The 144,179-nt window shown below is 39.7% G+C and overlaps 2 protein-coding genes and 2 long non-coding RNA genes across 13 annotated transcripts; 2 read left to right on the top strand and 2 right to left on the bottom strand.

The window, feature by feature from the left end:
- The first annotated feature begins 31,584 nt into the window (after positions 1 to 31,584).
- LOC109457120 (uncharacterized) lies at positions 31,585 to 51,960 on the top strand. The gene is made up of 4 exons (XR_012495437.2): positions 31,585 to 31,720; positions 43,283 to 43,373; positions 43,994 to 44,131; positions 50,615 to 51,960. It is a non-coding gene; the product is annotated as an uncharacterized LOC109457120 (long non-coding RNA).
- Positions 50,905 to 75,991, bottom strand: LOC109457121 (uncharacterized). Its single transcript, XR_002138966.3, has 3 exons — positions 75,540 to 75,991; positions 63,591 to 63,639; positions 50,905 to 51,030 (listed from the first exon to the last, which is right to left on the bottom strand). It is a non-coding gene; the product is annotated as an uncharacterized LOC109457121 (long non-coding RNA).
- A 16,741-nt stretch (positions 75,992 to 92,732) lies between these two features.
- Positions 92,733 to 106,884, bottom strand: LACC1 (laccase domain multifunctional purine nucleosidase 1). 5 transcript variants are annotated; one of them, XM_074329316.2, is made up of 7 exons: positions 106,749 to 106,884; positions 105,054 to 105,671; positions 103,782 to 103,960; positions 102,859 to 103,024; positions 98,467 to 98,692; positions 97,196 to 97,356; positions 92,733 to 95,694 (listed from the first exon to the last, which is right to left on the bottom strand). In XM_074329316.2, the coding sequence occupies exons 2-6, from the start codon at positions 105,613 to 105,615 to the stop codon at positions 97,197 to 97,199; spliced, it is 1,293 nt and encodes a 430-aa protein (XP_074185417.1). In that variant the 5' UTR covers positions 105,616 to 105,671; positions 106,749 to 106,884; the 3' UTR covers positions 92,733 to 95,694; position 97,196. The 5 variants fall into 5 exon arrangements, with proteins under 5 accessions (XP_074185417.1, XP_074185418.1, XP_019605369.1 ...); XM_074329317.2 differs by lacking the exon at positions 106,749 to 106,884 and adding an exon at positions 106,270 to 106,530 and having other exon boundaries at positions 105,054 to 105,242; XM_019749810.3 differs by lacking the exon at positions 106,749 to 106,884 and adding an exon at positions 106,384 to 106,506.
- Positions 106,444 to 142,674, top strand: CCDC122 (coiled-coil domain containing 122). 6 transcript variants are annotated; one of them, XM_074329322.2, is made up of 8 exons: positions 107,044 to 107,512; positions 110,859 to 110,944; positions 120,012 to 120,093; positions 120,613 to 120,728; positions 125,006 to 125,404; positions 126,186 to 126,302; positions 132,654 to 132,811; positions 141,642 to 141,766. In XM_074329322.2, exons 3-7 carry the CDS (start codon positions 120,048 to 120,050, stop codon positions 132,792 to 132,794), a joined length of 819 nt encoding a protein of 272 aa, XP_074185423.2. In that variant the 5' UTR covers positions 107,044 to 107,512; positions 110,859 to 110,944; positions 120,012 to 120,047; the 3' UTR covers positions 132,795 to 132,811; positions 141,642 to 141,766. The 6 variants fall into 6 exon arrangements, with proteins under 6 accessions (XP_088649149.1, XP_074185423.2, XP_074185422.2 ...); XM_074329321.2 differs by lacking the exon at positions 132,654 to 132,811 and having other exon boundaries at positions 107,044 to 107,408; positions 141,642 to 142,674; XM_074329318.2 differs by lacking the exon at positions 132,654 to 132,811 and having other exon boundaries at positions 141,642 to 142,674.
- The last annotated feature ends 1,505 nt before the right edge of the window (positions 142,675 to 144,179 follow it).

The raw sequence follows: 144,179 nt of genomic DNA, 5'->3' as shown, positions 1-144,179 counted from the left end.
AGAGGAGCAATGGCAACTACAGGAGTAAGGCATGTCATCAGAAAGAAATTCTCCTTTCTGGAAGAAACGGGGGTATGTATAGGTGAGTGCTTCCCGGATAAATACATATTAAAGTTGTGGATTAAATTTGTAACACTCAATGACTTCAGTACAGTAATCCCCCTTATCTGAGGGGGATACATTCCAAGACTGCCAGTGGAAGCCTGAAACGGGATAATTGCCTCACCCGACATATAGTAGTATGTTTTTTCCTGTGCATGCAGACTATGGTAAAGTTTAATAAATTAGGCCCAGTAAGAGGCAGGTTAATGACAATAACTAATAATAAAATAGAACAATTATAACAATATACTGTAATACAAGTTAGATGAATGGCTTTGGGGGCCATTATTAAGTAAAATAAGGGAGACAGAACACAAGCTCTGTGATACTGTGACAATCTGATAACCGAGACCCCTAGGCTAACGGGCGGGAGCGTACACAGTGTGGACATGCTGGACAAAGGGTTGATTCACGTCCCAGGTGGGACAGAGCGGGAACGGTCGCGATTTCATCATGCTGCTTAGAACAGCACACAACTGAAAACTTATGAACTGTTTATTTCTGGAATTTTCCATTTAATATTTTTAGACTGTAATTGTCCACAGGTAACCGACACTGTAGAAAGAGAAACCTCAGATACCGGGGGATGACTGTACTTTTGTCGATTGCACATCCAAGAATTTGAAGGCTGGAGCAGGCTTTTGAATGCACAAGAGGCAAGAAATGAAGAAACACTGAAAATAGCAGAATAACGGGAAATTGTGAGAATGAGAAAGACTGTCAGGGAGAGGGACAGAACACGGATTTTCTGTGATGACAGCGTCCCGACCCTCGAGGACAGATGGACCCTCAAAGAGTAACCAAGCTGGGAAGCGATGGGTGGCGCCCTGGTCTAATGGGCATCTACTCTTTCCTTCACCATCTCTGTCAATCCCAAAGCTTTCACCTGTCGCTACAGCAACAGGCAGGAGAGAGATTTGAGATAGTTAATAAATAAAATGGTGAGTTCAGACCAATGAGAACGGATGTGGGCCAGAGTGTTGGAACAGGACTGGAGACCTCCTACCATTAAATCCTGGGGAGATCTCAGAAATGGGGTGCAGGCAGCTGGAGCAATCAGGACAGAACCATTTCAAGTTTACAGAGTGGTACATTTGTACTATATGAACCAGCTAAATACCTGCCCTGTTAACAGGTCCTGCTTTCATTCTACTTGTTTCCTTTCCACTCCATCACAGATCCCTTTACACAGCACCCCAAGCCTCTAATGCCATCCACCCCCGTTTACTTAACTGCCTCCCTCACTATTATAAAAAAAAAACAAGAAAAGGGTCTTTTTGTCTGTTTTTGGCATCTGATCCTTTACCTTGGATAGGAGAGCTGGAATCCTGGGAGAGGTAGCATCTGAGAGATGCTTGTGTAGGATAAAATTCAGAGATGCAGAGAAGGGGAGAACTGAATTTGTAAGCTATGGAAATAGAATAAAAGAAGGCAGGGAAGTGAGTAGTAAAGGGCTGTTGTAGAAAGAGGAAATACTGAAATCTGGCTGCACAAAGGAAGAAGAAAGGGGAGTAGCAGAGACTAGGTCTGAAAAGGTGTTCTGAGGTCACACCATAAAGTCACATCCATGAGCAGCTAAGGAAATCGAACTACATGACACAGACCATGGAGAAGAGCTGAATAATTGGAGCATGGGCAAATCATCTGCAGGCGTGTAATGTATTCAGTGGGACAGAGTCTAAGCATTGGGGCCAGTTAAACTGATGTTTCAATAGTCTAGGGAGGAGGCAGCGTCATAACTTGACCTTGGCAGATAGTGACAGTGGGGATGGAGAGGACAGTTTGGATGTGAAACATATTGTAGAGTGTAACTTACAGCCCTTGGTAACTGATCAGAAGCACACAGAAAGAAGGGTCAGAATCAAAGGTGGTGGCAAAGCAGTGAGCCTTGTTTCTGGGGAGGAAGCTGTTCCCTTACGAGCATAAGTAATTCAGACAAGGACCAGCTGGAACTCAGGTTGGGAGAGGGAGAGAAGGGTTACACTAATGACATTTGAATCTGATGGACTAGGCAGAACCTCAAGGAGAGGGTTGCAGCAAACAGCTGTCAATGTGGGATCGGAGCTACAGAGAGACATCAGAAATGGAGATAGGGAATAAACCCAAACAGACTTCTATTCCACTGAGCATAAAAAGACAAGGCTTCCAGCGTGGACTGAGACCCCGCCTACGGCACTCACTTCCTCATTTCCTGAGGCGCCTCCCTGTTTCTGGGAGAAAGGTGGGCAGGCAGGTGGAACAGGGTGGTTCCTGCACCACCTACCTGGGCTGCCATGGTGCAAAGCTGATGTCCCAGAGGCCAGGCGGGAGAAGAGGCAGCCTTTCCCCAGAGCCTGTCTCAGCCTCCAGAGAATTCTATTTTTTAAAGCTTTTTAATCATGTTATTTATAAGTCAGTAGAAATGGAGAGAATATTTTATAGAACAAAAATTTATACATGAGTAAAATAAGCTAACCATGGCAAGGAAATGCTGGCTTACTCCAAGAAGCTTTAGTGTGGCGGAACAACAAACACAAACAAGAAAGAAAAACACTATCTCTAAGAAAAAATTTTTTCTCTTAAGTACTTCGAGATGATATCAATCTAAAATGGACATTGTCATCATTGTTAATAATAATGACACAAGTGCCAGGTCATCAGGCAGGATGTTCCTGTGTCCTGCTCCTACGGGGTTTACGTATTAGTGACTTTATTTATCTTTGCTGAGTGTTGCCACACTATTTCTTCTTTCGAAAAATTAGATTTGTTTGTTTGTTTGTTTTTAATTTTATTGGGTAACAATGTATTTTTTCCCCAGAACCCATCAGCTCCAAGTCAAGTCATTGTCCTTCCATCTAGTTGTAGAGGGCGCAGCTCAGCTCCAAGTCCAGTCGCCATTTTCAATCTTTAGTTACAGGGGTGCAGCCCACCATCCCATGTGGGAATTGAACCCGCAACCTTCTTGTTGAGAGCTCGCCCTCTAACCAACTGAGCCGTCTGATCGCTCCTCTAGAAGCTCAGTGGCAGCTCGTTGTCTTCAGTCTAGTTGTGGATGGCACAGCTCACAGTGGCCCATATGGGAATCGAAACGGCAACCTTGTTGTTAAGAGCACCGCGCTCTAACCAACTGAGCTAATGGACCACCCGAAAAATTAGATTTTTAATTTTGAAAACGTATTCTAGCCTACTTCTGGACTGGACATTTTGAAAAACTAGGCGTCCCAACAGCCACATCCCACATAACAGCAATTCTGACCACTTGTATAAGAGCACACTTTCACAATTAACCACTTAATTTCACCAAAACAATTACACCACATTCACTTGGATAATTTCCTTCTCTCCTGAAGTTACTTATATTTCCATTTAAAAAGTAAAATGAACCAAAATGATCCAGTGTTCGTGGTCTGGAGTCCCTCAGCTTGGATCTTGGAGCTCTGTAACAGCTCCTGCTGCTGCCGTAACCAATTGCCACCACCCGCATGGCTTAAAATGACAGAAATGTACTTTCTCACAGTTCTGACACCACAGGTCCTAAGTCAAAGTGTCAGCAGGGCACGCTCCCTCTGAAGGCTCTGGGGAAGAATCCTCCTTGCCACTTGCAGCCTCTACTGGCCCCTGACATTTCTAGGCTTGAGGCGCAGCACTCTCATCTCTACCTCTGTCTTCACACGGTCGTCTTCCCTTTGTCTGTCTGTGTGCCCATTCTGCCCCTTATAAAGACATTCACATTGCCCACTCTAATCCAGGATGACCGTATCTCAAGACCCTCAACTTAATTATATCTGCAAAGACCCTTTTCCATATACAATCACTTACACAAGTTCCAAGAGCTAGGACTTGGACATATCTTTTCTTGGAGAGGGGCAAAATTCAACCCCACTACAAGCTGTGTGGCTTTAGGCAACTTACTTTACCTCTCTGTGCTTTTATTTCCTCATCTGTAAAACGATGAGAGGATGCTACTAATACTCAGTCATCATATAAGTAAGTAATACATGAAAACCACTTAGCACAATGCTTAAAACATAAATATGGGCTATTATTATTTGCTTGGATAATGAAAGAAACAAACAAAGAGAAAACAAGATCAAGTTGTGATTCTGTTCTGCACCGTGTACATTTCTGTAAAGTAGTTCCGATTTTAAGTTTTATACAATGTTTCCTTCATTTTGACTTCACTAAATCTTCGTGAACTAGAAAGACATTTTGAGTATCATATTATACCTATTTTGCAACGGAATACGCTGAGGCATGGTGTGGTTACGTCATTTCCACTAATTACTAGCAAAGCTGGAACTTGATCTCTGGTGGTCTGACTATAAATGAAGCACTCTTTCTATTCTGCCAACATACTCAGGCAAGTTATCGTGCATTTTTTATGACAAACCATCCTTCTATATTCAACATTTTATCTAGGTATAAGGGAGGATCGTGATAGAGATCTTCATTTGAAATATACCTATGACAATTAATACGGAAGAGAGATGAAAAAGCAAGATGAACTAGAAAAGTGGGAGACGAAAACATATTTATGAAGAGATAGCAGGTAGCCTTTATTTAAAATGTCCTTTTCTTCAAGTTTCGTACGTAAACTTCAGTATGTTCGATCCAGAATAGGTTACCAGGCAACCTCATCAGGCCAATCACTTTGCATCTGCTCCTCTGTGTCCCTGCCTGGCGATGGGTTAGAGCCACAGGATGTCCACAGGGGAGCTGTTACTCCCTTTGTCCCCTTTCTAACCTTGCTCAGTGGCAGTTAACAGAGGTTCCAGCCCAGCGTCTAACACTTCAGGGAATATGGGGGCAGAACCAGATCAGAAACAGGCAATAAAATAGCAGCAGGAAGAAACCTGGAATTTAATCCCTTGTCAACTGTGGTGAGGACAAACCCACTCTATTTTGTTCTAAAGATATTCGTCGATGTGGAGAAAATTAGAGCTATTGAAAGGAAAGCACACGAAGGAGGGATTCTGGTGTTTTCATCTAGAGCATTCAGCCTCTAAATTCTCCTGTGAGCTCTTGCTAGAAGCCAGAGAGCGTCACAGAGAAGAACAGAAGAAAAAGGGTAGGAGTGGGTGAGATGGTTAGGTGGAGACACACTCTTCTCAATTTTATCCCCAAAATATGGAGTGTGAATAATTTCATAAGGTGATGAAATATGAATCAACATGGGTATTATAACCTCCTTTGGAAATTGGACTCACACTGTTTAAAGTCATTTTAATAACCCTGTGGTTTATTCTATAATATATTTTCCAAAGTGCTGTAGAAAGCCTCAAGGTACATTTACAATGAAATTATTCAGCAAAGTCCTTTACACAATTGATCATAGTAATAAAATGAAAAGGGTCACATCTAACTCTAAGCCACATTAAGATAAGTCTTTGCCCTTGTGTGGTATTTCCCTTGAAGTGACTGACTTCTGGGTAAGAATTAATTAAACCTCACAACTGGAATGAGAGGCAAAATTCCAGACAAGTGCAATTATGTCCTGTTATGAAGCACTGTTTCTATTCACAGGTTGGTTTACACGTGGGTCAGCCGCAGCCCAGGGTGCCCATGAAAATGGCGCATGCGTCCTTCACTCTGTAACCCTGAGCGCTTAGAGCACCACGTTACCCTTTGTCCAGGAGACCTGATTGAATGACTGACTCAGGAACACGCGGCTTTTGTTTCCCTCATTTACCCCATGCTGCCTCTCAGCTCTTCGTCCCACATCACGTCCATCTAATCCCACGTTTAAAGCATTACAGCGTGTGACATAATGACACCATAATTAATTTCTCAAACTCAACCGCTTCTCATTTCTCCAATCTGTCTTCAATGAAAGTACGGAACAAAATGTGTCCTGTGTCTTGTAGGAGCAATTTCTACGAAGCGCGGGGAGACTGGTCTTTCCTCCTGCCTCCAGTGCTGAATTTTATTTGGTTATGTTATATTTGTGGAAACTGTATTTTCTTTAAAAGATGTAATTCCCCTCTAATTGGATCTTGAAGTCTGTGGGACATATGTCTTCCAGGAGCTGGACAGAGGCCAAGAGCAGGAAATGGCCAAATATCCATCAGATGGTAATGCCAGCACATTGAGTTACCACTGTGCTCTATTACATTTGAACAGGAACCTTTAAATGGCACGTGGTCCATTTGGGTAACTCTGTGCCCTTTTCCTCAGCCCCCTTCCAGGACTTCATGTCTTATTTCCTGCCAGCGAGTTAAATCTGACCTCCCATCCTGTCAGTTAGATGCCCTTCATGTCATGTGCCACACGCAGAATGTGCTTCTCAGGATCAAGGCCAAATCGAGGACCTTCCCTGCCCACCTGGGACAGATACAAAGTCTAGCCTAACTGGGAAGACACGACAGTGTGCAAATAAGAAAGAGATCATGTGTAGAGCTTATTGTAGCTTCAGACAAGCTCTGGCTGAGCCAACCAGTGATGAGGTTTAGAGAGAGGTTTTCTGAAAAGGCTTCAAGGAGGCTGGGAGTTTAGGACATGTTTTAAATGTTAAAATGTAAAGGAATGAGAATGAAAAGGCAGGTTCAGTGAAAAAAGGGTGTCCTAGGAGCAGAGAAAATCTCAGAATGACACAAGCAGGAAGAGATGAGCTGCTGTGAGCATGAAACAAACTGGAGATGACGGAAGTCCAAAACAGGTAAGTTTTTCCCACAACCTCTCCAGGGAGTCAGTCAACAAGCAAATATGTCCTCAAAAGACTAACTGCTCTTCTGTTGTGTCACATTTGGTGAAACGTATTATATCCTCTTAGGTGCCTCTTCTGATTCAAATGACAAAAACAAGTTTTCTGTTGCTAACCTCTGAAGAACAATGAGTCACTAATTGTCACATCACTCATCTATTTCTTACAGAACCACGGAAGTGACTCTGGTTAGACATTAGAGAAACAGTGCGGCTATTACAAAACTTGGATTCGTGGTTTTGGGTAATGAAACCTGTGCTCCGCCCTGGCATTGCTAGCTCTGCAGCCAGGGCACAGATCCCTTTCTCAGGGTGACCCCACAGAATTCTCTGTCAAATACAGTGACAACCCTTCTTTATCATTTGCTATTTAGAGAAGACTCTTCCGTGAACCGTGTGTCCAACTCCTGAGGGCGGCTGAGAATTTCTTCTCCCTTCACTGCGGCCTGCTCCCCTCTCGTCCTGCTGTTAAGGTTTTCCAAGCTAGCAGAGCGGAGCATCCCGGGACCGCCTGCAGCCTCCTTCTCAGGGCTCTGGTCCAATGACCCCACCTCTAGACCTCGTCATTATCAGCGGCCCAAGGAGCTCAAGGCTTTCGCTGGAGGGCTTTGCCTCCCATCCCTTGCTTGTTCTCTAGGGCTTTGAAATAAAAAATGCCTGCTGGTTTTCCCCATCATCAGAGTGTGTTCTCCGGACCCCTCTTCACCCAGATTAAACACAGGAGAGTAGGCACACCATAATATAAACATGTTAATTCACTTTTTCATCTACTTTCTCAACAACTCAACAAACACCATTTAGTACTTACTCTGCACGGGACACTGTGCTAGGTTTTACGGCAGGCGGGGCGTGGAGGCAGGGGTCTCTGGGAGTGTGGGCTGGGAGGGCACTCCGAGGCTTGCCGCCTGCATGGACGGATACCACCCAACACCTGTGCCGTCCGCCCTGGTCTGGGAATTCACCGGGTCGAGCAGGTGCAGAAAATGGGAGGACCCAGTGTCCTTGGGGTCCAAAACTAAAGGAGGAGGGGACTGAGAGAGGAGTTTAAGAATGCAGTTAGAAGCCACATATTACATCGCTTCCCAAACAGCGCCCTCCTCCCCAGATGCCCGTCTCCAGCAAGACCCTGTAGGCCAAGTCCTCACTGCGCTTGCCCACTGCCCCTCACCACACCACTCAGACATGAGCTGAAACTGTTGAATAAACAGATAAAGGAGGTGAGACTACTTGTCCTTTGTTAGAGAGTGTGAAATAAGCAAAAAGGAGAAATCGGAAAGTAAAAAAGCAGAAAAGGACTATGTTCATTTGTTCTTGCTTTTAAAAAAGGGTGGGGCGGGGGCTTGCTACTATCTCCGTTTCCAAGACAGAAAATCAAAACTGAATGGATAAATGATGTGCTTTCTAAGGATATTGCGAAACAAGAAGAGAGCCCAGATCTCCTCCTTCAAGGTTCTGATTTGCACGGATTTCTTACTATCACCTTGAGAAAGATTGCCCCCCCCCATCTAAGTCGCCAGAGTAAGATAAGTTTTAACTCTGACTTCTGCACACCATCTATCTGGTTCTAAGTGAATATGGCCACTGGACTTTGGATACCAGTGAGCAAGAGAAACTCTAAGGGTTCCTCTAAGAGAAGAGACATGATACCTACCTGTGTGAGGAAGGAAAACCACCCAGTACCTCCCCTCGCTCCCCAGTCTCCCTCACACACACACATGCCCAATACTGACAATGTTAGTACATCTTCTGAGGAGACAGAAATGCATAAATCTCACAGAAGTCATCTTTAGGGGAAAGCAGATGGTTATATAATATGCTTTGTGAGTTAGAAGAATTCCTAGAAAGAAAAAAATAATAATTGATTGACAATGCAAATAAATTGTTGCTTCGTACGGCCATTTTTTTTCTTTGCACAGAAGGTAATTAAGACGACACCAAGAAAAAATGCCTTGACTGTTCACAGAAGTCAGACTTAACAAGTCAAAGAGCTTTTCCTCAGGTAAACCCAGCCCTACTCCCCCTTCTATCTTCCCTCACTTCCAGCAGCCTTTCCCGCTGGGTGATGCTACGCTTTTTGTTGAGTCAGCCCAGCATGTCTTGCAGCTGAAGCTGCATTGACAGGCTTCTGACAGGCAGGGCTGACGGACTTTGAGGTTCATTCCCATCCATCAGCCTGACAGGCTTCACAGAGCTAGACTTCAGCACCTGTAACAGCACCTCCCCAGGGCCTCGGCACACCGGGCTAATATCAGAGAAAAGAACATATGGCAATTTGCCAGCCATCTCCCTGCATCCTCAGGCACTCACTTGCCAGAGTAAAGAAGGGCTGCTCCCGGCCTCCCGCTGTAATCTGGAGGAGGCCGCCTCAGCTCCGTTCCGGTTTGAGGATGTGCTCATGAGTTTGGCTTCGGAAAAAATTCATTTTACACAGTTCTCTTGTTTTGTTCTTATTCCTTCATTAGAAAATAAAAAGGATGAGATCAGTCTCCCTAAATGAAAGTACCTCTGACACTCGGCACACTTTTCCTCTTTCAATCAACAGCACAGAAATGAAGTCTATTCTTTGGGTTCAGACATTCAGCACAAGATGAATACATGACAGGACATAGAAGTGAACAGGAGAAATGTTTAGAGAAATAATGCTTTGATCTCGGTGAATAGGAAGACACACTGCAAATATGGGTTAGCACGCCAATTCCTGTCTGCTCAAGTCTGTGAAATCACTCTCCCCATACCGCCTGCCCCCACGTTTCAGATTTTCATTCCCACAAAAAAACGAAAAACAAACAAAAAACGCCACACTGTTTGGAAGATGGAAGAGCAATGTTAAGGTGTGATTTAAAGCTCAGTGCTCTGCTGAAAGCATTGATATATGGTCAATTGTTTCTGTGGAGGAGGACCTCAAACTTACTTTTACCCCAGTTCCATGCAAGACAGAAAACAAACTAATCCCCAGTGTTGCCAGAGGAAAACATTTGCCATTTATTAGAGACCATTGCAAGAAAATGCCATTTGCCCTACCCAGTGGAAGCAAAGTCCTCCACTGGCCCTGGGTGTCCTGTTATTTTAGTGCAAAGATTCCTTGTGCTTTCTTTAGGCAGGTGAACTGCCATTTCTCTGATGAAAACTGGTATTGAGCACGCCTCAGCCCTTCTTGCTTCTGGCTTTTTGGCATTGTCAGCATTTGAAGTAGGAGAAAGTTTGACTAAGTTGTAGATATTGTTGGTTCACCTGTAGTTTCAACTCAGGGAGGCCCTGGAAACCCATTAGCCAGGAGCACTGGGTTTTCTGTTATTTTTTCTCTGCTTTCCACCCTCTTCTTTGGGTTTGGAGGGAGGATTATAGAGCCGATTTTGTTCATCAAGGCTTCCTTGTGTTCACTGCTGTTGCTGGCCCCACCAAAAGTTACAATTTAAATATTGTATGGGTTTTTCTTTGTGTTACCATGGGAGCAAAGGGCTTTCATATCCTTGTATATCCTAACCAGAAGCACAAGTCTTTTCCTTTTATCTTTTTCTATTAATAGTTTTTTAATTAATTGATAACAATTAAAAAGTATGAAAAAACCAAAGAAATGTGCATATTTCCAGCTTCCCTTCAAAGTAGGTTCCCCTGAACCTGCTAGGCCTGCATTCCTATATGCAGTGATCGGCCACACCCCTTTACTCAGGTGGGCACCCTCCCCTCAACCCAGCTCCCTCCATTCCCATCATCCAGCTGACGTCCCATTACCTGTGACTCCTGGTCTTTTGGACGTTCATTACCAAACCTTTTCATCAGGACTGAAGGAGAGTCCCAGAGAAGGGTTTTTTGTTTGTTTGTTTTTAACCAATTTCTGATTCTTTTAAACCCATGGGAGATAAAAACTAGGTCAAAAATATCATCGTTTCTGGTTTAAGTCTCTGATCACATTTGGCAGATAATTCATCTCCCTGACAACAAGTCAGAAATAACTACAGGTGGGTATCTCCTGACCTGGGATAGAATTTTCTTGCTTTGGAAATATATAGGTAGAAACCAAGTCCAGGGAAGTTACCCCTTAAGTTTTTATGCGTTGAGCTGTTAGCCCTGAAGTATTGTCTGATGATGGACAGGTGACGATTAAACATACTTGACTTTATCTTTGACTCTCTTTGAACACAACGTCAGTATTTACTCTTAGGACCTTTTCAAACTTAATTTGAAAGAGCTCCTTGCCACCCAATTCCCTGCTCCTGGGACTTCTAATTAGTATCAGTTTCAAGCACAAAGTCCCAGACTGTTTTTCAATATGTATATTCTTATCATCTGAACTCAGGATACTTCCAAACTATGCCCAAGTTTAGTACATTTAAATGAAGTCAAGCAAGATGAATTCTTTATAAAGCCTGTTATCCGAAAAGCAGTGGTCCTCATATTGGAAGGTCACAAGCCAAGAGCTATCGAGAAAACAGAATTTAAAACTCATAGTTAAGACTTAAATGATATGCTTTAACCAGCACCAAAATTTATTCCTGTAACTAAACTGTTATTTTGTGTGACTGCTCTGCAACTAACCATGAGCTTCTTGGGAACAGAGACTTCATCTTGTTCCTGATGTGACCTCAGCACCGCACCCACTGCCAGGCAGTGGAAGTTCAATGAATGTATGTTGAATGACTAGATCAGAAGTAGTTTTTCTGAATTATGCTGGATGGAAGCTCAGAAAAAGCCAGGGATCTCAAGAGCACATGCTGTTGCTGATTTCTGAAAGTAATGGGTTCAAAGATTTCAAAACCATATGTGTGTTGTTAACGGACCTAGAATGTCCTAGAATATATTAACTTAGGCCCTTGTGAGGGTTGGGGGTGGGGAGTGGGGAAACTGCAGAAAGAGCCTTCCCGTCCTTTGTTAACTATAAAATCTACAGCTGTCCCACAAGTAGCCTCCTCTAGTAAGAGGCCTGCTCAACAGGGCTCCCGTGGTGGGCGTTTACAGGTCGGCCCGTATCAGCAGGAGAAGAATAGCAGGGAAGGTGATGCTGAGCGGAGGGTCCCATCAGGCCTTAGGAATTCCAAGCCCTATGAGATGACAATCTAGGTGGCCTGATGGTAGCAGAAGGTGTGGGAAATGGACAAAATTAGTGTGGGTTTTCAAGCAATAAAGATAAAATGATTTTTCATCTTTTTGTTGTTGTTGTTTTGTTTTCCAGTATTTTTTTATGGAACAACAATTGACATAGAGTATTATATCAATTTCAAATGTGTAACATAGTGATTCAACCTTTAGGTCCATTACGAAATGATAACCACAGTAAGTCTAGTGATTCCATTTTACCTTTTTTGGTGACATTTTACAGTGTGTGTTTTTTGCTTGATTTAGAGTCACATCCAGTTGACAATGGCCCATTGTTGAAGTGGCTTCTCTCCTTCACATTCCTAAATTCTAAATAACTTGGCAAGATGGGCACATGCTCTACTGGTATTATCCATAGATGTTTTCGCTAAAGAGTCGGCTTCTTAACTAATGCCTGAGATGACAGATTAGCTTGGTGTAATTCCTCTGATCTATTTTTATGTCAAGTTGATTTTTATTTAACTGTAAATAGGAAAAACAGGAAAAAAGATAACTAGGAAAACCTGATTTTTTAAAATTCTCACATTAAATCAGATTATGAAAGGACAGAAAACTGGGTTTGCAGGCAGAATTTGAGCAAGTTACTGGGTCTCTTGCTGTATCATAAGAGGTCTGACAATTAAGTTTGTGAACTTGTGGCAACGATGTTGCTAACCCTTTTTGATATTGGAGGGATTACTCCTTATAAATTACCACCTGTACGAATATTTAACCAAGTTTACTATTTGGAAGTGCTGAAAAGGCTGCATGAAAAAGTTAGATGAAAAAAACCTAAACCTTTTGCCAACAATTCATGGCTCTTGCATCATGACAATACACGGCACTGCCTTTGAGGGAGTTTTTAGCCAGTAAACAAATAACTGTATTGGAACACCCTCCCCACTCACCTCATCTGGCCCCCAATGACTTCTTCCTTTACCCGAAGATAAAGGAAATATTGGAAGGAAGACATTTTGATGACATTCAGATGTCAAGGGTAATACAATGACAGCTCTGACAGAGTTCCAAATTGCTTTGAAGGGTGGACTAGGCACTGGCATCAGTGCATAGCTTCCCAAGGGGAGCACTTCGAAGGTGACCATAGTGATATTCAGCAATGAGGCATGTAGCACTTTTTCTAGGATGAGTGTGCGAACTTAATTGTTAGACCTAGTATGTCAAAGAGTAAGATTGGACCCACGGATTAAATGCTTATTTTAGGATTAACACTAAAAAATGAAATTTCCTACCAGCCTTAAATACTTTTAAATAAAGTTTTAATTGAAGTTTAACATCTATTAAGAAGGGTGCATACATTATAATTATCTTACTTAAAGAATTATCACAAAAAGAAGTCAAGCACCTTGATGAAGAAAGCCAACACTGCCAGCCCTCCTCATGGCACACCCATCACTCCCTCGGTCCTCTCCAAACACAACCACCATCCTCACATCTAACATCACAAATGAATTTGCTTTTGAACATTATTCAAATGAAATTATACCATAGGTATTTTTTATGTCTGTAAACCCTATATTTGTCTACAATTTGGTGCTAATCGAAATTCAGACTTACTAACAGGAATGACCTTTGTGTCTGTACCTGTGTGTCAGGATTATTCAGGGGAAAAAGTGACCATGTGACTCAAGTGGGAAGACCTTGAATAGAAAATTAGAAAGAATTAGGAGAGCTGAGGGAACAAGGGTCCACTTTAGGAGACCTAGAAATACAGTGATCACAGAGAAGCCTGTGGCCTCAGCTGCCTGTGGAAAGGAACCCCGACTGTCAAGGGAAGCCATCAGGGATGATTTCAGCTTCCTACCCAGGGCTGTCACAAGAGAAATATATACCTTCTCCTCTTCTGCCTTCCAAATCTCACCTAAGCTTCTTTCAGGGGCAGATTGAACCCCAAATTCTACTGGAAAGGGATTCAGGAAAATGTCGTTCTGGATTTCTTTCCTGTGATGCAGGAGAGAGTACAGAAAGGGGTAAATATGATACTGAGCTCAAAACAGATCATTTGCCTGGAGCTTAGACACTTTTAAGTTAGCTGATGGGAGAGACTCGGCCTGTCTGAATTTCTGATGTGCTGATCTCGCCTACGTCTTCAGATTCATGCCCAACACAAATCCTATGGTGCCCTCCTTAGGGAAGCTGGAAAGGCTGCTTCTATTGTACTTCTTTCACGACCAGCAGATTAGAAGGCCCTCTTCTCTTATTTTGCAGATTGCACAAGGCAGCGTTTGAAGAAAAGCAAGCTTGTGTCTAATCATCGGAGGGTCCCCAGAATTAGATCAATATGAAATTCGTCGTATTGCATGTGGCCACTTCCCATGGACCATGTCTTTCAGATGGTGAGACCACCTCGTGGGGAAGATGTAGTTGAAAATAATTATTAGTCATCATCCTCTACTAACAGAAACGATTTTCTCCTCTCACCGAGTTTTCCACCCTTAGAGGCTGCCCTGTCCTCTCAGAGGCATTACCAGAGAGCAAGGACTTCTGTTGGTTTGCTTTTCTGTGCATCTAAATGTCCTGACTGTCTAATCTCCAGCGGGTCCCAGTAACCAGGCAACAGAAGACATGCTCCACTTGCGAGGTCCTCGATCCACTTTTTCTGTGTTATTCTCGTTCAAAGTTAAGAACACCAAAGGCAGAGCTGCAGAAATTAGATTTAGGTCTTTATTACTACAAGCAGATAACTGGATCCACCCCTTCTTGTTACCGATCAGAAATTCTGAGCTAAGTACTCCTAAATGGATTAAAACCATAAATCTCACCTAAGAATAAGATCAAAGTCAGCTTCCTGTTTTCCTTACAGAAAAAGAAAATGGAAGGAGATAGCTTTTTTTCTGGTGACAGTTTATTTTAACCCAGATGCTTTCCCCATTTGTAATTTAGTCTCACTTGTGTATTCAGAAGCATTGCCAATCCGGATGGGTTTCTTGGGCAGAGACTAAGAGACAAGGTTAAACACAGATGTTCTGGTGCCTGAAATCCTTTAGAGTCCACCAGGACCTGAGCTGTTAAAATAAACTCAGGGAGGGCTGTCTGGACCCATTTTTCTAGAGACAAAGTGTGCATAAATAAGCATAGAATCAACAGACCTCTTGGGCCAAGGTCAGAGGCAACCTGGGGACGTGGATTTACGGAGAAAAATACTATCTATACTACATTCGCTACAAGACAGTACAGAATCGGATATTCTGGCTTTTACTCATCAGGGTATCACGAGGAAAAGAGGTCTAGATTGGCACTGAGCCTGCCAACACTTTATATAATAAATGCTTCATTTACTGGAAATTTGGCTATTAGGTTGCCAAAGCTAAAAATGACACTCAAATGCAAGGTCAAACTGCAGTGTTTATAATTCCCTTTATTAGCTAAACACATACAGTCCTAACTATCCAGATGAAAGGGGTCACTGTTTTCTCAAATGGTACCTCAATCTCTAGTGATTTACAAAGTACTTTTACATCCATCGTCTCACCATCGTGGTGAGTGTGCCCCTGTTACACAGATGAGTTGAACTGGAAATGGGTTCAGATGCCAGTTTTAAGGGTCTTCCTCTCCCTTCTGGGCAACATTAGTTTTTGAGTGGCCTAGCAGATGCGGTTGTCATTTGTCTGTTCCAGGCGCAGACACCCCTAGAGAAGCCAACAGACTGGAACTTGCTCAGGCTAAGACCTTAGGTGAGAGTCCCTCCCATTGTCTGGGTTTCAGCTTCTGCGTAGGCACCTAGGTAGGTGGTCAGAGTGCTGTGGGCACCCTCACCAGCTAACAGAAATGATAAGAATGAGATGGTGTGGCCGTGGGACTTCCACACTCGGTGGTGGGAATATAAATTAGTATGACTGTGTTGGCACTCTGTAATCAAATGTACAAGGTAAATACTAATTTACCCATACATTTTACATCTGATAAATAATCTGATCCAATGTGGTAGTCACATAAATACGAAAAGGTGTTCATCACCACGCGGGACTAGATCAAAAAATTACGATATACTCATCATGCAAGAGAATCTATGCACCTAATAAAAAGAGTCACGGAGATTTATGTCTGTTGACTTGAGTAGAAGCTCCATGACAGTTTTTAAAGAAAAGGAAGTACAAAGCAGCATAGTTGGTACAACCCCATTTATGTGTAAATCAAATAAAATCCCGTAGCATGCCATGATCCAGTCTCAGCAGTGTCGCAGTCACAGAAACAGCCCAGCTTACCAAAAGGCATTACAAACTAATTTCAGCCTTTGCTTTCAACGTCCAGAAAACATAAGGAATGTATGATTCCTAACCCAAAGAACTACATTTTAAAATACCCTGTGTACCCCACCTTCTTCAGCTTGTTCTCTAACTCTCACACTGTAATAACCCCTGCAGGCTCTCTCTCCCCACAGCCCTTTCCAGTTTCAACCACAAACTTCACCCAAAAATTGATCAACCACTTCTCTTTTTGTCCCTCTTCACTCTTTCTTTGGTTTTCTCTTCAGTGATTTCCATAATCTGAATAATAAGGTGGGGAGAGAGGAAAATGCTAAGGGAACAAAATTTCCTCCCCAGAGAGTAGAATAAAAAGAGACTGACTATGCACATACTATGATGTCTAAACCTTAACCCTGTAGTAAATGCAAAATTATTATACTATTGTCTACTGTATAGAATACATAGAAGTGTCTTCAAGGATGTTGCAAAATTCTTAACAATAATGTCTCATCTGGGATTTCCCTGTGAATTTTGTTTTTAACTTTGCATCTCTCCATCTCTTTGAATTATTCAAGATAAACATGTTTTGTTTGTCACCAGAAGTGAGCAATAAGCTCATATCCACATGTGAAAAAGGGATTGTTGCTCAGAAGGAGTGATGGATGTGAAAAAAATAAAAGCACAATTTAAGTATAAAACATATGCATTTTAAATAAATACTATTAGACCTTCCCTTCCTGTTTTCAACATTCATTAATAAGCTCCATTAGTTTGGAATTGTTTTAATGACACCTACGTGTTCCGCGGGTCAGTTTCTTAGCAATAGTTGAGCACCCCCTCTATTGCTAAATTTACTTCACTACCAACCAATCCCGCTTGGTTTGTGGGTCCTCTGTGTTATGACTGTACGGGATCTACTGACTTACACAATATGTTAAACAGTTCAAACAAATTGTAATTCTTGTCATCTATTTGTGCCGGAAGCCATCATTTTTATGAGTCTCTTTGGTGAACAAGGAGTTACCTTACACGTGTTTTTATCCCTCTCAACCTCTCCACACCCCCACATCCCTGCACCTCCTTCTAAATACATAGCACTTATTTATTTTTATGATTTGTGAGCCAGACACACTTCCCTGAAAATCAAGGTGCCTGCCCCTGCGGTTCCCAATGTTCTGAGTCATGAGTCTCCTCTGGCCGGGGGAATTCTGAACAGGAGTTTGCGACACATTGCTGTGGGGCAGAGTCCCACGACTGCTATAACTAATGTCAGACAACAGGCACTCTTGATTTCTGAGCAGGGAGCTTGTTAGACTCTCCATCCAGAAAGGTCAAGCAGCGCCTTCGCTTGTGGCTGGAAATTCCATGCTGGGAATTCCAGAATGTAGAAATTGTCACCTGACGATTATATTTACCCCTCAAAGTGCCTTCAGAATTATAACTGAATCAGTTCTAGTCAAGGCTAACTTAAAGGATATCTATTTGTGAAGAGAAAAGCAGTAACTGCTAATTGAAATCCTGAAGGATCTTGAAAAACTGGAAAAGTGATTCGAAACAGGCTTTAACAGGCTGACTCCAGAACAGAATATTGAGAGGGAAAGAAGTGCCAAAGGAAGTAGAAAATGGCTGACTTTTTGGCCGCACAGATTCAGGAGTCAGGAAGGGACTATACCTTCCAGTGATATCATGTGTATTTGTGTGTGTGTGTGTGTGTGTGTGTGTGTGTGTGTGTGTGTGTGTACGCGTGCGCAGAGAGAGAGAGACAGAGAGAGACAGAGAGAGAGAGAGAGAGAGTACAGCATGGTACATCTGTTTGCTTCCTTTTTGTTTCTTTTGTCCTTCAGATTCACTTGAGTAGCCCTCAATTATATGGATGCGGCTGAGTAAACCCCAGGGAACTGGGACTATGGTGTAATATGACTCCTTTATTTCTAAGGTTTTTTTCTTTCCTTTTGTTGTTGTTTTTCAGAGCAACTTCTGCTAGGAAATAAATCAACTTGTCCAGAAGCCTGACTTTTCTACCCCTGAAGGAAGAGCTCAGCAGGGTCACTTCCCCAGAGAAGCCTTCTCTGACCTTCCTGACCGGATGATTCTCTGTTTATCTAATCTCACCTACACCACCTTATCACAGTTGTGGCTTTGTGTTTAGATTGTTACTCTTTGTTTACTATCTCAATATCCTCCTCCAGGCTTTAAGCAACATTGAGGCAAAGACCTCGACTCTCTTTGCTCATAATTATATTCCTAAGGCCTTGCACAGTGTCTGACCCACATTAGCACTCAATAAATACAGTACTTGTCAAAAGATGAAAATGAATGAATGAATGAATGAAGAAGATTTTTTAGCGTGGTTCCAAACGAGGTCAGTGAGCAGAGAGGATAACAAAATGTCCAACATGAAGTTACCACAAAGTTTAAAAGGTGGGGCCAGTAAAGTGTCCCTGGATTTGAGTTAGAAACAGAGAAGACGATAGTTGTTCATTGTCTATAGTGTGACAGACACTAGAACTACTCATGACCCATCCTTCCTGGGAAGGCCTGTCCTATGAACTGGCTGGGTACATAACCAAAGAAACAATCTTTATAAATGATATCATCATGGACCTCAAACTCATAGATGGACACCATTTCATCTGAGGAATGGACAAATTTGAGGGAAGTGATCCTCCCTCAAAGGCTTGTTGAGGTTAGGATAGGGCTCTGCCAAGCCAGGGCTTGTCACCAGCCCCACTACCATCTTTCTGGACAGCAGGTGATGTTTACCAAGAGTAAGAAACATTCTGGACCCAGATAAATCCACTGTGGGGACAGAGCCAGGAGTGCAGTTTCCAGGGTCTTGGCCTCACGTGGAAAGGTGCTGGCTCAGGTAGTAAATGGCCATCAACTGTGATTGCATGGCCATCAGCTGTGGCTAGTTGGCCGTCAGCTGTAACCAGTGAGCCACTGGCCACTAATATAACTGCTGTGGCTACGCTAACAGAAAATTGGGGGTTAGCAAGAAGATGGTGCTGGCAAGCGTGGATTGCAGTTAGCAAGTGAGGTTGGCTGGCAAAGAGAAGCAAATGGCAGGATGCAGATCGTGTGGCTCCTGCTTCCTGTGTCTCCAACCCAGCCATCAGCGAGACTATAGTGGTATGACTCCCCTACCTATGGCTCTGTGGGTGTTCCTTTTTGGCCTCACCATGTCCTGCGTTCTTGTGTGGGGAGCGGGACAGGAGAGCCCGCCTGACACCCTGCATGACATCCACAAATGGTGCTTCCCCTCCTTGCCTGCCTCTACTTCTACTGGAGGGTTTCTGGGTCACCCCACCCCACATGAACCTCATAATCAGTGGGTGGGTTTATACCCCACTGGGCTCTCACCCACCTTGTATTCACACAGTGATTTTCATCTGAACCTGCCCTAGAGGAGATTAGCACCCTGTGAACCTCACCAGGGGAAGAAATTGAAGTCGTTATGTCGTGCGGGAGACCCTGCTCGCTGCGCCATTTGTCGTGCGCGGAGGCCTTCTCGCCGTGCCACCTTTCAGGCAGGGCAGCCTGCGGGGTCTCTGCTCCCGCTCCCCACACAAGAACGCAGGATATGGTGAGGCCGAAAAGGAACACCCATGGAGCCATAGGTAGGGGAGCCATACCACCACGGTCTCACTGGAGGCTGGGCCCACCGGACGCGTGACCTGCCGTCCGCCTTTCCGCCAACCGACCGACCGACGACTCTCCTCCACTCTCTCGACTCTGTTCCTCTCTCTCGGCTCTCCTCTTCCGCTCTCTTCGGCTCTGCTCGGCTCTGCTCGGCTCCTTGGCAATCCTCGGCAATCCTCCGTAGTCGCAGCAGTTATACCAGCGGCCAATTGGCTAACCAGCCACAGCGGACGGCCAATCAGCCACAGCCAACGGCCATTCACCACCCGAGCCAGTACCCCTTCACGTGAGGCCGAGAGCCTGTAAACTACTCTCTGGGGCTCTGTCCCCACACGTTATAACTCAAAGGGACCTGGTCAGTTGGTTGGAAGTCAGAGCCACAGAGTACAACCCAGACCACCTGCAAATGAGAACTTCCAGACTGCACCCAGACACCCTTCACCACCCTAGGAACAGGGAACTTCCATCTCTGTATTTCCAGCAAGGCCAACCTCTACTCAGAGCTTTCTGCCCTTACCACTGTTGGTCCCTCCATATGACCTCGGAAGCAGACTGAATTCCCCCCTACCGAAGACACATGTAAACACGCGACGGATGCCAGGATATCAGGTGAGGATGACATCAGAGATGAAAGAAGGAGGGACTGATTGCCTGGACTGTCTGTCTGGTTCTATAGTCACGTGAGAACTTGAGAACCACACCCACGGAACTTCCAGTGCAAGTTATTTCCACCCAAAACTAGATAGACAAATACTTTTGTTATGTCAATAAAGACCAAAAGAGAATGAATCCATTAAGCTCAGCCAGCCTCTCACCAGTGCCACCTCAATCCTAGATGTTAACCTCCCAAAAATATAGATTGAATCACTTCACCGTTCAGATTAAAAATCTCCATGTGCTTCTTATTATCTCCAGGATCAAGTGCAAACTCTCTTCACCTGCTTGTGTCATTCCCCTCCACACACTCTTGACTTTGTACCAGCCACATCAACTTGTAAAATTTCTTTATAGACATTTGAAATACAAATTAATGTATACTCACAAATCAAACAATTTAAGTAGCACATAAAAAACTATTATATTCTCTTTTTTTAAATCTCCATTTCTTTCCCTTCAGAAATAAATTGTTAATGCTTTGGTGGGTAGCCCTTCAGATCTTTTTCTGTACATAAAGTTTTATGTATTGGAGTTGCACTACAACTTACTGAACCAACTAATGCACACATTAAAAAAAAAATACATAGAAACAGACAGAAACATACAACGAGAAAGCAGTATAAACAGAGAGGTTCAGGCCACTATGCTTCATGCCTGAGAGAGCCTGTGAGGCAAGCTGTGACTCTGCTGTGCCTTCGGAGAGCTCAGTGTCCAGGTCTGTGGCATGTGAACACCCCATGAAGCTGAGTGTGGTTCTAGCACTCACGGGTGTAGGTTTGACTGCAGCTGATATTCACCTTAGCAATTTGCTTCAAGGCCGAATCCCCTCATTGGATGGGACTCCACACTATGTATGAACATATCTTCATTATTACAATGCTTTGCAACTGCAAGCATTTTTCAAGTATTTATCTCATTATTTTTAGCCACTGCCTGATATACCATTGCTTAGATGGACCGTGGTTCATTTAACCTCTCTCCTGTTGATGGGCATTTCACCCCAGGTCTCATTAGTATAGACGATGCATCAGACATCCTTTGACAGAAGCCTCTGTTTGGGAATGTTGGTAGGATACATACCCAGTAGTGAAAATAATGAAAAAAGGTGGGAACTTTAAAATTTTTGCTGAATATTACTAAATGGTTACATAAATTTAAACACATATGAATAGTGACCTCACTGTTTTCTCAGGAATGTTTTAGAGTTATTTATTGTAGAAAAGTATGAAAAAGAAAGCAAAAATGTCCTATAACCTCCACTAAAACTTACAATATAGAATTACAATATGTAAATTTAAAAACTAAAAAGTAAAAAAAATCTCCTTCTGCACAATTTCTTCCAAAAGTAAACTACCCCATATTTCCTTTAATTTTTTTGCATGCATGTGACAGCATTCTTATATACATACAAAAAACATACATAGGTCTTCTTAAAAAGAGGTTATTATATAATACAACTTTTTAATTGTGCTTTTCTCCCCATTCAAAAAATATATCTTTGCTATTCTTTCCATATCAGTATATATAACCCTACCTAGTTGCCGTGGCTGCGTACTATTCCATTTTATTGGTTTTTCATAATTTATTTAACTAGTCCCTCCTGACTGATATTTATAACATTTCAAGTTTTATGCTATTACAAATGATTCTAAAGACACTCATTGCAAAACACTCATAGTCTAACACACTCATTCCTCAAATTGAGCACTGTTATCGTTATTCATATTTTATTATTAATATACAGATGTGAGTAGTATGATTATGTGTATGTGTCTTCCCCAGAAAGCTGTGAATTTCTTGAAGAAAAGGAGCATGCCTTACTATTTGGTAAATCCCCAGGGCCTAGCACACCGTTACATAATAGTTGCTCACTAAATACTGTATGAATGCATAGAGGGATGAAAAAATGCTGCTAGTAAAGATCTATCTTTTCTTAGTTTTAATATGAGCCTGAAAAATATGCATTTTATGGGCCACTGATACAAGGGACATTTGTTAAGCATCTACTATATGCAAGACATTATGGACCACATGGCCAGGAACTGAGGCAGGTGCGTACATAATGATGATACATGGAGAGAAGGGCCAAAGGAAGTGCCACAGGCAATCAGAGGGAGAAAGACAGCATTTGTAGAAAGCAGTATAAGCTTAACAGCCGATAGTGTAGCACTCGTAAACCAGCTTTTGTTTTGGGGGGGAAGGTGGGCAGAGGGCTTGATTTGTAGTACGCACAATTTGTATGGCAATTTCCAAGCTCCCAATATGTTTAACAATCACTGAAGCCGGGACAAGCCTGCCCCAGCAGTACACTGACTCAGGACATCCCAGCCAACCTTTTGGAAACCTTTCTCCCCGTCACCATGACCCCCCAATACCACATCTTCAGTGATTTCCAGCCATCTCATACATTCTACCGGTGAAACAGAGTGTTTCAGGGAGGGTTCTTAGCAAACAGAAACTGGAAGCACCACCAAACAACTAGGGGAGGCTGGTTTGCTCAATGGTTAGAGCGCCGTGCTCCTAACGCTGAGGTTGCCAGTTTGATTCCCACATGGGCCAGTGAGCTGCCCCCTCTACAGCTAGACTGAAAACAACGTCTTGACTTGGAGCTGATGGGTCCTGGAAAAACATACTTTTCCCCCAATATTCCCCAATAAAAAGTAACACAAACAAAAAAAACACAACTTCGAGACCTGGTTAAAAATGCAGAAAACTGCGGTCCAATTGTCTATGCTTCACGTCCTGTCTTGCTGGCCCTCAAGGGGTCCATTCTCTCCCCAGAGGCTTCTGTTCCCCATTACGTTGCCTACATTGCTGAGTTCTTCACGAATACCTCCAACCCGGTTGTGTTGAATGAACCAGAAATGTCTTAGAAAGAGATGGAAAACAAATGGAGATTGCATGTTATAAGCAAGGCTCAACTCTACCTGAGCTCACACCCCCTGAAGCTTTCACATGTATTTACACATCAAATGTACAGCAGAAATATGGGGACTGAAGTTTTCAGGATGAGTCAGAGTGTATTTTAAGAGGCACTGAACTCACGTGAAGATTATATTTTTCTTTGGATCCAGGAAACAAAATGTATCAGCTGTGCCATGAGAAGGTACAATTTCAAGATCCTGTTTTGGTTCCCCAAGTAAGAATATCATACAAGTTTCTGAAGAGGCAATTTACAAGAATTAGTCACTCTTAGCTCAAAGTGTGTTCAGTAGGATTATTTGGCTTTGAGCTCTACTATTTATCAGAAACCTTGAAAACAAAATAAAAACAGCCAACCAAAAAAAATCATATTCACCTCTTTGGGAGTTTAAAATGTATTTTTCCAAATAGAACTTCAACCTACAATATTCTCATTCATCAGATCCAGACTTGCAAACCAGAGTAAGATTCTAATTTTCCACTCAAAATAAACCATGAAAACGAGTCTATCGGAAGAGGTCCCTCAGAGAATTAAATAGTGCCTTTGAGGATCAAAATGAAGAAAAGCCGGGAAATCATAGAGACAAAATTTAACCCAACCTGGTGAAAATCAATAAAAATGGGTTTTTGTTTATTTGTTGAAATGCAGAATATTGATACACTATCCCTGAACACAAATAGCGCATGCATTCCACTGTTTCTATGGAAGATTTCAGATAAGGGAAATTGTTAAAGCTAATTTCTAGGAAGAAAAAGAATGCTGTGTTTAAGAGGAAACGTAATGTATTGAGACAACAAAGGCTGAGCAGCGAGGAGTAGGTACAAGAAGAAAACCCAACCTAGAGCTGACGACTGGGCCTGACAACCTTTGACACCTCTCTGACCAGGGCCACTGTCATCAGCATGCCACCGGTACAGTCTCACCGAGCCCCCGGCCTGCCAGGGCCCTGGCTGGGGGCGAATGTTCTCTGGTTGCTTCTTGAGATTCTGAATTTTATCTTTGAATTTGTGTGTTTGAAATGAAGTCTACGGAGACAATGGAGTGTGTGCTGGCGGCTTGGAACCCCAGCCCGCAGGAGGGCCCATCTCAACCTCCCTCCCTGGGATGGGCTCTTAGCTGCCCGCTCTTCCACTTCTGGATGCCTGAGGCCGTGCCCAGCCTCCCCTTCCTGCCCCATTGCAGGAAGGGACAGCTGCTGCCCTTTGGTCCCCGCTGAGCTTAGGTGCCAGAAAGGCTGGAGTAGAGCTGATGTGCCTCGCATGCTCTTGGGACACGGCATGCACTCCAGGTGGCATCCCCACCCTGGGCTCATAAACCCAGCACATTAGGCAGGTGACTGGGCCTCTTACCCACCCTTGATCCAGCTATTGAGTGCCTCCCGAGGCAGAAGTTGCAATTCCTTGGGGGTCACCCGTCAGCAGTGGGTTGGGGCAGTGACGTGATCCTGTGAGAAGGGGAGACTGACTTCCCAGCTCCTAGCCAGGTACACAGGTCACTCCAGTGGCTGAACATTGATATACAATTAGTGCCTGTTACATGCCTCTGTGTCACGTTTTCTTCACTTAACTACCTCTCTCTATCTCCCCCCAAGACTTAACATTTTTAGCCATTTGAGCACATGCTTTTAGCTGCAGCTCTCTGCCCAGATTCTCATCTCTTACTCCAGACCAAGAATCAGCAAATGCCCAAGAGGAAAGGCAGACACAGAGCCAGCTCACCTCTGCTGTTCCTTTTTCTCTGGGACCTGAGCCCCTCACGTCCTGGTTGCTTTGGCGGCACATCAAAATAAAAATGGTTTGTTTTAAATGGCTTTTACTTTCCAATGGGAGCATAGATAGGCATGCCACCAGCTAGTTCTTCATAGCTGGAAACTGATAATATCGTTTGGCATCGTAAGTTAGACAACTGTCCCTACAAACAGAAACAACAGAGGGGCATCAACCATTTCAGAATCCTAACTATCATTCTGAGTTCAGAGACTCTGAATTTTAATTAGTTTGTATGAAATAGTATTTTACATTAGTTCTTTAAAGTAGACTATGTCTTTGAGGGTTTTTTTTTAATGGACATTTTAGGTGATTTATATCACCTAATTGTAACATTTTGCGGGCTGAAAATTTTGTGAGCACATTTTATACCATAATACTTCCAGGCCTGGGTAGGCTATCTGTGTGGTCAGGTTGAACAATTAACTACTTTCTGGGGAACTCTTGGCCCTGCCTAAGGGTACATCCTCTACCCAACCCCTGTGTGCAGGGAGGACTAGCCGCCTGCTACCTGGGCAGACACATGCCCTGGTAAGACCCCTCATTAGTCATAAAATTTCACAGGGAAATGTCAAACCTGCCCTTCTCTCAATTTCTTCTCAAAATAGTATATGCAGGGAACTTCTCTTTATCAGCAATGAGATGGAGTTCTAAGCAGACCATATACTAGGAATTTCTTTGTGTAGTATTTTTTTTTAAATAAAAAACTTAGTTTTAAGAAATATCATTCAAGGAAGATTACCATAAAACCATATAGTCCACTGTTTCCCCTTGAAGCTAAAAGTGTTCAAGGGGAAAAAATAGATTGCTTTAGGTCTCATTGTTTGGGTTCCTCAGATATGGACTATGCTTTGCATCGAGTCTTTGCCTGGCGTACAGAGAGGTTACAGAGGAAGTCATTCTAAACTTGCCATTTTATTTACTGCAGAAATAATTGTTGGGGATGTTGACCTCCATGGGAAATCACAGGATATGTTTCTCTCAGCTCTCGGTATCAGGAAGAGCTATGCGTCTCTAAAAAAAAAAATAGTTTGTCCTCATTTTTAGACACTGTAAACATTGTAATCAATTGCGTTTCATTTTGTTTGGCAGCTAGGAAGCTCAGAGCCAAATCTGGAACCCACCTCAGGCAATGTATTTCAAATAGCTTGATAATTAATGTTGACTCTGGTTTTACTTTATTTTCCTTATTTTTTTCTTCCCTCTAATTTCTCCAATTATGCTGTGGCATTGGCTATGTATTTTCAGATATAAACTCACATACTTTTTGGAATGAAACGAAGGATAAGTGACATGTGAATAAACGACCTCAGGAATGGGGACAGGCTGTCATTACTCCTCCGTAGTTTTGTGTTTTGGATCGACCCTCCTGGTGTGGGCAGGGCGGGCTGTTACATCATCCTGCAGCACCAGCCTTGAAAGCAGGGACCCTCTGGAAGTTCCTGTGTTGGCAGGGCCCCGGAAGTGAGGGGAGAGGAGCACATGGCCCATCCCCAATGGCAATCGTGATTCACAACAGCTGACAGCTTAGCGATCTGCTTTCACTACTGGTCACACAGTCCCTCCCAGCTCTGAATGTTATTGTATTCTACAATTTTATGAGCAGTCCTTAAACTCACAGGTTAATTCTGCTTTTGTAAATTCTTGACATTGTTGTGACAACTCTCTTCTCTCTGTTTCTTAAAGGCCTTATCTATAAGAGTTCTTGCTGCTCAGCTTCTTCCAGAAGGTTCTAGCCAACATAAAAATCTGAGTGAGGACTCATTGTCCCTGCCCCCTCGCTTCCACTGCACAACAAAAATGAGGTTAGCAGCACACATGGTATCAGCCATCCTGGTCCCCGTAGAAGGGATTCTTACAGTGGGTGGGGGAAGAGGAAAAGATTCAATGTATTTCTCCTTTTGAGAATCCTACAGAATTGGGATTACATTGACCAAATGTGCTCACCTTCAGACTCATTTGCCTTCCTCCCAGCACTTTAAAAATTAAAAGTTTTCTTTGAATTTTTGCTTAGACCTGTTGTTCAGGGCAGGGTGTGCATACATGACGATGTTTCCTCTTTTACAAAACACGTCTTACATTTCATATGATGGGCCATATGTGGAGGCTGGTATGAGGCTTGGCCAACCCCAGCAGGTTTCTAAGGGTCCTTGGCAGCCTCTGTCATTCACGCAGTCAGTATCATGGGCAGGAATAACGCTAAGCCACTGGGGACAACTTCCAAAGAGGAGCTTAGGATGTGACAGCAGGAAAAGAAGAGAGAAAAATAAGGTCAACATGGTGCGATAGTTGAGGGATGGGGGTGGGGAGTATAGTAGTGCCTCAAAGACGAGAGCAACCCATGCTGGGGACTTAGAGAAAGTTCAGAGAATTAACCTTGTGGTGAAAAATAAGTGGTGGTTTGCCAGCGTTGGGTGGGGGAGGGGAGCAGGAGGCAGGTAACTCAGAGTAAGTGCAAAGATGTGGCAGGAAAATCAGCGTGGAGAACTTGGAAGGAATGTGCCTTGCTTTTAACCAAGACTGAGAAGAAAGAAAGAAGGAAGGAAAGCTGGGAGGGAAGGAGGGAGGGAGGGAGGGAGGGAAGGAGGGAGGGAAGAAGATTTTTGTACTTATGAAGCATCCACAATCACATGAACGAGTTTCTGAAAATCTCCCTCTCTCTATCCTTGTCTCTGTTTCTCTCTGACTCTCTGTCTCTCTATATACATCCAGAGGGTGCCAAAAACATGTGTACACATTTTAAGAAAGGAAAAACTCTATTAAAATTGTAATACTCAATATATACCGATAACAAAAGACTAATACAAGTCATGTCTGACTCCTGCAATTACATATTGCTACTGTAATTCAATTCAACTTCGATAGCAGCTTTTAAAATATGTATACATTTCCCCCCCCCCCCCCCGTATAGACACATATAAACACACACATCTTGTTGTTATGTTTCTCTGGAAAACCTTGACTAATGCACCCTTCTCCCAGGGTAAACCAAGGGTGTCCTCAATAACCATGTGGCACTACGTACCTCATAGCCCCCAGGTCCTCCAAAGAGCTTACCTCGAAGTTCATACATGGCAGACTGGGAATTGGGCAAACTGGGGGAAGGTCATAAACAGGGCTTTTGCTGTATAAATATACACAAGTATTTTACCTCAGGGTAGGGAAATCCAGCTTGTGGAGGGTAACACACCATTTAATTAGAGAAGGCAAAGGGACCAATCCTTCCCTGAAACGAGTAACAGCTAACAGAAAAACATAACACCAATCTTTGCTCTGTACTCACTGGATTTTCTTGATTTTCAGATATCACTTTAGATTGAGTGTTTTCTTGCCTTTTTGATAGTTTAGGTCTGGTGTTAATTTAATTAAGTGACCTACTTACATCGACATTCACATATACAAAATCTCTCATGGGCACCTAAGGGACTTTTTACCTAGTAGCCTCCTAAGTATTATTGGAGATCCCTGAAGAAAACTGTTTCTTCAACTCTCTTGGGAGAGCTGCCCCCTCCCATCCATCTCCACGGACACTCTGTTAGCCCAGTGCTACTCGCTGATACAAGTAATGCCCAAGGGTAAGATCCTAACTCAAGCAGGGCCAACAAGCTCCTTCTCTAGGAGTTGTGGACGTGGGACTGAGAAAATCACATTCTCTCTCTCTCAGCTTTCAGCAGTTATCTTTTCTGTCATTAAAATAAAGCTGTTGAAAAATGAATGTGGGGAGTTAGGGTTTTCAAGAACATATTTCCAGTTGTTTCAGAGGCCCAGTATTTTTCTGACCTTGGTTTCCATGTGAGATGCATCTGTCCTGATAACAAACACTCTTTTCCACTATGGTAACCCAACTTGGGTTTCTGTCACTTGCAATCAAAGGAATCTGATGTAATATGTGTGGAAAAGCACAGCATCTATGAAGCGAGGACTCTGTTCTGGTCTCAAGGCAGCTGAAGTCATGTTACCTCAGACAAGTAAACACTTGCCTTCTGACACAGGGTGTGCCACCTGCGAGCCACTCCATGGGTACTTCTTGTCATGGAGTTGGCTCTACAGCTGGGTTCTTATCCACCCTCAAAAAATTTTTCTCTTCAACTCTACTAGGAATACATAGTTACATGTGCAATTTCCTGCACAGATTATGACCATCTTAGCCACCTGCCTGATATGCAGACTTTGAGTCAACACCGCTAAAGTTGAGAAAAATACTTTGGGGAATTATAAATTATAGAAGCATAAAAAAGAATAAAAAATGAAATCTGAAAATGCTCAAGTTCTGATTATGTCTCCCTCCACTTCTTACATTCTCTCCAAACTTATTTGGGGAGGAGGTGAAGGAACCTCTAGAATTGTTTCTCCCCCCCCTTCTTTCACCTCCCCTGCCCCACTCTGGTTCAAGCCGTTGTTTCTCAGTCTAGTTGTGTAGGACACAGCTCCCTGGCCCAAGCTGGTGTTATGAGCCTTGTGCTCCCCCCTGGCTGAGGCAGTCAGTCGCCAGTCATTTGTTGGCCACTCACAGCAGCTCACGGCAGCTCTCGCCGGCTGCCAGCCACTCATACTGGTTGCCGGCCGCTCATGGCAGCACACAGCAGCCCAGCTCCAGGGAGAGCTGTTGTTCACAATCTTAGCTGTAGAGGACTCAATCCACTGGCCCATGTGGGAATTGAACTGGTGGCCTTGGGCATTAGGAGCACAGCGCTCCAACCACCTGAGCCACCGGGCCGGTCCTAGAATCATTTCTGAGTTCCACTTTACTCCTGCTCATCAAGCCTAAAAATATCAGTTTTCCCCCTTTGTTGGCTTTTCCTTCATGAGGAATTTTTACTTAAGATAGTCAGAGGATAAAACAACTTCCACTTCTTGCTTCCTCTCATCCAACCAAAAGGTTATTTTTTAAAACATAAAATTAGATGACTAACTCCCTTGTCTAAAACACTCCATTTGTTTCTCACAATACCTAGGGGGAAAAAAGTGTCTGACCATGACTCACAAAGCCCTGTAGAAGCAGGGCCCTGTATACCCCCCTGTCTATCCCCAAACATGTCACCCTTCCCCTCACTCACCCTCTTCAGACACTCTTGTTCCTCTGAACCTCTTGAAAATGCCTGGTCCCGAGAATGGTATTCCAAACCGGAAATACTGTGCTTACTGAACCTACCAGGCTCAGGTCTTCCGGAGGCCCCTGGAAGGGCTGTGACACCAGCCATGAGGACGCTTTTACCTTGGAGACAGAGATCCTTATGATATCAGACCAACATTCTCCTTTTACTGTCAATACGTGAGAACTAAGTAGGCAACTGCCTGATTTTTTCCCCTGCTCTGAGCTCATGGGACCCACATCATCACTCAAGTGAGACCACAGAGCCAGCACCAGGCTCCTGGCAGTACAGAGTGTCATGGTTAGTGATCCAAGTTCAATTTAGACAAAAGTAGGTTTCAAACCTGGCTTTACTACTTAGTGGCTGTATTACTTAGGCAAGTCACTTAATCTTACAGAGCCTCAATTTTCTACACTGCAAGGTGGGAATTATTTGACTTTGTGAAAGATACATTAGAAAAAGCATATTAAGCCCTTTCTCATAGTAAGCACTCAGGCACTGCTGACTCCTGAACAGTAACTAGACAGGATTGGAGTCTTGGCTTTTATTTCTGTTTGGTAAACTTCATAGGTGCAGACATTAAAAGACTGGTTAAGCAGGTGAAGAGCTAGCAAAGCAGTCAACTTTTTGTTGATTGTGATTGTGTTAGGCCCTGCCTGAAGCCACTGTAACACCTGTGCTGGGTGCACAGTGGGACCATGGTTCTTAGGTGAGGCAGGGCAACCCCGAATCAGACACCTTGGTCATGAGGCACACTTCTAACACCCACAAGAACTCTCACCCAGAAGCCTTGGGGTGGAGGGTAGGAATGGAAACAAGTTTACTAGATCATTCTCACTGCACACATAAGCTCACAGCATGTTACTGGTGCTCAAACCCAAACTGACTTCCTTATTGAAAACCAGAATCTATAATTCTGATCCCAGATGCAATTGCCATTTAGCTTTGCATCTTTTGAAAAATCTTTCTCCAAAACATAAATGATATATTAGAAGTATTTTTTTTTTCTTTTTTAGAAATGCATGAACAAAAGGTCAAGGATTGCTCGGATATTTATTTCAAAGCCCTGTAGACTTCCTCTTTGACATTCCAAAGACCCTCAATGGTCCTGTAAATTGAATGTTATGTAATCACATACTAGTGAAGACCCATTTTTAAGGAGACCTGCCTCCCACAATGCAGGCTGTATGAGGTGGAAACTTATAGTTCATTTATAATATTAATGTAGCACCCTCATTTAGCACTTTATCAATCTTATCATCTTGTATCTGTCTAATAAAGAATCTGACTCCCATATTGACACCTTTCATGCCACATCAAGCCAACAACACTTTCAAGCCAATATGTTCCTTTCTCCTCTGCCCCACATCTGGACAAGCAGATAAGAAAGGCTGGTGCTTCCTCCTTTGGCAGCAGCAAGAAGTTCAAGTCACGCAAGCCCAGCACATGTGAGGGAACACTCACTCCAGCCCGACACTCAAACCACCATAAAATCCAAGCCAGTCACCCTCCGCTTCTCTCAAGCCATTTTCTTGGACCCGTGTAGCAATTTGCTCTGCTCTCCCTTGAAAGCCTCATTATGTGAGTAGCAAACCTTCTCATACCCTCTTTGTGTGTGTGTGTGTGTGTGTGTGTGTGTGTGTGTATGTGTCTGTGTGTGTGTGATTATCGGTCCAGACACTTGAACCATTTTTGGGGTGGTGGCGGGCCCATCCTATGCAGTGACCCAAACAACCTGGAAAATGGCGGTAGCCTTTCTACGTGTGTCAGTACCTGAAGCTTGTCTACACAGTCAGCGCACGGCTGCAAGATCCATCGCCCCACCATGCTGCTCTGATTCTGTCCCTTCTCCACTAAGGTTAGAATTAAATTTTCTCAGTGGTTTCCCTACAAAATCAAGGTCCAAAACCTTAGCCTGCCATCTAAGGCCCATAATTTTATCTTTATCTCTCTAGGCTTGTCTCCTCTACAGTTTTTCAAAAACCCTGTTATTTAGCCAATAGCTGAAGTACTTATTCCCAAAGGAATTGAAATGTCTGTCTTGTATTCATAATTGGCCTTGCATTGTGTTTCCATTGTTGTCTTAAAATATTACTTGTATCTTATGATGTTATTGAAACTTTTAGTTCTTAACAATTTTCCTGTACTGTTATTTTAAGAAGACAGTCTTTGTTCCTCCTACAGGACGTAAGGCAAAGCCTGGCACCTCATATGTGCTTCACAAATGTTTATTCTTCTGATGTGATTTTATAATGAGTCATAAATCTATTCCAGGATTTCTCAAGGGTGAAAAATTAAAACAAAGGATAATTTTTAATGTGGACTTTACAGCCAAATTTTATGTTTAAACATGTATGACTTTATAGGATTGGGTTTGGAAAAATATTTTTTAATAGAAAAATGAAATGGATCTGTCCTTTAGCCTGTTGTGATAAACAAACACACTTTTCTCACAACTGCCACTTATCAACGATAAACCACGCCTTGGCTGAATTATTACATCAATTGGTTTATTTTGAATGTATTGATTTTTTAACAGGAATTTTAAAAATAATATTTTTTTAGTACAGATTTTAATCATTCAACCAGCACTACTAGCTACCTTGTTTCCAAAAAGTAAGACATGGTCATTTTTTTCCACTGTGCTGGTGTTTACATGGGTCTACAGAAGCGGGACTGTGGCGCCTTCAAAAAAGCATTTCTCTTCTTTAAGCCCTCTATGTAGTCTCCTTCCTGGGAAGATAATAGCTCAAGGAGAATAAGTTGGGGCATCACAGCTCTCTCAGTAACAACCGCAGTCATGCCAATAACGCTTCCAGCACGATGACACTGGATATGCCAGGATAACCATTAGGATTCTGAACTATTTGCATGAAGGTAAAAAATGTAGGTGGCTCACCTTTCCCGTTAACTTACTTAGATGCAAAGACAAGGATGTCCAACAGAAAGCCTTCTATGGTCTAGAAGCTACTTGGACAGTATTCATACCAAATCCCGTCTCAGAAAGCCTACTAATAATATCCCCAAATAGGCTCTATTCTCATTTACTAGCTATTAACAGCTTGTTCAGTAAAGACAGATGAGTCTACAGACCCGCACATGTAACCATCTGGGAGGAGGGGGCTGGAGATTAGAAAAGAAAAGGACGTTCGTAAGAAATGCTTTGGGTCACACACTGAGACTTCCTTGAATATTTCCGGGAAACACACTAGAGCTTGAGTTGCCTATTTTCACTGTGCTTTTGTGAAGGTGACACTGCTTGCAGACTAAACCACACGATTCATAGTTCTCAAGTACTGCCTCAGCTCCACACTCTGAATTCTACAGCACTTAGTTTCCCTGGTACAACTTCAGCTACCATTCACTACAAAACTCACTGTACGTACACAGCACTCAAGACATTCTTTGGTGTCTAGGCTCTTTCCCACCTCACTCAACACCCTCCGTATGTTTCATCCCTCCGAGTTAACTACCATTCCCTTCATTCCATGTTCTCACTCATAACTCCTGCCAACAGCCTTCCATGTCTGAAACAATTTCCATTCAGCAACCTCCACATTCCTCACTTTTAAATGCTCCATATATTTGGATAGTCTGAAGAAATTTTAAAATTCCCGAGGTCTCCTTAGAGGACTTTTATATCTGCCCCAATCATTTGCTGCTCTCAAACATACTTTCCCACACTATGTTCCTCTCTTGTACTTCTCTGGCTTGCAATATTGATCGTAGCAGCATCTAAATCTGGCAGTGGGCATACTAGGATGCTAAATAAACCTTCATTCATAATGACGGAGGCTAATGAAGCAGTTCTCTAAGATAAGGTCGTGATGGCATGTGAGGAACGTGTCAGTAAGCTCCCTCAATCACTAAGATTTATTTTATTCCTTTTAAAAAAATGCAGTCTCATTTTCTAGCTGCACAAAGCAAAATGCATTATCACAAATTAGCATCAGGTTTCTTAACTAATGTGTATTTTTTTTTAAATATCTAGAATCACCACGCATGGCTGGTTGTAACACAAGTGACATTTATCAGTAAAATATGGAATTAATTCCATGAAGACTAAAAGCCTAAGTAGAGAATGTTTTAAATATGCTCACATACTTGAAGGGTTTCTGGTAAATATAATCTGAATATTCCAATGATATCCCAATTAGGTTTCTAGTCTTTGCATCAGATGAGTAAAATAATCATTCCTAAATTAATACCATGTGTCCAATAATGATTACATTTTATTATTGCTTTTGCACTTGTCTTGTAATAACCAGCCAACAAATCCAGAATAGCAGTTTATATTATAATGTTGTCACCTTTTGTGGGGATTTGATCCTAAATATGACCAGAAAATCCAGTTCAAAAATATCTCCTTGGACCCATTTCTTGGTTTCCATTCCTTTCTATCACATTCCCAAAAAGGATAGGTAAAATAGAGGTGCTTTTATTTATCAATCAGTTAGTAGAACAACAATGGGAAAAGCAGCAATTCTTTTTTATGTCAAGAGCTTGTCACTTTATTTTCAGGCAAGAGCTGACTTTAAATTCTTAAATATTGACTAACTAGCTTCCAGTTAAAATGTAGATTGAACACAAGTATTTACTATTTTCCCTCCAGAAACCTCACTTAGATGGTAATAAAGATATTAAAACACAAAAACCCACAAATATAAAGAAAACAAGAAAAGAAATGAAAATGAAAACAATATTTTGAAAGTTGGGTATCAGATGGGTGAATGGTTATTAACTTAGGAAACTTGAAACAGCTTGGAAATGCTTTGAGGTAAGCGAGCCTCAGTGTAACTCCAGAAATAAGTAGTTGTATATTACATACCACAGAAAGCCTCGGTAATTGGGGCATCAATTACCTCTGAAAGTGGGGGGTTCAAGTGAAGCTAAAAGCCAGAAGCTTAGTTGCAAATCTATACAAGAAACAACCTCATAGATCTCCCCCAGTCTGCTCAGCCAAATGAGTACCCCTGCCCCCACCAGGAAAGAAAACCAAAGGTTTGCACACTGGAGAGGTTGAAACAGGAGACTCTGGCCTCGCCTCATGACACATACTACAGGAGTACTGTACTAAAAACAGGGAGAACAGAACAAATGTGAAACTTCTGAAGGGCGAATCCCCCCACCCTTGCCCTGACCCCTTCTCCCATTCCATCCCAAAATGCTGGCAGGAACTCAAAACCCTCAAGCATGAAATTAGAGGAGTCATGTCTAGGGAAACTGACTCTGCAAAAACAAACAAACAAACAAACAAACAAACAAAAACCCTACAAATATTGACAGCTGGGGTTCCTCTAAGAAAATAGCCAGATTATTTTAGCGGGAAGCCTACTACTCGACAAGGTCATCCACTCAGTCAGAACTTATAAGCAACCTTTATTGGTACCTTGAATATGAGCATACAGCCAATAATAACACTGAAAGAAAGAAAGATCTATGATACAAAAGATATAGACCAAAACTAAACAAACAGGAGAAAAAAGAGAGAACAAACAATAAAACATAAGAAAACTTCAAATAAACAAAAATAACTAATCCTCATAATCCTCAGAAAAATAAAATAGATATAACATCCACAGAACAAGAAAAGGAGGCTACAAGAAAGCAACATTTATTGAATAAAACCAAATTCATGGGAATTATGAAAAAACAGCAGAAATAAACATTTTAAAGGAAGACATGGAAGATAAAGTTTATTTAGAAAGTATGACATATCTGTTCAAAAGTTAGAAAATAGAAAAAGGATAAGAAAATTAGAGGATCAATCTAGATGTCCAATATCATTTTTAAAAGAATATTCAGAAAAAATAAATGAAACAGAGGGATAGAAAATTATTAAAGAAGTACTTTGAAATAGTATCAGAACTAAACAAAGTAGCTTCCAAATGGAAGAACTCACAAAATGCCCCGTACAACGCATGTGCAAAGAAGACTATAGGAGCTAAAACCTCCCACAGGATGAGAAACATAAAGATCAGGAATCACACTAACATCGACTACATCATGTTATTATTAATACAACAACTGCACAATAACATAAGGTGCAACATCAGAATCTAGAAGATAACGGAGCAAGGCCTTCAAAATCTTAAGGAACATGATTTGTGTTCTAACAACCTAGTCAAATGATCCACTCATTGTCAGAATAGAATAAAGACAGCAAGTTCTCAAGAAACACATTTCCTACGAGCTCTTTCCTAGGAAGCACAATAAGATGTGCTCCATCACAACAATAGAGGAAGAAAGAGGCAGACATGAAATCTAGGAAATAGCGGGTACCACATGGGAGAGAGGGAAGGGGAATCCCAAATAAGGTGATGAAGGAAGATTTCTTGGCAGCATTGTATGACCAGCCTAAATATCAGCCAGTCCAGACTTGGGGTGGGGGGACCAGGGGGGTGCTAGTTGGTTATAAGAAAGATGTCTTCAAGGAAACAAAAAATGATGTGATAGGTTACCTGTTGTAATTAAATATATCCAGAGGATATTTGCATTTCTGGTAGAGAGTTCAAGAATGATTCATGGTAGTAAACAGTATACAAAACTAAACAAATGAAGAAAAGGAGATGATTATTAACTCTAGGGAAAACAAACAGGTATAAAAGAATGCTATGAATAATATTTACAAGGGAATAATAATGTACCTAATGAATACTAATCTAACAAAAATTATGTTGAGAAAATGTGAGGGCTAAAGTATCTTTCATAGTAGGAAGTTAGTAGATAATATCTAAAGATGAAAATTATGAAATAAAACTAGAAGCATATTGAGAAATACAAAATTAAATACTAAAAGAAAGCTAAAAGATTCAAAGACATTGCTTCTTGAAAATGGGATTTGGGAATAGAAAGAGGTGGAGCAAGGGAATCCTGTTTTTCATGTATAGCTTTACGGAACTATTTGACAATTTAAACTATGTACATATGTAACTTTGATTAAAAGTAAAACTAAATATAAAAATTAGAAAATGTGCTAGCTACAACTTACTGGTCCAAAATTGTAAGAAAGACAAGTGTAATTAGAGCTGATTCTAAAATGTATGTGAAAATGCAAAGTATATAGAAGTGCCAAGACATGCATACTTTTTATAAACTTCATAATTAAGACAGTGTGGTACTGGCATAGAAATAGACAAAGCAGTGAAACAAAGAAGAATGAAGAAAATATTCATACATATACAGTCATCTGATTTGTGACAAAAGCATCACTGTAATTTAGGGGGGAAGATTGGAATTTTTAATAAATGTTGCAGAACTAATTGTGTATTCATTTTGGGGAAAAATGACCCTTACTTCACACCATATACAAAAAGTTAGTTTGAAGTAGATTATAAATTTTAAAGTAAAAAATAAAGCTTTAGGAGAGAACAGCGTAAAATATTTATAAACCTGGGATAAGATTTAAATAGTACAACATAAAATTTCCAGTCAAGATGGTGGAGAAGGTTAACTCTGTGATTGCTTCCTCTCACAGCCACATCAAAATTATAATTAAACTACAGAACAACCATCATTAAGAATCATCTGAAGTCTAGCTAAACTGAAGCCCTACAACTAAGGACATACAGAAAAAGCCACATTGAGATACTGGTAGGAGGGGCAAAGACATGGAACGGGCTGGTCCCACACCCGTGTGTGACCATTGAAAGTCAGGAGGGATAGCTCGGCTGCAGAGGACCCCCTTGAGGAGCCAGAGGTCCCAGCCCCACACCGGGCTCCTCAGCCTAGGGCTCCAGTGCCAGGAAGGGAAGTCCCCATACCTTCTGGCTGTGAAAACCAGTGGAGATTGTGGCTGAGTGAGACGGAGGGCACCTGGAGTCCCAGGCACTCCTCTTAAAGGGCACAGGCTTACCTGCTAATGGATTCACTTGCTCTGAGCTCCAGCACTGAGGCAGCAGCTCAAAAGGTTCCAAGGACATACAGGGAGGAACTGATTTGTCTCGCCTCAAGACGAGGGCAGGAGGGGAGGCTTTCCCCTGGAAAGAGGAGCTGGAGGAAGCCATTGCTTCTTTGTTGAGCCCTCCCGCCTCCAGGCGTGCATATGCAGGTGGCCACCATATTTGAGTTTCCATCAATCGCCCACCCTGGTGATTCCCTGAGGCCCTGTCCAACCCAACTTTTGGGCACACCCAAGCCGCTTCCAGTGGCTTTTCCATACAAACTGCTTGTCTTGTCTCATGCTGTGGCTCTTCCTAAAATCACTCAAATGTTCACAAAACCCAACCAAGCAGCATCTGGCTTTGGCATGTTCCATACCTTTGACTGAGTAGCCCTAAGTCTGGCACTAGAGAGAGCTGGCCTCAGTTCATGGCGAGGCCTCAGGTGGCACCTCCAAGCCCAGTACCACTTGCGGCCATCTGCAGATTGTATAATGGTTATGCCCCGTGGCTCAGGCAGGGCACAGCTGCAGCTGAACTTGGTCTGCCCCTCCCAGTCAGACCAGGGCCTGGCACATCTAGCGGACAGTTTTGGACCAAGCTGGAGCATCACCCAACTACTACCGGAATGACACCCAAAGGGCACACTGGGCAGGCACCAGAGCCCCGCTAAAGCAAATCCTGCCCTGTAAGGTAAACCTCTGTACACAATACCTCCTCCACTATAGTCACTGCCAGTCCTCACAACCAATCAGCCTGAGGGTCAATCCCTCCCATTGACCTGTGGACAGCAACCAAGGCTCAACTACAACAGGAGGGCACACACAACCCAAGGGACACACCTAGAGCACCCAGCTCAGGTGACTGGGCCCCACAGGGTACCTACTACATAAGGCCACTCTACTAAGACTGGGCAACATAGCAGCCCTACCTAATATATAGAAACAAACACAAGGAGGCAGCCAAAATGAGGAGACAGAAAAAGAGCTTCCCAGACAAGAAAAAGCTGAAGGAATACATCACCACCAAATCAGTATTACGAGGAACCATAGAGGGACTTCTTTAAAATGAAAAAAAAAAAAAAAAAAGCTCAATTTTATTATTCATTAGGCAAATATAAATTAAAATCAGAATGGATACCAACCACTCTGCACTCACCAGAATAGCTCAAATTTAAGACAGGTGATAGTAAAAGTTGATGAAAATGTGTGGCAACTGGAATCTTCATATGTTGCTAGTAGAAATTTAAATTATATAACCATTTTGGAAAATTGTTTGGCAGTATCTATGTGCCTATACTAAGTGCCAGCAATTCCCCTTCTAGGTATACACACAAGAGGAATGAATGCACACACCCAGCAAAAGATATACAAGAATACCCACAGCAAACGTATTCATTAAAGTGAAACACTGGAAATAACTCAAATCTTCATCAGCAATAGAATGATAAACAAACTATGGTATTTTCATACGTTGACATACTGAGTAGCAATTACAAAAAGCCAACCACTATTCTATGCAACGATATGGATGAATTCCACAGACATCGTGTTGGGAGAAAGAATCTAGACGCAAATGAGTACATATACCAGGGGTGCCAAAAACATGTATACACCTGACTTGTATTCATCTTTTGTTATTGGTATATATTGAGTATTACAATTTTAAAAGAGTTTTTTTCCTTTCTTAAATTGTGTGTACATTTTTTTGCACATTCTGTAGTATGGTTCTGTTTATCTGAGGTTTGCAGGCAAAACTCATTTTTACGGATAGAAGTCAGAGCGATTACTGCTGAGGACAGAGATATTGACTGGAAAGGAGCACAAAAATGCCTTTTGAGATACTGGAAATACTTTGTATCTTGAATTGACTTGTGGATCTGTGGATATGTTCATAAACAAAAATTCAACAAAATATATACGTCCAATTCATGCACTTTACTGTATGTTATACCTCAACAGAAATGTTTGTTTGGGGGACATCCTCTTGCATGTTCTTTAAGCTCCTTCACCTTACTCTGAGTCTCCATATCACCACTCCCTCTTATTTCCAGTAATCCTGAGGGAAGCCTATCTACTCTTGGAGCCAAGCTGAAAGCAGGTTCCCAACTGTTCAGTTCCATGATTCTTCCGGTATCACACCATTAAAACACCCTCTTCCCTAACCACTCAGAGTTACAGTTTAACCATCTCAAGCTTAATCGTCTCAAAATATATGCTGTTCCAGACAGTCCAGCCTTCCATCAGCCTTAAGTAAAATGCTTGCTTTTGGGGAAATTGCATAGAATATTTTTAAGATTCCATGCTGCCATCTTATCCCACATTCTAAGCTTGCTCAAGTCCTGCTCCCCTCCCATGCCCCCCAAAAGGACAAAAGCAGAAAAGAAAAAAAAGATAGATAAAGAAAAATGGCTCTGTAAATTTCTAAAAAACATTTTTTTTCTGGTAGCACAAATTTCATTTTATCATTTTGTAATTCTCATATTTTTCTTCTTCTCCCTTTCTTTTACACTATTCTATTCCTTCTTTTCTCTCTAGCTATATCTTATAATATTTAACATGATATATGAAGAATGAAATAGCTCCAGAATGATTTTTTTTCATTAATATACATTTTAGAGCAGTGTTATGTTTACAAAAATATTGAGCGGGAAGTAAAGAAAGTTCCATATACTTCCTTTCCAAGACACCCCACTTTCTGCCTACATTTTTCCTATTATTAACGTCTGCTATTGGAGTGGTACAGTTTTACATTGATTAACCAATATTGATACATTATTATGAACTAAAGTCCATAGTTTGAGTTCACTCTTTGTGTTGTACAGTCTATGAGTTTTGACATATGCATAGTTATATACCTACCATTACAGTATCACACAGAATAGTTTCTGTGCCCTAAAAATGCCCTGTGTGGCAACTGTTCAATTCCCCACCCCCATCTTCACCACCCCCACTGAACCCCTGGCAATCTCTGCTATTTTCATTTTCTCCATAGTTTTGCCTTTTCTAGAATGTCACATAGTTGGCTTCTCACTTGCAATATGCACTTAGTTTCCTCCATGTCTTTTCATGGCTTGATAGCTCATTTCTTTTTATTGATGAATAGTATTCCATTATTTGGATGTACCACAACTTGTTTATCCATTCATCTAGTGAAAGAGATCTTGGTTGCTTCTAATTTTGACATTTCTGAATAAAACTGCTACAAACATTTGTGTCCAAGTTTACACATGGACATAAGTTTTCAACTCACTTGGGTAAACAAGCTGGGAACATGGATCATATGGTAAGATTATGTTTAGTTTCATCTTTTTTTTTTTTTAACATTAAAAAAAAAAAAAAAAAATGAGGCACTTCTCCAGAATAGGATATTGAGAATAGCCTTTTTCCCACTGCTACTCTAGTCCTGCTCAATAATAGGTCTCATAATAGTTAACGTTTGGGATATCCAAGATGGCGGAGTAGACAAATACCATGCCTGCTTTTTTCCATGCACACATTAAAATTACAACTACATTATAGAACAATCAACCAGGAGAACCACCTGAAGTCTAGCTGAACAGATATAACACAATATAACAAAGAAGCCACATTGAGACTGGTAGGAGGGTGGATACACAGAATGGGCTGACCCCACACCTCCGCGTGGTAGCTGAGAATTGAAAGGGATATCTCGGCTGCAGAGGTTCCCCCAGGAGGAGTGAGGGAACCCCAGCCCCACACCAGGCTTCCCAGCCCAGAGTACCAGTGCTAGGAAGAGGAGCCCCCATCTCTGGCTGTGAAAAACAGTGGGGGTTCCGACGAAGGCTGCGAAAAACCCAGACACCCTCTTAAAGGGCCTGGGCACAGACTTACTTGCTTGCAGGCACTCACCCTGGGCCTTGGTGGTTGGACAGTGACTCGGGGCGTTGGAGGCTTATGGTGGGCAGCGGTATGCGGATTCTGGGCGAGTGCTGGAGGATAGTCACCATTTTCCCTATGGAGGCCCTCGTCCTATACAGCTTGCAGGCAGACGCCATCCTCTCTGGCCATCTGAATCTGATTGGTCTGTTGAGCTCCACTGCTTCACCCTGCTGACTCCCTGGGACCCTGTTCTACTCAACTTCCCCATCGCCAGAGGCACTTTCTCAGTGAGCAGCCAGTGCCATCTGCATTGCATACTTTCTTGGAAACTATCAGAGTCCACAGACTCCAGACAGGTGGTGACTGGCCGCAATGTGCTCCTGAGACTTTTGCTGAGTAGCTCCGGGCTCAGCACTGGCACCAAACCAGAATCTACATTAACTTGGTGAGCACAGCTCATCCCACTCTGGCGACTTCATGAGACCCTGCCTCACCTAACTTTTGTACTGCAGGAGGCTTTATCAGTGGCTGAACTTTAAGGGAGCCAGCGGGTGACAACAGGTCTTGGGGGCATCTTGGCTTTTTGTGGAGCTACCCCAGGCCCTGTACTGTTGGCAGACATCCTCGGTTCACAACGTGGCCTCTCCTACATGCCTCCAGGTTCAGCACAGGCAATGAACAATCACGGATCCCTTTGCAGTTCCTACCTGATAGGCCCTAGCCGGTAACAGGCAGTGGGTGACCTGAGCCTGCACCAGGGATGTAGGGTATAGCATATGGAATATAGTCAGTAATATTGTAATAACTATACATGGTGTCAGATAGATACTGGATTTATTGATGTGATAGATGGGATAGGGTCGGGGTGCCAGGGTGTAAAAGGTGAAGGGATTAAGAAGTACAAATTGGTAGTTACAAAATAGTCACAGGATGTAAAGCAAAGCATAGGGAATATAGTCCATGATGTGGCAATGACTATGTATAGTGCTGTGTGGATATTAGACTACTCAGGGGGATCACGTGTTATATAAATGTCTAACCACTATGCTGCACATGCTGTATACCTGAAATTAATATAAAATAATATTGAATGTTAACTGTAATTAAAAAATTAAGAAGGAAGGGGGAAGGTGAAGGGCAATAAGAGGTCCAAATTTTCAGGTATAAAACAAATAAGTCATGGGGACGTAATGTACAGCATAGGGAATATAGTCAATAATATTGTGACAGCACGGTACGGTGTCAGATGGTTGCTGGACTTATCATGGTGATCACTTCTTTAGGTATATAAATGTTGAATAACTATGGTGTAGGCCTGAAACTAATATATGTTAGCTATATTTTTTATAAAAATCTTTAAAATTTTTTTAAAAAATAGTTAATATTTTAACATCTTATCCTCGACCTTTCTTCTCTTAAAGGAGCCTCTGAACTCCTCTGTACAACACATCAGAATCAAGTAAACTGGGTGATGAGGAAGACAACCAAAATGCCTTGAATCAAATTCCGTTGGTAAGATCTCTATCTTTTTCTTAGGCTAATGAGCTTTGAAACGTTAGGCCATGTTTGACTTCAAGATCCAAGTTTGACTTACTTGCTCCTCGTGGCAGTTCCTTAATCTTCCATAGCCTCAGTTTCCCATCCATAAACGGTCATAAAATCACTGCACAATGGAATTGAAGAAAGAAATTTGATGAGCTGGCAAAGTGGGAGACATTAAACAAAAGTTTACTTCCCCTCTGATTAAGACTAGATGAATACCACACTGTATTTCCCCCCTACTTCCCTGGGTAATACTAGTAAATAGTCTACCTCTTTTCAGGAGACCAGGAAATCTCTGATAAGACTTCCAAATGAATTTTTGAAAAGTCTTCGAAAGACTTCTAAGAATGAATGGCATCTGTGGAAGTCATTAGGATTAGGGTGTAAACAGGCATTGACAGCTCTCTTGATAGTTTTACTCCTTAGTGTTCTTTAATGTATTATCCTCCCTGAATTTTAAATGAAGATTCCAGAAGATAATACAAAGAAGTTAGTGCCCAGTTAAATTTTAATCAATCTTGTGGTTCACTCCCCTTAACCTGTCCCAGGAAATACCAGTCTTTCTGAGACACAGTCTAATTTGTCCACAGAATTCAACTCTGACTCTTCAAACAACAATGTAATGTGGGATCATCGTTCCTACAAGGACGACAAAGGTCAAATGAAAGGAACACCGTGTTGAGACGGCTTGGAGCCTTGTGAAAGTGAGACTGCTGGTTTTTATGGATGTGAGTGTAAAACTCATTTTTCATGGAAACATATCTATCTTTAGATGTTAGATCTACCTACCACAGGGAGTATCCAGTCAAAATTAAGTGACTTCACAGAGATGGAAAGTGCTGAGATTTACTGATCACATCTAGGATACATCATATTTCTTAGAGCTAGCTAGCTGTGCTTTTAGTATCATAATAAATGGCATCTCCCTTTTGTCTCCCTAAATGACTACCAGAGGCGTAACAGCTGTCTAAATGCACCAATATTATGACCTTCTGCCAGGCATAGATCCCAATATTCTTTTCCCAAGATAATTAACCCTCCCAACCTTCAGGGTTATATTTGCATCATGAAGCCAGCATTTTTTCTGCCTCAAAAGAGGGCATGACCCATGTTTGATGTGTTCATGTGCTTTGTAGCCCAGAGCCTAGTGAATGTGGTGTTGAATACTGTTGATAAATGCCATGTCCTTGTTGTAAAATAGGCAATTAAAGATGCAAATTCTCTCTTTACAATGTGATTACCAACCCAATGGTTAATGATTTGCATTTTACAATTTGCTATATGACAGGAACTATGCAGAGTATTAAAAATAATTACAGGCCCTGACATTCTCAAGAGATGTGTGCTGAGACTTTTACAAATTCCTTAAACCACAGATACCATTCTAGCATAGAATTTCTCTTATAAAGTTCAGTCAAGTATCACTAAAATCTTTTAATTGACCCCTTAAGACCTTTATAATTCTATAAATAGAAGACTAGACTCATTTATAAAGGTAATAATAAGAATTCTGTCTGGAAAATTTATTGAAATAGTTTGTGAATTGCCTTTCCTTATTTCCTTATGGATCACATGGTAAAAGCATTCCTGCCATGAGTCCAAGACACTGCCAACGTGGCATTCCCACTCCATAATTTATCCCCAAATCTATTTTGCTGTATAAGCATCTTCTACCGGGGGTGCCAAAAAAATCTACACAAGTGGACACTTTGGTCAACGTTGCTCAAGCAGTAGTGTGCCGTAATCAGAAGTGTCTGGACGCTGATGGTAACCACTTTGAGCACCTCTTGTAATTGCAGAAGTCAAACGTGACTTGTATTCATCTTTTGTTATTGGTAGATATTATCACAATTTTAATACAGTTTTTTTCCTTTCTTAAAATGTGTATACACTTTTTTGGCACCCTCTGTAGTTCTTAGATTTCTTAACTTTCTCTTCCTTCCATGCCAACACTCTTCACTGGTTCGTTTTAGTTTTGTTTTTTTTTCTCCATGTTTGTTCTTTTGTTTAGCAGGGGCATTTTCTATAACATTTCCATAAACACTTACTTCACAAAAGTACCTGTGTGGGAAGATAGACCAAGAACCATAAAATCAGGCTAAGACGAGGATGCTTGGCAGTGGGTAGGCTCCGCGCAAGGAAAATGACACTCCTGCCAACCAGCCTCTTCGCGGGGTGTAGGAGTCAACTGTGCCCTCAGCAAAACTCAAATGATCACGTTATGTGGGCCACTGGGGTTACTTAGCAATAGTCAAAATGCACATGTTAATCCTCTGAATGCCAAGGGTCCTGTAATGACTGTTTTTAAAGTTCTAATATAATTTGTGAACACACATCCTTTTTCAGAGAGAGAGGGGGAGGGAGACTAAATTAGTGAGCCCTGCTGTGTGTAGGAACTGGGCTCCGTGCATTATGCTCTGGAGACATGACATCATTTAATTCTCCCTGTAACTTTATGAGGTAGGTGTATTATTCCTATTCTTACAAGAAACTAAAGCTCTGAGAAGATATAAACGTGTCCAACATTACACACCTAATAATTGGGTGGGAAATAATTCAAAACTGGGTTTTTCTGACCCAACAGTGTTATTTTCACTGGAACTTTGCTGTTCACAATGTCATCAGCTGACAGCATTGGTGTCACCTGGGACGTTGCTGAAAATGCAGAATCTCTGAGAAACTTAAACCAATGAATAGATAATTATAGAATGAAGTCTGTCAAGTCTTATAACTGCCTAGGAAAGAATGGAAAACTAAGAAACTGAGGCAGAGGGACTGAAAGGGTTGATAGAGTTGAATTCACTACTTAATCAGGTAATCTAAATGTTAACTCTGTTCGTTTTCTCTGGGATCTTTATAGCCCATCCTTACGTTGCTTTAGATTCCCTCTTCCAGATCTTCTCCCTTACTAGTCTCTCTTATCCCAATCAGTGACGTGACCCCAATGGCCCAGACCGGTCCTGGGGGTCATCTTTAATTATTCTCTTTTCATTGTCCTACATGTAATCCATCACCTCCAAAATAAATACCAAAAGTTCATCACACTTCACCATCACCACCCTCATCCCAAACACCCATCCCTTCCCCAGATGATCATATGGTCTCATAACTCACTATTCTTTCTTTCTCTACTCTTTGACTCCTGCCAATCATTCATTACACAGAAGTCAAAGTGACCATTTTAATCGTATTTTGAAGGAAATCCTTGTGTATTAAGAAGAAAGTTCAAGCCCCATGACCCAGCCACTCTTTGTACGAGCCTCTCTTTTGTTTACCAGGCTTGAGTTAACTTGGCCTTCCTTCTTTTTCTGGAGCTTGTCAAGCTCCTTCTTACCTCAGGATCTTCATACCCCCTCTGTCTGGAACGCTGCTCCCCCAGATCCTTCTGTGCCTCCTCATCATTCACATATGAACTCGAATATCGGCTCCTCGAAGGAGTCTTATGTGGGGGCAGAGCCCCAGAAAGCAGTTTCCAGGCTCTCAGCCTCACATGGAAAGGTGCTGGCTCAGGTAGTAAATGGCCATCAACTGTGATTGCATGGCCATCAGCTGTGGCTAGTTGGCCGTCAGCTGTAACCAGTGAGCCATTGGCCACTAATATAACTGCTGTGGCTACGCTAGCAGAAAGAGGAGAGAGAATGGGGGCTAGCAAGAAGATGGTGGCTGGGCTGGCAAGTGTGGATGGAGGTTTGCGGACAGTGTGGATCCAGCCTCCAGTGAGAGTATAGTGCCGCCAGAGAGAATATAGTGGTATGACTCCCCTACCTATGGCTCTGTGGGTGTTCCTTTTTGGCCTCACCATATCCTGCGTTCTTATGTGGGGAGCGGGAGCAGAGACCCCGCAGGCCTCCCTGCATGACACCTTACCTGACAATTTTAACTAGAGCAGCTTCTCCTTATATCTGCCATTGATTCCATCACCCTGTTTTATTGTTTTATTTTTCCATAGCTCTGCAGCACATTGGGTTTGCCAGGAAGCAGAGGTTCAGGAGTAATTTTGCAAGTGGGAAGTTCATTAGCTTCTCTTGATCATCACCTGAGGAAGGGAAGGAAAATAAGAGGATTGGGCAAATGGGGGGAAGCGGGCTACAACTGTGTTCTCAACAAAGGCCTCAGCCAAGCCCACAGTTAAATTCTGAAGCTTCACTGGCCCTTTAGAGATGTACCAAGTTTCAGCAAGAGGGGACAAGTTTTTATACCCCCACGTCAACCAGTTCCTGGATGCCAGCTGCCCCAGGGAGGCAGGGCAGCTCTGTTCAGTTAAGACAATTCCCAAAGAAAGCTGACAGTGAACACTATCTGTTTGCAGCACTCCCAGCTGCTTGGGGAGTATGTTGTTTTGTACTGAATGAGGACATAGGTAGCCCACACAGAGACCCCTCGTCTCCCCTCTCTTTTTTCCCCCTCCCTTCCCCTCCTCTCCCTTCCCCCCTCCTGCCTTGATAGCCTTAAGACTAAGAGGATTCACCTTGTGAAGCCAAAGCTGGTGTCAGAGAACACACTTCGGAGTAATTTCTTCCTTTAGCCTGGGATAAAGCGTAAGAGTGAACTGGCAACCCTTTCAGGGCTGCCACAAGCTTCAGAATATGATGGAGGAGTAAAAGAAATCAGATTTAATGACTAGAATTTCTGGAGCAGTGTAGAAATCAAGGGCTATGGTTCTGGGCACCAAAGGAATATTAAAATTTATGGAAGGTTCTGGGCCTCCACTGATATTTACTCTGTTTTACTCCAATCTCAGATTACATTTTAAGGAAAACAAAATGAAAAATTATATTCTTTAAACTCATTTATTAACTATGTGCATTTGCCAGTCAGATGAAAAACCTCGTGCCAACTTACTACCAAAAGCCAAGTGAAACTGAGGTTAGACTTTATATGTAATTACTTCAAGAAAACCACATATAAATATAGTGAATATTTTATATCTGGAACTATCTACTATCTGTATCAATGTACATTTACATATATAGATATATCAGCTGTCAGCTGATTTCCAGATAGTGAAGTTTGTAATATTCCATTGAAAATAATACTCTTCAAGACCATAATGTTTGTACTCAATTACTCGGACCAGTCTATCCAAAAAAACACTTCTAATAATGGCATGAGATATGTGGAAAATTTGTGAGAACAGCTAATGCCAAAATTAAACTGAAAACTCAAGGCATCCAAAGTCCAAAAGGGCATTATGGGTACACTGGCAGCTGGAGTGTACCCGGCTCAGTTGCAAGGGCCAGCGCAGGATTTTCTCATCTACTCTTTTCCTTCTTCGGTTTCTGCAGGAACTTAAATACATTCTTTATCTAGATGACAGAGTCCACCTTCTGGTGTCTGTCTAGCGATTGGCTGCAGAGAAGAACCGAGTATTGAACTTGGCTGAGGAAATCGTGCTTTAGGTGACCTGTGACCAGTCGTCTGGTTTGTTCAGGGACACGAGCTGCCTGCAGGGAGGAGGCATTTTCTTCCTCCACAGCTGAATTTCAATGAGCAGAATCAGTCACCATAGTCAGGACACCCTATGCCCCGACAGGCTCCCGGGCTCCTCGGGATGAGGCCAGACTGGGGATTAGAGTGTGTTACATTTTATCTTAAACAAACACGGAGCAGCTGGCATGCCCCCAGGATGCTTTCTCCTGAACATGGAGGAACGTAAGGTAGGGCTGCACGGCCTTCTCCTTCCTGCCCTGATGCCTGATGCTCCTCTGAAATAAAAGGCATCTTCTTTTCAAGAGAGTCGTAGAAACAATGCATAACAATGCTAGTTATACATCGCACTAACATAATTAGCAAACAAATTCCACAGGTCATAAATTGCGAGTGCTTAAATTTCATCTTGTCCTTCCTTAAAAGTCAAAAGCCAGCATATTCAGTATAAATCAACGCCACAGTTTGGAGGACGGACAGGAGGTCAGGCTTAATTTCAGTACAGTCACCAGGAGAGCAAAATTCGAGGGTTCACGACAGATCCTGGTATGTTTCCGTTGTTACCTGATTGTGTAGTGTTGGGAAAATGTTTAGTTGCAGTAACCCCTTCAGTATCTATTACTCCTCCTAGGGTGTCTGATTCCTCTCAATTTATTTCACTGACAAAAAGCATGTTTTTTAATTTGCCTGCATCACTGAGACAACTGAGGAAAGGGGGAACACAAAATGAGCCCCATTACTTATAAATTATTGAAGCACGTTGTCAACAACGATAAATCCTGGTGACAGATGACAGCCTCCAAAGTACAGAGCATGCAGCCCAATTTTGGAGCCTGGTGGGGAAAAAAGAAGGAAAGAACATGACTTCTTGAATGGAAAATTGAAGAAGCCCCTACCTAGTTAGGTTTAGAATATGGAGTTGGGGAATCTCTTCACAATCAACCCCGATCAAAATTAACCAGTAAGTCCTTTTACAAATGGTCAGATAAGGTTTTATACCATTTCCATTGTTCTTGTTCTTTCTTTAACATATTATCTGGTTGGAAACTAGTCAACTAAAGTGATTTAAACAATATGTTTCAGAGGAAAAGCTTATAGGCACCAAATACAAAAATCTCTTACACCTTCTGTAAAAGGGTGTTAAAAAAAGGTATAAAACAAGCTCTTACTTTAACTACTTGATGAAATAAATATAAAGGATGCTGAATATTTTCATGGCATTTGTGTGAATCCCATTCTCCCTGTCTTCAGTTCTAACTCAACAAGCATCTGCTGGGGTCTCTCAATAACTTCCTGTCTGCTCTTTTTGAAACAAATATAGTCTTGCAAGGTATTTAGAACTTCTTGGCCAGCAAAAGGATAAGAAAAGAATGTCATTACTACGGTGTTAGCCACAATTTTTCTGTGGCATTAATGTAGCAGTTTATTTCTGTCCATCCACATCATTAAATGCCAAGGGGCAGCTAGTGGTAATCAGGTATTTTGTTTCAAGAAACACCATGAGCTCCCCAGACTAACTCAGAATGGACTCAGGCCTCATGTCAAAGGGACACCGAGACCATCAGGTGTCAGGTCCAGCGCCGCTGGGTCTTGGGTGGGGAGGCACCCTTCTGCTCTCCCAGCCTCAGCGACCTGCTCCTGTATGACCCTGGGAGTGGGTGCCTCCTCCGGTTGGCACCCCGGGCACCTCACTCGCCCACCCCAGGCCAGGCCCTGCCTCAAGGACGCTACCTTGGTGAACTTTATGACTCCAGAGACATCTTATCTCTCTTCTGTGTCCGCAGAGTGTGAGACAGGTGGCTCTAGATGAATCCCACCCCCCAAGCCGAGCCATGGAGGACGCTTCCCAAAGCAGCTGCCCCAGGCCGGGCTAAGGAGGCCCCGCCAGGGGCACTCGCGAGGGCAGTTTCTCAACACTGACTCGGGACCTTCTAGCCCCGTGTCAACTGCTCCCCTGGTTCCTGTCTTTGGCCCTGAGCTTTGCTAACTGTGATTTCGGCTCTGGTTCCTTTCCGGTTTCTGCCTCCTGGCTTCCACCGTGTCTCAGTAGCGGAACTTCCAGCCCTGACCATCAAGCGTGTGGTTGATGGGGTTTGTTGCATGCGTTCCCATTAGCTCTCCTGCTCGCTTTTCCCCATGGTTCTGGGCAGAGGTCCGAAGGCCATTTCAAACTCCATGGTCTGGTCACGGACGGCGAGTCCTGGAAAGGAGAAAGGAGACCAGAAAAGCTTGTCTTCCAATGTTCTTTCCCTACCACGGAAACAGACTGAAAATGCATTTTGCCCTTTGGGCTGCATATGTGTGTTATAAAGATGAATGTCTGTGAAGCCGGTGTGGATGGTGTGCAATGCAGCCCTGCAGAAGCCTGCCAAGCTATCGCTGTGACAACGCCCCCGTGGCAGGGAGAAACCTGTAACACAAGCTGTAATGTCAAGTATGGAGGCTGCGTGGTTTTTCTCAGATGCACCAAACTTCTGCCCTTCTAAGTGCCTCTCGTCTCCTTCAAATGAGCCGTTGTGGGAAACCATCCGTTATGTGACTGTTTCAGAAATTAATCCGGGCTCAAAAAAAGTGTTTGTAATGATCTTTTGGTATTTCCTTAAGAACTGGTGGCACATTTTTTTTCAAATAATCTTAATGGTAAAAAAATCTTTCTCCTAGGAGGGTGGCCTTGAATTTAAAACTACCAAGTCTGGGGGACAAGTTAGCCATTTATCTAGGAAATATTGGAGAAAGAAAGAGACAGGGAGAGGGGGAAGGAGGAAGAGAGGGAGAGAGAGAGAGAGAGAGAGAGAGAGAGAGAGAGAGACTACTTATAATTATCAAAAGAAAATAACATTGCTTAGTAAAATTATATAGGTTTCAGGTGTACAATTCTGTAATACATCTTCTATATATCGCATTGTGTGTTTACCGCCCAGTCAGTTCTCCTTCCATCACCATATAGTTGATCCCGGTTACCCTCTTCTACCACCCCCTCCCCCCTTACCCTCTGGTAACCACTAAACTGTTGTCTGTGTCTATGGGTTTTTGTCTGTCTTGTTCATTTGTTGTTTTCAGTAACCAATGTACCCCAGTAAACTGAATTAAAAACATTAAAAAAAGAAAATGAGGCCTGATTCTAAGGTAACGAGGTGGATGTACGTGTGCTTGCTTACACGTAGGGGTGGGGTGAGTGTATGTATGAAGGACAGAAAGAGAGAGACAGACTGGCCTCTGTATGGCAGTTTGTTTTGGTAGAGTCGTGACTCGATGTCTCACCAAACAAAAAATGCAGATTTAACAGGCCATGCAAGCTACACCTTCCACTGAGTCAGGAAAATTTCTCAGCCTCAGTCTTGATTGGATGTGCACGTTGTTTTTTTTTTGGAAACAGGACAGAACAGTTGTCAGACGGAAGGCAGAACGTCCCATGGGGCACACACACCACGGGAAGTCTTTCTTCCTCCTGGGATTCACAGAACCGGGTCATCATCTCTGACTTCTGTGGCGGCAGAAGACCAGCCAACCGGGGCTGGACGTGCAGACTTGCAAATGCTCTCAATTGTATTTTTGAGGAAAACGTTGCTTTGCAAACTGGTCAGTTTGCCCCTGAGCTGCAAACTCTCTCTGTCCCCACCCCAACCACTCGTCCCTTTCCCCACGGCCACTAGTCTCTATTTCCATTTTCCCTTCCTCAGGCATCTCTCTGCCTCTAGAAAGATAGACAATTATTTTCAGCTTCTAGCAGAATGCTGCCCCTTAGGGGCCCTCCAAATGCAGTAAGTCTGGGAGAAGGTGGCTGATTTACAGATCCAGGGCTGCCTGGCAGGTACTATGGGATTCCACGGGACTGGTGAGCTTGGTGTAACTGGCTAGGGAAAAACCTGTATGAAAAAAAGAGGAATCAAAGCTTCTCCCCCTCCTCTGGAGGAATCCGATTGCTTCTTTCTTTCCCATTGGCAGATAATTCCACTTTTAGATGCCTACACAAAAGGCAGAAACCTTTTGCTTTGTGAATTCTAGTGTTTCCTAACTCATAGTGTGTGTGATTCCTGGCCAGTATTAAATGGGCTGAACTCCCTGGGTTTGCAATTATTGTCTGGATCCCCAGCGGGCTCTGCCTGTCACATTCTGCCCAGGACCACTTGAGGCTAAGTCAGGACTTAGGAGCTTAGTTGTGGCTTCTAATTCTCAGCGGTGCTATTCACGTGTCACCCTGTACTTGGCACAGGACCGCCAACTTGCCACATTTCAGCGACTGTTTTTGTGTATGCCAGAGTATTATTCTAAGGCTCCGTGTTCACGGTTTTCTCTCTCATTTAAATCCCTCTGGTAGATTTACTGCAATAGTTGAGAGTCGATTCGTTGGGTCAGTTTTGTTCTGTTTCTTAAAGTCTATTCAGTTTAACAATCATTTGTGAAATTCTTGCTCAGGACAGATATAAAAGCTGCAGAGGTCACATAAAAAGTTGAGACCTAGTTTACAATCTAATTGGGTCGATCGTTTAAGCACAAAAAGGAGTGTGACACACTGTAGTGCAAAATACGTGCTTTGGGATACATGAAACCTTGCTCCTTTACTATTATGCTGTCAGCGGTTGGCGGTCAGGAATGGGAGACTGATGAGAAAAGGCACGGAAAACAAAAAGCAGGAAAGGGGCTCCATCAAACACTGCTATGCAATAAGCAAGTCCAGACCTTAATTCTGAGAGGACCCTCTGCTCCTCTGGCCACACTGGAACCCTCTGAACAGTGCTATGGGTTACTCTCTTTTCAGGGTGTCAGTGTGGAGAAGCTGTTATTCACTTTTCTAAGACTTTATTTTTTTAGTACAGTTTCAGGTTTACAACAAAATTGAGAGGAAGGCACAGAGATTTCCCATAGATCCCTGTCCACACATGCTCAGCCTCCCCCATTATAAGCATCACTCATCAGAGTGGGGCATTTCTTTACCAAGTATGAACCTACACGGACACGTCATCACCACCCAGAGTCCACACTTACTTTAGGGTTCACTCTTGGCGTCGTACATTGTATGTATATGGACAAATGCATAATGACGTGTATCCATCATTATAATACCAGAGTATTTCCACTGCCCTAAAAACCCCTGTTCTCTGCCTATTCATTCCCAGACCCTGGCAACACCGATCTTTTTACTGTCTCCATAGCTTTTTGCCTTTTCCAGAATGGCATAGAGTTGGACTCAGACAGTATGTAGCCTTTTCTGATTGTCTTCCTTCACTTAGTAACATGCATTTAAGATTTCTCCATATCTTTTCATGGCTAGATACTCATTTCTTTGTAGTGCTGAATACTATTCCATTGTTTGGATGGACTATAGCTTATTTATCCAGGAACCTGCTGTGAGGGAAACAGTTTTGTTCCTTCCTGTAATGGGGAAAACCCAGGTCTTCCCTACTAGGTCTTTCCTTCCTGTGTGTCTCCTGTACTACTCAGACAAATCACTTCACTTCCGACACTTCTGGTCACCAAATGTGTGGGAGTTTTCCCACAACAACAAGCAAGTCTCTGACACCTGCTGAGTGTCCAGGAGCCATGGGTAATTCTCAGAAGTCTTCCTGGGTCAACGCAGGAAGTAAAGGCGGACTGAGAAGGAAGATGAGGAATTCTCGAGGCAAGAATTCTATTGAACAGTTGAATATACATGTTTGAAGCTTAGAAGAGGGACTGGGCTAGAGTTTGATTTGCAAATCATTAGCATACAGGTGGCATTTGAGTCAATGCGAGTGGAGGAGGTTCCGGGGAGAATGTGTAGGGTGACAAGGGACCAAAGTCGAGAGCGAAACACTAAAACACTAAAGAGCAGAAGTCAGTGACATTTCCTATTGACCCAGAATTGGCACTAAGCCCTTAGTTTAGGTTTTTGAGATGTTTGGGATGGTGAGTTGGAAATTCATTTAGTTTGGGTTTGGTGTTATGTATTTATGTGGCTCATAGCCACTTACTTCCATGTATACTTAAGTGACTGCTGGCTGTCCTAGTACAGAAATGGCTTCCTGAATGTCCCTACCACGTACCATGCCACCTGTGACAAGAATTGTGAGAGAATGTGTGGCCAGAGGACACGTAGTGATATGAACATTGCACTTGGCACCAGAAATGCATAGGTAGCAAAGAATTAAGATACAAAATATTTGGAGCCAAAGGAAAAATCCTCCTATGGCAAATTCCTCCATTTATAAATCATATATGAAAAAAACTTGAAGTTTTCCCAAATTTGACAACAATCCTTAAGATGTGTACGATCATTCCTACGAGTTGTAAAACTGAAACTGTTTTAAACATTATCAATAAAATAAGTTTTATTAGCCGTACTAGAAGGCAGATAGGATTACTTTTCTGTTATTCCTATAGAAAATATTATAAAGACACTGTCATTATGAAGAATTAAAGATTTAAAGGATATGCTATCAAAATATGTTTAGGCAGTTACGTAGTTAAAACATGTCATTTATTTCTGTATTTCGGGATGTTTGTGGTTTTTGGAAGCTTTCTAAAATTTGTTATTATGATCTCAAATAAAAAGTAAATAGAAAAATCATAGTTTTAAACTCAACAAAATTACTAATTATATCAAATGCAATTTTTCTAACCACACCAAATAAAAAGCAGAGATTGTCAGATCAGATGAGATATCAAAAAATAACTACACACCATCTATAAGAATCCTACATTAAACATGACAAAGGGAAAGGGGAAAAGATTAGATAGACCGTGATAACACTAATTAAAATATATCTGGAGTTATATTAATATCGGACAAAGTGGGTTCAAAGGAGAGAATATTAGCAGGGATAAGGAGGATATTTTATAATGATAAAGGAAGAAATTCATCAGGGGACATAACAGTTCTAAATGTGTTTGTACCTATTAACAGAACTCCAAAATACATGAAGCAAACTGGTAATACTGGAAAAGGCAACAAAAAAAGAAACAGAAACAGAAAAGTCCACAGGGGGTGTCAGAGATTCCACTGCGCTCAGTAACTAACAGAAGAAATAGACAGAAAAATCACTAAATATACAGACGACTGGAACAGCATTATCAACATACCTGACCTCATCAACACGTAGAGACAATTCCGTCTAACTTCAGCAAAGTACACAGTTTTTACAAATGTACATGCAGCATTTACCAGATGTATTAGTTTCCTAGGGCTGCCATAACAAAAAACCACAAACTAGGTTTGCCTAAAAACAACAGAAATTTATTGTCTCACAGTCATTAGGTTAGGGTCCACCCTAATCCAGTGTGACCTCATTTTGACGTGGTTAGACCTGCAAAGATTCTATTTCCATATAAAGTCACATTCACAGATACTGGGGGTTAGAACGTGAACATATCTTTTTTGGGGGGAGACAAGTCAACCCACAACACCAGATGAGACCATATTCTGGACCAAAAAACAAGTCTTAATAAACATAAAAAGATTAAAATAATATAATGTACTTTCTCTGACCACAAGGAATTAAATTTTAAAAAATCAGTAACAAAAATACATTCGGAAGATCTCCAAATGTTTAGAAACTAAACAACACATTTCTAAATAACCCATAGATCAAAGAACAAATGATGAGTGGAATTAGAAATTGAGGTGAATGAAAATGAAAACGTATCCAAATCTGTTGGATCTACCTAAAGCGTTCCCAGGGGCACCACACACTTGTACTGAGTGCTTGCAGCATGATATGCTTACATTAGCAAACTAAAGGGCTTAAAATGAATGATTTAAGTTTGCACCCCAAAAAAACAAAACAAAACAAAAAAATAACTAGAAAGAGAATTGCAAATAAATCCCGAAATAAGCATTAAGGGAATTAAAATAGATAAGTATAGAAATCAATGAAATAGAAAACGGAAAAGCAATAGAGAAAGTCAATGAAATAAAAAGCCAGTCCTTTAAAAAATAAAATAAAATTAATAAACTCTAGCTAGACCGATCAGGTAAAGAAGAGAAAAACACATAAACTACCTACTTCCTTAGAAGACACAAATAACCAAAGCTCAGCTAAGAAGGATTAGCGGCCTAGGTTACCCCCATACCTTTTAAAGAAATTGAATTGGAGTTAAATTTCCAAACACATACAGCTTTATAAGAGTTCTCTTTTGACATTGATTTATATATTTTAATTTTTTTCTATATTTGTTTTTACAAATCTTCTCTTTTGTGTTCCGAAGTCTCAGTATAATGTTGTCTAATGTGTCTTTTGGCGTGGTTCCCATTGTGTTTCCTGAATGTGAGGATTCATGGTCTTCATGAATTCTGGAAAACTCTCAGCCATACCACCAGAAGTGGAATCTCCACCAGTCACTCCTTACTTAATCAGAGTTAGGCTCATTTTTGGTCTACAACAGCCGACCATATTTAGGCATCCAGCTCTTCCCTAGCTCAAATTCCAGTTCTCAGAGGCACTCAGTCCTGAGACTCTTTTAAATTTAGATAGACTCTTTTAATAAACCAACAATGCCCTGTCTCTGACTAGTGGAATATTGAAAACTACAATCGTAGACACATTTTTGAGTATCTGCTGAGTCCATGCCTTTCTTTGTAATTGCTCTCTCACTACGAACCCCTTCTGTTGTATTTGCACCCTATGACCCCTCTTCCCTTGATTAAGCAAGTTGACACAGAGATGGGTACCTTGCCCAAACGGCATTCCCTTTCTTAGAATTTAGAATGAGCACACACGAGACTAAGTCACTTTACAGAAGGAAAGAAGAGAAAGAAACCAAAACAAATGAAGCCAAGGCCTTTTGAAGGAAGAGTGCTAGTGTGAGGAGCAGAAAGTCCAACTCGTGCCATCCCCAGAACTGACACTCTTCTTCCTGAAAGGATTACATTCCACTAAATTTGAATCCCCACAACAAACCACCCAGTTTACTTTAATTGCTGGTATGGTGATATCCTGGGTAAACCCGCAAATCAGCATCCCTATTGCAATCCCGTTTTCTAGTCATGCACCCTGACAGTGGAAGAGAACTGAAATAAATGTTTGCTTTCAGAATAGTGTGCTTCTCATAGAACTGAATGTGTTGATTACCAATTAGAATTCTAGATTCCGTGTCACAGATCTTGTTTTCAGAGCTATAGCCTAGTACTTGCAGTTGTAAATGTATAATTAGTATGGGCATTAGATATTTTTAAACATTTACTCAGAGAATTCACTGGAAGGATAATAAGTATACGTGCTCCTTTTGCCTCCTTTAGATGGTAAGGGGTCAAGTGTCCTCTAGAGTTACTGAGGACCACAGCGGCTCCCAGTTTGATTTGCTCAGGTGACCACAGGAATGGTTTCGCTTCCTGTTCTTCAGGCACAATAAAAGGAAGTAATAACTCCACTTTCTGAATGGGCCAGAGTGGTAATAGGAATGTGCTGGTAAGGCAATTGAGGTCTCAAATGATCGAAAGGAGTGGGAAGGGTCAAACTGTGAGTCCTAAACGGAAAAGGAAGGTTATTATTGTTTTGAGAGATTGCGGAACGGCTGCTTGTGCTTCTCGGCGGTGTTGCCGATGTTCTAGAAAGAAGTGCTCACACGTTGCTGTCAATCCCCCAATTATTTTACCAACGATAGGAGCAGTTAGAGCAAGTCATTCACACAGATGCTGCTTGTAGAATTGGAGTTAGAGGCAATGAGCTGTTTACATATGCCAGCAAAAGTCATACTAAATTCATACAATCTCAACGGCAGGTGAGCACTACATGCCAGGACCACAACGGGAGTCAGGAGAGGGCAAAGGAAAGAAAAGACCCGCGGTAGGTCCTGATGAGCTCAAAGAATTCTCTCCCAGAAGGTACAGTGAGGGCAAGCACCCCCCGAACCCCATCACCCCTCATGCTCAATTCCATCGTTCTCATAAATGGCCACACATAAAAGTATTATAACTTAATTGCTTTGCTTTGTTCAAAAGAAAAAAAGCATCAAAAGTTTAATTCCTTACATTTTAGGTGAATAATAAATAATACGAAATCATACTCAATACACAACATTGCTTCTATAAATTGTCCTTTAGTCCCAAGTATGGTCCATTAAAGGGGAGAGGGGAGGATGGAGGCAATAAAAGTGAAACTAGTAAATAGAGAAGAATGAAGAGGAGAAAGGGAGATAGGCAATAAGAGAGGTAAAGAGTAACAATAAAGGGGTGGCCAGAGGGCTCAGTTGGTTAGAGAGCGAGCTCTGAACAACAGGGTTGCAGGTTCAGTTCCCACATGGGCCAGTGAGCTGTGTCTTCTGCAACTAAACTGAAGGACAACTACTTGGAGCTGATGGGCCCTGGAGAATATTCCCCAATAAAACTTTTTAAAAAATGAAAAAAAAAAAAAAAAAGAGTAATAATAAAGAAGTGAGATATACCAACAAAAATAAGAGAAACAAGTGTAGTGACTACTGATAACAAACACTTTTTTTCTGGTGAAAACTAATTATAAAATATCTCTCCTTCCCATTCTTTTTACCTCCCTCTTCAGTGAATTTGTAATGACTTTTTAATTTAAATGTTGACAATGGGAACATACAAACGTTTAATTTTTAAAAATGTTTTAAGTTTTAAAGAGTTGTAAAAATATAGTTATCTGGAAATTTTCAAATTCTAACAAGGTTTCATTTAACAAATTATACAAACTACCTCTTATATCATTTTAAAGGCAGCATGATACAATAATTTATAAAGTTGATATACTGAAGAAGAGGGGGGAAAGCTTTATTTCTTTTATCGCTTTCGAAGTTCCTATATCTTTTTCACCAGAAAATGGACTTTGAGCTTGTATTCAAGGGCATGTCAATTGTTGTCTGGGTCTCTCTGAAACAAAGGAAAGAAAAACAATTACTGCTTTCCAATGCCTGTTAGTTAAAACACACTGGAGCTCTTTTTCTCTTCTTTTCTTTTTTCCTTTCTCTTCCTTCCTTCCTTCCTTCCTTCCTTCCTTCCTTCCTTCCTTCCTTCCTTCCTTCCTTCCTTCCTTTCTTTCTTTCCTCTCTCTCTCTCTCTCTCTCTCTCTCTCTCTCTCTCTCTCTCTCTCTCTCTTTCTGGCAGAAGGGTTAAAAGGTGAGCCAATTTGTTTCTGTCAAATGAATCTGTCAAAATGTTAGATCAGGTGAGTGAACAAAAGGAAAACGTTACTGGATAGCTGGCCATTACTCCCCATAGCAGTAATTAGAGCAATATTACTTAATGTTTGAAATCATCACGTAGAATTCATAGCAAATGTTCCATGCTACATTGAGATCATGCCTAGCGACTACTCCAAATGTCTCAACTATCTAAATTTTCGTTTCTTAATAGGTTAGATTTTCCTGCAAACTATAAAATTCTTATTTTTTACTGTCTTAAAAACTCTACTAAAATGTACACATAGTGCTGAGATTTTAGGTAGAGATTCTCAGCTCTGCAGAATAGGACACCCAGAGTGTCCCTTAGTGCAGACTGGTGCTCTCCAGGCCAAGTTTGGAAGGGAAATCAATTAATATTCTATCTCTTAGACCAGGGGTATCCAAACTGCAGCCCGCAATTCAGTTTTTATTGGCCCGCAGCAAATTCCAAAAATATATTTAGTTTACTTAAATAAACCAGGTGAGGCAATACGTACTTCACCTTGAGTAAGTGGCCCGGCTGTTTGTGTATTTTACCGCATATGGCGCTTGGTGAAAAACGTTGACAAAAGTTTGGACACCCCTGTCTTAGACTAATATTTCTCACATAAGTAAATTATAAGCTCCCTTTAAAGGGAAAAATTTAGAAACAATCTGTTTTATTTTAATAAAAGCATAACATTACATATCCATTCCTTACATTTTAAATAATTATACAACAATGAATCCAAAAGGAATTTACGATGATATACTATACATATTAAAACAAAATGAGGAAAACTCAAATTTTCAACATTTAATTTCATGCTTGGTATTGGTTTTCTGAAAGTAGATCTCTGATGTAGAAAAATATAAATTCAGATCCAGTTTTAAAATACACCCTTTCTAGAATGATGGTTACCAGGGGTTGGGAGGTAGGAGAGATGGGGAGATGCTGGTCAAAGGGTACAAGCTTTCAGTTATTAGGTGTATAAGCTCTGGGGAGCTCAGGTACAGCTTATGGACGCTAGTTAATAACACTGTGCTGTGTACTTGAAATTTACTAAGACAGTAGATCTTAAGTGTTCTCACCACACACAAATAAAAAACGGTAACTATGTGAAGTGATGGATGTGTTAACCTAATTGTAGAAAATCATTTCTCACAGTATATATATATATATATATATATATATATATATATATATATATATATGTCAAATCATCACACTGTGCACTTTAAAATATATACAATTCTATTTGTTAATTCAGCTTCAGTAAAGATGAAAAAACTTAAAAAATAAAATATACTTTCTCCTACCATGAACAAGCTTCTGTGTAGTATACAGAATAAAGCCTAACTCCTTAGCACAACATTTTATAGTCAGATCCCTTTCCAACCTCATGCTCCTCTATATCTCCACATGGCCTTTACCAACTTCCAACTGGATGGCGTTCCGTGTTTTGCCATCCTCCCAGAAAATGCCAGTCCTTGCGTGTGCGTATGGCTCCCCCACACTATTTTCTCAGCCTCCACTCTCCTCTGCCCACCAGCATTCTAAGTTTGCTCTAAGACTCAGCTCCGATGCCACCTGTTTCATAAAGGCATCTTCCTGTCCCCTGGACTGGAGAACTGCACCTTATGAGTTTCTAGAGCACATTGCTCATACCTGTTTTCAGGTTGCTTGGTATTTATTATTAATATGTTAGCTATTTATAGACCTGTCTTCCTTACTGCACTATTAACCATATAAAAAAAAATTACAGCTATATTGAGATTAATTCACACTGTATATAATTCACCCATTTAAAGTGTGCAATTGAATGGTTTTTAGTATAGTTACACAGTTGTGCAGTCATGACCACAATTTTAGAACATTTTCATTACCCCAGAAAGAAATCCTTTACCCATTAGAAGTCATTCCCCATCCCCTTACCCCCAGCCCTATGCAAACATCAATTTACTTTCTGTCTCTATAGATTTGCCTATTCTGGACATTTCATATGAATGGCATCATCCAATATGTGATCTTTTGTGTACATATAAACCTTTCACAGGCAGAGACCAACTCCTATTCATGGAAGGAGTTGATAAGAAGGGTAGATGTGTGCCATAACAGAAAAATAATGGGTTTGCAGTCACACAGACCTGCGTTAAAATCTCAATCCTGCTATTTACTGGTTGTGTAACTTTGGGCAAGTCACTTCTTCTCTCTGAGTCTCAGTTTACACATCTGTAAAATAGGGATAACAATTTTTCTCTTGAAAGATGGTTGCGAGGATTAGAAATAGAATATAAAAAGTTCCTAGAAAAGAGGTTTCTCAATAAATGGAGGCTTTTATTTGTACTTATCTCTGTATACCCACCATAGCTGGCTAGTAGATGGTAATAGATATTGCTTAACTAATTTATGGACAAGTGATGAAGAATTCTAATGCCTTTCCTTCAGAGTGCCAATGTACTTTCAATAATTAGGGGAAAGAGAGTGCTCCCAGGGCCACATCTGTCCTGGAAGATCTAAACTGGTCCCTTTGTTTGTCAGCCAATGTTCCCCTCAGAGGCTGGTCAATGGAGAGAAACAACAGAGCTAATAAACAAATCTAGGGTCTGTAATCAGAGGGCAAGTGACCGGGTCCTGGCCCTGATCCCGGCATTCTAAAGGCACTCTGAAAAATCAGCTCATCCATCTCAATGTCTAGTTTTCATTTATATATACTTCTTCATCAAATAATTACTGCTGCTGTCCCTATTACAGTACAAACGAAGCCTAAATCACACCAGAAAAAACTATTTGAATTCTCCTTAAGATAGAAAAGCAATGCCATCTGAGTCACGAGTAGAAAGAAGCACAGAAAGGGAAAGGCATAGAATAGGTGTTGATCCAAAGGAACGAAAAGTCCAACCACCACAAAACAATTAAATGAGACCTAGAGAGTCTAAATAAATTAGGAAGCTTCACAATGAGACCCAGAAGGCTCTTTACAGGAAAGAAAGGAGCTAGCATACCAATCCAATTCCCCAAAAGAAAGAGAAGAAAGAGACAAAAGAAACAAGTCATAGTAAGTTTAGCTGAGTCATGCTTATAACAGAGGATGCAATGATTGAATCAACAGCCTGGAAGAAATTGAATAGTCTGCCTTAAAACAAAAGGGTACACAAGTAATTCAATCTCTATAGAAATGAAAAATGGCAGGAATTTTAAAGAAGGAGGGATCTAATTTCCAAAAGATGGTAGTGCAAGTTACATGAGTTTTCTGTAGGACTTCTTTTTTTTTTTTTCACAGCCAATACCTTGCAAACCATGAGAATAATTAAAAATATGATCATTTAATTTGGCAATTGATTATTGAAGCAGTTTAGTTTAACCAAAAGAAAGAATAAAAAACAGAAATGATTTTGGAAACTTGCTATTGCAACATTTTTTTTTTATAAAGAGCCAGACAAATTAATTACCTTCTAGTTGGAAACAATGTGTGAAATTCAGATGGAGAAATATCAAATTGGTGTGTGGAAATCGCTTGAATTGACAAATTCTAGCCCTTACAAGTAGGCAGAGGAAAATTTCAAACATGGCCATGAGGTAATACCCTTTATTGGCACAGAAACAGGCTGACCGTTCCCATCTCAAATTGCTCTAGTTCTTTACCCTTTCCCAAATAACTTATCCCATGATGAGAGAATGCTTACCTTCTGATCCAAAAGAAGAGGGCCAGTCAGTTTTTCCATCCACTTATCTCTATAAAAATAAGACAAAGAAGAAAAATATATCGATTTTTAATAGATCTAGTTCCTATACCAGTGGCCTGCTCACATATTTCATAAACAAGTCATTTTAAAACCTCATGCTATGACCTCACCTCCCTTTTGTGTAAACAAATATCCTCTCGGGACATGGAGACACCTGAGACTTTGTTTCTATATCAAATGCACACAAGTGAGAACAGCTCCCAAACTCTCCAAGGATATTTGCCCACTGTAAATGAGATACTCTCTGAGTATCGAGACCTGAAGTTAAGAGTGATGCATGTATTTTTCTCTTGTCATTCCAGATTCCATCAGAGGTCTGTTGAAAGTGTTTTCTAACAGATTCAATAGTGAGGGTGACCTGAAGAACAGGCCCAACGGGGCTCCAATGCTCAGTGGTCAAGGAGGGGAACCAAGGCCTACAGATTTGACTTGGTCTTTGTTTATGTAAGAAACTCTCAAGACTGAAACCCATTTTCAATACTGAGCATCCACAAAAGGAATCCCTCTAGTGCTGACAAGCTTGGGAATTGGGAAAGAAGAGGGAACACTGAGGTGACAAAATATTGGCTTTCAGTATTACACTAAGCATAACTGAGGAACCCAAATCCAGGCCCCAAATAACCAACATGATACTCATTGCAAGAAATGAACAAAGCACAAACATCCTCCAGTGTAAAATGGCGGAAAATTTGTTCTGGTTCACCAAGCTTCCTAATTCTTTTAATATTCACAATTATCCTGGTTCTTGCATTGAATGCGCTTATTAAATTTCTCTCTGACAGGCCGCACAAACTTTAAGCCTTAGTGGTTGGATTTGTTTTTGCGCCCTTAACATTCCCCAAAAGTTTTGTTTCAAGAACCAAAAGTCTACTGTCCTGGCTATTAGTCACTAGTCTCTTGTCGTATGTTGGACCCTTCCAAGGACTTACTCATTTACCCAAGTGAAGCACAACTTTTTTACTTCTCTCTCTAGCTTAGATTTCTAACCACGGGAACAATAACATGGTACCTATAATCTGCCGTAACAGGGTTAAAGTTCTGCAAACATTAGCTCATGGAGATTCTTCTGAACAAGTATGAAGAACCGTTGTATATTGGAAATGCTATGTATGACACATATGCTATGTACAATAAAACATGGATGTAGAACATTACAGTATGTCTGCCTAGTGGCCAACACAGCTGAAGGGCATAATTACATGTACGCTCCAGCCTCTGGATTCCCTGTTACTGCCCAAGTTCCTTTCCACTTCTCAAGACCGAAGAACCCAATGGTACATTCAGTTTTCCCCTTATCATCAAAATAGTTTATATTAACAAAAACTCAGTCCACCAAAAGGCTATGGCCTGTGACTCAGATATTTTTAAAACTGACCAAGGTATCCTCTGGCATCTCAGATCCCTATTAGCCCAGGATAGGTATGGAAATCGGACTTACTACTTAATATTATAAAGGTTAGCTTAATGGACAATCTAAGTCAATTAGTAAAAAGGGCAGAATTGTAAACAGGGGAAGTAATATGTAATCCATTCTATGTCCATTATCACAGGGCTCAACTCACTAAGATATTGGCTTTTTGCTGCCGTAAGGATACAAGGATTCCACCACCAAGTGAAGTATTGGACTGGATCACCTCTGCTCATTTTCTGAGGAAAGCTGTGTGGAATGACAGAGGAGTTTACGATTTTAATCCCCTACCCTCCAAAAACGCTGGATTCCAGTTCTGTCTGCTGTATAATATTGAACAAATGATTTAACCCTTCAGAGTCTTGGTTTCTTATGATAAGATGGGAATAATTACACCAACCTTAGAGAGCTGCAAATGCTTTTGTTGTATTCATCACATTTTGATTTGTTTAGAGTTCTGTCTCTGAGCTTCTTGAGAGCAGAGACTGCGTCCTATCCATCTCCCGTTCTTGAAGCCCTAACACAAGCCCAACAAGTAAGTCGTTTGATAAATTTGTTGGTTAAATTGTAAACTATTTGCACAGCTAATACCTTTTTCATAACAACATACTGAATAACATTTTTGTAAAGAAAAAAACTCGTTTTAAATTCAGAGGGTGTAGACTTCCGGAAAAATGGCGGCGTGAGGTGAGCCTCTGTAAAGCTCCCCCGGAATTTACAAAGAATCGAACAACAAAAACTCCACAAAGGACTGCCTGCGCAGCAGACAGGCAACACGAAGAGGCCCACTACCGACTGAAATCACCTACAGGTGGGAGATTCGCGCGAGTGGAGGGAGGAGGAGGAAAGGGAGAAGTGCACGGAGACGGAGCCGCGCGGGCGCAGGACGCAGACCTAGCTCAGTGCGCCGAGCTCGCTGCTTCCCGGAGCTGCGGGAGATCGGACTGCTAGGGCTCCGCCAGGGCTCCACAGGGCTGAGGGGACAGCATATAACACGGCTGAACCCAACGCTCACGGCAGAGACCTCGGAGAAAAGACTGAGGGAAAAAGGCTGAAAACGGTGGTTTAAGCCCGCACTGCCGAACAGAGAACGGAGCCTTAGGCACTGAGACTAGCCGCCCCCTCCCTACCCTCCCAGAGCTCGCCCCACCCCCACCTGCCCGGTGCTAGAAGCGGAACAGTAGCAGTGTCAGAGCAAAAGAACAGAAAATTTGCTGTTTTGAGATCTGTGGACCGCAAACACAAATTCACAGCCCAACTAGTTCCAGCAAAGTGGAGAGACCAGTGGAAGCAGGACCGGCTGTGGTGGGGGTCGCCGCCATTGCTCTGGGCCACCTCTCACAGCTCACCCCACCCCTGGCCCCACCTATCTGGGCGGATCCCTACAGGAGTAAACAGAACTGCTGAAATATACGGGCTCTGAATCAGCAGCTGGAAGAGCTTTCCAACATCAAAAGCTCTCCGCATACCCACCGGGACACTGCGCCCTGTGACCTAGACGAACTATTAACAGAGGAGAAGCCCGTCTCCCAGGGAATCCCCCCTTTGCGTGAGAAGTTGGAATAGTGCAGAGAAAACATAGCATTACTGTGTGGGAGAAGAAAAATAAGTTGCAGTTGGAGAAATAATAAAACATTCTACCAACAAGTACTGGCAAACAAAAGAAAGACCGCTTTCTATCAACCTGTTGCAGAAGTCACTCCTGTAGATGTCTAGGAAGAGAAATAGTAAACCAGTAATCACCATGAATAACCAAGGCAACAAGATAGCTCAGAAAGAAAGTGAAAAATCTCCAGAGAAGGCACTTAAAGATACAGAAATATGTGACTTAAATGACAGAGAATTCAAGATTGCAGTTCTGAAAAAACTCAACGAGATACAAGAAAACACAGATAGGCAGTTAAAGGAACTCAGAAACTCAATCAAAGAACAGCATGAGCATTTTACGAAAGAGATTGAAATTTTAAAAAAGAAACAAATAGAATTTCTGGAGATTAAGAACTCAATAGAAGAAATTAAGAATGAAATAACCAGCTTAGGTAGTAGAGTTGACCAGATGGAGCAAAGAATCAGTGACATCGAAGATAGAAACCTGGAAATGACACAAATTGAAGAAGAAAGAGACTTGAGACTTAAAAGAAATGAAAGAACTCTACAAGAACTTTCTGACTCCATCAGAAAGAGCAATATAAGAATAATGGGCATACCAGAAGGAGAAGAAAGAGAGAAGGGAACAGAGAATATATTCAAACAAATTGTCGATGAGAACTTCCCAAACTTGTGGACAGAACTGGACCCTCGAATCCAAGAAGCAAACAGAACACCTAGTTACCTCAATCCCAACAGACCTTCTCCAAGGCACATTGTATTGAAGCTGTCTAAAATCAACGACAAAGAAAGAATCCTAAAGGCAGCCAGGGAAAAGAAGACGGTAACTTACAAAGGAAAGCCCATTAGATTATCATCAGATTTTTCAGCAGAAACTCTACAAGCCAGGAGGGAGTGGAACCAAATATTCAAACTATTGAAAGAGAGAAACCATGAGCCAAGAATAATATATCCAGCAAAGATATCCTTTAGATATGAAGGAGGAATAAAGACCTTTCCAGACATACAGAAGCTGAGGGAATTTTCTAATACACGACCTGCACTACAAGAAATACTAAAGGAGGCTATTCGACCACCATCAACAGGGACAATTTGTGGCAACCACAACTCAAAAAGGGGGAGAGTAAAGGCCTGAACCGGAATATGGGAATGGAGAAAGTAAGCGTGCTGAAGAAAATGGAATACTCTAAATATCAAACTTTCTTTTACATAAACTTAAGGGTAACCACTCAAAATAAATCCAGAATTGAAATATATACTGAAATAAAAAAAGAAACAGAGGGAAACATCATAGAATACCACCACACAGAAATAATAGACAACAACAAAAAGGCAAAGAAACAATGGAGACACAACCTTACCAGAAAACTAAGGATAGAATGACAGGAAATCCTCACATATCAATAATCACCCTAAATGTAAATGGACTGAACTCACCAATAAAAAGGCACAGAGTAGCAGATTGGATCAAAAAACTAAACCCAACCATATGCTGTCTCCAAGAGACACATCTCAACTACAAGGACAAGCATAGACTCAAAGTGAAAGGGTGGAAATTGACACTCCAAGCAAATGGTACCCAGAGAAAATCAGGTGTAGCCATAATGATATCAGATGAAACAGACTTCAAGGTGAAAAAGATAACAAGAGACAAAGATGGACATTTCATAATGGTGAAGGGGACTGTACAACAAGAAGACATAACAGTCATCAATATTTATGCCCCCAATCAGGGAGCACCGAAATACACCAAGCAACTACTAACAGAACTAAAGGGAGAAATTGACCAAAACACAATTATACTAGGGGACTTAAATACATCATTGACAGCTATGGATAGATCATCCAAACAGAAAATAAATAACGAAATAGTAGCCCTAAATGACACATTAGATGAAATGGACATAATTGACATTTATAGAGCACTTCATCCTAAAACATCAGACTATACATTCTTTTCTAGTGTACATGGAACATTCTCAAGGATAGACCATATATTGGGACATAAAATCAGTCTCAACAAATTTAAGAAGATTGAAATCATACCATGCATATTCTCTGATCACAAGGCTTTGAAATTGGATATCAACTATAAAAAGAAAGTGGGAAAAAACACAAATACATGGAGACTAAACAACATACTTTTAAAGAAGGACTGGGTCAAAGAAGAAATTAGAGAGATCAAAAGATACATAGAAACAAATGACAATGAAAATACATCCTACCAAAATTTTTGGGATGCAGCGAAAGCAGTTTTAAGAGGGAAATTTATCTCATTACAGGCCTATCTCAAGAAACAAGAAAACTCCCAAATAAATAACCTCATGTTACACCTTAAAGAACTAGAAAAAGAAGAACAAGTAAAACCCAAGGTCAGCAGAAGAAAGGAAATAACAAAAATTAGAGCAGAACTAAATGAAATAGAGAACAAAAAGACAATAGAAAAAATTAATATGACAAAGGGCTGGTTCTTTGAAAAGATTAACAAAATTGACAAACCCTTGGCTAGACTTACTAAGATAAAAAGAGAGAAGACACTGATTAACAAAATCAGAAACGTAAAAGGGGAAGTTATCACGGACACCACAGAAATACAAAGGATCATCCAAGAATACTATGAAGGACTATATGCCACCAAATTCAACAACCTAGAAGAAATGGACAAGTTCTTAGAAACATATAGCCTTCCAAGGCTGAACCATGAAGAACTGGAAAATCTAAACAGACCGATCACCAGTAACGAAATTGAATCAGTCATCCAAAACCTTCCCAAAAGCAAAAGTCCGGGACCAGATGGCTTCACTAGTGAATTCTACCAAACCTTCAAAGAGGATCTAATACCAATTCTGCACAAACTCTTCCAAAAAATTGAAGAAGAGACAGTACTCCCTAACTCATTCTATGAGGCCAACATTACCCTGATACCAAAACCTGGTAAGGATCACACAAAAAAAGAAAACTACAGACCAATATCTCTAATGAATACCGATGCAAAAATCCTAAATAAAATTCTAGCAAATCGAATACAACAATGCATTAAAAAGATTATTCATCACGACCAAGTGGGGTTCATCCCCGGGGCACAAGGATGGTTCAACATATGCAAATCCATCAATGTGATACATCACATAAACAAAATAAAGGACAAAAATCATATGATTATATCAATTGATGCAGAAAAAACATTTGACAAGATACAACATCCATTTATGATTAAAACACTTAATAAAATGGGTATAGAAGGAAAATACCTTAACATAATAAAGGCCATATATGACAAACCCTCTGCTAATCTCATAATTAATGGAGAAAAACTGAAGCCCTTTGCTCTACGTTCAGGAACACGACAGGGATGTCCCCTATCACCTCTGCTTTTCAACATAGTGTTGGAAGTCCTTGCCAGAGCAATCAGGCAAGAGAAAGAAATAAAAGGCATCCAAATTGGGAATGAAGAAGTTAAATTATCACTCTTTGCAGATGACATGATGCTATATATAGAAAACCCTAAAGACTCCACCAAAAAGCTATTAGAAACAATCAACGAATACAGTAAAGTTGCTGGCTACAAAATCAACGCACAAAAGTCCATTGCTTTCCTATATACTAACAATGAAATCTCAGAAAAAGAAATACAAAAAACAATTCCTTTTGCAATTGCAGCAAAAAGAATAAAATACCTAGGAATAAACTTAACCAAGGATGTGAAAGACCTATATGCTGAAAACTATAAGACATTTTTGAAAGAAATTGAAGAAGACACAAAGAAATGGAAAGACATTCCGTGCTCATGGATTGGAAGAATCAACATAGTTAAAATGGCCATATTACCCAAAGCAATATACAGATTCAATGCAATCCCCATCAAAATCCCAATGGCATATTTTAAAGAAATAGAACAAAAAATCATCAGATTTGTTTGGAACCACAAAAGACCCCGAATAGCCAAAGCAATCTTAAGGAAAAAGAACAATAATGGAGGTATCACACTTCCTGACTTTGGCTTGTACTACAGGGCTACAATAATCAAAACAGCATGGTATTGGCAGAAAAACAGACACATAGACCAATGGAATAGAATTGAGAACCCAGAAATAAAACCACATAAATATGGACAGATAATTTTTGACAAAGAAGCTAAAAACATACAATGGAGCAAAGACAGCCTCTTCAATAAATGGTGCTGGGAAAATTGGATAGCCACGTGCAAAAGAATGAAACTGGACTGCTATTTGTCACCATGTACCAAAGTTAATTTAAAATGGATCAAAGACTTAAGCATAAGACCTGACACAATAAACTGCATAAAAGAAAACATAGGTACTAAACTTATGGACCTTGGGTTCAAAGAGCATTTTATGAACTTGACTCCAAAGGCAATGGAAGTAAAAGCTAAAATAAACAAATGGGACTATATGAAACTTAAAAGCTTCTGCACAGCAAAAGAAACCATTGACAAAATAAAGAGGCCACCAACTGAATGGGAGAAGATTTTTGCAAACAGTGCCTCCGATAAGGGGCTAGTATCCAGAATATACAAGGAACTCGTGCAACTCAACAACAAAAAAACAAACAACCCAATTGAAAAATGGGCAGAGGACTTGAAGAGACATTTCTCCAAAGAGGACATACAAATGGCAAATAGACATATGAAAAAATGCTCAACATCACTAATCATCAGAGAAATGCAAATCAAAACCACAATGAGATATCACCTCACCCCAGTCAGAATGGCTATCATCAACAAGACAAATAATAACAAATGTTGGAGAGGCTGTGGAGAAAAAGGAACCCTCATACACTGTTGGTGGGAATGCAGACTGGTGCAGCCGTTATGGAAGGCAGTGTGGAGGTTTCTCAAAGAATTACGAATAGAATTACCATATGACCCAGCAATCCCTCTTCTGGGTATCTACCCAAAAAATCTGAAAACATTTAGAGATAAAGACACGTGTGCTCCAATGTTCATTGCAGCTTTGTTTACGGTGGCCAAGACATGGAAACAACCAAAATGTCCTTCGATAGATGAATGGATAAAGAAGTTGTGGTATATATACACAATGGAATACTATTCGGCGGTAAGAAAAGATGATATAGGAACATTTGTGACAACATGGATGGATCTTGAGAGAGTAATGCTGAGCGAAACAAGTCAGACAGAAAAAGCAGAGAACCATGTGATTTCACTGATATGTGGTATATAAACCAAAAACAACAAAAGAACAAGACAAACAAATGAGAAACAGAAACTCATAGACACAGACAATAGTTTAGTGGTTGCCAGAGGGTAACGGGGGCGGGGGGTGGGGGGTGGGAGATGAGGGTAAGGGGGATAAAATATATGGTGATGGAAGGAGAACTGACTCTGGGTGATGAACACACAATGGGATTTATAGATGATGTAATACAGAATTGTACACCTGAAATCTATGTAATTTTACTAACAATTGTCACCCCAATAAATTTAATTAAAAAAAAAAAATTCAGAGGGTGTAGTGGATTAGATCTTTAGAAAATATTCAGCCTCATTCCTGTCCTCAATGAGAGAAGTACATTTCCTCACCTCTTGACTTTAGGCTTTGGGCATGTGTGTCGCTTTGGTTAACAGGATGTCTACGGACATGACATGAGCAGAGGATTGAACTGGGCTTGCACGTCGGGCTTTCTCTCCTGAACTCCTGCCTTTCACCCTGTGAATAGCTTGTCTTGAACAGCCACTAGTCCAAGGAGGATGAGAGACACTTGGTGTCAAGGAAAGCATCCCAGGGCCAGGCTAGATCAGCCAAACCTCAACTGACCTTTAGACGTGTGAAGCAGGAATACTTATTACTCTATGCCACTGAGTTTTGGGTGGTTTGCTAGACAGCATTACTATGGTCTAACTAATTAATAGAGTTGGTGTTCCCTGAAAGAATATGCACTATTTGCTACAGCATTAGCTCTCAAAGTGGACTATGCTTTTAAACGACTGAATCAATTGTTTATTGAATTCAGTAGATTACCAACTAATGTAAATGTGTTCTTTATGTGATGTTTCCAGTGGTATAGGATTAAAATTGAGGACCTGAAGGCAATTTCCTGAAACAAGGTCTCCCCATCCCCCTGGCCCAGGCAATATTTACCATGAGATGTTCTGCTTGAAATTTTGTTTAAGTGAGAAGGTTTCCCTTTTCCATGGTCCGTCACCCCTGAATGCCTGGTGCTGGCATTTTGGGCAGAAATATCTACAAACCAGGACCAAATCCTTTTTTCCTCAGGCAGCAGAGCATAGAGAACTCTCCATGGGACCATGATGTGGGTTAAAGGAGAGATGGTGGTGACCAGGACTTCCAGCCACGGGACTCTGGGCGCAGTTTGATAATTTGCATTTTTAATAAGTTGCCAGGGGATACTGATACCAACAGCGACCGTGCCCGCAGATTTCAGATTAGATAAGTGGAAATAAATTTTTGAAAGAAATTTACCAGCCTCAAGCATTCAACAGGGCATAGGCATCAGTCAGTTTTTTTACAGAGATGGAAATGGAGATAAGTGGCAAACTTGGTCAGTTAATTAAGTAGCAGTTGGTTAAGAAATCTCCTACTTTCTACCTCATATGGTTGCTGTCAATTTTAAATGAGGTTATGACTTTTAATGAGGTTATGACAATGTCTGGTATATGGAAGTACTCAATAAATATTATAATTATTATTACTGCGATTACTATTTTAGTGTTTTAATTAATTTTAAAACTCACCCAGCACAGCCAGTAATTACCTCTGTATCTCTGTGTAAGTTATTTAATCACTTGGGCACTGAGTTTATTCATCTGTGAAATAAAGTGGTTGGAACAGATGATATTTAATGTCTTTTTTCTAGATCTAAAAACCTCTAGTTTTACATTAACAGGAATCGATCACATCTGTCTTAACTAAGGTTTTGTACTCACTGGGGTGGGGGGGACGCCTCTTTCTGACCATAACTCTGGTGTCCTGAAAAATCTTGTTTCTTGTTTGTCTTAGCTAAATTTTCCTCCTGTGGAGAACACTTTTTTCGGACAAAGTAGATTGGACTTTACGTCAGTTTCTAGCCCTATTTATGCCTGGGAACTTAAAACTGAGGTACTATAAAGAGAAAAACCCAAACTGGAAAGGTTGTATTTTCTGTTTATAGGGTCATACTTTTCCCATTTGGTTTCTCTCTGAGGCTTTCCTCAAGAAAACGAAAGCCCCCTTAACAGAAGTGCTACAGGAAGGAAGCCCCTACTGTTTTCATGCTATGGGTCTAATTACAATAATACGATAGATTGTTTGCCATACACTGAAGAGAGGAAACTTCAAGTAGTTCCGGGTTTAGATACTGCAAATAATTCAGTAAGACACCACTGACTTCACTGAAGGATTACTCTCTAAAATTCCACGTAATGGCAGTTTCACTATCAGCATAACTTCACGTCTATCATAAACAGTAACTTAACGACGACAAAGCACATCAGAGCAGACATAAAAGCACCCTTGCCAAATGGTGAACTTACCCCTGGCTATCTGTTGGCCTTCTTTTGAAAAGTGCTGACTAAGGCTTTGGCCGAAAGTCCCGCTTTTGCTGCAGGGAATGTGCTCGCTGAGCACCCTGAATCTCGCTGCCTCTTGTCTATAAGACAAGCCCTCTGTGTCCTGCATCGCCAGGGTTCCCACTCTACAGCACCTTTGTTTTCCGCACACAAAGGCGCTGTGTTTCTCCTGTGGTAGGAACACCAAAGCCTCTCTGGATCCCGCGGCCAGGCCCCGTCCGTCTTGCACGTCCATCTGCCCATGCACACTCTCCATTCCTTCTTCTCCTGCGCTGCCTGCAGCCGACTCCTACCAGGCTCTCCTCCATTTCAATGAAACCGCTACATCTTGTCCTCGTGAACTTCTACATCGCCAAATTCAAAGGTCAATTCTTGGTCCGCGTTGATTGTCCCCGTGTTTGCAATACTGTCTCCATGTGGCTTCCAGACCCTACCCTCTCTGGCCTGTCCTTCGACTTCATTGGCTGTTCCTTCCTGACCTTTCCTGAATCCTCCTCATCTTCCTTACTCCTAACGTTGGACTCCCCGGAGCCAAGTCTTCAGACATCTCCTCTCTAGTTACATGTAGTCTCTAAATGACCTCAGCCTTCCCGTGGCTTTCAGTACCGTCCGTATGCAGATGAATCCAACATGCCTGAGTCCAGGCCTTCCCTGCCCGTTCTTTCTACAATAACACCCCTCCCTGTCATGTTCTGTTCCCTTTCCCGGTGCTATGCCTTTTCCCAGCACTTACTTTGCAGCAGTGACTTTATATCATATATCCATTCATGGATTTGTCTATCATGCTCCCCCCCTGACTAGAATGAGAGCAGGATTTGGTCTGGTTCCTTTCTGTATCTCCAGGACCCAGAATAGGATCTGGTGTGGTAACATTAGGGACTCAATAAGTATTTGTCGAGTGAATAATTAATGTCAAAACTCATTCTTTCAAATTGTTCAACACCCATTCCTTTTATGTAACAGTGCCAGGCAGGCAATAGCTGTAGCTCTCTGACTAGGAGGACAGCGGGCTGCCCGAGTTACTCACTACTCAGAATGCAGGTGAAGGGACGCAAGAGAGTGAGCGGAGGGGCACCCTGCAGGGGGCGCTGGGGAGAGGCAGCAATGCTAATTCCTGTCCAAACCCGGGAATGGCAACGCCAGTGCAGTGCAATGCAGCGGCTGGTACTGGGGTGGGGAGCATGGGAGGGGAGGGCCGCTGCCTAAGAGCACAGCGTCCTAACTCGCAGGTGAAGCAGGAGCCTCCAAACAGCACTGGAGCTTAGCCAGGGGGCCTATCCGATGTTCCCGAGCAGAAGGAAACGTGCAAAGCGCACAGGAGACCTACCACCTTCATGCCTGTCTCCTTCATCTCAGTGTTGGGTCAGATCGTGGCTGCCTGCAGATGGGCTGACGCTCGATCCCGTGTCAGGGGTGGGGTGGGCTGGGCAGGTACTGTGGGTGATGCAAAGATAAACGAACAAAAGTTCTGCCCTGGAAGTGCCTGCAGACATAGACGAGATGGTAGGCAACCCATAGAAGTAAGAGCGTTACATAACATGTAATGTGCTTGTGGAACCGTGGAATCATAGCAAATTATATCTGTAAAGGAGGCTATTTCTGGATTGTGTTTAAATATAGAACTAGTCTCTTGGGTACAAGAAAAAGAACAATTTACCAGTCACAAAGCTCTTCATCTGCAGAACGCAGACTTTAAACCGAGTTCATTTTTATGTTTCCTTTCAGTTCTAAATTGCTGATTCTTAATTCTCAAACGTGTAGCGCTATATAGATACACATATAAACATAGATAATGAAATCTCATTAATTTGGATTTTGCTGATTTGGAATTTATGATCAACCAGCATAGTGAGGTAGTTGAATTCTAATTTTAATTTTGCTCTATTGGTGACAGTAGCTTGTTCAAAACACATTGCAAACAGGTCGTAAAGGAATGCTCACCAACTTTAAAGGACAAAATGATGTTTTCAAAGTGTTCTGAGCTTCCATTTGTAAACAAATAGCTATAGTGGCCAGCGGACTCTTGGACTGGTGTTTCTATACACTTTATAAAGATCCCTAAGCTCGGGCCCCCTGGACAGAGGGGGGTGGACGTGCCAGGTGCCCGACCCTCACTCACCTACCTGGAGCCTCAGGAATCAGAACCTGACTTAAGGGGAAGCCAAGGAAAAGCCTGGCCAGAAGAGCCAGTGCCTGGCTGTTTCTCCCCTGAACCGCCTACGGTATTTCTTGCTCTGGGAGTAAAAAGTACTTGTGAAAAGTGAATAACAAAAAGGACGTATTCTTCTTTATTAATAGGTGATTCTGGAAACTTCATTCCTTTAGAAAAATGTAGTGAATGCCTGTTGTACAGGAGGCACTATTATATATGCTTGTCGCATTACAGACTTTTCAGTAACACGTGTTTATTTCATCCACAGCTCTTGAAAACATGCTAGAAGAACACCACATTCTTGTACAGTTACCTCCAATGGGACCTTTAGTTTCATTGCCTCAAAAGGCTGCAGGTGAACCTTCCAGGCAAGCGGGAATGTCACCAAAAATAGAAACTAAGGTGATCAGGGAACACTAACATTTAGCAAAAGCTTTTAGGACTGAGGTCAGAAAAGCTAAAATTCAGAATGAGGTGCACATTGAAAAAAGCCAGGAAGGGAATGGAAACAGATCCTGGACACCATATCACTAGAAATTTTCCTTATACCTTAGAGAAATGACAACAAAGTGAATCCTGAATGCGAGACGGTTCAGGGGAGTAGTACCAGGAGTCGGTAAGTCATCCGGCTGAGTCAAAAGACTAATCAAGACAGGCCAGGGTCCTCCTCTCCCTTGACACGATGAGGGCATCTCCAGCTGTGTCTTTCCTAATGCCCCTCTCCTCACCCTCTGTCTGACTTTCCAGATACTGTTCATTCTTCAGAGCCAGGCTTCAGAGGCACTTCCACTTCTCCTCCGGGCAGCCTAACTCCTACCCAAAATGACAGCCCCTTTCTGGATATCCCGGGGAATCCTTCCAGCACCGCAGTTTACCACTAAATGGCTCCTGAATGGATTAGACTCCAGGTTCCTTACTAGCAAGACTCATGCCTCAGACCTTTTAATGACACATACTTAATGAAATGCATTTGTTGAAAAGAATAACACCGTAGGGAAGTGAAAGTGTCTTAGAGAATTTGGGATGTGTGGTCTATACTACCCGTTGCACTTAACACCTTAGAAGACATAAAGGAGGCACTAAAATATGTTTGACTGGCATATTGATTGACTGACGAAAGATAATAAGGAAGTTTTTCTTTACTGAGACCTTTCATTCTAACGTATATGTTAATAATGCATGAAGTCGATTAGTGCAAATAATCAGATAACATGTCCCAAAGTAAACTCAAGACAGTCACCACCCCCCATACCACCCAAAAACTGTTTGGCCTCCTGTATCCTCTATCCTAATTAATGACATCACCATTTACCCAGGAATCTGGTGGTCACCTAGCACTCTGATCTTACTTTCATATCTGATTCCTTTTCTAAAGGTTCTGGGGCCGATTCCAGTTCATGTGGGGAAGCTGTTTTCCCCACACACCACAAAGCCAGTCTCTGACACCAGCTGGATGTCCTACAATTCAACTCAATTCTGACACTATCTACCTGGAGAGAGTGTTAGATCCCACAGATTAAGGGATCAGTCCCACAAAACTGCCCCCTTTCAGTGGCCAATCACAAGGCCAGGTTGTCACCTGTTCTTCTGACCAACCGGCTGTAGATCGCAGGTTCCAATGACCCCCTCCTTGGGTTCAACTAATTTGCTAGAGCAGCTTACAGAACTGCTCTAAGTCACTGGTTTATCATAAAAGAACATAACTCAGGAACAGCCAGATGGAAGAGAGGCATAGGACAGGCATGTGGGAAAAGGCTGAGGGCTTCCAGCTTTCTTGGACTCTCCCTGTGCTCACCAACGTGGAAGCTCACTGAACCTCATCCTTTTGGGTTTTTGTGGAGGCTTCCTCACATGGCACGATTGAGTCATTGGCCATTGGCGAATGATTCAACCTGCGGCCCCTCTCCCTCCCCAGAGGTCAGGGGTGGGACTGAAAGTGCCAATCACTAGTCACAGGGTTCCCCTACCAACCAGCCCTGATCCTTAGGTTACCCAGAGCTTTCCAAAAGTCGCCTCATTAACATAACAAAAGATACCTTTATGTCTCTCCTCACTCAGGGAATTCCCCAGGGCTGTAGGAGCTTTGTGCTAGGAATGGAGACAAATATGCAGATATAGATAAACCACAATTATAAGTCACAGTATCACATCATCAAATTCTGTTGATGCTCTCAGATCATTTCTGCCTCTTCTTCAGCACAGCTTTTATCTTGGTTCAGGCCTTAGCATCTCCACCCAAGCTCTCTGGTCATTTCCTACTGGGTGACTTGGTGTCGCCTCTCTCCAATCCATGCCACATACATCTTGAGATGATCTTTCTAAAATGTACATCTGTTCGGGTCATCGCCCTTTCTAAATATTACAATGACTTTTAATGCCTAAAAGATACAGTCCTTACTTTGCTGCGTGTCACTCAAGTGCCTGCATAATCTGGTCCCTGCCTTTCCTTTTAATATGCACTTTGGCCATTGGCCTGTATACATCATGCCTTCTTCCCAGGCTGAAATGGTCAGACTTTGAAATACCATGCCATCTCATCTTACCATGTAAAACCATTTTGACTCTATTCATTGAAAGTATGGGTTACTTCCAGACCTAAACCAAGGACCAATTTCTTTTTCGACGACTCCTACAAGGCTGATACTTGGGTTGTCACTATGCCTGGTAAAACCTTCCACATATTTGCTCATATACCCATTTTACCAAGTAGATCTCCTCTGTTCTCAGAAGGGTAGGGAGGGACATAGCAGATTCTGGGATGGGGAGAGAGCACTTTGGCATTTCATTTATTTCCATTGAAGGGAACTGAAGTTTCGCCACCTTGAAGCTGCCTTTTGGGATATTGATTTTAAGCTATTTATTAAGAAACGTGGCTCAGAAAGAAACTTTGGCTCTCTTCCCCACCTTCCTGCCCAAGAGATTCAGACCAAAAAAAAAAAAGTGCTTCAGGAAAGAACCCTTGGGATGGTGGCCTTAGCCTAATTGCAGTTAAGCATGGTAAATAGGCAGGCTTCAGGCTGTTAGCTAGCCATCCTCTGTGTCCCCTTGTTTCTGAGTTGCCCAGCAAAAATTTGCCTACCTTTTGTGTTCAGCTCTTCCTCAATTACCTGTGAATTGCCCATTCTCACTTCTGAAATCTAAGACCCTGTACCCACCCCTTTTCTCCTTTGTCCAAAATGTCATATATACACCCAGGGTTGCCTCATGCTCTTTGGAATGTTCATACTTCCGTAAATTCCCCATGTGCGTACATTAAAATTTGATTTTCTCCTGTTAATCTATTTCTGTTAATCTGATTACTAGCCCAGCTAGAAGAACTGAGGTGGGAGGAAAAGTATTAATTGCTTTTGAGCTCCCACACCAACACCATAATAATCACTCAAATGTTTGCTGAACATTGGTGAGCCAATGATTAAAGAGTTTAAAAGAGAAGGAATTTAGGGGGAAGAGAAAAACAGGAGCAAAGGCTCAGGAGCAGCAGTGAATTTGCAGTTGGCTGAGACCAGCTCAGGGCGTTTTCATTCCTGACGTTGCCAAATTGCAGGTTTTTATGAAAGGGCTAAAGGTGAGGGAAGGAACCAGCTTGAACAAAGCAGCGGTTTACTCAATAAGTAAAACATGAAATGAAACAGAAAAATAACCCAAAGACTTCTGCCTGGGACGCTGGAAGACTGGTGGCAGTTTCACAGAAAAGGAAAGCTTGGATTGCACATTCAGACCAGTTTCCACCATCTGATTTTGAAAAAAAATGTCTAGGAGGAAAAACAGGATGGTTACCTACAATGTCCTTCCCAATACGAGGGCTTGCGCCACCTGGTGGCCGTTAGCCCAACTTTAGATTCAATTCTTTTTAAGTGGCTCGAACGCTCCGAATTTGTACTTGCATACCCTAGCACAGTGCCAGGCATGAAGAAGCTATTGAATCATGTTTTGTTGAATGAATGAATGAATGAGTTGAATGTATAAATCAATGATTGAGGCAAAGCTCTGCGGTGAAAGAGCTCTGAGCTGAAGGTCGAGAGAGCAGAGCTGGAGCCCAGAGCAGGTTGCCCCACCCCAGTCCACGTGGCGAATCGATGATTTTGAGCTAAAGTCACCTGAGAATCAGCAAGGGCAGGAAGAGCTCTCTGAGTCTCCTCTGTCCCCCTAAAAGCAGGAACTAAATCTCCATGACAGGTGCCTTCCCCACTCCTGAAGGACGGGGACAACCTTATCACAAGAGTTACAAAACCCAGAGTCAAAAAAGCGTGTGTAAGCAAACCTTGTAACGCCTTTGCTAATTTATCTAAGCCCAAACTGCTTAGACACCTCACCAATACCCAAACCTGCTTAGATTCCCTTCTAATGAGCACTTTCTGTCCTGCCAGTGTCTCATCAACGTATCGTTTCTCTAAGTACAAAAAGTACCCAGTTCCATCACTTTTTGAGCCTCATTTTGTGATCTGAGCATCATATTATTGATTCTCCTGTGAGCACCTGTTTGCTTCTGTTCTCCTGTTAATCTAGTCTTGTGTCTACTTTATTACTTTATAACTAGTCCAGCTGGAAGAACTAAAGAGGGGTAGAGTGGGGGGGTGTCCTCTCCCACTCCCCAACAGCAAGCACCTAGTTCCGCATTATTAACTGTGGGGTGATCCTAAGAAAGTCCCCAAATCTCGATCTCAGTATTGACGTCGGATCTCTACGTACGGAATCGCTAAGGTCATGTCCAACTCGAACGTTATTGACTGAGGCTTCTATTTCTTCATCTGGAAAAAAATGAGGTAGTCAAGCTGGATGATACACAAAAATCCCTTCCAGTTGTAACATCATGCTTTTTTGCATATATACAAACACATGATTTTTCTGGGAAATTATTAGGTGAGACCAAAACTCCTTGGAGGGTCACAGCATAAGAAGGTTGATCATACGAGGCGATGTGCAAACTTTTGGCAGTTGAACTTGAAGTCAGAGCTGGAGGCATCGTTCTGGTTCTGACCTCGGTTCCCTTCTGATTGTGTCTTCATCTCTCCTCCGATGTGTTTCTAACAGTGGCTTTGCAGACGCTATTCCCCCTGGTTCCCAGGCTCCGGCCCCTCCTACAGCTTATTTCACCCTCCCTCAAGTCCAGGCCCCTCACCTGGGTGGGAATCGAAGAGTGAACAATATTACTGTGCGGAATTTTTAGGCTAATGGAATTACAATATTACATGTTTGTCTAACTTTCTCAGCTAAATGCAAGATCAAGATGAACAGACATTAAAAAAAAATCGTGTTCTTAACACAGGGTCTCACATGCTACAGACACTCAGTACTTTTGAACACTGATGTTGTAATGAGGAGCTAAAAAGCATGAGCCAATTCTAGGCCTGGGGCAGGAATTATACGAGACGACTAAGGAAGATGTGTAGAGCCAGAAAGTAAGGAGGGGCTAAAAGAAACCTCATAATGCTGAAGTTGTGTCAAAGGGACACAGGAACCCACCTGAAAAAGTGCCAAATGGCCAATCTGAGCAACAAAAGAAAGTTAATATTGGATTATAATCCAAAGTACAAAATAAACATCCATGAATCTATACTGGTATAAAGTATTCAATAAATAATAAATGGAGGAGAATAGACAAATCTGTGCAGAAACATTTCAAATAACTTAGTAAATATTCTGCCCTCATGGAAGTGAGTGTAACACCCCACTCCACACGTGTGGCCGTGCACACACCACCAAAGAGCAGAGCGTGGAAGGGGGAGTGAAAGCCTGACTTTGGAGTGGAGAAAGCTGACAAATACTGCTTCAGCCAGATAATCCAGAGTGCTAAATCACTGGCAGTACTTGCCCTTGATATGACTGGGCTTCTGTACTCTTCCTCCCAAAATCCATAACCCAAATCTAATCACGAGAAAAACATCAGAGAAATCCCAGTTGAGGGGCATTCTACAAAACACCTGACACGTACTGCTCAAAGCTGCTCAAGTCGGGAAAAATAAAGTCTGAGAAACGGTCACAGCCAAGAAAGGGGAACCTTAGGAGACATGATGAGTAAATGTCATGCGGGATCTTGGATGGGATCCTGGAACAGCAAAAGAACATTAAGTGAACAGAAAGGAAATCTGAGTAAAGTATGGACTTCAGTTAATAATAATGTATCAATATTGGTTCATTAATTGCAACAAATGTACCAAATTAGTGTAAGATGTTAGTAATAGGGAACATGGAGCATGGACTCATGGGGCGTTTGCAGGTCTCTATGAATCTGAATGCTCCCTATTCTAAACGCTCGCTGTTCTAAACGCTCCCTATTCTAAATGCTCCCTGTTCTAAACGCTCGCTGTTCTAAACGCTCGCTGTTCTAAAATAAAGAATTAATTTTTTTTAAAGCATAAGCCCATCACACTTAGCACCATGTGGCGATGCAAGGAAATGTCAAAGTATTATTAAGTACCTTTTAGAAAATTAGGTAGCAGAAGGATATATTAAAGAAACACGGATTTTTCAATCTAAGAAGGAATAAGCTAAAAGATGGTTTAGCCACGGTTATACATACATATATATATGTTTTATATATTATTTTATTTATATTTATTATATATTTTTTCATTTGAAAAATTTGATTTCTGTTACTTGAAGGTAAACCTTACATGGAGTTCATTGGTTTCACTGCATTTGGGACAGAATTAAGTGAAAAGGAACTACGTGACCTCCTAGGACTGTATGAGTATCCTAAATCCACTTGACTTCTCCAGGATGTACTGCAAAACCAGAGGGGCCGCATATGGTATTACACAGGCACTTGGTGGTATATCTCGCCATTTCACTGTGGAGGAGGTGTGATATTTAAGAAACAAAATGAAAATGGGGGAAAGTCCATCGTCAGACAAGAGCCTTGCAAATAAGAGGTAGGGCACTAAAAGTACTGGAGTTGGAAAATAGTTTAGGGGAATTCAGAAAGGGTATGTGTGTAAGGAGCAGTATGAACAACTATAAAATGGCAAGGAGTCAGAGGGCTGTGAAGGATAATCTATTTTGCAAATGTGTGGTGTGTGAACACGAGGTCAGAAGTAAGAATGAGGTGGCGTAAGTGGTAAGAAGTATTACCATTATTAAAATCTCCTTCGTCACTCCTAGGTAGTAGCTTGAATTCAGACAATAGTGTTTCTTAAGGTTTGAAACAGTGGCCATTTTTCAGACAAAAAATTTTGAAATCTTACATTCAGCCAGATTGAGGTAACTAGAAACAGTAAACATTCTTGAGTACATACTGCCACCCAGTGGACAACTATGTATGATGCACAGAGCATTTGCAAAGGAAAAGACAAAGGAAGGTAAGAAGAGGTTATGACCATGACGCGAGCGCTAAAACTTTCGGTTCAGTGAAGGCCGGTTATCATATGTGATCCAAACCTGAATCACACCACTCATTTAAAATGTCAGAGTAGATTTTAATGCACATTTCCAAAATGTTCTAAGCGTTTTCAGAGGTTTTCAGCAACGAGAGAAAAATATTATGAGTGTCCCTATCACCCATTAGATATTAAAGCCTCATTAATGCTAATAAAACTTATGTCAATGAATTTCCAATAAGACAAGTCAGAGATACTTAACTTACAATAGGGCAGAAAGAGGGCTGTCAAGGCAGAGATTAGAGATTCAGATCTTGATTCCCTGGGGTGCTAAGAGCTTTGACATGAAGTCTGGGAGGAATTATACTTTTGGCATAATGACCTTGAGTTTCTCTTCATGCAAAGCAAGTAAATATATGCATAGAAATATTAGATAGAGATCATGGATGCAAGTTGGGTCATTTAAATATGTATTGAGACCATGTTTAGGTGGGGATTTCTTAGTGGTTCAACCTGGAGGGGTACATCTCTTGGGGTAACTCCGTAAGAATCTTCTGGTATTCTGTGGCCAAGTCTACACCTATTGATTGTGTTTCCTAAAAAGAATTAACAGAATGTATAGGATTTGAATGACTGGAAATCCAAAGAAAACTAGGCTGGGGCTTTATTTTTTGCGGTTTATGCAGTATCCTCTCCAAGAGGTTTAATCCACCCCCTCTGAATACCTCTAGATAGGGAACCTGCTAACTAATGTGCTTTTCCTTTATCGTCTGGGATTTATTGATCTAACCCCACTTAGAAGCTAATAAGTCAGCCTGTCACTGTTTCATGGATGTTGGTCGAAGACATGAGATGCTGAGTCAGAGACAAAAGACTTCATCATTCACAATGAACAAGCAGGATGAACATCATATCTGAGCTAGTTTCCCTGCTACCCCAAGTCCCATGGGGGTCCTGGTGTATCTGGTACACACCATAGCTTTGTGAACACGATAGGTTAAGAATACTGAGCTTGGGGAATCCACGGCTTTTCTAGTAAGTGGTAACAAGCCCACCTTGTTTCCAAAGTGGAATCTTAATTGACGCCTCATGATTGCTTGCTGCACGCACAACCCTGGTACGTGGCCTGACAAGCAGCGGTCCAAGGCCTCGCGGGATCTGAAGGCCCCTGGAGGACTGCCTTTCCCAGCATTCATACTGATCCAAAATCAGCCTTCCGCTCACTTCCAATCATTGGTTCTGTTGATCCCTTACCGATTCCGCATTTTGTGCTTCAAACATCAGCAGTGTTGCCACTGAAACTCCTTTTCTCTGAGCAAATAATTTCTAATCCCTTTGACCGTTCCTCCTATGATCTGGCTTTGGGCCCCCTCACCGCCAGTGTTGTTGTTTAAGGCTTACTTCCCCACATAGACTAAATACTCCAATCACTAAATAGTCTCATCACTGCAGAACAGAACAGAAACACATCACTTTGCTCATTCTAGAAGTCTTTCTCTATATAGCTGTCTAAGATCCCATGCGCCTTTTTGGCAGTCCCATGAATTTCCACTGAAAAACCCTGACTTTTAACATAAACTGCTAGCAAGTCACACACTTAAATTCTATTCTACTGTTATGTCAGAGGATGGAAGCTCCATGCAGTTTTTTTTCATTAAAGGAATTATCATACCAACCAGAGTGCATTTAATATAATAGAAAATGTAAGAAGAGTAAGTTCCTTCTCTTAAAATAGCTGTTATTTTGCAGTTTTAGCAGAAAAGTGTAACTCCTTATCGTCTCCTGTTTTTGTGAATTATTGACCTCCTCTATAGAAACTGTTTGTTCTCTGTGTTAATATAAATGCCAGACTCTCATGCTTTGTTGAAATATGAATCCAACAGTCAGAGACCTTTGCTTTTTTCTCTTCCCTCCCCACATCATGTCTGTACAAGGAAGGGAGTTGACCATGTTCCTCTTCTGCTTTGATCAAGAAAACTAACATGTATACGTCTATACTTTTCAAAAACAGAAACGTTACTTTAAATATTACTAGCAGGGCAATAAGTTTAAATTTTTTTTTGAATTATGACTAAATTTCAAACACACAGAAAAGTAAATAGTACAATGAACCCCCAGATAACCATCACTCAGATTCAACAATACGTATCAAGATGTTGTCACATTTGTATCATCTGTCATTATTATTATTATTATTACTATATTATCGTATTTGCTAGCAACTCACAGGTAACACATCAACTTTTTAACACCCTATGCAGTTCAATACAGATCGATATGGATATTTTTCCCATAAGTGCATTGTCATTAAACAGCTACGAAAATTAACAATAATTCCTTGGTATCATGTAATACCTAGTCCATATTCAAATTTCCCCAAGTGTCTCAAAAACATGTTTTTATAGTTGTTTTCTTGTCATTGTAATACAAGCTAGGTCCACTCATTACATGGAATTGTAATGTGTCGTAAGTCTCCTTCAATCTAGATTGACATTCTTCACCAGTTGGGAAAAGTGGATCCGTTTCTTCACTACTGTGAATTTGTGGTATCGTGACCTGAATCCTCCTTCCTCCGTCTCTCTTACACATTAGCTCTAGAGCCTGATTAGACTCAGACTCAATGTTGGTGAAAGGATCATGTAAAGGTCATTCTGAGGGCCCCCTAGTCCAGCACACCGGGGAGCAACACCCGCCAATTGCCTCCCTAGGATTAAATCATGTTAAGGAAGTAGCCATTGACGCTGATGGAAGTTTCCTTTTTTCTTTCTTCCTTCCTCTCTTTCTCTCTCCTTCCACCACTCCCCCACCCCACCTTTCTTTTGTCAAGAATATGCATTGAAAGCTGTCAAGCCTTTTAGATATCTATGGAGATATTCATGTGATTTTTCTATTTAGAATTATTGGTGTTTAATACCCTTGATAGAAAATGTAAGCAACAGTAAATGTCCCTTGCAACACCGCCTCAGTTGTGGATTTTGATTTTTCTCATTATCATTCTTTTCTAGAAATTCAGGGATCATTTTGTAACCCCTTTTTGTAACCGACTCTTACAGCACAGCTGCTTATCTTGCTTAGATCCCGCTGCTCTGGTGACCTGGCCACATCCACGCACGCGCTGGGATTTTGAAGGATTTCATGTCACCTACTTTTGTTGATGATGCATGCTACCTGTGTTTTTTCCCTTCTGCTGTCTTGTTAGTTTGTTCAGTTTTCAGTCAGAGTTTTAAAGTGGTAATTCAAAACTGCTACTATGACAGCAAATCTCGAGTATCTCAACAAATTATTCAGTAAGACAACCAGTTAGAACTGCAGATGTTTTGAAGGTCATTGTCACAGAGCATAGGAACAATTGCTGAAGTTTGGTGCCTTTGTAAGGGTTCTCTGCTAGAAATGACCTTTGCAAGTAGAGTTTTATAGCCCAGAATTGGTTTTGTTTCCTTTGTTTTGCAACTAGAGAAGAAGGAACTTTTCCCCCTCTCATGTGACTTATTTCCTTCACCAGCAGTTTGAACAATATCCAGTTTCAAGGCCAAGCACTGAGAGAAAAGCAGGCGTGAGAAGCTCAAAACTTGCAACATGAAAAGTAAAGGATATAATAAGAATTCTAGCAAATGAATTCTGGGGCATATACTGCTGCAACTATATCTTCCACCAAGCCCACAGCTTTTGGAGGGGAGATGAAGAGTGACAGTGAAGGAGATTCCTACTTAGATCCTCAAGTGAGTAAGATCTGCACTAATCATTAAGTATTATCAGGGGCAAATTTTCTTTGTGTATTTAAATAGATGTGATCTTTGGAAGGTTATAAATCAAAATCTACGTAAGTAAAATTATCTGAATAGAAGCAGGGTGAAGAAAAGATAAAACACAGAGTCCCTTTACACACGTCTCTTTCATTTCTTCTAGAGTAGGTTGGAAAATGAGATGTGATTTCCCAGTTATAACAGAAAATAACACGAGTTTTTTGTTTGTTTGTTTTTTGTTTTTCCTGTTGTGAAGTCTTTGTTGAATTGCTAAAGTTGAGAACAGTGGCCCCATATTCTAGGCACAAAAAGCAGAATTTGCTAAGTGGACCCCCAAACAACTCCTGGTACCCTGAAACTATCATCTACTTGCAGAGATTAAGGTTTTATGGGGCAAGTTGGTGAGAATTAAAGAGCATTGTCAATAGTTTAGTGGTTACCAGAGGGTAAGGGGGGTGGGGGGTAGGAGATGAGGATAAATGGGATCAAATATATGGTGATGGAAGGAGAACTGACTCTGGGTGGTGAACACACAATGGGATTTATAGATGATGTATTACAGAATTGTACACTTGAAATCTATGTAATTTTACTAACAATTGTCACCCCAATAAATTAAAATAAATAAATTAAAAAAAAAACAGCAAGCATTGTCAGAGTCTTGTGCATTTTCCTTCCCTCCTCAAAAGAACCCCCACCTCCCTTAGCAAAGCCAGGTGCTAGGGGAGCTGCTGAAATAAATTCTTAGGCCCAAGATGGAGCGACCACTGCCCAGAGTACAATGCCAGCAAACCAAACTTTCTTGTTCCTTTAAATGCTCTGCCTGGCCAGAAAAGCAGTTATTCCCCAACCGCCAAGCCAAGGATGGACTCTATGCTTGGGTCCTTGTTCCTTCTCACCCCAAACAAGGTTGACTGTGTAACCCAGCCAATCAGATATTTTCTATGTTTCTCTTCCTTGTTCTTTATTCTTTATCCTGTAAAAGCTTCCTGCCTTCCAGCCCATTTTGCAATTCTTTGAATGGAGACTGCTTCATGAAGTATGCAAGTTTGTGTCACCTAAATTGTCTTCTTTAAGCATTTTTCAATAGAACTAAAACAGATCATCCAAGAAGTTTTAGTGGACTTGACCTGTGGTTCCCAAGTTTGGGGATTGCAAATACTGTGACCTGCTCCTGACCCTCCCCTGCTAACGTCTAAAGGAAAGGCGCTGGCGAGTGGGTGGGGCTGCCTGGAAGAACAGAGAGAGGGCTACATTGGGAGTAGTCTGCACAGTCAGAATTTGGATGGGCAAAACTGCCAAGTTTCCCGTGGGCTAACGGACCGTAGCTAGACTAGAACTGCCTTTATAACACTTTGCCCAGGGAACAGCGCAGCTGTGTAGAGCACACCATCAATGCGGAGTCAAACACTCAGCTGGAGGGCACTCTGTCTGATGTGTGTATGTGCAGGGGGTGAACTGAAGAAATCTCCCACTAATGTAACCTGTCTCCTTCCTTACCACCAAAACTCTGGCAACAGCAGGTGGGAAAGAGGAGCAAGGCAGGGGAAATAGAGAACGAGCCCTTATACTTCAATGCCTGTTTGGTCTGAGCTGAGAAGCTTTAAATTTAGATCATATTGAACTTGGTAATATTCTAAGATTTATCACAAGTTGGAAACAGGAAAGTTTAATGATGGGTAAAATAACATGGCTGGGCATCTTAAAAATATATCTCTGTTACAAATGTTCTTTCCTTAGAATGTCTTGAATGTATCATTATTATTTAAATAAACTCAAGTAAATATTGGAGCTTTAAAAGCACCTGGTAAAAACTGACACCCCCATACACACAGTATTGGATCATTAGAGGATTCCTTCCTCCCCCTCCCTCCCTTTTTCCCTTCTATAGATATGATTACAATGTGTTAACATCTTTGCCAGAGACGAAAAATATGAAGATGAGTAAGACATGGTCCTTACTCGGAAGTAGCTCATGTTTAGTAGTAGACAGGCCAACAGACCGACATTTAAAAATCAGCACACTAAGGACTATAAAAAATGCACAGGATGCTGGGAAAATGTTCTGGAAGAGGTGACCCTGATCCAGGTCTTAAAAGGATGGCTGTGCATTATTCAAGAGAAGCGAGACTGACAATTCCTATGCACGCAGAGCCAGGATGGGGTACGAAACTGGGGGCGGGAGAAAACATGGCTGTGGAAGGCCATGGGAAGACCCACTGTGGACCCAATGACACAGAAAAAAAGTTCATGTGTTTTGATACAGCACGACTTTCCTTATATGGTAGAAAGTGGACCTTTGAACACTAACAGGGCTCTGCAGCCTGCCTAAAAGCCACTGAGACTGTATGTGGCCGTGCATACTACTCACTGTGATGTACTACATTGACAGCGGGGCTTCGGCCACATCTCCATGAGGAACTAGGACACGCGAGTGCTGATCCACTCTCTGGGATGTGTAGGTTGTATACGTCCTTGGTACTGCCTGTTTGCTAGTTTAGTAGAAAGTGTAAGTGAAAGGAACCATGAACCCAATCTCAGTTCTAGCCAGTCTTTGAATGCAAGCCAACCTCCATGGTGTGACCTAGCTTAGTGGCATATTGTAGGAAATGAGCAATGGACAGAGTGGCTGGCATATATGGTATAGAGTAGGGAGTGGGGGAAATAGAAGAGGTGAGCAGGGGCGAGACCATGACAGCACTTACAAACTTTTGTGAGTGGGTCTTCATCTTGGAGACAGTGGAAAAGCCGTAAAATAATTTTGAGGGACGTAACAAGACTAGATTTGCATTTCAGAGCAATCACTAATGGCAGTGCAAGAAAAGATTCAATGAGGAAGGACTAGTTAGGCAGCTACTCTAGTGAGGCAGGTGAGAGATGAAGATCCAATGTCTGGAAGGTGCGAGAGCCCAGAACAGATGGTAGATTTACAAACTTGTAGTGTGAGAAGGGAAGGGGTGACGGAAAGGGAGGCATTCAGGAACCTCCCAGGCTTTCTAGACGGGCGACTGCATGAATCATTTCATTCTCTGAGACACAACACCAGAGGGGAACAGGTTTTGGAGAGAAAATGGAGTGAAGTTTGGAGGATGTTGTATTTTAGGGGCCCACATATCCAACAAGGAACTCTATAGCCAAGTCTGAATATATATTTTAAATTAGAAAATTAAAAAGAATTGTTACCTTACGAATATGAAATATAAGTTATGAAAACAAGGATGATGGCGTCAGATAAGAAGATAACAACTCTAAAACACGTGCTTAAGGAACGTAAAAGAATAGGAAAGCACTATTAAGACATAAACTGAAGCAATGTGTGACACAAAACCAGGAATTCAGAAAACGAGAGGATATTAAAAACTCAAAACTCAACTGTCACCATGAATAAACCTATTTTCTACAAATGCTCTCATGAAATGAGACTGCTCTTCTTTTGTTGTTAGAAAGGAATGTGATATTTTGAGCTATCGAGTCTGCTGGAAATTTTAATTGTTTAGTAAAATAGAGTAACTGGACACCCCAGCCTTCTGAGAATTAAATAAAACAAAAAAGCCTGCTTGAGATTCAGAAAGGACATAGTTTACCTCAGGCACTTGGCACAAAGACTCAGTAAATGTGATGTAAGCATTTCTTTATCTACAAAGAAATTATGGTAAAGGAGACTATGAAAAGTTTGTCTCCACTTCACTGACATGTGATTCTCATGATTCCAAACTAAATGTGTTGGTCAGGAATACGTACAGGCAGATTTCCTTTCCTTCATTAAGCCGTGACTTAACAAGGACCAATGCTGTGACTTACGTCAGCTGCCGCCTCCTTGAAATCACAAGTCTAAAAGCACTGCCTACAGTGGGGATGCACATGATCTAGACCAGAGGCCCCCTAACACACACAGTGAGCATGCGAACCACACTGACCAATCTTTACTGGCACAATAGCCAAAATTTTATGCACACAAATCTGTGATTCCACGGCCTCTAATACGTTTTGTATGGATTTACATTAGCTGGGGCAAAGAGGCTATATATCATACATAGCAAATCCATACTTCTTGTTTACCATTTAGCGTGTGCACACGTGTACACACACACACACACACACACACACACACACACACACAGATAATTGAGCAGTGCTTTTTGAAAGTGCTGGACTTCCACAGATCGGTGGCATTCTCTAATAAGAGTTCACACAAAAAGGAGGATAGATACATTGTAAGTATAACTTTTGGACAACCAGCTGAGAACAAATGCCAAATCCCACTTTGAGATATAAAACAATGTAATTCAGATATCACTGCCATTTTATCATCTAGCTTCTGAGTCTATGGGTATTATTGTTTTGTCATGTGACACAGAATAAGTTTCTCTGAATTTCCCTCCAAAAATCTACTTATAGCAAAGCAGTTATTGGAGATTCTGTAGAAGGGAGATCCAGGGGGGTGAGTGTTCCTAAATGTTTTCATCTACTTGAACTACAATACCGTTTCCCCGAAAATAAGACCTAGCTGGACAATCAGCTCTAATGTGTCTTTTGGAGCAAAAAAAATTGTCTTATACTAAAATAAGGCCGGGTCTTTAACATAATACAGCACAACACAACACAACATAACATGACATAATACCGGGTTTTATATAAGACCGTGTCTTTTACTAATTTTTGTTCCAAAAGATGCATTACAGCTGATGGTCCGGCTAGGTCTTATTTTCGGGGAAACACAGTATGCTACATCTGAAGTAAAAGCAGCACATTGATTAACTTTAAGTGCCCTTTTTTTTTTTTTCTGTATTAGTAAATACAGAGATAAAGACTGGTTCAACTTTATTTCAAGAAAAAGAGCAGAGCTTCTTGTAGAAATACTGCCTCCTACTGGAAAGATCATGTTTTCGTATAGCTTATTTATATTTAGTCACTATGCTGTTCTTCACAAATTAAAATTACAATTAAATAAATTGTAGTTTGGTAATTAATACCTCCAAAAGAATCATATCATGAACTCTTATTTGATTTACAAACTTAATTTTTCTGCTTAATAAAATGACAGCTGACATTTCCTATGTGCAGTTAAGTGGCAGTGCTTAGATTGAAAACAAAACTTATTAAAAATCATTGTGGTTGCAGTCTAAAAGTCCCAGAAACCTATATGCAGATGTTTAAGGGTAACAGAAACTTACAGGGGCAATAGCATATGACTATTTAACAACCTAGTCATTTTGTTTCTGAGTTACTGAATCAGTATTTTTCACTCAATAAAACCGAAGGAGACAATTTTTCACTATATGCTTCTGCACAGAAAATCCAAAATCATAGACAATCAAACATAATTTTTATTTGATTTTTTAACATTTTCATACATAAAGTGAAACATGGCTGCCTAGTATTCTATAAATTTGTAAACTTCAAACAAAATTATGCACCGTGAAGGACTGGAAAGTTATCAACCTTTCTCAGTGTGTGGAATTATTCCTTAATCTTTATTGCGACCATTAAATGAAAAGAATGGTTTCATGAGTTTGCAACTGCTGCCCTATGTTTTGTGTTTAATGCATTCCCTGAATTGGAAGATATGAGGTGTTTTGTTTAAATTTCACCTGAGCTATGAGTTGCATAGAATTAAATCAAATAAGGTCATCAGGTTGTGTCAACCTTACAACACATATCTAGTATTGAAATTGTTGGCTTATTGACTGTCAACCTTTCACTGGATATTAAACATCTTGAGGGCTAGGACTCTAGTTTTTTAATTTGACCTAATACTTCAACAAAATTTTAACTGAATGAATAAATGATATTAACAAAAGACTGAAAAAAAAACTAAAAAAGTTGAAAATAAAAGTTTAATTCAGATATCTTTGATTAACTGTAAAATCTGCAGTGAGATCTGCAATCACAAGATGTAGGTTCAAATCTACTTTATCACAAATTATGTGACTTCAACCTCGACCTCAGCGAGGCTCAATTTTCTCATCTGTATGACAAGGGTAACAGCCAAACTATGTATTTCAGAGTAGCTGTAAACGTAAAATGAGGTAATGTCTGTGAAAGTACCTTGTAAATATCCAACAAATGTAATTTTCTATTATTCTACTGTGTATTCATGTAAGAAAAATATGTATAAGAAATCTTAAGATGTGATGTGACAATTCATGTTAACATATATACCATATACCATTGTTTCCCAGTAACACATTAACATATATACCACATACCATTGTTTCCCAAATGAAAAACAGCTTAACTCCTGGCTTCAGCCTCCAAATATACTTAAAACTACGCATACCCCACAAAAAATATGCCTTCCCTCAAGATACAGCCCCCAGCACTTTATTTTTTCTAGTAAATACTGCAAAAGACACCTATGCATCCCCTTCCTCAAAACACTGAAATCTGACTCCCCACCACTTCCTGGAGAAGGGCTTCAATATGGTTAATCCATTGGATTCTTCTCAGTCCTCATTTCACCTCTGAAGATTTCTTTTGAGTACCTCTTCTTTCTTCAGAATGACTATATTCTATTTTTTTCATACGTCTATGATTATTATTTTTTTTACTGGTTCAGCTACTTGTTCTTCAAATGCAGGTGTTGTATGAGGTTTCATCCTTGGACTTTTTTCTCTCCCAGCAATTCTGCTTAGATGATCCAGCCTACTCCAATAGACTAAAGCATCACCTCTGCATAGCCAGCTTCTAAATCTGTGTCTTTTTCCTGGCTTCCTCCTAGGTTCCAGGTCTCTGTTTCTTTCTTTTTTTTTTTTTAACAGGACTTTATTGGGGAACAGTGTGTACTTCCAGGACTTTTTTTTTTTCCCAAGACAAGTTGTTGTCCTTTCAGTCTTAGTTGTGGAAGGTACAGGTCCAGTTGCTGTTTTCTAGTTGCAGGGGGCACAGCCCACCATCCCTTGTGGGACTCAAGGAATCTAACTGGCAACCTTCTGGTTGAGAGCCCGCGCTCCAACCAAGTGAGCCATCCGGGAGGCAGCTCAGCTCAAGGTGCCATGTTCAATCTTAGTTGCAGGGGGCAGAGCCCACCATCCCTTGCGGGACTCGAGGAGTTGAACCGGCAACCTTGTGGTTGGGAGCCCACTGGCCCATGTGGGAATCGAACCGGCAGCCTTCGGAGTTAGGAGCACGGAGCTCCAACTGCCTGAGCCACTGGGCCGGCCTCAGGTCTGTGTTTCTGATTGTTGACCAAATATTTCCACCTGCGTGTCTTCTGGTCTCTGTGTTCCCCCTTGTTTGAACCTCCTCCCTCCTTTTGTTGCCACGCAGGGTAGTCAGCCAAGCAGAAATCTTGGCGTCCTCAATGATGTCTCCACTCATCTCCGTATCTACTAACAGGATCCACTGATTCCATCCCTGAAATGTCTTCCTGATCCATCAACTGTCCTCTCCATTGTAATGGAGAGCCACTGCCTTCACTCTGGCTTCACTATTTCTTTTTTACAGCATTTTGATTGCCTCTGAACTAGTCTCTCTGCTTTGGTCTCTCTCATTTTAAATCCATCCTGTTAAATATGATGCCAAGGAAATAAAAACACTCCCCTACTTGTTATGCCTACCCTTTGCCTGGAAAATAAACTCCAAACTCTGACATGGCATTTGAGACCCTAAATAATGTTTCCAACCCGTTTTTCCAGTAAAGTCCTGTCTACACCCTTCTTTCTCTAAAACGTGTAGCACACTTTCGTGTTATGCCCTCATTCGTGATCTTCCCTCAACCTGTTATGTTGTTCTTCATTTGTCCGAAGCCTGTACATCTTTCATGCCCTTGTGATGTAATTTTTTCTGTAATATCTCCTCTATCCTGCCTTCCAGATAGAATAAATCCTTCCTTTTCTGTACTCTTCTACTGCTATTAAAATTAAATTTAAGTGCTAGAAGCCTTTATCCCCTCCACTGCATTAGACTCAAAGGGAAAAGTCTTACCATTTTTATTTCCCCTGTGCTTCACACCATGACTGATAAATAGAAGATTCCCAATAAATACTTAACAGACCTTTTCCTGATTCATGCAACAAATACAGAGAACAAACTTTAAGAGGAATCCTTATCTGTATAAAATGTATAAGCCACATCATACCGACGTTTTTGCCAGTTATTGTCAGAATCAAATGAAAATCATTTGGCTTTAGATAATAGTGAAAATTTACCCTAAAGATAAATGATCCATTGTAATCCTTTGGTATTAAGTAAACCAAACTGCTAAATTTCTCTCTTGAAGTCAGTTTGGAAGGAGGCAGGATACAGTCACATAAAAATCCAGACAAGTATCTGTAAAAATAAATACAAATCAAATATGAGATCCTTACTAGTGCTATTAGAATATCAAGGTGAGGATCACGTAGTCTATTAAAGTCTTTTGTGTGTTAAAGGGTTCAAGACATTTTGAAGACTAAGAGTACTATTAATTCAATTAAAAGTAACCTTAAGGAAAATTAGATATATGCTAAAGGGTCAGTGCTAAATCACTGTAATGAAATAGTTTTAGATAACTCTAAAAAACCTTTTTCTAATAAATGGTAATTTTATTAAATTACACTCAGTCTTGCTCTATGACTGAAGATCAGGTGTCAGCAAACTATAGCCTGTAGGCCAAACCTGCCCCTTCACTTGTTTTATAAATAAAGTTTTATTGAAACACAGCCAAACTCATTTGTTTCTGTATCATTCCTGTGTGCTTTTGCTCTGCAAAGTTGAGTAGTTGAGACATAGACTGTATGTCTCACAAAGCCTAAAATATTTACTATTTGGCTCTTTAAAAAAACTGGCCAATGGAAATCTAGTTGACAACCAAGCCAGTTTGTGTGAGGATTTCTTAGTATACTAGAATTTAGAATCATTATGTAAAAATCTCTCAAAAAAAAAAAAAAAAAAAAAATTAAAGAAAGGTATAAGGATGTTATGACCTAGCCATCCCTCTTCTGGATACTTACCAGAAAAACTTGAAAACACTTATATGGAAAGATATATGTACCCCTATATTCATTACAGCATTATTCACAATTGCCAAGACATGGAAACAACCTAAGTGTCCTTTGATCAATGTTTGGATAAAGAGGATGTGGTACATATAAGCAATAGAATATTACTCAGCTGTAAGAAAAGATGAAATACTGCCATTTGGGACAACATGGATGGATCTTGAGAATATCATGATAAGTGAAATGAGTCAGACAGAAAAGGATAAGAACCTTATAATTTCATTCATATGTGGGTTATGAAACAAAAAGCAACAAACAAACAAGCAAACTCATAGACACAGACAACAGTATGGTGGTTACCAGAGTGGAAGGGGGGTAATGGGAAAATGAAGAGGGACAAATATATGGTGACAGAAGAAAACTAGATTTTGGGCGGTAAGCACACAATGCAATATACAGATGGTGTATTATAAAGTTGTACACCTGAAACTTACGTAGTGTTATTAACTAATGTTACCCCAATAAATTTAATTTTTTAAAAAAGGATGTTATGATAGTAAAGTACATAGATTATTAAAGAATAAATTATTTTTTTATACCTTTAACATATGCATGCCTGATTATTCATTAACTAGGAAAAGGAATGGCTGTTCTTTGTTAGAGTATGTCACTGAAAATGAATTTTCTACCACTATTGTTTCACTAAAAAGTGGACATTTAATTCTTCCTATAGGAATAAAGGAGTAAATATAATTATCTTTAAAAATGAGGGGAGGGGAAGGTGGAAAGAGGAAGAAGGGGATGGGCGAGAGGGAGAGGGGTTGGGGGAGGGGAAGTAGAACTTACTGTACCTCATTCTCTAATTGATATGAAGCCAATCTGTGTACCAAAATTAAGGCCATCTCGGACATGGGAGAAGAACTTGTCAGGATGGCAGGATGTACAGAGGTTGAGATCTTGGTTCTGGTCCTCAATATTCTGTGGTAAAATTCCTCCCCGTTCTAGAAGAATTCTTAGGATAAAGATTTTTCAAAAGATAGCAAGAGTTTATTTTACCAATGGTCAATGCAACATGAAAAAAATGTATGGATATTGGTGGAAAAGAATTGTGGGAAATATATGCTTGGAAGAATACAAATTATTATTCAGTTACAGAACGTGGACTAATCAGAAAATGGTAGATTTTATCACCATTTAGCACCTAAATTCATATATGAAGTATACAACTTTCCATATTGTCCTGCAAACATAATCTGGGTACAGAATTCTGTTATCAAAACCAAGTTCTTATTTGAGAAGAAACTTTAAAGTTACCAGGGTATTTGTAAACAAGATTCATTTGATTCAGACAAGGCATGCTTTTTAGTCATTTGGTCTTCCCATCTCCTTTCCTTCTATTACCAAATTTTTCACACAAAATTTGTTTGTCCATAAAGACTTTATGATATGAAATATGACTATAAATTAGTGATACTTATTTCACAAGTAATATTTAAAGATCCATTTCAATCCTTTCTACTTATGTGCTAAACAAGGCAGAATCTGGGCAAGGTTTTACTGATTGGAATAGAAACACTATTCAAATCAGACATCGATTTTCCTTTGTATTACAGAAAGGACAAATTTTAGCAGCTATTAATAGCAAAACTTCATAGATTCAAAATGCAAGGGACCATAAAAATTTTGAATGTGACTGTGTTTATATCATCTAATATTTTAGGTAAGAAATATATTCCTCTAGTTAATTGGAGAATACAAATAATTTTAAAATATCAGCTTCCTGACAGTTTATCGTGTTTAGGAAGATTTAGCTGGGGAATGGCTATGAATGAAGTACACGTCAACTTTTCTACATGAAGTTTAAGTAGCTCTCTTAAAACTATATGCCAACTGTTTCTTCCTTCACTTTTAAATCAAGAAGAGATACCATCCAGGAAAATTTCTGTTATGAAAACTTAGGTGAGAATAGATTTCATATTTAAAATGAGTTTTTGCGTACATGTATATGTCAGCAATTTAAATATCTGCCACCTGAATTTTTCTTGGATTTACTAATGGTTCCCTAATTTTCATTTTAGAAGCAATAAGCAAACTTGCAGTTCCGGAATGAAATCAAACATACCTGGTGGCCTTACGAATGTCAACATAGGGATTTGGGGAGTCAAACAGCCGTACACATTCAGGATCAAGATTATGAAATGCCTTTGCTGATTCCCTTGGAAGCGTGAAGCAGCAAGGGCCTACTGACGGTCCCAGCACCACAATAATATCTTCCAAACGACAGGAGTATTCTGCTCTCATAGCATTCACTGTAGCCATAGCAACACCTAACAAAGTACCTCTCCAACCTGGTAAATGAGAAAAAGAGAGAAAGAAAGTTAAAACATGACAAAATTTCACCTTAATTTATATCTAAGTTAAAAATGAGCAGAGTCAGTTGACATATTTCTCGAAGTCCAGAAATAGTACGGGAATCACAAACTTAAGCTAAATAATCAATTAACTAATTAAAGTACTGGTTTTTAAAGGAGGTATACCATATGTAGCACGTGACACAGAAGAGACATTTAATGGGGGTGGGGTCCCTTCCATTTCTTTTATAAAATGTTCTGTCCTTTTAGTTTCCACTGGGATTATACCTTCTTAATTTTCTCTGTCTCTCTCTTCCTGCCTTACTTTTTTCCCCACATTTTAAAAAAACTGGAAGAAAACCATAACATTTGCCATTTTAACCATTTTAAAGTGTACACTTCATTAGTGTTAAATATATTTACGTTGTGCAGGCAATGTCCACAAATTTTTCATCTTGCAAAGTTAAAACTCTATACAAGTTATTAAGCAATAAATCACCCTTTCCACCTTCCCCCAAACCATTGTACTTTGTTTCTATGAATTTGATTACTCCAGATACCTCATATAAGTGGAATCATACAGCATTTGTCTTTTTGTGATTAACTTTTTTCACTTAGTCCTCAAGGTTCATTCATGTTGTAACATGTGTCAGGATTCCCTTCTTTTTAAAGTCTCAATAATATTCCATTGTATGTATACACCACATTGCTTATCCATTAATCCATCAATGGACACCTGAGTTGCTTCAATCTCTTGGCTATTGTGAACAATGCTGCTATTAGCATGGGTTTGCAAATATCTGATTGAGATCCTGCTTTCAGTTCTTTTGGATATATATTCAGATACATACTCAGAAGTGGAATTGCTGGACAGTATGGTAATTCTACATTAAAATTGTTAAGGAAACACCATATCATTTTCCATAGCAGCTGCACCATTTGACTTTCCCACCAATAGTGAATCAGGGTTTCAATTTTTTCATATCCTCACCAAAACTTGTTACTTTGTTTTGTTTGTGTGTTTTTATATATTAGCCATCTTAATGGGTGACATCTCACTGTGGTTTCAAAGATTTGCATTTTCCTAGTTACATGGCGCATCTGAAGGCAAAGAAAATTTGCCTTCATTGGTTGGTGTGAGCTTTTGTCTACTAGCTTTTATCTGTTACTGCATGTGAGGTGATGGTTAGTTTAGGGTTAAAAGAATTCTGTGCTGTGATTAGGGATTGAGTAAATTCTCCCTTTGGTCTCATTATCCCCAGCAGGCAGTGCTTTCGTGTTACATGAGGTTGCTTTTCTGTCTCTGCTGTGATTAGGGGTTGAGTAAATTCCCCCTTTGGACTCATTCTCCCGAGTAGGGGAGATACAAGATGTTGCTTTCTGTCAGTTTTGCCCACATCAACAGATGAAGTGAGGAAGTAGCAAAGTTATATCAGGAGGATGTGACAGACACGTTGCCAGGCTTTGGAAGACCTTGGGCCTCTGGCTCCAAGCAGGAACAGTAGATGTTGCTTGTCTGGATGAACTAGCCCTTCAGCCGGATAAGCAATATTTTTATCATTGACTGCCGGACCCTCCTGGAACTGGCGATGCCCAGAGGGGGAGCCAGGAACAAGACATCTGAGAAAATATATGACAGACCTCAGTTGGCAGTGTAATTTCATCATTTGGTCATTTGTCATTGGTGATTCTTCATCATTCTAACATTTTGAAGACTTCCAACAAAATGCAGCTTACAGCATCAGGGGATGTCCTGACTTCCAGCCGCGAACCTCGTGAGGTCTGGCTGGTTCCCAATCTCTCCAGTGTTGTTCCCCATGGTCAGCCTTCTTGAGAACAGCTTGCAACTTCAAAATATGCCCTACCTTCCAACAATAACTGCAACAGCAACGGCAACAGCAGCAACATTCTTGAGAATTTATTAGCATCTTAAAAACTTATATGCAGCTTGTAGCTTACATCAATAGATGTCTTGACTTCTAGCAGCAACAGTAACAACAACATTCTTGGGAACTAGCAAACAGCGGTGTGGGAGATGCCTGAGTCTCTCAGCTGCAGACCTGGCAACATTTTGATTTATGACTTTTTCAGGGCTGTTTTCCCTCGGTTTGGTGAGCTTTTGGCATCTACTATAATAGTTACTCTCATGTAAAGCTTATCACTGCTTTTGGATAATCCTTAGTGATGTTATCTGTGTATTTAATTAGCCAAGTGATTTTTGATCAATAATAAACATATGTTGGGATCTCTTAAACTTATGTGTATATATACTCCTTTGCCATGACATTGTTATCAATATATATAGTTTAGTCTTAATCACCTTTACTTTCTGACATTAACATATTCTATTAATTGCCTTTGTCTTTTATTATTACGTTACAAAATAAATTGATTAGCTATTACTAAATAAATTGATTAATTACTCCCCCCTCTAGTGAGCCCTCCTTTTCCCCGCTCATCATTACAGCATCTTTTCACATGCTTGTTGGTCATTTGTATATTATCTTTGAAGAAATGTCTATTCAAGTTCTTTGTCCATATTTTAATTAGGTTATTTGTTTTTTTGTTGTTGTTGAGTTGTAGGAGTTCCACATATATTCTGGGTATTAACGCTTTGTCAGGTATATGAATTGCAAATATTCTCTCCCATTCCATGAGCTGCCTTTTTACTTTGTTGATTGTGTCCTTTGACACAGAGAAGTTTTATATTTTGATGAAATCTAATTTATGTTTTTAATTTTGTTGCTTGTGCTTGTGTTGTCATATCCAAGAAACCACTGCCTAATCCAAGATCACAGGATTTACACTTGTTTTCTTCTACGAGTTTTATAATTTTAGCTTACATGTAATTCTTTGATCCATTTTGAGTTAATTTTTATATATGATGTAAGATAAGGGTCCACCATCTATTTTTTTGCATGTGAATATCCAGTTTTCCCAGCACCATTTGTTAAAGAGATTGTGCTTTTCCCATTGTATAGTCTAGGTACCTGGTTGAAAATCATTTGACCATATACGCAAGGGTTTATTTCTGGGGTCTCTCTTCTATTCTATTGGTCCATATGTCTGTCTTGATGCCAGTAGCATACTGTTTTGATCACTGTAGCTATGGATTATTTTTTGAAGTCAGGAAGTGTGAAACCACTAACTTTGTTCTTTTTCAATAGTTTCATTTTGACAGCTTTATCTTTGGTATTTTAAAACTTAATGTTTTAAAACCTAAGAAGTAACAAATAATATTCCCTTTGTATATCCGAGAACTAAGATTCAAATTTTAAATAACTTTTGACAATGTCAATTAGCAATCCTGATTTCTAGTCATCTGATTCCATCACTTTAGCTAAGTCAAAAGAAAAATATGCCATTTTCTTATTTATCTATGGCCTAAAAACCAAAGTAGTCATAGATTTACAAGCAGAAGGAAATCCAAAAGATTATCCCTCATTTTACATAGAATCACAACCACTGGATAATCTAAATGGTATTTTAAAAAACCTCCAGGACACAAAACTCCATAACCTTAATACATCATCTAAAGACTTTTACATTTTGTTCTCATCTTTAGAGAATAGTTAAAGCCACTACACTACAGCACATTACACCAAATGCAGTTTTCCAAACATTTCTTACTTGTCCTTATCTCCGTGCCTTTATCCACGCTGCTGCCATCTTCGTGAACACGTTTTTGCGGTATGCCTAGCCTTCCTGTTCCCCAATGCCTAGATTTTAAGGCTTCTCATCCAGAGGCAGTACCACTCCCTGGGGAGTGTTTTGAAAAGCATGAAGGCTTTTTTTTTTTTTTTTTAATTACAATAATTGGGGATTTCGAAAACCAAACAGTCTGCAATGCAAGATTATCTTGCCCAAAATGTTAACTGTATCCCTTCTGAAAAACGCTGGCACCTAGCCAAACCCTATACATTCCTCAGGAATCAGCCCATCTATGTATTTCTGGGAATTCCACTCTGAGTCATACAATTTGACTTAGGTATTCCTTTTCTCTGCTTTTATAATAGGGTTATGCTGAACCTACCCCCATCTTTACACTGATCACCCTGTAAAGCAATGAACTGTTTGTCTGTCATGCTCTCCAGAAAGAAATGATCATTTTTCCTGTAATACAAAATTGGTAAAATCCTACATGCTTCATTAAGTTTACTTACCAGAGTGAGCAACACCACATGCTTTTTTGACAGGATCTGCAAAAACTATAGGTATACAGTCAGCACCAAGAGCCGCTACTGTGACTCCTCTCTGATTTGTGGTGATTCCATCGTAAGATTCAGGCTCCTTCCTTCCCATAACCCAAACGTCACTGGCATGATCAGTCTAATACCAGAGATGTGCAATAAAAATGTTTTGAAAGTAGAACTTCTCATACGATAAGTTTTTCTGAAAGTGCTTATTTTGTACAAAATCATATAACCAGTTTAAGATTACTAGCATTCATTAAATATATCACCTCTACATATGATAAAATAACAAATTTACTTATCATTTAACTTTTGGTATTATAATTTCTGCATATTTTATTGAAAGGAAAGCAGACTTTAACATTGAAAAATTCCATACTGTCCATAATGAACACCTCCCACTTGAAATGGATCCCTACGTGCAATACTTTCCACAAAGAACTAATTCATTTACCAAGAAATTCACCAAAGAAATTACCAAGTCAATGATATTTATACTTGTCCTAGACTCAAGTAAAGCTATAATTCTGTAAGAAACAAGGCATTATCTCATCAATTGTACCCTAAGTTCCTGGTGTTGATTTAGAAAACAATGGCTTTTCTCTTCCACCATTTAGGAACCTTCCTTCTACGTTAAAAAGGGCAGTGGTACTATATTCTGTGAGAATTAGCTATACTTTTAGACATGAGGAGCTCCAGGTGAAATATATACATTATAGAATTGATTTTCAGGCTGTGGTCTATAGATATAAGAAAAACAACCCCAAACATTGTCCTAAAGTTCTAGATAAAACACCAGATGCAAAAGTTAAATAGGTTGATTAATGCTCATTAGTCATTAGCAGAGTCAAGAACAAACTTGAGAGCTTTCAAAATATGCAACATAATTTTACCTTTATTCGGTAAAATTTCTTTGCATTAAATCCTGCGGCACTCCCCAGCCTACGCAGATTTTCTTGAACAACTATCTTGGGATCTCTCCGTTTGGAACTACTGAAGAGATTGAATGAGCTGAGAGTTGGTATGTAAGATATCCCACCTGTTCTTGTAGTAAATCCATGTATGAAAATATCTGTTGAAGATAAGTCATGAAGATTAAAAATATGTTAATACAAAATACTGTAAAGAGCATTATAAACTCTATCTCTTGGTTAGACTTTCCCTGATCATCTCAACCTGCATTTGTTTATCTGGCATCTACTTTCCACAGCATGTTGACCCTCCATGTGTTCTTTTTACACACTGCTTTGTGTTTGTTTTACCTTTCCTTTGGGGTTATTGCTCTTCAGAGAGTATCTTCTGTCCTATTTGTCTTTGTTATACTCAATAGCATATACCATGTTTCCCCGAAAATAAGACCTAGCCGGACAATCAGCTCTAATGGGTCTTTTGGAGCAAAAATTAATATAAGACCCGGCTTTATTTTACTACAATACACGACCTGGTCTTACATAATACAATATAAGACCGGGCCTTATATAAGACGGGTGGCTTTGAAGGGAGTATCGCTTGATATCCCTTGACATCCTTAACACTACAAGAACACCTGTGACACTCCCATGTTGCAACTGATGCTACTAAGCACATAAGCCCACAATAGCTGTGGGGACAGAGCCAGGAGTGGTTTCCAGGCTCTCGCCCTCACGTGGAAAGGTGCTTGCTCACTTGGGTACTAAACGGCCATCAACTGTGACTGGATGGCCATCAGCTGTGGCTAGTTGGCCGCCAGCTGTAACCAGCGAGCAACTGGCCACTAATATAACTGCCGTGGCTATGCTAGCAGGAAAATGGGGGCTAGCAAGAAGATGGTGGCTGAGCTGGCAAGAGCGGATTGCAATTGGTGCGGCAGATTGCAGCTAGCAAGTAAGGTTGGCTGGCAGAGAGAAATGGACGGCAGGTTGCGGATAGTGTGGCTCCTGCTTCCTGAGTCTCCAACCCAGCCGCCAGTGAGACCATAGTGGTATGACTCCCCTATCCATGGTTCCGTGGGTGTTCCTGTTTGGCCTCACCATATCCTGCATTCTTATGTGGGGAGTGGGAACTGAGACCCCGCAGGCCACCCTGCATGAGTATAGTCTACAAAAGAGGGCAAAAAAGAGGTGAACAACTTCAAAAGAAAGACTGGTTTTTCATGTGCCTGGTGAAATCAACAGTGTTTAACATACCTGGGATCAAAAGAGATGTGATAATGGTTAATTCTCCATTCAGTGCTGGCAGACTTCTCAAATACGTTTCTATTTCATTCTGGATTGCTTCTAGTTCTTGAGCTGTGATTATGTTAATTTCAGGGGACTGTTTCAACAGACCTCCTCTCAAAGTCAGCTGTAAATCTTCAAACTCAAAATTGTAAACATCTGTGAAGAGTTGATCAATAAAAGCTTTCATTAATGTCTTCCGGTGCGTGGGTACAATTACTTTAATGCTGCTCAGATTTTTTTCATCAATTTTTTGTTTAATGGTATACAAAGAGGCAGCCATGCTAGGATTGCTAACTGTCTCAAATTCTCTCAAGAGAGTTGACAATCCATTGCTTGTTTCTAATTCATAATTATCATGATCACTGTCCCTTGGACAGCTGATGTTACTGCAACACATTATGCAAAGAAACTTGGCCTTGGCAGCATGGTGGCAGCGAATAGCAGTCAATGTCTTTAGTAATGTCTGATGATAGTTTTTCTGAGTATTCAATTTCAAACTAAAGAGATCAATCAATACTGCTTCTGCCATCTTTCAATAACTGTACAAAGTTCTTCAAAGAAGTCTTCTGTGCCCCCCAAAATCACCTGTAAAGAAAAATCAGCATAAATAATACAAAATTATATCAATCTTCTTATAGTTACAACAGAAATGTGTGGCTAGGAAAGCAAAGAGAATTGCATTGATCTAAAAGTGTAACCAAAATTGTAACTCTAGAACCCTCCCAGAAAAGCTAGTCCACTATTTGTCATGAGAATCATGACAATTCAAGTAAAGCCACCTCTTAATTCAAAGTATATGTACATCTTTCCAAAAAAAACCCAACAGTTCCTGTTTTGTTTTTCATATAGCAAATTTTAAGTAGGGAATTAATTACTTGTGGATTTAGACCAAGTCCTATTTTTTAATTACATGGTATCAATTTATGCGATATATCATTAATTCTGACATGACTGGCATGTTAGGTCACATCCTTTCATACGAAATACCGGGGCCTTACGTTCAATATTTTAAGTGGAGCTGTACTTTCCAATCGCGTTTTTAAGGGATACAAGCTGAGATGACCTATTTCCTTCCAGGATTTACACACCACTCCAGGAATGGCAATGGCCGCAGAACTGCCTGCCACTTGGATCAGACGCGCGTCCTCCCTGCTTTCCGACTCAGTGCTGCCGCGAGTCTCACCTCCAGCCCCAGTCCTCCGAGCCCAGGCGGCCGGTCCTCCTCGGGGGGCCCGTTTGCGTGACCCCCGTCCCCGCACGGTTTCCCCTGCGGCCACGCCAAACCTCCACTCCCTACCGTGCAGGCCACCCGCTCCAGTTCATCTCGCCAGTTTTGAAAAACGTCAAGAGAAGTAAGGGCGACGGTGAAACTCCACAGAGCGCGACCATGTCACCTGCGGCTCCAGCGCTGCGCTGGGCGGGGCGCGTCTCCACCCGCCGGGACGCGTCCCCGCCTCGGCCCCGCCCCTCGGGACTTTCCGCCGCGCGGACGCCGCTCGCGGGCCGCGCCCCGGCTTCCGGCGCTCGCGTGCGGCGCGCGGTGCGATCTGCCGCCCCCAGCGCGTCCCCGCCCGAGGCCCCAGCCCCCGGGAGCGTGTCCTCTGGGGTCGGAAGCTCTGTCGGCGGCGGCGACGCCCGTCCCCCCTCAGCCGCCTCACGCACCTCGGCGCGGACCGGAGCCCCGCCGGGCGTCCACCGGCTCGCGCCCCGCAGGCTGAGGCCGGCCGCGCCCGCGCGGGGGATCCTGGCAGTTCCGGGTCGGGCGGCCGGTCGAGCCCGCTCCCCGCCGGGGGAACAGAAACCGGAACCAGAGCGCGGAGGGCCCGCGGGCCGCAGCCGGGCGGTCAGCGGGCGGCCCCGGGAGCACGTCGCACACTCCCTCCCGCCGGCGCAGGGAGGTTCTTCCCGAGGCCGCTCGTCGGTCCGGAGCCGCTGGGGCGGGTCGCTGTCGCAGTGACGGCGGACACGGTGCCCTCCCCAGGGCCCAGGCCTGAGAACGTCCCTCGGTCCGTCAGCGCTCGGCGGTTCGTCCTCTCCGAGTAATAGGGCTCCTCCTTTTTTTAACTTATGTGCTTGTTTCCAGAAACACGTTGGTTGGAAACAAGTGTCCTTAGCGACCCCGCCATTGTTGACTGGAGCAGCCCCGCTACGGCGCCTTCACCTGGGTTGACAAACACGTGTCCTGCACGTCCTTTCAGAAACATGTGCCGCTAGTAGAAGGCGCTAACCATTCGAATCGTGATAAATTCTTCATCAGCCCTCAGAGACTATAACAATCATTTGTTTTTCAAAAAGCTGAGCAGATGCGATTTGGGTGCCATGGTAAAGGGAGGATAGAGCCCACCTTCCAAGGGCGGGAGAAAGGATATTGGCAGGAACGGCCTGATGGAGGGAGCCGTCCCTCTTGTCACGCGGTCGCTTAGATGGTAAGTGGTGACCAGAACCTCTACCTGGAGGAAAGACTCTGGCTCTGGGGGTTTAGAGCAGCACTCGGAGGCGGGCAGTGCTGCTGTCTGACCAGAGCGGGGGTCGCCAACCCAGAGTGGGGACCTGCAGTTCACGTATCCCGGCGGGTGCGTTTGTCAAAATTTGTGTTTTCGTTATTTCTGCCGGACGTTTGTTAAGAGCCCCGAGTGGTGGATGGTACGCCTGATCGGAAGGTGCACTCTCTGCCCCGAGCTTGTTTTATGTTAAATACATACTACCTTACGCAAAATGGGTCTTTTAGTTACAAAGCCCGTGTCAAACATTGATCCCAGTTGTCACAGACAATGCTGGGAATTCATTTCATTTCACATTCCAGGTAGTGGCAGTACATTTAAAAAGAAATACTTCGCAGTAGGAAAGCTGTCCGGGAAGAGTTTGTCCTTCTGTTTGATTTGCATACCATTTCTGTCCCCCCATCTGCTTCTGACACTCACCTCCTTCCACTCTCACCTCAAGGGACTCCAGATAGACCTTTGCAACCGAGTCCCTGGGAGTCAAGTCTGGGCATGTTTTGTTTTACTGTTTTGTTTTGTTTTAATCTCTACTGATGATTCAAATGCATAATGAGATTTGGAAAAACAACTGGCCTATTCCTAAACCTTGGGCGGGCCACATGATTTCATCCTTTACTTATGCTATTACTTCTATTTAGTACACCCTCCTCTTTATATAATACTGATTTAACTGTTGTTTGTTCAAGACCCTTACAGCTCAAATGTGACTTCTCTGAATCCCCATCCCCTCACTAAACAGAATTAATTGCTTTTTCTTTAGCATATTTTTTTCCCCATACAGAAGAAACCCTCTCATAGATGCAGTCTGGACCCATAGCCAGGCAATAAATTGAAAAACTGGATTAAACATTGAGTTGTACACTGTATGTAACAGAACTTGCTGGTATATAAATTATATCCAAATAAAGCTGTTTAAAAGAAAAGTCAGTTGAACCAGAAAGTCATAAAAAAGTATAATACCTTAAACACTTTATTTTAACTTAAAACACTATTTAGGTTAAATGTATGCCCATTTGCCAATATATTGAGAAAGTCCAAGACTTTTTCTTTGCATGTGGCCTGCTGATTAAGAGTTCTGCCTCGTGTCTCTTACATAAACTATACCTCTAAACCACAAGCTAAGATTTCCCAAGATTTTGTTCCTTTATGAGGAAAATAACTTAAAGGCATTTGTGAAGCAATCTGAGAGCAGAGTTCGTTCTAATCTTTCATAGTTACCTCACACATTCAAACAACTCACCTCTATTGGGTCTTTCCAAAATATTAAACATAGATTTTAAAGAAAAAACAAATTTTATTTCTACATTGTTTCATTGGCTTGGATAACATTTAATTAAATTATGAAAGCACAGTAACAAGTACAACTGGCATAAACAGGTTCGGGAAGAAACACAAGTAACTCACTGTCAGATTTGTACAGGTCAGCTGGTAGCAGAGATGGGCAGAGTCACTAGAAAAGTAGCTTCTTAACCATTTAGCATTGAGCTTGAGCTTTCAGCGTGATAGGGGAATTAGCTTATGATTTACAAAGGAAATAGAATGAGTTAATTGTTAGAGGTTAAGTGGAATTAGACTTAGAGATTGTCTACTGTATCCCCTACATTTTAATTATTTGACTATCTTTTTCACAGAGACTTAGAGCATTTGCGTGCAGAGAGAATGCCTGTATTAGGGGAAACCATTGGGGAAATCCCCATTCTTATGTTACCATGTAAATCTCATGAGAAAAAGGGGGATTTAAAAAACAGCAAAAACTGAAGAGTTGTTTTTAAGCCATTTGCACTAAAGTTTATGGATACTTCCAGGAAAGGATATATATATGTATATGTATATGTGTATATATATATATATATATATATATATATATATATATATATATATATATATATAGCACATTTTCTTGTTAAAAGCTGTGGTAGTTACCTAAGTTTGCCATAACAAATTACCAAAATTGGATGGCTTAAAACAACAAAAATGTGTTTATTGTCTCGTGGTTATGGAGGCAGCAGTCTCAGATCAAGGTGTTGTCAGGACCATGTTCCCTTCAGAGGTTTTCCTTGCCTCTTCCAGCTTCTGGTGGTTCTAGGTGTTCCTTGGCTTGAGGCTACATGACTTGAGGCCATACGGCTCTGTCCTCACATGGTCTACTTTCCTGTGTGTCTGAGTCTCAGATCTCCTCTATCATTCTCATAGAAGGACAGTGTGGAGATAAAGGCTGACTATATGAGAACAAACAAAAGTCTCTTCAGAGCTTGCTAGAACAAGGGAGTCAGCCACCGTCACTTGTGTTTTGGCAGAGACTCAAAGGCAAGCAGAAGAGTGGGCAAGTTTTATAGTGGAAACATGTTCAGGTATGCCCCGATTGGAGGCTTTTGACATGGGGAAGCTAACTAGTAGCTTGGCTAACTAACTAGAAGCAGGGCATCCTATGTGATTGGTTAAGGGGGCATATTTGGCTTTCTCTGGTTGGTCCCAAGTTGGAAGTAGGGACAAAAATTAGGGAAGCTGTCAGTTATTAATCAAGCACTGGCCATTTTGGCTCAACTGTTACATTGGTTATTGTTTAGCTTCCTGGGTTGTTACTAGAGATAGTGGTCTGGGTTGGTTATTGCAGTTAATAGGTGGGTGGATGTTGGTTTCCTGGGTTGGTTGCTGCAGGCTGTGAGTCAGACTTCTATTTTTATATGTTGTCTGGTACTGCGTATTTAGTCTAAACTATCATTGAATTTTGTGTCCACTCTATATCCAGGATTATCTCATCTTGAGTTCCTTAACCTAATTATATCTGCAAAGACCCTTTTTCCAAGTAAGATCACATTCACAGGTTCTCAGGGTTAGGACATGGATATATTGGTGAGGGGTACCCTTCAAGCTACTACAAGCTTCTCTTGGTTTAGAAATCATGCTTACTTTTTATAGAGTAAAAAAAAAAGACCTTACCTCTTACTGTCCTGAATGAGACATGCAGGTAAATATGACTGGATTTCACAAAAGGTCTATATATACATTTCCCCCCAAAAAAACAATTGCCTGGGTATCTCTTAAAGCTTCGGCTCAAGCTCTACACCAATCCTTGTATGTCTATACTCCAAAACAAGATATTTTGGTAGTCCAGCACACTCTATACATTAGAGAAATCCCACCTTGGGTAGAAATCTATAAGCAACGTGTGTAACGTATGAATGTTGTCTATATTGTCTTTGATAGGAAATTAAGGACTATAACAAATCTTCCGGGGTTTTTTTTTTTTTTTTCATTTTTCTATTTTCAGCATTCTGAAACTTGAATCTCATTGCCTAGCCAGAGGAGAGTATGATTTCTAGATTGAGCAGATTCTAAGACATTGACATATAACAGGTACGCAATATATTTTTAATGATTCAATTAATTCCTTTTGGATGACCCTGATGATGTTATAACTTCTTGAAAAGACGTGGTTGAAAAGACTTCTGGTCTTTTTTACTTAAAGTATGTGTTATTGATTCTTACTCAATTGTGCAATGTCACATTTTTTCCGGTTATGCTTCTTTGATTTGTTAGAATTGAACCACCCAGAACACATTCTATCATGCTAATGATAGAGTCAATATAGAACATAATATATAGACAAATATAGAATATAATTTAAAATTCCCTTGATTCCAGGAAAAAATTTTATCTCATCTTTCCCCAGGTTAATTTTTTTAGCTTATCCAGTTAAACATCAGCTTTAATATTAAACTCCCCCTCCCATTTACAGAACAACAATTTCATACTTATGTGAAAATTATCTACAAAAATTTTCTTTCCTTGTTGTCTAATATCTATTCTAAATATCTATTCCATTCAAAATGAACAATGGTGCTTATGTGACGTGGGTGCACATATACAACTGCCTTCTCTTACTTCTTCTATGCCAAGAGCTCTCAAAAGCCCTAGTGAAGTTTGGCAGTCTTGCTCTATTTTGCTCATTAACTTGGAGGGAGGTGTCAAGTGTGAGTTTCCAAAAGCTGGGACCACGTTCTTATTCAAATTTCCTCCCAAGGGCCAAGTATAGGGGCTTACTTCTTGAATTCAAATGAGATCATGCACAAATCATGCCTATCACAGTGCTTTATTACATATTAAGTACTTAATAAATGTTAATTTGGATCCTAATTGTTTCAAATTCCATGCTTCCTGCTTGTTAGATGGATATGTGACCTGTGGCATACTTTCTAATTTCTCCAAGTCTCAGTTTCCTCATCTACAAAATATAGGGAAAAAAAAAAAAATCTAGTTTGTAGGATTGTGCTGAGGGGGAAAAAGATAATCCATGTAAAAGCACCTTTAAAAGTGCTGGTTACTTAGTACTCAATAAATGTTGACTATAGTTAATATAGAAGAATGGTGGTTTATTATAGTTTTATTGCATTGTTTTCTGTAAAACTACTTTTTTAGTTGAAAGTGTTTTAATGATTTTGTTTTATATGTAATGTTTGGGTATTTACTATCAAATACTATAAGTATTGTAGGTTTTTTTTGTTTGTTTTGGAATCAGAGTTGTTTAATTCATCTTTATATTCCCTACCATGCCTTGCATGTAATATGCACCCACATATGTGGGTGGTTTGAGTGAAAGAGTAATTGGTACCATCTAGGCTCTAAACTCTTGTTTTCATTGATTTGTACAATCGTAATGAATTATCAGTAGATGGCAGTCGTTTGTTTTCATTTTTATTTTTTGTCTATTCTACAGTAGAGACCAAGAAAAAAACTAAAACTTTCCCAATTTTAAAGCAGATATCCTTTCATGAATAGTTGTTTTACATAAATGCCACCCAAAAGTTCTTCAATTTATGTTGCTTTAGAAATAGAGATCAAGAAGTACCATTACTTTATTTTTTATTGTGTGAATCTAATTTTCTGCGTTTTTTAGATTTTTTTCTCAAATACTTTAGAGAGTACAAAAATGAGTAAGACATTGTATTTGCCTTTCTGGAGCTTACAGTGTATTAGAGAAATACAGTATAAAATAATGGAAATAGAATAAAAATTTGTTGAGTGTCAGGAATTTGCTAAATGTTCACATGTATTTTATTTAGTCCTCACAATAATATTAATGGAAAAGGCACTACTATTGTTCCCATTTTACAGACAAGGAACCTAAGGCCCGGGTTGGAAAGAATGTACCTAATAAACTAGTAAATGGCACAACCTGGATTCAAGATTAGCTCTCTCTTACTCTAGGGTCTGTACTGTTATAAGTGATGATATTATAAAGATATAGAAACAATTGTACTAAAGAGTGAGAAACCACATCTACCTCAGCAAGATCAAGAAAGACTTCTTAAAGAAGATGACATCTGAGAGAGAATTGAAAGGTCAGTTGCAATGTTGACATGATCGGAACAGTGTTTTAGAAGCATCATTCTGTCAGTAGAGCAGACTGAATTGGAGTGGAGATAGACTACAATCAGATACCTATTATGTGCCAGGCAAGGTTCTAGATCTCTGACCTCATGGAGCTTACATTAGTAAAAGAAGGTAGGAAAGAAACAAATGTATAAGATGTCAAGAAAAGAAACAAATATATAAGATATCAGTGGTGATAAATGCTATAAAAGAAAAATGAGACAGGGTAAGGAAATGGAAGATGAAGGAGGGCAAGTCATGTATTAGGAGTTACCAGGAAAGGCTTCTTAACTAAGGTAGTATTTGGAAATGGTAAGGAGTGGTTGGATTGCAATATAATTTGAAGATGGAACCAATGAGTTTTGCCAAAAGAATTCCATGCCGCTTGTAAGAGAAAGAAGAGTCATGATTCTGGCTTGTCTTTTGGGTAAAACAATTGGGGCAACAGTCCCGGGCCACACACTTGGGGAGGATTTTCCAAAGGACCTACAAAACATGGACGATGAGCTCTTGTTTATGATTATGTTAAGCAAGTCAGGTTCAGTGGCCCTGGGAACTACACCCTTTTAGAGACCTCCCTGCTAATGTCTCCAGGGTTTGGGGCCTGAACAAGAAAAATGAACTTATAATTTACTAAGATGGAGAAGACTGAAGAAGCAGGTTTAGTGGTGGTGGTGATGGACACCAATGATGGACAGAGAAGTCAGGAGTTTAGGATGGAACATATGAAGTTGAAATGCCTATAAGAAATCCAAGGGGAGATACCAGGTAGGCAATTTGGTATCAGTCGGGATCTCAAGAGGGATGTTCAGGTTAGAGATAAAAATTTCAGACTTGTCAGCCTATAAGTGGATTTTAAAGCCATGGAACTGGGTGACACCACCTGCAAAATGAGTATAGGGAAAAGAAGAGGCCTGAGGATTGGGCGCTAGGACATTCTAACATACATGAGAAAGATAAGGAGGAACCAGCAAAGAAAACCAAAAAGTATGGTGTTTCAAAAAGGTGGACATGATCAAATGTGTCAAATGACGTGACTTGTTCAAGAAAGATGACTGAACTTGTCCACTGAATGTGCAAACATGGAGATCAAAGATGCTTTAATAATAACTTTTTTTTTCTTAACTAGAAAGCTCTAAAAATCTCTCATGAGAAAATCTAGCTATCTGTTTTGTGTTCCATAAATTCAGCCTTTGAATCGTACTTTTAGCAGGCAGTTTGCAAAGAGAATTATTCTACAAAACGTAAATGCCACCATTAAAAATGAAAGCATAAGACTGAATGACATTAGCAGAGAGGATGTGTCTTTCCATTGGTGATGGAATTCTATTTTGGGCAAGAAATAATTTCTGAGAAGTTTATGTTTCATTCTGGCTGATGAGGGATAGGTGAAACCTGTCAGAAATGTCAGCCAACCGATCTGTGACAGTTCTGCACCCTAAGGCCCATTTGCATCGTGTATACTATATACCTGGCATACTTGGAAGCAGGTGGTCTTCAGGGTAGGAGCAAATTATAGTCATGAAGGGAAGTCGGGTCAGCCAAAGGCCCAGCCTGAGGAGTTTGTGGTGATAGCAAGAGATGAAACAAGGAATAAGGAGTGAAATAAAGAAGCCAAATCCAAGAAAAGCAGATGCAAAGAGGGGCAGTTCACACTCTTTAATGGCCTGTGGGTGAGTTCTTACTGGCTGTGGAAATGGGGAGCCAGCTTGAGAGCTCCACTGGCAGAGACTAGATAATAACTTAATTCGGGCGTCAATTCTAATCCCTCCTCACATCTGTATGGCTTTAGGCAATACCTCATGAGTGAGTGAGAATAATAAAACACTTCATTATTTAAATTGGAAGATAAATGTAAAGCACGTGCTTCCCAGATGAGATTGACATATATCCATGGCTTTTCTAAGTTACCACCGTCACGATTCCTTGAACATATTGTTGACTTGGAATATTATGTGACATGATTCTAAAAAGGTGGGTTGTAGACAATGAGCCATATAGTAGCTGACCATTGAAAATAAAAGTGAGTTTAAATATTTATGTTATATTTTTCTTACAAGCTTGCGTTTTATTGCTGTTTGAGAGTTTAGAGTACTACGGTGGGGCTCTTTGAAGCAGGCCTTGAAATGATTCTCATTGAAAGAATGAAAACTGTGAGTTTCAGTTTTTGTTGTATTAGTGGAGATACAATGCTTAGAAGAATAAAAGAATCTGTTTTTTAATGATGCAGCACGGCGGTTCAGAGTATGTGTTCCGGATATAGTCGTATTTGCCACCTCGGCCACGTACCAAGGCCCCTGCCCTTTGCAGTTGTAAGTCCCAGCAGGGGAAAACCCACACGCTTAGCTCACATTCAACTCTGGTATTTTCCTGCAAACAAGGATTACTATAGGCCTGTGTTCTACTCCTGAAGAACCCAGAAAAGATGCTACGAAAGCCCTGTTGATAACGAACAGATGGCATAAGGAAGTCCTGTCTTATATCTGTCTGCAATCTCTTCCAAGTGAATTTGCCATAAGCTTTGAAGCATGCTGGCATCTTGAGGCTGGCTGGCAGAGATGGGCACACAGCTCTATATAGGAAAAGAGCAGCACTAGGGTTGTGGTTGTTATTAGGGCGGTTCACTGGTATTCTGATTCCACCCCTCTTTGGTCATATAATGGAAGAAACTTCCTTATTTTGTAAAGTTGGGTGTGATCACGAACTGGCTTTGACTAATGGAATGTAAGTACATGTTATTTGTGCCATTACTGGGCAGAGAACTTTAAGTGGCAGCATGACTTGCCTTGTGTCCTTCCCTCTACCATGTTGACTGTGGAAGCTCATCAAGATGGAGCCTTCATCAGCCTGAGTTCCCTTAGATGGGAAGAAGCTCCCTGCCAGCCTAGTGTTGACATATAATATAATAAGAAATAAACTTTCATTATTTTAAGGCACTGAGATTTTGAGGATATTTATTATTGCAGCATAACTTTGCCTATTTAAAAAATTTTTATTTTTATTATAGTTGACATACAATATTATTTTTTTAATTTTTTTAAAGATTTTATTGGGGAAGGGGAACAGGATTTTATTGGAGAACAGTGTATACTTCCAGGACTATTTCCAAGTTAAGTTGTTGTCCTTTCAATCTTAATTGTGGAGGGTGCAGTTCAGCTCAAAGTCCAGTTGCCGTTGCTAGTTGCAGGGGGCACAACCCACCATCCCTTGCTGGAGTCGAGTCGGACCAGCAACCTTGTGGTTGAGAGCCCACTGGCCCATGTGGGAATCGAACTGGCAGCCTTTGGTGTTAGGAGTACGGAGCTCCAACCGCCTGAGCCACCAGGCCTGCCCAATATACAATATTATATTAGTTTCAAGTATACAACATAGAACTCTTAAGGTAGAGTGGTGAAGGGTTAATTACAGTGGATTCAAGAAGCATGATAGGAAAGGAAGTAGACAGCAAGGGTCTTGGCTCTCAAGAAGAAGAAAGAAATAGCTGAAGGGGGTCATAGGGCCAAGCAAAGGTGGTTATTGTTGATTTCATGATGGGATGTTCAGGATAATAGGTTTGACTAAGGTAGAGGGAAATTCTGTAAATGGAATATTTGAGGAGTAATCTTGATTGGAAGAGAAAGGAGTACACAAGTGGATGATTGGCCTTATTCATTGAGCAAAGGCACTTTATTCATTGTAAGAAAAGGATAGACTAGATGTGGGTTCAGGTGCAGGAAGACTGGTAGGTGGGCTGATTTACCAAACTCACTTTTCCAGCTGTCTCAGTTAAATAAGAAGCTGAGTTATCAACTAAAAGGGGTGGTGGGGGGGGAAGATGTGGAATATTTCAAGACAGAGGAGGAGTGAAATAGTTACAAAACTTGGTGAATCCTATGGGTGTAGCATCAAAGGGCCACTGATACACTGGGCTTGAATTTCAAATGAGCCCACAGCACAGGTGAGTGTTTTCCAGCAAAGCAACTGGTTGGGATTTTCCCAGGGAAGTAGGACAGGGAGAAAGCTCTAAGAGGAGTGGGGGTGAATGCAAAGGAATCTAAGCCAGGTAAGGAGTGAAGTGAATACATGATGGGCTGAGGGATCCTGAAAATGTAGCAGAGTCAATGTGGTTGAACAGCTCTTCTGGTCAAAATGCTCGGAGGAATGAACTGAAAATGAAGAGTTTGAATCTGAGACATGGAAGAGGTGTAACAGTAACCTGTGGGTGGTTGGGGGAGGATGGATGAGAGACAACGTCAAAGAACTGAGCGGTCAAGATATTAGAAGTACCATCGGTGTGAATGTTGAGATCCCAAAGAAATGTAAGGGGAGTAGTAACAGAGACTCAGTGAGTCGGATGCTGTACTGTAGGAGTGAGGAGCTGAGATCTGGAAATCACAATGAAGCAGTCAGGGAGAGTAAAGCTTATGTAGTCTGATGGCGTGAACTTCAAAGACACTAAGTATTTTTAGGGAGAGGAGAGGATAGCAGTTTGGCAGTGGTAACAGAGAACAGGAAAAGTGCCTCATCTCCAGACTTAGAAGCTTGAGGGTGACAAAGCAGTATCTTTGGAGGATTTCAGTTCTAACTGAAAAAAACAGTGAAGGGAAAGCTCACTGAAGAGGATGAAGATAAGAGACAATTTTGCTGAAGATGGATCAAGAGATCCAGGGGTTACAATTGAAGGATATACAAGAATTGGGGAGTGGGTGACATATCAAATTAGGGGACTGACTGAGCCTAATAAGGATGGGTCTTCAGGATGAGGATGACGTGGGGGTCTTAGGCTTCTCCTGAGGCTGAGGTTACCAGGGATGTGGGGTTGAATGGGAATAGTGCCCACAGTTCTTAGGCAGATTGTGGGGATGACACTGTGATTTGTGGGGGAGAGAGAAATGGGGACTCACCAGAAAGGTAACTGACCTAGAGAGGACTTAACAGGAATATGGAGAATTCACTGAGTCTCTTCAGTTGTGCAAGTTGTGGTGTTGAGGCCCCTGGAGCAGGTCTGTAGAACTGCAGTGGCTCCGTGAGTGGACTTAATGAAATAGTCCCCCCTAACAAGAAATGGGGGAAGTCAAGGGAATGGGAAGGAGAGGGTTGATTAAAGCGAGATTTCAGCAATACAGAAATAGAAAAGTAGTTGGATTCTGGAGTGGTATATAAAGACAGGGCTTTTTCCTTAAACAAATTATAACCTTGGTAGTCTAGCATACTGGTTAAGAATGTGAACCTTGGAGCCAAACTACCTGAATTCACATAAAATCTCTGATACTAAAAGCTATCTGACTTAGGGTAAATTTCTTGGTCTCTGTTAAATGAAAATTAGAATAATAGTATTTACTTCATAGGAATAAATGAGATAATATTTGAAGGTTAATATTAATATTTGTAAAGTTCTGACACATGGCACAGAATAATCACTATATGATGTTTGCTTCTGTTGTTGTTGTTTTTTTTTATCTAAAACACTGAAAACTGTCAGACACAAGACAAGAACTGTGCAGTTGTTTACCACTATAACCTACCGAGAGAACTAACAGAAAGTATACAGAGAGCATGCATTTTCAAGATAGGTAGGTAGAATGAGGGATAAAGTCTGTGATCATGAAATCCATACAAAAGAGCTAGAGAAGAAATCAGATTTGGATATATTACCATTAATCTGGTGTAGTCTGTATGTTAAGTAGAAAGGACATAACATAATGGCATGAACAGAGTGAACGGGCTCAGTATCAGGGACGACCTCTCAAAGGAAGCAAGTCTGAAGTGAGATTTGGAGGAAGGAAGGGGCATGGAGAAACAGAAAAATAAATTCTCGGCTGATTATGGCTCTGCCGAGGAAAGCTCTCAGGATTTCTTTAGCTTGATCAAGTAATTCTGGATAGATTTGAGTCTCCTGTTTTAGGAAGCAGTTTAACTTTGTTGTTCTTTTCTTTTTGCTTATATATCAACTTTCAGTTCTTTAAAATTTTATTTTTGGGAAAACACATGTAACTAGCATACAAGTACTTTGTATTTAACCATCTTTAGGAAAGACATTTAATGATTTTGCACATTTCCTTGTAGAAGCTTCCTTACACATGCCTTACTTTTTATGGCAGCATTTTATTTCTTTTGGCTTGCAAAGTTTATCATGACTTTTTTACGATTGGAAAGATTCACAGGTGCTATAAAAATCAATTAAGATTTATTTTTTTTTAAAAAAGGATGTCATCTAAATGGAAAACAAAGCCACATGTTCAAATGTTAAAAAGGAGATGACAATTTCAGAAGTATTTAACAACATTACATTTCTTTTATTAATCATGCAAACTTATATGATCTCCTTTATGTAGGAATGGACAGGCAAATTCAGATACCCTTTTTCCTAAATCTGGTAATTTCTTTTACTCTGCCAACTCAGCCTTCATTTGCTGATAGGGGAAAGAACTGTGTTGGTAGGGGAAAGAACTCTTCCATCTTTCAAAGGAGAAAAATACCCCCTCATCTTATCAGTTACTCCTAGATATAGAATACATTGAAATACAATTTTAAACATGCATAGGGCTTACCCTAGCCAGAACAGAACTGGACAGGAGTGCAGTTTCTATATCTTATACCCATGGCAGAAATTGCTAATCCAACTTGGCACTGTTCTCCCTGATTCTGGCTGTAGTTTTAGAATCCATTTCATCACAGTACTGAAGGTACCAGCTACTAATCCATGGTAATTATTGCGCACTATGTATGCCAGGTACTGTGTAAAGCATGTTACATGTATTACTTTAATTATTATAACAACCCTGTGAGGTTTTGTAGATGAGGACACTGATGATCAAAGAAGTTAAGAAACTTGCTCAAGATCCTAACAGCTGAAAAACTGGAGAACCAAGGTTCAAGTACAGTTCTACTTTCCTGTCCATATCTCTCACTTAACCATTGTATTTTAATTTTTGGAACTAACGATCAAATGTCATTGCCATTTCTGTAAGGTATTTGGCAACTAATTTACTTTTAGGATCACAAGGATATATGAAAAGAAAAAAAAAAGAAAAAGAAAAGTGAAAAATTACCTATATTGAATATTTTATAGAAAGGTGAACCAAAAGGGCAAAAGAAACACAGAAGAATGTCAGACAACAAAGAAAAGAAGAGTCAAGGAGTTCTTGAAGAAGGTAATAAAGTAATCCTAAGAAATAAATAATTAAAAGATAAACAGCAACAAAGAAGTATATACGATAGGACAATTATGTTAAAATTTATAACAAATTTGAATGTAGGGAAGCTGTTAAATTTCTCCAGGAAGAAACTCAGTGTTTAGAAAAGGCACAACCACCTGAAAATGCAGGCCTATAATGAGAATCTGTCAGCTATAATTGCTATATCGTTGTTATGGTTGCAGTATAATTATAGTGTATGTGCAAGTGGTCTGGATAAAAACAATTGGGACAATCAAAATATTTATACTGTTCCATAAAGAAACAGAGGTAGCATTGCAGTAGGCGATTTTGAATTGCCTCTTATTATGGTCTTTGATTTTGGCTCTGTTTACAGTGAGAAAGGGAAGAGAACCAACCCTAAATTTAGTTTATTTATGAAAAAACATCACATTTTTTATGACTTTGAGTAAGGAAACATAACTTTCTTCAAATGTTTGCATTAAAATTTGTCATGCACTTCATTCTTTTGTCTAGCTCTGGCTAAACAAGACACATCTTCATTGACCGATGCTGTAAAGCAAATTGCAAAGCAACAGCAGTCACAAACGTCAGAAATAGAAAAAAATAAAAAAGTTCTGTTTCATTTGCAGGTAACCCGTCTTATACTACCTTCTGAATGAGTATTTTTTTATATATAACTATGTTAAATTAGTAATAGGGAAGTTATTAAGGATACTTAATTTGGGGAGGCAGTTTTAAATGCATATGTTTTTGTATTTACCTTTCTTATTCTATTATCTCTAAGTGAAATCTATATGAGTATTCCAGTTTCACAGAATATTTTATACACCCATTATACAAAGATTCAACAATGTCTTGCAACTGTAGTATGAACGAATAAAACCCAATGTGTCACATATAATTATTTTAAATTTATTTTTATTTTCCCTAAAATGCTGAATTGAAGGACAGTTGAGTTGGAAAGCCAGTGTTTTGAAAGCTATGGCTTGTGAGTTACTAGTTGTCAGTTAACATTTAAAGTAGATAAGGAACATTGCTGTGTTCTTTATATTTCCTAATATACTTATAATTCCATTACAAAGAATCTGGAAGCCATACTTGGTTTTTGCATACAGAATAATTAGATAAAACTATACTCTGTTAACATAGCTAAAAAAAGGGGGGGGGGAACCCAAAATGCAAACAGTATCTTTACCTTTGTACAGGTTTCTTGTTTTCGCTTTTAAATATGTCATAGAAATTAAAAGAATAGGTTTTAGAGTTGAACTGCCTAGTTTGGAAGACAAGATTTGCTACTTCCAGCTCTGTGCTTGAATTTCTCTGTACTTCTGTTTCCTCATTTGTAAAATGGACATAATAGTAGGACCATCATTTAATCATGACGATTAAATTAATTAATACTTGTAAATATTGTATATGGTATCCTTGCTAGGACCAGATTTTAATATTGGCTTTAGGTATTAATGCCTCAGCAGAGGCATGGTAATAATTATACTATTATGGTAATATGGATTTCTTACAAATATTTGCATTGCATTAGCTACTTAGAAAAGAATACACATTTACACTAGAATCTGATACAATAATAATAATGTCTTAGATTTCTATAAAGACATTTTCTGTAACACTTCTCAGTCTTCAAAGTGTTTCAAAGATGTTGTCTCACTTACATTGAGGGCCTATTTTCTATTACCGTGTTTCCCCGAAAATAAGACCTAGCCAGACAATCAGCTCTAATGCATCTTTTGGAGCAAAAATTAATATAAGACCTGGTATTATATTATATTACATTATATTGTGTTATATTATACCCAGTCTTATAGTAAAATAAGACTGGGTCTTATATTAATTTTTGCTCCAAATAATGCACTAGAGCTGATTGTCTGGCTAGGTCTTATTTTCGGGGAAACACAGTAAGCATTTTGCTCAACATTATCCTCTTTCTTAAGTTTCTCACCATCTATTAAAGAGGGAGCAAAAAAGTAAACAAATAATTGCATGCAGGGCAGCAGTGTCAGGAATAGAGGCATGAACACAGATTTAACACTGAAGAAGGAGTGACCCCAAAGAAAGTGATGATTCAGCTGAATGGTAAAGGACAGTTGGAGTTCACTTGAGTCATTAGGTGTCTGGGAAGGTTAAGGGTTAGGGGGTGAGCAGGACAATGTTCCAGTCAAGAAGAACCCAAGAAAATTCACAGAGGCCTGAAACCACGTTAATACATTTCATAGAACTAGAAGTTGGTTGGTGGTATAGCATAGAGTGTTTTGAGAAGTGGGAGGCAAACAATAAACAAAATAAAGAAATAAACCGAAAGAAGGTAATTCCACTGATTGATGTGTTAAAAAATAAATACAACAGGATAATGTATAGAGAGTAACTGGGGGAGAAGGGTGTGTGGTTAACTTATATTTTGATTCAGGAACACCGTTCTGAGGAGTAAGAAAGCTGAGTTGTGAAATACAAAGCTATCAGGTAATAGCTAGGGGTAGAGAATTCTACAGCGGAACAGTTACAAACGCCCTTAGGTGCGAGGGAACTAGACATATTTAGTAAACAGAAAGGAGGTGGGCAGGTGGAGAGAATACTATGTGAGAAAGATGGAACAGTAGACAGGGATGAGAGTACATGCGGCCTTGTAAGCCCCATTAGGAATTAGAATTTTAGTTTTAATGCAATGGGAAACCATTGGAGAATTTTGAACAGGGAAGTAATATGATGAGATGTATATTTTTAAAAGATTCTCTAGCCTAATATATGGAGCCTGGCTGAGGTACAGAGGGAAGAGTTGAAACGGGAAGAGCGGTTGGAAGCTAGGCCATGCTACAAAAAATAGTCAGAAATGAATTTGGTATTTTATTTTGGCAGCCCAACCATCAGGGTGTGCTGGTAAATAGGTTGTTGGGGGTAAGGTAAAGGGAAGACTCGAGAATGACTTTTAGGTTTTTGAGTGTCCAGGTGGAAAGTGGTACAGTTTATTGAATTCAGGAGGACCGGGGAAGGAACATGTGGAGCGTGTAAATTAAATGTTCTTTTCTGAACATGTATAGTTGATATGTTCATTAGATATAGAAATAGAAATGTCAAGTGGGCATTTGAAATATCAGAACTGGAGATAAAGATTGAGATTCATCAGCACATTGTATTTTTCAGTGTACTTCCCTCTTTGGTCTCTGACAGGAAAAGGATAGACTGGGTCTGCCTTTTTAGTGCAGTGCCTCTCTCCCAAAATTATAAATTCGTTCAGAGAGAATGACTGTACTAGACAGAAAAAAAAAAAAAAAAAAAAAAAGATGGAGGATGGCCTGTGTTGGTGGCAATTAGATATACGAGTAAATAATAAGGAGAATGGAGGAAATAGGATGGCTCCCCAAGTAGTGCCATTAGTTAATTGGTTTGTAAAAATAGGGGTGTGATAGTTTGCATTTTGGTCCCAATTCTTCATTCTTGTGCCTATCCATGCCCTTTGCCATGTGTCATTACAATGCCCTCCCACACTGGGTATATATCTACCCACTGACTATGAGTCTCATCATGTGACCAACTGCTGATGTTATGAGATCAGAAGCTTAAAAAAGCTCTTCCATAATTGGGCTTCCTTCTGCATCTGCTGTCATCCCGAGAAGGACATGCCTAGCCTGGCCCACTGGTGAATAAGATACAAGCCAAGACACCCCAGCTGGCTAGTTGGCCAAATTACATCATCTTACAGCCAGCCAATCCCAGACATTTAAACAAATCCAGTCAAGGTCAACATCTAGCCAGTCATGTGAGAAATAAACACTTATTTTTGTATATCACTGAGGTTTTGCAGTTCTGACAATTCATAATTGATACAAGGAAGAACAGGATGGGATGGGGGGAGGATTAATCTGATTTTTCGACATGATAAATGTGAGATGGCTAGTGGCAGCTGGGTATAGGACTCAACAGCCATTAATGTTCCGTGAATCATCAGCATATATGTAGTTCAAGATGTAAGTATGGATGAGGTTACCCAAGGAGTATACATGGAATGAGAGGAGGAAATTGTGGTGACTGCACCCTGATGAAGACCTGCGTTTGAAGGAACCATTATGATTAAGAAGGAATGCTCAGCGACAGCTGGGAAAACCAGAAGAGTGGTGGTGTGAAAACGAGGTTTCAAAAAGGAGGTCCTTGTTAGAACTGCCAAATGCCCAAGAGGTAAGGCAGACATCTTTATAATCATTTACAAATGAAGAAACTGAGATTTGGCTAGGGTAATTAGGTTTGCTATGATTATATCAATTAGTAAATAGCAGTAAGGACGATAGAACCTAGGTCTTTTGATTTTTTTTTTAATCCAGGGCTTTATCATTTTTATCCTATTGTCTCTCTTCAGTGTGTACTTCTGATGCCCAATAAATATATTATTAAAATGATTGTAAAGTATCTTTTATATGTAAAATATTAAGACATGATAAAATTTTAATATTTAGAGTTACATGAACATTAAATAATAAGAAATATACTGGGGGTGCCAGAAAAATGTATACAAGTGGACACTTTGGTCAACTTTGCTCAAGCAGTAGTTTGCCGTAATCAGAAGTGTTTGGACGCTGATGGTAACCACTTTGAGCACCTCTTGTAGTTGCAGACGTCAAACGTGACTTGTATTCATCTTTTGTTATCTGTATATATACGGTTCCTATCTTAAAATGTGTATACAATTTTTTTGGCACTCTCTTTATAACTGGGCTCCCACTGAGTTTATAACATAATCATGTTACGTTATTGTATGTTTACTTCTGTTATACATCAATTTTTCTATATCTGATTAATATATTTTTTATGTTGTGATTTTCCTACATGAACTATGGATCGAAAAGTGACTTTCATGTTAAATATCATGAATTAATAACAATAATGTTGAAATATTTTACAGAATGAACTTCATGAGCTGGAAAAACAAATAGCATCTGTCTCTGCAGAAACTAAAGAAACAGAAAGGCAAATTTATCAGCAAGATGCTGCTATAGAGAATAGCAAATTGCAGTGTGAAAACCTGGAAGCGCAAATCAAATCCTTACATACAGAAAATGTAAAGCTTAAATTTGACATAGAAGCAACCCAAGAAGATTTTGAGGAACACAAGATAAGATATAATGAATACTATGCAAAAATAAAAGTGTATAAAGATAGTTTGGGGGAGGAAGAAAGCAAATGGTCATTTATGACTGAACTCCATGAAAAACGAGAGCTTGTTAAAAAACTGAAGATAATGAAAGAGGAACTCAGGCAAGATCTCCAAAATCCAGAAGGAAACCAGATAAAACAAGTACAGGTTTGAAATATCACTTATTAAAACTTTTTCTAGTACTTCTTTTTTTTTCAAGTATACTTACTGTAAGTGACAAATTTATCACTAACTTAATAAAATACCCACGGATGCTCTAACCAGATTCAGAAACTATTTTCACAACTTTAAAAAAGTTGGATAAGTACATGAGTTATGTAACAACTGTGCCAAACATGAAAATGCATAAAGAAAATATCCCCAAGTCTCCTGTGGATTAATAAAAATACATAGTCATACAAAATCACAGTGAACAAGCAATCCCTTTGTTACAAAACGTGTGACTCACAAAAGTGTTGAAACCCTGCTTTTTAAGCTAATGGATCCTGACTGATCTAAGTCAATTTAGTATGCTTAATGCTGTTAATACAAACAATATGAATTAATAATTGTACCTTAACATCTTTCTATTTCTTTTACTATTTTTTGAAGACAGAGGGAGGTACAAACTTAAAATATCTATCATTTCTTGCTAGAGAATTAGAAAGCATCCTTTACACTCTTGCTCGGCAGTTGCCACTATAACTGTCACTATATTATCCTTTATGTCTTATTTTCATATGGATTTTAGTTCTAAATTTTCACATCTAAGATTTGTTTATTTGTTTGGATAATAATTTTTTATCATTTGTACCATAGAAGTAATATTTTAATCCTATTTATCAAAACTAAATATGACTAGTTTTCTTAAGTTATAGAAACACTGAAAATCTTGGATTTATATTATTCATTGTTTGATTTGTGTATTTTAAATTTTATAAACATACAGGAAGATATTTCAAAGCTAAGGAATAATATTATAACTATAAAAGAGTCTATCATTGAAAAAGCTTGCTTTATTGAGGAAGAAGAAAAAACACATGAAAAATTAAGAAAAGAAATAGAGGTAAGTCTTAATTATCTGGATTTCAGTTTTTATGGGACCACTTCTTAAACTTGTATGATGCTCATAATTTCCACAGTCTACTCTCAATTCCCCAAACAGCTAGACAAAAAAACAAAACAAATAAACAAAAAACAAAACAAACTATAAAAAACATTAGATAAATCCAAATAATTAATAGGTAATTAGAGATAACTCCCCCATTCAAAGATTGAAATATGAATGTGTTCAGACCAAGCAAGCACTCACTCCTTTTTAAATCTGGCCTAGAATTCTTCCAGGTCTAATTCCACCAGCAACCTGGTACCCAATTAATGGCTAGCAAGCAGAGGCTTTTGAATAAAAAATGATGAACATTCCTCGATAGACATCAGACTCCTCAAAATGGACTAAAAGACAGTGAAGACATTGGTATTCTAAACCCCTCCAACTTCATGTTTGCAATTATTGATCCAATTAAAAAAACACTGATATAGAATATTGAAAGTGAGACTAAATTTGGTAGACTTCTATAGTCATTTTTTAGTTGAAAACAACTAAAGAAAATGTTGAACAAGCTAGCAGAACATTGGGTAAATGGTATGAAAATTCCTTTTTTAAAACATGAACATCCAAAAAACAGTGTAAAAAATGACTAATAAAGGATTGACAATTAAAACCACAATGAGGTCCCATATTTATCCCATCAGCTTATCAATATTGCAATTGTTAAGATGTGAAGCACCTGAATTCTGATATGTATTGATGTGAGTGTAAATTGGTAAAAGCATTTTGGAAAGGAATTTGACATTACCTAATCCTTTCTTTAAGCTAATATACTTTATTGAGGTATAATTGTCATAAGAGTAAGTACACAAATTGTAAGGATTTCGCTTGGTTAACTCTGCCTAATGTACATGTACACCCATGTTACCATCACCTAGACCAAGAAATAAAACTTTCCCATTATGACCAGAAAGTTCTTTTGTGGCCTTTCTTCAGGCTACCACTATTCTGATTTTTTAAAAACAGGTTTATTATATAATCCACATACCATACAATTCACCTATTTAAAGTGTATAATTTAATTGTTTAAGTTTATGCACAGATAATTTGTAACTAAAGCCACAGTCAATTTTAGAGATGTTTTATCACTTCAAAAAGAAACTACATACCATTTAGCTATGACCTTTCTATTTGTCTATTGTATTTACCCATATTTTTGCTCTACCACAGACTTTTCTTCCTTCTTTATTTTCTAAGATCCCTTCATTTATCATTTCCTTTCTCTTTAGAAAAGTTTTAATTTCATTCTTTTAAGACAGGTCTGCTGGTGACAAATTCTTAGAGTTTTTTTCATCTGAGAATATCTTGATTTCCTCTTCATCGCTGCAGGATATTTTTGCTGGATATAGAATTCAGGGTTGACAGTTCTTTCTACAGTTGAAAAATATGATGCCACTTCTTTCTGGTCTCCATGGTTTCTAATGAGAAATCTTCTGCCATTTTAATTGTTTTTCTCCATATAGATAAGGTGTTTGTTTTCTGCTGCTTTCAAGATTTCTTCTGTCTTTCGTTTTCAGAAGTTTTATTGTGATGTATTTTGGCATGAATTTCTTTAGATTTATCCTATTTGGAATACTCTCAGCTTCTTGAGTCTGTAGGTTTGTCTTTTTCCAAATTAGGAGAAATTTAGCTTTTATTTACTTCAATACTTTTCCAGCTCTGCCCTTTCTTTTCTCTTTCCTGGACTCTGATGACACAAATGATAGATCTTTTTTCGTTTTTGTCCCACAGGTCCTTGAGGCTCGGTTCATGTCTTTTGTCAGTCTATTTTCTCTCTGTTGTTCTGATTGAGTAATTTCTAGGGTTCTATCTTCCATTCATGGATTCTTTCCATTTCCCCTACTTTCTGCTATTGAGCTTGGTTCTTGATTTGATGAGTGACTTTCTCTTGAAATCTGGACATGTGGGTATTATTTTTCAGATTATTGTTACTTCTGCATGGTGGTGGAAATTCAGATTCCCTAGTCAGTCTCCATTATCTCTCATGGAGGGATGAAGGACTTCTTGTTACTCCTGGCCAGGAGTGGGAGTTCTGGCTGCCCACTAGGCCCCTACTGATAACCCTCTGGCTGGGAGGGGCAGGGGCATCTGGTTACTGTCCCCCATGTGGCCTCCACCATGTGGATGTGGCCTTGTTACTACTGAGTGGCGGTGAAAAGCTTGACTCTCCACTCGGTCTCCTCTGACAATCTCTCAGTGAGAAGGAGAAGGATGCCTTTTAACCACCAGATGGGGGTGGAAGCCCAGGTTCCCCAAATGCGCTCCTCTGACAACAGTGTGTGTTTGCCAGTGCCCAGTAAGGTGAAAATTCCTGGCTCTCCAATTAACCTTCTCTGACACCACCCCCACAGGGCAATTGGGACACTTTGTTAGAGTCTAGCAATGGTGGAAGTTAGACTTTTCACTCATTCTTTGCTGTTTTGGATGGTGGTGGTGCCATAGTTTTCTTCTGTGGTGTTTGACTTTAGTAGAGTAATTACTGTCTAAAAGTTTTCTCTTTTGCTAGGCTGCCCTTTCCTGGTTCTTTGGTTAGAGAGAGCAGGCTTCTTTTGGAGCTTCTTTTTTATCTGCACCGATTGGCATTTCCAGGTTGCTGTTTTCTCCAGTATCCACTCTGAGATATATGAGGCAAAGTGAAAACCCAGGGAACTCATCACCACGTTATGCCTTGGCTCCTGAGGTCCCAGGACAGTTTGCTTTCTTCACTCCATTTTTCAGAAGCTTTTTATTTATGTTTGCTTTATATATAATGTCCAGGGTTTTTAATTGTACTTAGCAGAAGGAATAGGTGTATAATGTATATCTACTTCATTTTGTCAGAAGTATTGGGTATTTTTAATGATAAATGGTGATGTAAATGGCCACTGATATTACATTTAGATGGAATGTCACCGAGTTGAGACTTCATTTTTTGATGTTATCTTCATTAAACTTCTTACCCTGAAAACTTAATAAACTGGTTTTAAGCTTTCATAATAGGGGTACCTCTGTTAATATTCTTTTTGCTTTTTAATTCTATTTCTATTACATTTAATACATTTAAAAGTATTCCTCAATTCTATCACCACATTATGGTTGAGAAAATGAAAATCTAAGACATTAGAGATCGGGTACCTCTGTTAATATTCTTTTCGCTTTTTAATTCTATTTCTATTACCTTTAATACATTTAAAAGTATTCCTTAATTCTATCACCGTATTATGGTTGAGAAAATGAAAATCTAAGACATTAGAGATCATCTATAGTAAATTATAAAATTGAAAGACACAGCCACACTATTGTCTGGAGAACATTTCAGTTTTTCAACAATTTCTCTTATTCCTTGATGAAAATTGATCATTGATGTGAATTACTTCTTGCTCAAAACAACCAGTTTTTTTAAAGAGTTTAAATTCACATATCTACAGTTTTTATTACTTACTACTTCTTTGACCATTTTTTCCTACCCCTTCTAAATGGCTTGAGCCATGGCCTTGGTGTAGCTCATGGTCATCTTTTGCCTGCATTATAGCATTCTTTTTTTCTAATCTATAATGCTTTCAAAAATTTTGTGCTTTGCATGGTTTCGTTTTGATAATAATGTTGCTTTTTACATTTTTTTTTGGTTTGGAAGAAATGAAAACGGTTTTTGAATTTTACATGTTTCTTAGTCAAATATTTTGGTATTTTTAGGCCATATCTAAATGCAAGAAGTATTTCCAAATATTTATCCCCAAGTGCCTTTTTCCCCCCCCATCTGTTGTCTGTCTTGAGATAGATAGATAGATAGATAGATAGATAGATAGATAGATAGATGATAGATAGATAATTTAGAAGAAGGAATCTATAAATAAGAGAGAGAAAAATAAAGATAAGCTATGAGTCTTGTAAAAGTTGGGGAAGCAAAATGTAAAGCATACAAAAACAAAACTTCAATACAAAGTATTAAGCAACAATTAGTGATTTTTAGTTCAAGGTTAAAAAATGTCATTTGCCAAATCTAAGAGTTTTCAGGGAGAGAAGATTAAAGCAGTTAGAGTGTTTTTAGCAAATGATTGCTACAAGCAATATTTTGTGATAATAGACGTTGTGTCAAGCATTTTGTGAGTCATTGATGGTTACTCTTGCCTAAATTTTGTACAATCTTAACTCCAAATTTAAAACGATAGGAAAAATTTCGAGCACTTTCAGAGCTATTCAGGGTCCAGAACAAAATATGTTTGACTTGGTACAATGCAACATGCATCTTATAATTAACTAATGCATCAATATGGGCCTACCTCATTCTTTTTAACTGCTGCAAAATATCCCACAGTATGGCTATACCTTAATTGATTTAACCATGCCACAAGTGATAGACATTAAATAGTTTCCAGTGTTTCATTATTAAAAATAATGTACTGAGCATCATAGCACGCATACGCTTTGCACCAAGAAGTAGAATTACTCGGTGATAAGATAAAGTCCATGATCTTTCTATTACTTACTATCTTTTCTTAATAATTATCACCACAAACACTACTACTACTACTAGGAAGAAGAAGAAGAAGGAGAAGGGAGAAGGGAGAAGGGAGAAGGGAGAAGGGAGAAGGGAGAAGGGAGAAAGGAGAAGAAGAAGAAGAAGAAAATAGTACTATGGATTCTTACCCACCTCCGCATGACCCTCATTGAACTAATATTAAAATTGGCCTTATTGAGAGCCCCCAATTTCCCTTAACTTCCTTCAAATACTTGGCTCTAACTTGAGTGCGCATGCATGGGGGCTAAAGTTTCAAGGAGCACAGTGGAGAAACCACAGCTGCAATACTGAAGAGCTAAGCTGAGATTTTAGCATCTACACAATACGGTATCTGCCCACTGCCCACGGCTGTCACACCTTAGCAATAAAGGCCGTACTCAGAACTAAGAACTGAGACAAAGCTGGACTAAGAACAAGACTTGGACCTCAGAACAAAACTGAGACACACTTACAAAAGTATAAAATAAGGTCTCACAAGTTCAAGATGATCCACCAGTAATTTAACAGAACAAAACTCAACACTTTTCAGAGGACAATAACAGAATCCGGAGTTTGCAATATATGTACAATAGTCAGTTAATAAAACACTCTTAGACGTATAAAGAAATAATAAAGTATTACCTATAAATGAGAGAATAATTAATAAAAACAATTACAGTTGACTCAGTAGTTGTTAGACAAGGACTGAAAGTTGTGATAAATATGTTATATATTCTACAGGAAAAAATACGGGTATAATGGACAAAGAGAGAGAATTTTAATAATACAAAAGAATCAAATGGAAATCTTAGCGCTAAAAAAAAGCTGAAAACAATTTATTGGGTGGTATTAGCAAGTTAGACACAACAGAAGGCAAAGTTTTTCTTGAACTTGACAAATCAGCATTCATCAAAGCAAGCACACAGAGAAAATGAAAAAAAAAAAAAACATTGAAAAAAATGCACAGAGCCACATTGATTTGTGGGACCATGTTAAGCAATGTTACATGTGGGAAATTAGAGTCCCAGAAATAGAGAAGAGAGAAAAAAAAAAAACAGAACAGAAAAATATTGGCAAAAATTTTTCCGAACTTGACAAAAAAATAACTCATAGATTCAAATTTTGCAAGCTTAAAAACTTAGTAAACCCTAAGCAGGATAAATACAGAAAAAAATGACATCTATAGAAATTGTCAAGCTACCAAAAACCAAATAAAAAGAAAAAAATCTTAAAGGCAGCCAGAAATAAAGTCACATGAAATACACAAGAACAATGATTAGAATAATTATTGATTTTTCTAAATAGATTTTATTTTTTAGAGCAGCTTTTGGTTCACAGCAAAATTGAATGGAAAGTACAGAATTTCCATTTGCCCACTGCTCCCCCAAAGCCTCCTCCAAACCTCTTCCACTGTCAACGTCCCCCACCAGATGGTACATTTCTTTCAACTGATAAACTTACATTGACACGGCGTTATCACCCAGAGTCCGTAGTTTACATTAGGATTTACTCTTGGTGTTGTACCTTCTATAGGTTTTGAAAAATGTGTAATGACATGTATTCATCATTACGGTATCACACAGAATAGATTCCTTGCCCTAAGAATCCTCTAAGCTCTGCTATTCCTCCTTCCCTCCTTTTCATCCCCTCTAATCCCTAACTAAACTACTGGTCTTTTTCCACGATTTTGCTTTTTCCAGAATGCCATAGAGTTGGAATTATGTAGTATGTAGACTTTTCAGATTGGTTTCTCTCACTTAGTAATATGCCTTTAAGGTTCCTTATGTGTTTTCATGGTTTGATAACTTTTCTTTTCTTTTTCTTTTTTTCAGTGCCAAATAATACTCTGTTGTCTGGCTGTACCACATTTTATCTGTTCACCTACTGAAGGATATCTTGGTTGCTTCCAAGTTTGGGCAATTATGAATAAAGCTGCTATAAACATCCATGCACAAGTCGTGATACAAACATAAGATTTCAACTCATTTGGGTGAATACAAAGAATTTGGTTACTGGATCGTGTGGTAAAAGTATGTTTAGTTTTGTAAGAAACTGCCAAACTGTTTTCCAATGTGGCTGTACCATTTTGCATTCCCACCAACAATGAATGAGAGTTTCTCTACATCCTCACCAGCATTTGGTTTTGTGAGTTTTCCAGATTTTGGCCATTGTAGTAGGTGTGTAGAGATATCTCAATGTTGTTTTAATTTGCAAATCTCTGGTGACATATAACGTGGAACATTTATTCATTTGCTATTTGCCATCTGTATATCTTTTTTGATGAGGTGTCTATTCAGGTCTTTGGTTCATTTAAAAAAAAATATGGCTAGTTGGTTTCTTATTGTGGAATAAATTAGCTATCTTTATTTTAAATAACAGTCATTTTTTAGATATATCTTTTGCAAATATTTTCTCCCCATCTGTGGCTTGTCTTATCATTCTCTTATAGTGTCTTCTGCAGAGCAGAAGTTTTTAATTTTAATGAATTCCAGCTTATCAATTATTTCTTTCATGGATTGTGCCTTCTGAGTTGTATCTAAAAAGCCATACCATATCCAAGGTTATCTAGGTTTTCTCCTATGTTCTCTTTTAGGAGTTTTATAGTTTTGTGTTTCACATCAAGCCTATGATCCATTTTGAGTTAATTTTGTGATGTGTAAGATCTGTGTCTAGATTCATTTTATTTTGAATAAGTAAATGAACATCCAGTTGTTTCAGCACCAATTTTTTGAAGAGATTCTCTTTGCTCTTTTGTATTGCCTTTGCTTCTTTGTCAAAGGCCAGTTGACTATTTTTATGTGGGTATATTTCTGGGCCCTCTATTATGTTCCATTGATCTACCTGTCTATTTTTTTTCCAGTACCACACTATCAAAATTACTATAACTTTATAGTAAGTCTTGAAGTGAGATACTTTCAGTCCCCCAACTTAGTTCTTCCCTTTCAATATTATGTTGGCTATTCTGGGTCTTTTGCCTTTCCATATAAACTTTAGAATCAGTTCATTAACACCTACAAAATAACTGGGAGGGATTTTGACTGAAATTGCATTGAATCTCTTGCTCAAGTTAGGGAGTACTGATAACTTTATCCATGAACATGGAGTAACTCTCCATTTATTTAGTTCTTCTTTGATTTTTTGTTATCAGAGTCTTATAGTTTTTCTCATATACATCTTCTTCATCTTTTGTTAGACTTATACCTAAGTGTGTAATTTTTGGAGGGTGCTAATGTAAATGGTATTGTGTTTCTCATTTCAAATTCTACGTGTTCATTTCTGGTATATAGGAAAGTGATTGACTTTTGTACATTATCCTTGCATTCTTCAACCTTGCTATAATTTATTACTGATTTTTTTTTAAAAATCATAAACAGTAGTGGTCAGTAAAAAGTAGTAGGCATCATTAAATTCTGAAAGAAGGAAAAAAAACTGTGGAACAATGATTCTATATGAATTCTATATCTAGTGAAAATATTTATCATACATGAAAGTCAAGTAAGGGATTTTCTTATCAACAAAAGCTGATGGATTTTGTTTCCAGTAGACCTCTTACAAAAAATACTAAAGAAAGTGCTTAAAGCTGAAAAGGAAATTATACCAAGAGGTAATTAAAAGCACTGGAAATGGGAACTATATGAATAAATAAATGAGTCTTTCATTTCTCAAATTATTTAAAGGTTAATTGATACTTTAAAATTAAAACAATGTATTTTGAGTTTTGTGACATATACAGAAGTAAAACATATCTTAATAATTGCCTTTTCTGTCACCATATATTTGACCCCCTATACCTTCTTCAACCTCCCCTCATCACACTTTTCCTATGGTAACTGACATACTCTTGTCTATGTCTATGAGTTTTTTGTTTGTTTGTTTTGTTTGTTCATTTGTTGCTTTCTGTTTTATATCCCACATATTAGTGAAATCATATGGTTCTCGTATATTTTATTTTCAAGTGCACATGCAACATTCACCAAGATAGACAATCTACTGGATGATAAATTTCAAATAATTTTATATTCTTTGATCACAACAGAATTCAACTAGAAATCCATAAAAATAAAAGCTAAAAGATTTATATGATCTGTAGAGAAACCAGAATATAATGTACAATAGCTAAGATATGGAAGCAACCTAAGTGTTTATTGATAACTGATTGGATAAAGAAGATGTAATACATATGTACAATGAAATCTTACCATTTTCAACAACATGGATGGACCTAGAGGGCATTATGCTAAGTGAAATAAGTTAGACAGATGAAGACAAATACCATATGATTTCATTAATATGTAGAGTCTGAAAAACTCAAATTAAACTAATGAACAATAACAACAACAAAATCAGAAACAAACTGATAGATACAGAGAACAAATTGGTGGTTGCCAGATGGGAGGGGGTAGGGGGATGGATGAAAAAGGTGAAATGGATTAAGAAGTACAAATTGCCAATTATTAAAATAGTCATGGAGATGTAAGTACAGCATAGGGAATATAGTCAGTAACATTATAATAACTACGGATGGTGTCAGGTGGGTACTAGACTTATTGGGGTTGTCACTTTATAAGGTATATAAATGTCTAGTCACGATGTTACATTCCTGAAACTAATATAATATTGAATATCAACTGTAACTGAAAAATAAATTTAAAAAATGATAATATAAGTAAGATAGCTAGAAAATACATAAACGTTTCAAAATTGGGCATTCCAATTATAAATTCATGAGTCAAAGAAAAAAATCACAAGAATTATTAGAAAATATTTGAAATTGAATGATAATGAAAGCACAATATATGAAAAATGGTGGAGTATAGTGAAAGCAATGGTTAGAGGAAAATTTACACCTTTAAATGCCTATGTTAGAACTGAAAAAAGGTTTAAAAGCACTTATCTAAGCTTTCACCACAAAAGACTAAAAAAAAAAAAAACAGAATAAATCCAGCCAAAAACAAATGGAAGGAATGAAATGATAACTAGCAGAAATTAATGAAATAGAAAACAAAAACTAGAGAAAAAAAATCAACAAAGCCAAAGTTGAAAAAACGAATAAAATAGAAAAACCATAGCACCACTGAAAAAGAAAAGAAAGGATGGTATGGACATTACTTCAGGTTCTATAGACTTAAAAGTGTGATAAAAGCCTATTATGAATAAGTTTATGTCAATAAATTTGACAACTTAGATGAAATGGACATGTTCCTTGAAAAAACACACCTACCATAACTAACACAAGATTAAATTACTTTTATGTTTACCCTTATGATCCATTTCAAATTAAGCTTTATAAGTGGTGTGGGGTAGAAATCAGTAAAATTGAATTCATAGTTAAAACCCTGCCCATGAGGAAAGTTTCAGACTGACATGGCTTCACTGGTGAATTCTATCACACATTTAAGGAAGAAATAATGCCCAGCCTATCCAAACTGTTTTAGAAAATGGAACGAGAACTCTTCCCAACTCATTTTAGAAGGCCAGTATAACCCTGATATAAAAAAGTGAACAGGAACATTAGCAGAAAAGACATTACAGATCAATGTCCCTCATGAACATAGATGCAAAATTCCCTATCAAAATATTTTCCAATTGAATTCAGCTATCTATAAAACAGCTAATCCCTCATGACGAAGCAGAGTTTATACCAGGAATGCAGGTTGGTTCAACTTTCAGAAAGCAAACGATGTTATTTACCACATTAACAAAATGAAGGAGATAAAAGGATATAATTAACTCAATAGTTGCAGAAACAGCATTAGAAAAATTCACCCATTTATAATAGCAGCTCTTGGCAAATTAAGAATAGAAGGGAACTTTCTCAACCTGATAAGTGGCATCTATAAAAAACTTACAGCAACAACATATTTATTGGTGAAATTTTGAATGCTTTTTCCCTAAGATTGGGAATAACGCAAAGATATCTTATCCCATTTCCTCTATGAAATATTATGTTGAAGGTCATACTCAGTTCTCTAAGACAAGAAAAAATATATAAGGCATAAAGATTGTAAAGAAGTGAAACTGTCTTTATTCACAGACTGCATGATTGCTTTTATAACAAATCCTAAGGAATACACACACACACACACACACACACACACACACACTCACAAACACTAATAAACCAGTAAGTGAATTTAGTAAGGTCTGAGGAAAAAAGATAAAAATACAAAAATCAATGGTATTTCTATGTAGTTTCTATGTAGTAGCAATAAACAACTGGAAAGTGAAATGAATGAAACTCTTTTTTATTAACCCTAAAGAACATAAAATACTTGCTAATAAATTTTCTGAAAAAAAATGTGTAAACTTTTACATCTACAAGGAAAATATTACTGAGAAATTAAACAATGCTAAATAAATACAGTGATATACTAGATTCATGGTCTACAAAACTCAGTATTTTTAAAATGTTAACTTTCCCCCAAAAATGATCTATGGTTTCAACACCATTCCATAAAACTCCCAGTAGGAATTTTTTGTAAAAATTAAGCTGATTTTAAAATGCATATGCAAATGCAAAAGATCTAGTTAGCCAAAACAATCTTGAAAAAGAAGAATAAAGTTGTAATACTTACCCTACCTAATGTAAGATTTATTACGAACCTACAATTATCAAGAAAGTGTATACTGGTAAAAAGAATAAACAAGTGGGCCAATGGAACAGAATAGAGTTCAGAAATCAACTACGTTTTGTAAATTTTACAAAGGTTTCAAGATAACTCAATGAAGAAGGAAAGCCTTATCACAAGTGATGCTGGAACAACTGGGTATCTGTATGGAGACAATGACCCCTATGCTTACTTCACAACATACACAAAATTTCATTTGAAATGGATCAGAGATCTAATCATAAAAGCGAAAACCGTTAAGCTTCTAGGAGAAACCGTAGGAGAATATCTTCATGATGCTGGATTAAGCAAAGATTTCCTAGGACACAATACGTACTAACCATAAAGGGAAGAAAAAAATCGATACATTGATTAAACTTCAAAACTTCTGTTCTTCAAAAGGCAACATCAAGGAAACGAAAGGACAAAATCAAAGGAGTAAAAATATTTTCAATACATATAGCATAGAAAGGACTTATATCCAGATCTTGTATATAAAGAACTCCTACAGTTATTTTTTAAAATAGGTAAAATATGTAAACGGAAAATTTACAGAAGAAGACATAGGATGGCCAATAAGTACATGAAAAGATGCTTGGCATCTTTAACCATCAAGGAAATGAAAATTAAAACCACAGTAAGATACCATTTCACACGTAATGGAATGGTGAAAATTACAACAAATGATAATACCAAATGTTGCCAAGGGTGTGGAGCAACTGGAAATTTCTTGTATTTTTTTTGTTGAGATTATAAAATGGTGCCACTGCTTTGGAAAATGGTTTGGCAGTTTCTTAAAAAGTTAGCATACACCTACCCCAGGTCTCAGCAATTCCCTCCTAGGTGTTTACTCAACAAAAATGGAAACATATATCTTTGAAAAAACTGGCATGTGAAGGCTGATAGAAGCTTTATTCGTAATAGCTCTCAGATAGAAACATCACAAAGCTCCCTCAAAAGAAGAATGGATAAGCAAATTGTGGTATATTCTGATAATGGAACACTAGTCAGCAATAAAATGAATGAACTAACACACAACATGGGTGTATAAATTTGTCCAAACTCATTGAACTGCACATTTAAAAATCTGTATATTTATACTTCCATAAAAATATTTAACCGTACTTTTTTGAGTGAATTGCTGAAGCAAAGAGAAGTTACATGACATGTTAAAGTGGCAGCAAGAGAGTTCCAGGTCTTTTAAGTGCAGTATATTCTCCACGGTGAAACAGCCACAGCACAGTGGCTGTGTCTGTTACATGTGTGGAGAAATTGAGAACAATATAGAATTTGGCAACATATTTTACATAACGTTCTTCTCAAAATAGGGTAGCAGCTGTCTCATTTTATTTATGTATGTATTCATTAATTTATTCAACACATTTATTGAGTTCACACTATGTGCCAGTTACTCTTTTAGGCTCTGATAGTAGAATGGTGAACAAAATAAATGGTTAAAAATCCCTGTCCTCATGGAACTTACATTCTAGGTGGAGAGATAGACATAAACAAGATATATAAGTGAGACATATAGCACTAGCTGTGGCTAGGGGTCTAGAGTTTCACTAAGGGGACCTTGTACGTCTCTATTCTGAGCCGTTGTGTAGTCATTTCACAGCTTAACTATTGAAGAATAATTTCAGAAGCAGGCTAATATGCAACCAACCAAATTTACTGATTAATCAAAAATTTGTTCCAGTTATTTTATTTCTGTTAATGTATTTTATGAACATGCATTCAGTGACTGTGTTCGCCTTATGAATGTATTCTATTGGCTATGTCAATGCATATATATTTAGTGTATATATGTGTATATATATGTATATGTATATACACACATATATACACACATATATATATCAATGGCTATATATCCTCTTAAACATATTCGATGTATAAAAAGTCTTTTGAATAGAGCTTCATCATTTAATATAATGTTTCAGTTTATTCTATATTTATTTCGAATCCTTTTAAAGTCATTTTCTATTTTGCCAACACATCAGCCAGCTTAGTTCACCAATTTGAATGAATTATCTGAATTTGCAGAATTACCAAACACCAAAAACTTAGAAAGACGTATAAAGTTCATGGCAATTTATGTGAAGTGTGAGTTGGCAAGTCTTCACTTTGTTTTTATAGCCATGCTTTGGAATGCTTAGTGTGTTTCAGTCCCAGTTCCCCTGCTCTGCTGCAGAACTGTGTTTCCATATAATTTGTTTCCTTTGTCATCCTGTGTGTTTTATTTTATGCATTTAAAAACATTATTCTAAGGAGTCCATAGTCTTCACCATACTGTCAGAATGATCCATGTACACTTGAAACCTATGTAATTTTACTAACCATTGTCACCCCAATAAATTTAATTTAAAAAAACAGGAGACATTTACAAAGAGATAAAATTAATTCCATAATAAAGTGGAATGTATTATTAAGAAAAAAGATCCATGGCATAATAAAAGTAAAGACACCCAGAGCTAAGGGAAGAGCTGGGAAAGAGAGGGGAATTTTTGCTGGTGGAAAAACAGAGAAAAAAAGAGTAATTGGCACACAGTATATCCCCTTCAGCATATAGCACCATCTGAGTCGCAGCAAGAATAGCTGAGGGGGAGAGAGAAGGGGAGACGGGTCGGGGACAGAGCCTTAAGGCTCCAGAAACGCAGAGCCTTGTATCCCTACATCCTCTTTAGGCTATAGACTTATTTTTGGCATATCAGTTCTTTTGATAAATTTGGTGAATTGGTGTTTTGACAAACTGATCCTTATTTGAATTGACTTAGAACCAGCCTCCTGACTTGCTAGGGCACTCCTTTCAGTAGACAGAGAAATAAAACGGTAACATGCCTATTACTCTCTCAGTTCATTTATAAGTGGGTGTTTTACTGCAATGAAATACCACTTCACATCCACTAGGATGGCTATGATTAAAAAAGACATAATAACAAGTATTTTCAAGAATGTAAAGAATTTGGAACCCTCACACATTTATCATGGAGATGTGAATATGGAAAATAGTCTGGCAGTTCCTCAAATGGTTAAGCATAGAGTCACCATATGACCCAGTCATTCCACTCCTAGATATATACCCCAGACAAGTGAAAACATGTGTCCACACAAAAACTTGTACATGAATGTTCATAGCAGCATTGTTCGTACTAAGCAAAAAGTGGAAACAATTCAAATATTCATCAACTGATAAAATGGATGAATAGAATGTAGTATATCACACAATAGAATAAAAGAGAATGGAGCACAGACACCTGCTAAAACATAGATGCTAAGGGAAAAATGCCAGTCACAAAAGATCCCATGTGATTCCGTTTTATAAAATGTCCAGAATAGGCAAATCTATATAAAGACAAAGCAGTTCAGTAGTTGCCTAGTGCTAAGGGTGGTGTGGGGGGACGGGGAGTCAATGCAATGGGTACTAGGTCTCCTTTTGGGCTAATGAAAATGTACTCAAGTTGATTGTGGTGATGGTTGCACAACCCTGTGAATATACTAAGAACCATTAAATCATACACTTTAAAGGATGGATTGTGTGGTATGTGAATTAAATCTTAAAGCTGTTACAAAAAAGGCTGGGTGCTCTTTGTACAGCCAGCACCAGTATCAGGAATTTGGACTTTTTGACTTTTTTGTGGCCTGAGGCCAAAACTGCTGCGCTTTCCACTGTACTCACTGACTTCCAGTGTAGCACTGTCTGGCTCAGCATAAATACTGATCTACTTAATGTCTGGGAAATGCACCACAGGATCTAAGTCGTTTAGATCAGTGGGTCTGTGTTTCCCTGAAGCACTTGCAGAGGAAATAAAACCGTTGCTCTGAACTGGTAACTGCTTGATAAGTAGAAGGTACTCCGGCATGGATATTTCACTTGAGTTCAAATCCAAAATACCGTCACTTGGTAGCTGTAAAACCTTGGTCAAGTCACTTAAACTCTTTGATCTTTGGTTTCTTTGTACAAAAATGGGGTAATAATATCTACATCATGGGTGTGACAAAATTTTAATTATATGTAAAAAGCTCTCAGCACAGTATCTAACAGGTAATGTTGAATAGTTATAATTACTGTTTATATTTATTATCATTATTATTTACAGTGAATAATTTCTAATCAAGTGCTTTCCTCTTCAGAATAGTCAAAATATCCTTTAAGGTTGTTTACTGTTTATCCTTCTCAAGCCCTGTTGACATGTAATCTTCTTTTAATAGGTACAACATAAGAGATATGGTGCAATTCTGAAGCGTTTGCATTGTCAGGTGAACAAGCTTCAGTCAAATAGAAGACAGTGGCAATGGAACATTCAACAATTAGAAAACACAGCAGCTCAACTAAGAAGATGCATTGCAATGAAAGATTAACCTGTCCCTAGGGCAATGCAGAGCACACAGTACGCCAACAAAACTTACAGGACAGAATGCAGAGAAATCCTGTGGATTCTTTTGTTTTACTCTTACTGATTTTTATTAAAGTATAATTGACCTACAGTATTACATTTGTTGCTACATACATAATGGTAGTGGTGCTACCATGTGCATACCACTATCAGAGGTTTGTCTTAATGACACACACACAGAGGGGGCCAAAAAAATGTATACACATTTTAAGAAAGGAAAAAACTGTATTATAATTACACTGATGGGAACCACTTTGAGCACCTCTTGTAAGCAGAAGTCAAATGTGACTTGTATTCATTTTTTTATTGGTGTACATTATTACAATTTTAATACAGTTTTTTCCTTCCTTAAAATGTGTATACATGTTTTTGGTACCCTTTGTATATTTTCTCTTTTTTGAATCCGTCATTATTTGTTAAAGTGCCTTCCAACACTGCAGGAGACAGCAGGAGATGGACAACAGGAACACTTGCAGAATCGTGGGCAACTCGATGAGTAGTTTTCGTGTATAAGATGTACTCGTGAATGCCTGTTTATAAATATATTGCCTTTACTATTATACAAAGTAAAAATTTAGAGGAAAAGAAACACTTGAATTTACAATGATTTAAATTGTTAAGATATTTAAATAGTTGTCTGTTTCAAACTTTTTATTAGTACTTGTTTTCTTACCACCGTCTTCACAGCAGTCCGTAAATATTCACATTTACAATAATGTTGTTGTGTGTTCAATGTCTCAGATATTTTTCTTAGTTTTTCTCTTCCTTACAGAAGGTAGCAATCATTTTTCTTTGTTATTAGGTAACATTTTTTAGAATGTTACAAAGTATAAATTTTTTTGTTCATGTTTCTGTCTGGAAATTCTCTATTATTGTTCTACGACTAAAATAACATCGTGTAAGGCAAACATACAAGCTCTTAAAAGAAGTGTTAACCAGTATAGACTATTTTTTTTTCATTGAAAGGCAAGTGCTATGTCCATGGCAACAAATCAAAATTTAACTTGTCCTTTTAAGATAAAAGTGCTCCTTTTCATGGCTCCATTGAATCAAATTTTTAGGAGCAGAAACAAAGCATTAATTATTGAATACATGTTTTTTTAATTTTTATTTTTCAATTACAGTTGAAATTCAATATTATATTAGTTTCAGGTGTACAACATAGTGGTTACACATTTATATAACTTATGAAGTGATACCCCCCAATAACTCTAGTACCCACCTGGCTGGCACCATACATAGTTACTACAATATTATTGATTTATATCCCCACAGCTATTTTTATAACTGCCAATTTGTATTTCTTCATCCCATCACCTTTTTCACACCCTCCCACCCCCAAATTCGTTCCCCTCTGGCAACCATCAGTTTGTTCTCTGTACCTGAGTCTGTTTCAATTTTGTTTGTGCATTTATTTTGCTTTTTAGATTCCACATATAAGTGAAGTCATATGGTATTTGTCTTTCTCTGTCTGACTTATTCCGCCTAGTATAATACCCTTAGGTCCATCCATGTTGTTGCAAATTGTAAGTTTTCATTCTTTTTTATGGCCAAATAGGAATATATATTTTTTAAATATTTGCTTTAGGATTTAGTGATCTCAAGTCAACAATATCAAAATGATATCTCAAGTTCATAATTTTCTCTTAATGTCTAATATTAATAGTCTTATTATGAATTAACATAGTTTATTATGGCTAACACTTTAAATGGCTTACGCTGTAACACAATCAGCTTTGGTCCATGACTTTGAAACACAGCTGTGACTAAAAACAGTTAAACCTGTGGATTGTGGAGTGACTCCACTATGCTTAGCTGAATACAAAGCTGAGCCAAACACGTATTATATAAAAATATTTAAATGTAATCTGCATATTTAAAAGGCTCATCTTATAATTATACTTCATTTGCAGTTCATAAAAAAAATTTCTAGTTTTAAAACTTTTTAAGTTTATAATGGGCTTCAAAATATTTGTACAAAATAGCTAACACCTTGAACTATATTTTTGGAAGTTTATTTTATAATGAGCTATAACAAAGATAGGTTTAATCTGCTTAACATAATGCTCCCTATTTGAGAAAGCAATTTTCAATGTAGTTTTCTAAAATATCAATGGTAATAGTATATGTACCTATTTTAAGTTTTGTGACAATTTAAAGAATTATTTGAAAGAGAAAATTTTTCCCTTACTCTTGAAAACCATTTCAGATGATGGAGGCTTTCAGATTAATCAAGAACTAAAATTCGAGGTGTCCTCAAGCCTGATAATATATTATAGTTAGAGGATATAATATTTTAACATGGTCACAAACTCTAAAGTTAGAAAATTAAAGTAATTTAAAAAATTTCTCT

This window comes from Rhinolophus sinicus, chromosome 16 (assembly GCF_057876585.1).
Source record: "Rhinolophus sinicus isolate RSI-liver-muscle chromosome 16, RSI-T2T, whole genome shotgun sequence".
NCBI lineage: Eukaryota > Metazoa > Chordata > Mammalia > Chiroptera > Rhinolophidae > Rhinolophus > Rhinolophus sinicus.
Note: the sequence above shows the minus strand (reverse complement) of the source record. Positions and strands in the feature narration are given on the sequence as shown.

Bases quoted from the DNA above. Each gene is read 5' to 3' on its own strand.
- CCDC122 (XM_074329321.2), top strand. From the start codon at position 120,048: ATGTCAGACAACAAAGAAAAGAAGAGTCAAGGAGTTCTTGAAGAAG. The intron at 120,094-120,612 runs GTAATAAAGTAA...TCTTTTGTCTAG, and splicing joins TCAAGGAGTTCTTGAAGAAG to CTCTGGCTAAACAAGACACA. The intron at 126,303-141,641 runs GTAAGTCTTAAT...TTCTTTTAATAG, and splicing joins AATTAAGAAAAGAAATAGAG to GTACAACATAAGAGATATGG.
- LACC1 (XM_074329316.2), bottom strand. From the start codon at position 105,615: ATGGCAGAAGCAGTATTGATTGATCTCTTTAGTTTGAAATTGAATACT. The intron at 103,961-105,053 runs GTATGTTAAACA...TATCTTCAACAG, and splicing joins CACATCTCTTTTGATCCCAG to ATATTTTCATACATGGATTT. The intron at 97,357-98,466 runs GTATGTTTGATT...CTTTATCCTAAG, and splicing joins GACATTCGTAAGGCCACCAG to AATTCTTCTAGAACGGGGAG.